Genomic DNA, 144,179 nt, shown 5'->3' with positions numbered 1-144,179 from the left:
TCTGTTCTTTTCAAGCTCTGCTATTGCAGAAAATACAGTGGAACACAGAGCAACTGGGGACAAGCAATGAAAATGCTTAATGGCACGTAGGAAGAGAGCTGAGAAGATTGGGATGGCTGAGTTAGGGAGAAAACAGTGTGTACATAACATGATGTAGTTGAAATGATGACTCAGACTTGAGCAGGTAAATTTATCTCCAGAGTGCCATAAACTGGAACCAGGGAATGTCTGATGACATTTATGGAGCACATCTGAGGAACAGGCTGCTAGTGGTACAAAATAAAATTAATTAAAGCCAAATATCTCGGGAGAAACAGCTCATTAGGATTTTCATATGCTATCAACCACATTTACATTAAATTATAAAATTAAAAATAGAAGGATAGAAGATAAAAATGGAAATAAATTCAAAGGAATTAAAATCTAAAATAAATAATAAAATAAAAATAGAAGACAATCAATCTTACCCATTTAGGGTGCAAGCCTCGCTCAGGACTAAAAGATCAGGTGAAATTCAGTGTACTGGGTAATTTTTTCCATGTTTTCCAATAATGAATTTCAGTGATAAACTTAAGGGCAATTTTTCTTCCAGAAGAATGTAATTACTATGTGCAGGGCCAGTACTATTAAAATACACCATCAAGGTTGGCTGTAATGCTGGGTAGTTTGCTGTTGTACCATTTGAGATGTGGCTTTCAGTAGTTACTTTTCTGTGCTGCCTGAGCCTCTCTGTGTACGATCCTCTTCTACCCAAAACAAGCCGTATGCAGGATACCCATATAGGCACGGAGAAGAACCTCTCATCCAGAGGGATTTCTCCAATTGCAATGAGATGTGCTCAAAAGAACTGTTGCCTAGCTCTGCTCTGACATTTGGAAGCTCAACAAGAGCAAATCTACCCACATTCTTCCTTCCCCAGGGCACCAGGACTCCTAAAGACCTCAGACTTCTGCCCCTGTGTTGTTGAATATGTTTAATCAAACTAACTCTTTCAAATTATATTCTATTCTTTTAGCTGTATTCTTTTGATTGAATAACCTATTTCAGCATGAGTAGCCAAACTTGGCATAAGTGGCCAGGCTCGCTGGAATTCCAGGCCACATATCTTGACCTGGTTGCTTGGTTAGATGGGCCTTGAAAACCAGTACCAGGAAAAAAGAGGAAACTCTTTCAGCAGAGGCTGCAAACCATCTAGATAGAACAGTAAAAAAGCTGCCTGGAGGACAGAGGAAGAGAATCAAATAAACAAAGAAGCTTCCACACCCAGCACTACCACTGGACCAAAAGGAGCATGGATAGCACATGAAGGATGCATGAAGAGCGGGTGCACAGATTGTGAGGGTTTAAAATCCCAACCCTCTTTTGTCTCAGAGTCCCTCCCCTTGAGAGACACCCAGTCTGGACTGTTTCTTTGCTGTACCTTTCAATTTACTTTTTATTTTATCTTTTAATTAAATTATTTTTTAAGCATGGACATCTGAGACTATGCTATAGAAAACCTAGGGTCAAGAATATTTCTTTAAGAACTGCAAATTGAAGTTGTTTCTCACACAGTGACAGCACTGCCCATCCCATGGACAGGACAACATCCATCAACCTTGTCATTGCTCTCCTTCTGAGCTGTGACCTGTGTCACCGTACTTCCATGCACAGATGCATTGGGTGAGCGGCACTGATCCTTAGGTTCCAGCTCCCAGGTGAAGACTTTCTGACTTTTTGGATAGGGCCACTTCAGAGAGCCACCAGACTGCAGTTAAGAGTGGCAATAATAATAGCAAGGAAGCTAAAAGCAATTGGCATTGGAAATACAGCCTATCGGTATATCAAAGTGCAGGCAGCAACTCTCATCAGAGCAACAAGCAATCAAGATACAGATGCATAATGAGCTGTTGCTCATGACTCAGAGGACTGATGGATGGCTCTCAGCCCATTAGAAAACAAGAAGTTAAAAGCGCTTGTTTCAACCCCTGTGAAAGTGTTTTCTGATATAAAAGCAGGAGATCTGTGCTAATGGAATTTATTGCACATTCACGATGGCCTGAGAGCACACATTTTCTGCAGCTAATCAGATGAGCAATACTTTGGCAAATCAGACACTACCATTGCCTTGTGACAGATGAGGCAGACCATCCAAATCCGGATCTAGCTCTGGGTATTGGGCATCCCAAAGTCCCCTGGTGGCTCATTCTACATTTTGAGACTAATTCTAATCCCAAATGGAGCAGCACTCAATTCTGATTTGGACTGAACACTCCCCTTTCATCTGCTTTGGAGATATTCAAATTCAGGATTCTAGTTCAGGTCCATTTGAGAGAAAACATAAGGAAGGATTTTTTGAGAGCTGCTATTAGAGGAACTGGCAGCAAGACTGGCAGATCCTCCTGCTGTCACTAAGCTTTGACAAGCTGGCAGTAAGCAAGTGTAGCTGTGATCAACTGACAAAACAGAGAACCTCCTTTTTTCTTTTAGTTGTTGAAGTTTGTATTATAGGCCTGAAAGGCACTCGAAGAACAGTTCTACGAAGTCCACTGCATTCACTGATCATGCAATTCTGTATCAGCAGAGGCTGCAGTAGGGATAAAAGTCCCATCCACCCTACCCCAGCCAACCCTGTGGCACAGGGCTTTCAGGAATGGATGGCATATGAATGTCTGGAAGTCAATCACCTTGGCCGAAACCCCTAAGCTTGATCTTTCTGAGACAGGTCAAGCAACGCTGGGAGAGATGCTGTCCAGAAAAGTCTGTTGAGAGAGTTAACTCCGGTCCCAGGACCAAGGTGGTCTTTCCGCCTAGGTTTTCCTTCCTTCACTGGGAGCCACCAGCTTGATTGTCCCACTCTTGGTGCAACACTCTGGGGGCTGCACAGGTTTTCTGAGTTCCAGTGCTCTTCTCCTCACCCTGGCCAAACCAATCCTCCCCAGCCTTCATGTTGCTCTCTCATCTGCCCATCTCCCAGATCCTCTTCTGCTCTCCCAGTTCCTATCCCTGCTGACACACACCCCACCCAATGTGCTGCTTTTTGAGAGCCCTTCTCTCAATAGCACAGAAAAAAAATGCAGTTTTGTGGGCAGCACAGCAGGCAGCTTGGCTCTTGGATCTTGTCCTTAGTTGGTGCTGCCATCTACCTACCTTTCCTCCACTACATAACCATGCAACCACACCATAAAATCCCTTCTACAAATAAGAGGGTACCAAGATTTGCCAGTCTGCACATGTGTGATAAGTTGTGTGAGTTGTCTCCCATTGCTCTCTGGACTCCCACACCAGAAGGCATATGGTTTTGTCTTAACTCCAAGCACCTCCATAGCCTGGCTCATCCTTCTGTTTCCTCTTGTCTTTTAGGTAATTTAATCACAGACTCTTGGTCACTTCCTCTCTTGCTGTCCTCTATCTCCAGGTGTTCAAGTAGTTAATTGTTATGCTGGAGGCTTCAAAAACTGATTTTTGCTGTGTTAATCTCTGTGGCATCTCCCGCATTCATCACCTTACAGAGACAGCGCAGACTCCCAGGGGCTGACACCAGTGTCACCTTTTCTAGTCCAGCCATGAAGAGAGGCCCCGCAGAGCACAGAGGAGCACTTTTCTTTGAGCTTGCCTTCCTTTTCAGAGCTGCTGCACACCACATTAAATACAACAAAATGTTCAAAGTGAAGTCTGGCTTGACCTTAATTTCTTTCCCTTTCAGGTGATCTAACCTTCTTCTTGCCAGTGCTCCTCTCCCTCTCATATCTCTTCCTCTGCCTTGTCTTTTTAGATGTAAAAATCTTCAGGGATTGAGACTTGACATCAAGATGTCCCTGATCTTAAGAAGGCTCTTGAGACATACTTGTGATTAAATACTGCATCAGCCTGAGAAAATCATACAGTTTCTCACAAATGCTAAGTAAAAAAGGGTTAAGGAGACAGCTCAGACACCAGACCCTGGATCTTCAACACTGTTCAGCTGTTGCCTCTATCCTTGGCCCTGTTTTGGATCAAATATGCTATCTCCAAAACTAAATTTTTGAGCCTGCTTTATAACCTGGTTCCTCTCAGAATGCCATTACTCAGCCAGTGTGTCCTCCCAGGAGCCATGAGTCCTCAAATTGTGAGAATTTGCATCAAGGATGGGTGGTTTACAGGTCTAAGCTCAAACAGACCATATTTCTTTAAACTGGTATGCAAATGGTTGGAGAAAGCTCCAGGCAAAACCTCTACATGGAGGCAGACACTCGCAAAGCGGTTACTACGATGACAAGACGTTTCTTACTCTACCAGAGCTCCTCACTCAGCACAACCCTTCATGTGATGTGCTGTCACTGCTAACAGACAGGAGTGACACTGCTTTAAAGCCTCTGCCTTCAAACACACGTGGCTGCTGTCTGAGGGTGATGACAGCACAAATCAGTTCACATTTGATTACAATATCTATCTTTAGCTCATTGCAGGGACTACTACTAAAATCAGAGGGATTAGGAAATTCATCAACTTTGCATCATGGTATCCACGTAGCATTAAAGAGCTTCTTTAGGCAAATACACAGACCTTAGCTGGCAAGCCCACTCCTTCTGAATGCTGCAGCAAATCTCTTACATGCTCTGAAGAATTTAGACACTCTGTATTAGCAATAGCATAGTGCTATCTATTTTAGCAGTTTGTAGAAAATATCCAGCAATTTAGACGAGAAAGAGAGGGTGAAAGATCTCTGTATATCAGAGTAACAAAAGCATAAATAATACAGGAGATTGAGCAGCTCATGAACAATGATTTCCAAAAATCACCATAAGTGCCAAGGCAGATTAGTCAGTTTTGTTTCACTTAAAGGTGTTTCAGAAAGAATTTTATGTGAAGGCAACCATGTGAAGCTAGTAATGCTGCTAGGAGCCTAAGAGAAATATTGGTAGTATTTTTTCAATATGGGAAGGGAAAAGTCAACACGTTATATTTATGCTCTACATGTTTCCATGTTGACTACATCACTACATAACAGATTCAGATGTGTGGTGGAAATTTTAGTACAAGTCTCCTCCCGGAGGTTCCTGTCTGTTTTGACAACATGTGCGACACATTGTAACTGAAGGGTCCCCCCATCACTTTCCTTGAGCAACACTGACCAGTTCTGGAGCCTTTTGCCCTTACAGAGGCATTTCTGAATTCCCCAGCACTGGACTATCTGGACTGCACGTTACCCATGCCATGGATGCCGACCCAGGGTGTATTGAAGCGTACGTGTTAGCTCAGACATTGTTCCACAGAAATAAAGGCTGGTTTGGGTATATCTGCTTCCTCGTGGTGCACAGTTGGCATTAATACACCTGTTGGACTCAAGCTGGTTTCACACAGGGCTCCCTGGCTTTTGAAATTAGGATTATGGTGCAGGCAGCCTAGGTGGGTCAGCTGTTGGCTTTAACACGTTGGCATTTCAGATTCAGTAACTCTGGAGTGCTAGGTTCAACTTCAAAGCTCTTCCTGGCCTTTGGGTTCTCCAATGGTCACTAAGACATTTTGCAGATGTTTCAGACCTATTCAATGATTTCACTTTATCGCAGGCAGACAAAAATACAAAGTCGAGAATCTGCAGGAGAGTGTGAGTGTTAACGCCTCTTCTATCATGGCATTAAGTAAGAAACAAAGCAAAATCACATCCTGCACTATTTATTACTTAATGCCTACATATTATACTGGACTATTACCATGATTCATTTCCTTTGTCATCACTTCCTATCCCATTTGATGCATCTTGCTTTGGGTTATACAGTGACATATAGCAAGCATAAAAAGCCCCCAGTGAATACAGGCTGATTGATCAGGTGGAAGAAGGTTATTACAAGGACTGGTAGTTTAGGCTGTAACTCTGTGTAGATGACACCTGTCTCTGCAACACCATATGGAAGATAAGAAGGAATAAACAAGTGTATCTGCTAAACAAGATGAGCAGTTCAGAGTTGTTTGTGTCTCGCCAAAAAAAAATTATATGGTTTGGAAATAAACTGAAGAGATAAGAAGATGGAAGACTGCTAATAAACTATGAGCTTAAATAGCTCACCGGAATCCTTCAGTTCTGGCAGCAAATTCAGCTGCCAGATCGAGCTACTAAGACAAGCTGAACCACTCAGAAATATCTATGATTAATCCCAAGTGGGATTTTATCTAGTGGTCAGGGTGAATGAAAGGGAGGTAGACCAACAGCTTCATGTTTCGTGTTCTGAAAAGTGAATTGCTGTGTGAAAATTGAATGGTTTGCACCAGCACAGCTACCTTGGCACAGCCAGTCCTGGAGAAAAGCGAGCTTTCCTGCTGGCCCACGTTAGTGAAGGATTCCATCATGAACACAGATGTCCAAAACCTTGGTGACTGTATTCAGCCGAGATGTAGACATCCAGGCTTAGCAAAGAGCAACCATGAGCTAAGGACCATGAGTCTAAGGAGAAGGTAAAGCTCATCAGGAATGTGAACTCACTATCCATCAGTCTCTGGTACGTGCTAAGGCATAGGCTATCAGCAATCATGGACTAAGCATTTCCATTATTACTAAGTGGTGGTGAATGCTCCTAATGCTTTCTTCCTGTGGGGCAATTATGTCCTGGAACTGCCTTGATGCTTATACAAATAGTTTTATTTTTGGTAAGAAAAGGACTACCCTGTTTCATGCTTAAATAAATTACATCTGCCATTCAGCATATTGAGCACCAGCCCTGGAACACAATAGATTTATGATTTACACAGATTTCTCTATTTCTTCAAAGTTAGTCACTGGCTGTGCAAAATGATAGCTCAGAATCCATTATTTTTTCAAATCGTTCTTCTGATTGGATTATTCCCAAAGTGAATTACTCACTAAAAGTTTCCCTCCCTTGCATAAGAGTACATTTTTCCTCTGCTTACAGCCTTGGGAAAATGTATAAATCTTAAAGTGAGTGAAGGAAAATTAATAGTCTCTTGCCAGTTAGTTTGTATCCAGTCTTCAAACAGCCTGAAATCCAAGCATGTTTGGATTCAGGATTTTCATGTGTGCTCATCTGTTGCAGGCAGTATTCTGTTATTTAAAAAAAAAATAATAGAGGCAATGTGGACTAGCAAATGGCTTCTTGGAAACTATTTTTAAAACGACCCTTAAGGAAGAGTGAATTCTTGCTGTGCAATTTGCAAGATAAGTGCATTTGCAGCAATCCACTGATAAAACAGTGTGATGAAAGGTGGCAGGGAGTTATCGACTTCACGCTAGCCCGCAATGTCAGAAGCAGCTCAGGTAACTATAAATATATTATTCTAGAAGAATAAATATAAGAGACAATTAATTTGTAGAGACACCATCATTTCCCCAGTTGAACACGTGGACAACACAGCTGAGAAATACTGAAGACAACTAGTCAGGAGAGAAGAACTCCCCCAGGGGAGAACTGTTCCCAAAATCCTTGCCCAAGTGATCTTGCTTTGGGCAAGGAGGGAGCCATCCATGAGGAGATCACAAGAGACCAACAAGAGCAAAGCCTGGTGCATGTGGCTTCACACGTACCAGCTCACTACATCACTCACTGGGGGATTTGTTTAGCCATACCACTTGCCTAATGAGTTCCTCTAAGTGTTACTCATGCCATGGGGTGATCTGCAGGGGTGTTACAGCTCACAGCCCACATCTAAAGAGCTGGGACACAAGGTGGTCACCCTTCTCAGGTATAAGCTGTGGCTTCCACTTGTCTATTATTATGTAAGGAGACTGTGATTTGACATGTTTGGTTTTCATGGCTTGCTCACAAGGTCAGCCTTCCTTCTGAGTCAGTGAGTTTCTGGAGCTGATAGATTTTTCTAAAGTGCAGCCTTGCACTGAGCAGGTTGGTTTGATTTTGTCTATTTGGAACTTTTTTTCCTATTTAGGAGTTCCCTCCATTCAAGTTGCATTCTGGTGATCTTTAAAAACACCACACACTAAGGCCAGGCTGGACAAGGCTCTGAGCAATCTGATCTAGTTGAAGATGTCCCTGCTCATGGCAGGGGGTTGGACTAGATGACCTTTTAAAGTCCTTTCCAACCCAAACTATTCTATGACTCTGATTCTATGATCTGTTTTTCCTCTTAGTGGAGACAATCCCACATCACGTTATTTTCCTCAATGTCATTGCTGCACAGTCTGACCCTCACTTCACATTCACATCTCCAAGACATCCCTTCATTTGTATTAATACACCAAGCAAGGGCTGTCTGGGAAATCCAGCCAGCAAGCTGAACTCCCCCCACTGGAGTTTTGTGGCCCCACAAATAGTTGTCAGCACAATGCAGAGGTAAACCTGGAAGAAGAAGCTCCTCCATCTTGCACAGCAGCTCAGAAATCTGTCATAGCAATAGATCCTGAGAGATCAAAAGCTCTTTTCATGCCTTTCAGGAATACCATCATGAGATGTATTGTATGTGCCACAACTAAATGTAACACTACCATCCCATCAGTTGGCCCCTACTGAATTTATATTTTAAATACACCAGGAGATATGTTGCTGAGTTAGCACCTTATTAAGTCCAAAGTGTTTCTCAAATTTCTGTCTTTGGCAGACAGACTATTATCAAGTTTACAACTCCTTGGAGTTTCAGCTCAGCATAGGAGGTATGAGAGCCACAGACAGCCCTGTGCTCCAGATGGAGCTATGCAGTATGCCACAGGCATGGAAAAAGTCTCCTCTGCCCAAAAGAATAAAGAAGTTCTATGCAGACGGTCCCAAAATTGTCATACAAGTTAGAGGAACCTTTCTATTTGACTAATTTCCAGAATTAGAAAACAAATCTCTGATTCTGCCCTGGAGGATCTGTTCAAAAGACAGAGAATGTCAAAATCAAACTGATTTACCAGATAGGAGATTAATGGATAAAGACTACAGATAATAGATAGGGGAGTTCATTGATCAGACAAGAGGGAAAAATACACAGCTGAAGGAATCTTTTCTTGTACTGAGGAGAGGAAGAAAGACAGACCTTGCAGCTATTATTCTCCTTGTTAAGTACAAATACTTCAGTGTCAAGACAGGCGAGCAGGGTAGTTTTCAGCCATGGGCGTCTCCAGAGAACTAAAAGGTGTTGTTAGGAGACGACTCTCAAACTCCTCTTTGAGTTTGCCTGGCACAACAGAATATAGAATACCAAGAATTGCACTGTCATGCAGAGAGAGACCTTGACAGGCTGGGGAAACGACAACAGAAACCTCATGGAGTTTAACACAGAGAGATGGAAGGTCCTGTCCCTGGGATGGGATAGTCCCAGGCGCCAGTACATGCTGGGGGCCAACTGACTGGAAAACACAACACTCCTGAATGGTGACTAAATATTATGCCCGTAGTAAAGACCAAAAGTCTGAATCAGAGCAAGGACAGCAAAAGGACATCTGGAGACTCCAAAACAGGACAAGTCTTGACTCCCTTTCTTTAACACCTAGACAATTTCCCTTCATTAACTGGATATCAAACAGGCTCCTATTTTTTATTTGAATGTGTTATCTAATCAGCAGAAGAATGACAGTGACTGCTTAAAAATTGTAAAACAGACTGGTAGGAATGAGAGGGCAACATGACCTGAATTTCTGCTGAATCTATTGGTCTCTCAAAGGCCCTTAATCCAGTATTGCCTCTCTTGCCATTAATTGGACTTTTGCTATTGACTCTGTTCTGACCAGGCCACTTTAATTAGGAAAACAATCTTTTCTCCTTTCCTTTCCTATAGATGAAGACTGGGATATATCAGAAGGAATATTTCACAAGGACATGGAAAGCCTTCAAATTAATAATTTTATTTCTGTTAATGAGAATAACTGCTTTTGAACTGAATCAGTGTGGCTTTCTATGGTATTGAGTTACTTAAGAGGTTGCTATCATGTCTTAGATAAGAGAAAAAATAACAGAGCTGAAACCATCCAAATGGCTAGTTTCTTTTAGATATAACAATTGATTTTTATTGAACTCTGAAGAGTTCAGTTTTAACTTGCATGTTGTTGGTGCAAAATTTGCTGGAGCAAATCTTTAAGGAGTTTGCTGGATAAAAGCCTATCTTAAACATGAAAAATCAGCACAGCAAACTTTTACTCGTGGAGGGACCCATATCATGAGCATCTTTGAAAAATCTCCCAGAAGTTGCTATATTTGCTAGCATAAGCCCAGAATTAATGGGGTATCTTCTGTTTGCTGCGTATTTGAGTGAGCGGAATGAACAAGAAGTGGAATAATACCCTTCATAGATGGCTTCAACTGCTTTCCAGTTGTAGACCTCTGATCTTTGTTTATTATGATTCTGCATGTTTTCCAGTTTGCTTTGCTCTCTGGGTTCCAGGAAAATCCACCCTCTCCTGTGAAAAAGCACAATACTTAGGCACTAGGGCCTGGGGGCAATGCTAGGTTAGCCCTTGCATTAACATCTTTGCCAGTAAATAGAATTTAGTGGTTTGCATAAAGTCCTTGCAGGCTGATGCTGCTCTGAATCACAGCGGGCTAAGCAAGCAGAGATGGGCTGGGGTCTGCAAACCCAGCTTTGGGGTCACAGGACTCAAGAGGTCCTTCAAACCATGAAGTAGATGCTTAAAAAGTTTGCTGATGGCACCAAGCTGGGAGGAGTGGCTGACACGCCAGAGGCTGTGCTGCCATCCAGAGAGCTGGACAGGCTGGAGAGTTGGGCAGGGAAAAATTTAATGAAATATAACAAGGGCAAGTGTGGAGTCTTGCATCTTGGTAGGAACAACCCCTAGATCCAGTATAAGTTGAGGAACAACCTGTTGGAGAGGGACCTGGGGACCAGGGACCTGGGGGTCCTGGTAGACAGCAGGATGACCATGAGCCAGCACTGTGCCCAAGAAGGCCAATGGTACCCGGGGTGGATTAGAAGCGGGGTGGTTAGTAGGTCCACAGAGGTTCTCCTGCCCCTCTACTCTGCCCTAGTGAGACCACACCTGGAATATTGTGTCCAGTTCTGGCCCCTCCAGTTCAAGACTTGAGAGAGTCCAGCACAGGACAACAAGGATGATGGAGTGGAGCATCTCCCTTATGAGGAAAGGCTGAGGGAGCTGGGTCTTTTCAGCTTGGAGAATGAGGGGTGACTTCATTAATGTTTATAAATATGTAAAGGGTGTGTGTCACGAGGATGGATCCAGGCTCTTCTTGGTGACGACTGATGATAAGACAAGGGGCAATGGGTACAAACTGGAACACAGGAGGTTCCATTTAAATTTGAGAAGAAACTTCTTCTCAGTGAGGGTGACAGAGCCTGGAACAGGCTGCCCAGGGAGGTTGTGGAGTCTCCTTCTCTGGAGGCATTCAATACCTTCCTGTGTAAACTCATCTGGGTGTTCCTGCTTTGGCAGGGGGATTGGACTAGATGATCTTTCGAGGTCCATTCCAGTCCCTGACATTCTGTGATATGATAGTTGTAGCGAGCGGAGGTTGTAGGTTGCAGAGTCTCCTGTTCTGGAGAAATTCAAAGCCCACCTGGACACCTTCCTGTGTAACCTCATCTGGGTGTTCCTGCTCTGGTGGGGGCATTGGACTGGATGGTCTTTTGACGTCCCTTTCAACCCCTGACACTCTGTGATTCTGTAAAAAAGGAGATGGAAGAAGCAATATCTACCCGAGCCAGTCAGAAGCACGTCCTCTGCACAGGAAAGCATCATTTATAAATTAACAAGTCAGGCCTGACAGCTAAATGTTGCAAATGAGTGGGACTGTTTTTCTATGGATCTTCAGATCATCCAACATTTTGCTTCCTGGTCTGTCTAAGACTTTTATGGTCACAAAATTCTGTAGCTGTTCGTATTGTACTAATTTGTATGAACAACATGTTACCACATTAAATGGTATTGTGTTTCTGTGTATTTCTTTTCTGAATGCAGTTGACTTGTGAAAAGGCTTAAGAGCTCTTTAGGGACTTATCCTTGTTGGTTTTGCAGAGAGATAAAATGAGATATTTCGTGCAACTCTTCTGAGTGCAGCTTTTTCTCAATACGGTGATATGGTCAATTAATTTTTAAAGCAGGCACTAATAGACCTTGCCTGTAAACTAGATGCGAGTCTTAGGAGAATAAATAGTGACAAATTTTTTTCAATTAACCCAAGAGCAGAGCAGCAATTAGTGTATCAGTATTTGCTGTTGAATTGCAAGTCGTCTGACGTCTGAATCATTCTTCTGATTTTCAGTTTGGATGTCTGCAAAAGATTTCCACTCACTGCTCCAGATAATAAACAAAACATTAGCTTGGAAGGAAAAGCTGGATTTTATTCAAATTCCCATGTCTGCTCTGTTGTGTTGTTAAGCTCTCCTTCCAGTTCTCAAAGACATAACTCACTAATGGATATTATTATCTGCTGACATTTCAGAGGAAGAAGAAATTTTTAGCATAAAGGGGTTATTACAGTAGATGCAAGAAAGTATATTGATTAACGTTATCTTCAGTATGTCCAAGTGTGCTGGTAAGAAAGCTACCAAGTAATTTAGTTAATCCTCACTACTATTCCCACTGGTATTACTGCACAGGAATTTGTCTAATTAGGGGCCTATTTGTTCTGAAGAAATAAAGAGAGCCTAATTCTGATATTGAACATGCAGTTTCGTATTGGCATGATTCTATCAATTTCATTCTTATTACCCCTTACCTAGTGTACACCAGCATCCAGCAAATTATGAGGAGAACGTTATCTGCCACGTCTCACAGTGTTTTCCAAAGACTGCTGAATCACAGAGAAAGAAGGTGAAGGAAATATGTCTAAAAACACTCTTTAGCTGATTGTGCCTCTGCTGCATGCGTTACAATAAATACAGTAGATATTATTGAAACTACATAGTGGAGATATTAATTTTAAACCATTATAGCTATTAGTATATTAATATATAGTAAATATAATATAATATAATATAATATAATATAATATAATATAATATAATATAATATAATATAATATAATATAATATAATTCTATAAAATTATATATACAATTATATATACAATTATATATACAATTATATACAAAATATTATATATATATCAGTATTATGCAACTTTTGTGTCAAAAGCATTTTAAACTCTTTTGTATTTGGAAAAAAAAAAATACATCCCTTTATGAAAAATTTATAACAGCAATTTCAGAACACATAAGAAAAACACGAAAAAAAAGCCTAAGTAGCAAATCTCAGTTCCAAAGGTCTTGCAAGCATTGCCAGGACACGCCCTAAGGTCTTAATCTAGTCATAAACATTCACAGTATCAATATCTGTACCAGAAATACTCCCCATAGACTCTTTTTCTACTCATCAGGGAGAAATGGTTACGTGTAAGCTGTGACACAGCTGGCATATTTTCAGGACCTATTTTAGAAAGAGCTGAAGTGCCCATTACTCTCCCATTGATTACTAAAGTAGATTAAATGATGAGATCACATGTGCATGTGTCCACATTTGGTCAGATGAATCCCACCTTTTAATATTATTTTTCAAAGGAAAATGTGAATGAGTAACCGTAATGAACTTATTCGAATCTATAACACTGACTAACTCATTAACATAGGGAGCAGTCTAAGTTGTCCTTCACCAGGGAGCATCAGTCAAACATTTCTCTATACAAACACAAGGACTTTTGGACGGTCTGTTCCACCAAATCGCCATTCAACTTCTCTGGGTATACACACCTGCTGCCTCACTTATAACACACAGGTGGCAAGATGTCAATATGAGATGCTAGAGAGGTTTGCTGAGTCCTCCTCAATTCTATGCCAGGCTCAACAACAGCCAAGACCAAAGAATTACAAATCCTAAAACAATTCAGAAATGCAATTCAGTGGGTAAGAGCCAGTGGTGGGCATGTGACTTCAGGTACTTCCCATATTTATAAAAGCCCTTCGTCCAGATTTTGACGGCCACCATATAAAATCACTCAAACATCCAGCTCAACCATGTCTTACACTGTCCTGCAGACAACAGATGTAGGAAGAAGTCCCACATCAGTGACAACATAAGGTTTTGTAATTCTACTGGACTAAAAATGAGATTCCAGCTCTCCAACAGGGAATGCTCAACTCCTTCTAACACATTGACACTAAAAATGTAGCACTGTAGATGGAATTTCTATTTTAGGCCTTTTTTCATGGATTTCTGAAATGTTTTAGTTATAAATTATCACTCCCTTAATGGAATGCACAGCTAGACCCAGAGTGGTCAAGGCAAACACACTACCAGCAGAGGGACAAAATCTTACAAGTCTTAGAAACTTTCTGTAGGCTTTTCCTGCTCAAATGTATGGCACAGTGTGACATGTCAACAGTGATCCTAGAGCTTCATCTCTTCTCCCTCCTCTCCAGCTAAGAGTTACAGATGAGAAACAAGAGAAAACTCTTGCCCCAGATTTGACGCTGGATCAGCAACCCACAGCCTGGCCCTTGCAGTGCTGTTGAAGGGCATCCAGCAAACCCAAAGAATGGTAAACTCAACACACCCAGAGCAGTCCCACTCTTGCTAACAACGTTCATCTCTCACTGGGAATGGCACTCACTTTAATCAGTTCCCTATGTTTTATTCAGATAAGATTTAGGGTAAAAGGACGCATCTTATTCTGTTAATCAGAAGATTAACATGTATGAAAATTGCAGTAATTGGAAGAGTTACACAAGAAAAGTCCTGTGTGATCCACCCTGGAAGGTTCTTAGATATCTGTCTTATTTTTACTATTATCTGTTCCTCTCTTATCCTGGGGATACTGTGGAGGTAGAGACCAAGACCTCCAATGGCTTAACTTGGCAGGGGCCTCCAAATTCCATTAATTTTTCCTTTCTAAAAAGTCCTAATCATTTATTTTCCACAGAAAAGACAACATGGCAGTAAGTAACATGGGTGATTAGTTCTTTTCCTCATCTCAAACTTCCTTCACTATCATTTTGATCTTTTGCAACTTTGCGACAAAAAAGTGGCATAAATTTTCTTTTAAAGGAATATATCAGAATATCTCTACTTGAAGCTGAGAATTCAATGCTTCAGTTCAGTCTCAGTTTCTACCTTCATCTCCCTCTAATACGTAATTAACCCAAGGGTGGGAGAGAAGATTGAGAATAATGTGGAGCTGATTCACTTTCTACATGTACTAGCAAAAATAGAGAGTATTAGTGCATGCATCAGTGGAATTAAAGAAGAAATTAGTCTGAGATCAGTTATAAACAGATCCAGTCAGACATGAGTGTTGCATGAATGGGAATGTATAAATTAAGCTTTGTCAAAGGTTACTGGTAATTTATAGTTTTCGCTTTTTGGAAGCTCCAAGAGCAACGCTATTTGCTTGTATTGTTTATTGAACAAATATGCTTAACAGGGCAGTCACAGTATCTAAATGCTACCTTGTGTCTCAAATATATCTTGGTTGATGAGCAACTCTGAGATGTCATAGGCCAAACACTGCCTTTGAAGTTGGAAAACATCTGTTGATTGAGGCTTGCCTGAAGAGCTGTCATAGGGAACATGGAAGAAAGAATAATTGTCATAACATGCCTAATATTGAAATGCAATGTGTTTCTTTTTCATAATTTCCAAAACAGAGTAAACTGAAAAATGCTTGATGACAAAGCATTTAAATACGGATAGACTTTTTTGACATGTGTGTGAAAATAATGGATGACTTTGATTTAAAGAACACTGTAAATAAGCAAAAGAACTTTAAAAACTAAAAAAGAAGTGTAAAATAAATATGTTTGGATCCCTTTGATCCTCACCAGTCACTGGGGAATTCCACAGTTCTGCCCTGTGTGGGGTGCTGATTATGAGTAGCTCTAATTATGCCTTTAATATGAAGCCACATCATGTTGGAGTGGGATCCTTTTTATAAGCTTAGAACATCAAAAACTTTACCTTACCAGGAGCTGGATGGAAGACCTATTTAGTGGAAGCAGTAGTTAAGTTTTTAAAGTTTCTTCCATCACACCAACGAATTTATCAGCTTTGTGAAGGAAGTCTTGTGCTTTCTTAAAGGAGAAGCTAATCATGATCATGTTAGTCCAAATAACTCGTGATGGTCAGCTCTCTTCCAGCTTGAGTAATCACACTGATCGTACTTCAACAGGATGTGGTCTCTCAGTAAGCGTAACAGACACTGGAACAGGCTGTCCGGGGAGGTTGTGGAGTCTCCTACTCTGGAGACATTCAAACCCGCCTGGACACCTTCCTGTGTAACCTCATCTGGGTGTTCCTGCTCTGGCAGGGGGATTGGACTGGATGAGCTTTTGACATCCCTTCCAATCCCTGACATTCTGTGATTCTGTGATTCTGTCTCTGAATTTTCCTTCTGATCTCTGTTTATGGTCTTCAGACACATCCTTGCCTTCTCTCATTTGCCATATCATCGACCAGATGGCCTTCAAGCCATATGGTGGGAGGCTTTTCCTGACTGCCTAAATGTTTACTTTGACTTCACTTAATTATGAACTTCACCACCATTGGAGTTGACTTTGCACTGAACTCTCTATCCTTCTTTTCTGATTTCTGTAATGCCAGATTTGAATACTTCATCCTTATCTAGAGTCACGTGTGGCAATAAATTGGTTCTCTACTGCAGTGATCTCATTCCCTATCTGGAATATGGATTTTACATTTCATGTACAGATGAAAAGATCTATATGTGAAGTTACTCAACTTGCGGCTATCCGATGTGGAGGGTAAGAGGAAGGAAAGTGTCAGTAAGAATCGTGGGGTAGCATGAGGAAAAGCATGAGGAAGATACACTAGAGAAGCAGATACCATTGTCAAAGTAAGTGAAGCTCCTTCACCCAAGTGAGAGGAAGGAGAGCTGGCAGTACCCCAGCTATATGGAAGTCCCTTGTCTACACAGTCAAATTAAACCCTGAATGTAAGGTTTTCCAGGGCACAACTTTTTGCCTGAAGAAACTGCATGTCCATCGTCCCACAGCATCTCTGCTGCATTCACCAGCACTGACTGGAGGTTACGGGTCAGGAACCTTCACTGCTCCTGTCACAGTTGCTGCCACATTACCGAACACATCAGTGGCAAATGGAAGACAAAAATGATGTGTTGCTTTATGGAAAGTTCATTGCCTTGTGCTAGATGAGGGCATGTCTTTGATGTGCTCATCTTCTCTGTCTCTTCTTTAATAACAGGAGAAACATGCTGGAAACACTGTCATAAATCTTAGCGCAGTCGTTGGGGAACAAGAGCTGATGTCACGTTGAGCTGAATGTTTTCAGTCACATAAAAACAGGAAGAAAACTTTTGTTCAGGCAAAGAACTGAGTTGATTCCTGACATATATAGTGGCAACTCAATTAGTTAATGAGTTTTTAAGGTATTTGGATAATGACAAATGGAAAGATTCAATGTCTACTACACTCAGTAGGACTGACTTACATTCTTTGAGAATCCTATTTGCCATCAGTATACATATTTAGATGTTTAAACATCGTTTTCTTTTTTTAACTGTCCATTGTTTGCCCCAGTTCATGTCCTTTCTACAGGGAGTTCAATACCCTTCTTATTTTCCTGTCTAACCTGAGTCCCTGGCTGCCATCTGTACCCACCATGTCCTCCACTCCTGTCTGGAGGATGAGCTCAGCACAACGCTCCTGCCAAGCCCAGGCAAGGCAGCCCCTCAGCTGTGAACCCACCTCTTCCCAACATGGCAAGTGGTCCTCTTGTTGAACAGAGCATCCCCACCACCCAGGATCCTGCGTCTTCCAGGCCAGGCTGCCTGGCACCCCCCGGGCTCTGCCAAAATTGGCAGGCTGTGAAGCACAGCAAAACATGGGCTGGCTACCAACATTGACAACATCAGGTGCACTGTGGCTGGGAATTAGCAGCAGGCAAATGTCAACTACATGATGCCGTCTGCAAGAGTACTTGGGAAGATGCACAAGAGGTGCACAGGATGGCTCTGCAGCCCCAACCGTACCACTCGGACCTGCTTTCCCCCTTGCCATTGCTCTGCTCTCTCAGCAGATACCTGGAAGCATGGATCATCACAGACCCTCGACACCAGCTCACCAGTTCAGTCCACACAGTGTGTGACATGGTTCTGTGCTGTTGGTCATTCTGGGTCTGTTCCCTCAAAATGCAATTTAAAAGGTTTGTATGTTGTCCTGAGCTATGATGATTTATTTTTAATAAATTGTCATACCTACAAGTCAGGTATTATTGACTGATTTCAGAAAGATGGAGCATCTCTCCTATGAGGACAGGCTGAGAGATTTGGGGGCTGTTCAGCCTGGAGAAGAGAAGGCTCCAGGAAGACCTTATTGTGGCCTTTCAGTGCTTAAAAGGGGCCTGTAAGAAAGATGGGGACAGACTTTTTAGCACGGCCTGGACAGTGACAGGACAAGGGGTGATGGTTTTAAACTAAAGGAGGGGAGACTCATGCTAGACATGAGGAAGAAATTTTTTACACTGAGGGTGGTGAAACCCTGTCCCAGGTTGCCCAGAGAGGTGGTGGATGCCCCATCCCTGGAGACATCCCAGGCCAGGCTGGACAGGGCTCTGAGCAACCTGATCTGGGTGAAGATGTCCCTGCTCATGGCAGGGGTGGCACTGGATGAGCTTTGAAGGTCCCTTCCAACCCAAACTATTCCATGATTCTCTGATTCTATGATTTGCTCCATGTATGGACAAGGAGTGTGTGAGGGATGGGGGAACAGCACAGGGGAAGGGGAGGCAGGGAAGCTACATGGAGCCCAAGGGGAAACAAGTGGCTCTACTCCACGTACACTGTGAGCAACCTGGCACTGGTGACATTGCATAGACTGATAATGGCTTCAAGATGGGGTGCATGTCTTGGCCTCTTAAAAAAAAATGAAATGTTGTGTTATCTTTCCTACTTTATTATTTTAAAAGCCAAAAAATTTCATTTCTTCCACCCTGGAGGTGTCTGCAGCCTCTTGGCAGCTGCTTTCTCAGTGCACTACGGGATGTAAAGTAAGATCTCAGGGAGCAGCTGCTTCCTTAATGGCTTTTGACTGTTCCAAAAATAGCATCTGCAAGCCGCGTATTCTCACAGGAGGCATTTCTGCCACCGGCACACCACTCACCCATGCACTATTCACTGCAGGTCAACTCGGGAGCCTCAAAGTTGCACTTTTAAAAGCTTTCTGAAACGAAGTTTCCCCTGCAGTTCCCCCAGCACACAAGGCGTGCATGCAAGGTCAGCTCCCTCTGCCAGCAACCTCCGCTCGTGATTTCCTCATCCTGAGCAAGGGACGGGAAGGACAGAGCCCTGACACCCCCTCTGGGGGACTCATTCTTTCAATGGCCTCTTTCCTTTAGCCAGACTACAGCTGCACATTTCAAAAAGCTGATTTTAAGACTGGCGGTGAAGTATTGACCCACCTGAATGAAGGTAATGGGCAGTATGAAACCAGGGGGCTATTTATTTGTAGCACAGTTAAATTTGATCACACACGACCCACCCCCACTGACATGGATGTTTCTCATTGCAGCTAAGATTCAGAGAACTCTGCTATAATTTTTAAATTAAACGCAATTTTTTATACCAGAACACCATTATCTTATTAAATACATCCAGGGAAAGAATTAACCAACCACATGCCATACACATCTGTTTAAACTCTCATCCATCAGTCACATCCAGGAGACACAATGAGCTCTTTGCCAACTAATTACAGATCAAATATCACTCTGGAATTACTCATTCACTAATTTTAAATAAGGAATGAACTCTGAGAAAATTGTTAGCAACCAGCACCTAAAACCAGTAAGTCCACTGAATAAATCATTCCCGATTAAATTGCTCAACAATAGTTCAGCAGATGAGCTGGAAATTGGAAATAAATAGAGAGGTACTTGAGGATAAATGATTTTTTACCTGAAACCCATTTTGGAGTTTCTTAACCAGGGGCCAACCAAGGAGCAGATCTTGCTAAAAATGCTTTGCGAGAATCTTGATTTTTATTACTTTCTAATGTGATTTTAAAGCTCATTAAAGGAGCTCCTTTTGTGCTGCCAGCAACGACAGCCTTAATGTTAAGAGTCCCCTGGAGTCCACAGTACAGACACAAGCTGCTGTTTTTCACTAAGCTCAGCTTCTTTAGCTACCAGCTCACAGAATAAGACAGAAGCTCACTGCCAGCACCAACCTGGAAGACAGATTTCTAGATAATGTGCTTGCAGCAAAGACATGGCCCTTTCTATATGAAAATGCTTTAGTCACAGAAAATAAGCAGCTGTGTGTTTCGTGCTGTCTAGGGTGTAACACAGAATATATGCTGAGCACTTCCAAAAGCCACTTCTTCCACCTTTTATTTACCAGGAGTTCAGACGAGAAACATCCAGATAATGTTACTGTTGTTTATATATTTGCAATGCAACGATGAGCGAATATTTCAAAAGCCACAATTAACTTTTTAATATAATTCCTCTCTTAAAAAATTAAAAACAAACAAACAACCTCTTGGAGCCTCTTTACTTGATCAATGACTCTACATCAAATGTGTCCACTTTGCAAGTAAAATAAATTGGGTCTTATTCCTAACTGACAGCAGATTCACAGAGGATCAGGAAGGCAAGTTGCTTGGTTTTTATTGATTTACAAATAACCCACTAGTAATAATGATTTTGTGATACAAAAACTAAAATAGATTGCAATGCATTCTCCTGTAGCATATGAATTTTCAATGGAAATTAATAGAATTAAACTTCAGGATTCAGTTTACCAATTTAAAATATGTCAGCATAAGTGGACAGATCTGTTGAGTCAGCAAGGGTGTGGATTGGGCTTTCTTATCTGTAACTGCACTAAAATGAACAACTACAGGTTTAATTACGGAATAAACCGCTGTCCAGGTAACAATTCTGCGTTTTCTTAAAGTATATTATGAATGCTTGAAAAATACATTTGGCTAACATTTAAGGAGAATATTTTCAAAGATGACAGTGGAACATCTAACAGCTCTTGTTTCTCAATGAAAATTGGATGTTTGCACTAACATCTCTCATAATTCTACAAAATGCTTCATCTTGCCTTTAGTATTAGACTTGGCAAGCAGTGCTACTCTTTTAACCTTTGTGGGTGCAAAGGAGTGCTTGATTCAGCAAGAACTTTCAATGGAAACAACGAGATCTTTCTTTCATTGCACATGCTGCAAACTGTAGAAGATGTCCTCCCAGAGCAGGAGTTATTTTAACTTTCACCTCAAAAGAACGATGTGGCACAAGCACCTCTGTGATGCGCAGACAACCTGGCCACCCCAGTGGGCTTAGCCACGCTGCGTGGGCCCTGGTTCAGTCTCAGAGACAGGACATCTCCACCTATCTTGAGGCAGCCTGCCACTGAAGACCATGTTGGCTGTGGGCACTGCAATGACAAAGGATGCACAGCTAATCTGTTGGCACAGTCCTGGGCTTGCTTTTCAGCATTGCCAGCTAGCCCTTGACCTCAAAAAGCTGTTCTCAGGCAGTTGCTGGGTCAGGTCATATAACAACTTTGGATTCTATCCTAGGTGGGAAGTGCATAGGAGACAACACATCTGCCATAGTTGGAAGAAGCCTCAGCTCCCCAGCTAAGGCCTAGCCTCAGTGCTGCTGATGTGGAGGATCTCTTTAGCAGCATTTCCACTAAAAGCCTTGTGAACCTCTTCAGGACATGAATATCTGGTGAAAGCTGTGATGATTTATTTGCTGTGCACAGCAGCAAGGAGATATTTTAGTTTAAAATATGGCTTTGGGGTGTCCTTCCCTGCCCATCATACCAGACATCCATAATTTATAGGTGACTCTAAAGATCGCAATGCCTTGGATCCCGGGCTTCTGATTTTCTCCAGACCATATTAGCATGTGTCAATACAAACTTCACGTCCTTTCCCTGTATGTCGTGGTGCTAGGCAATCCCCAGGAGCTGGATTTAAGAGCTCAATGTCACCAGAGCCACCCCAAGGAGGACCCTTTGTGTAACACATGGTCTTCAGCAGGTATCTAGATTGCAGCACAACAGCAGGGATGTTTTCCCTTCTCAGAATTGCTCTTGACATCTCTGGAAATTTTCAGGGCAGACCAACACACACCTTTTCCTACCAACTATCGGACAATAAGCTTGCTGTTTCTCCCTGATTACTCTTTGGAGTTACATTCCTAGGTGTTGAAAAGAGGCATTTAGATGTCTTCCAAATGAAGAGATTTTTCACCATAATGGTGGTGAGGCACTGGAACAGGCTGCCCAGAGAAGCTGTGGATGCCCCATTCCTGGAAGTGTTCAAGGTCAGGTTGGACGGGGATTTGAGCAACCTGGTCTAGTGGAAGGTGTTTCTAGCCATGGCAGGGAGGTTGGAACTAGATGATCTTTAAGGTCTCTTCCAGCTCAAACCAATCTGTGATCCTATGATCCTCCAGTCAGATGTCATAAATGCAAATGTCATCGTTCCAGTTGTGACCAATTTTGCACTGCAATTATCCCCACCATAAAGTGAGAAACAGTTTTCAACCAGCATTAGCCCTGTCTTTCCCAAAACCATCGTATCATTCCCAACAGGGCAGTTCTCATTGTGACTGTATTGGAGAGATGCAGCTCATCTGCTCTGTTTGGATGGTGAAGTTCCCCAGGTGCACAGAGCTCTGTGTACACCCTCTCAGTAATTTGGCACCCACTTCTATTCAAACCAGACCCAAAACCTGCACGAAGGAGCGCACAGAACACAGATGGGCCCGATCAGATCAGCGCATGTTCTCACAGCATGCCTAATGCTCCAACAACCTACTCATAAAGTACAGGTGTAACTGCTTTAAAACACAAGGGTCAATATCAGCATATCACTTACCTTTTATATAGCAGCCTCATGTGACTGCACTCACCTAGGGGGTGAGAGACCCCAAAACACCTGCCTTGACCAGGCTGGGAAAACCACTCTCTCACAAGGTGTGTTTTTTGAGTCCCTTTGGGTGACCTAAACACAGATCTACATCCTGGGGAAACTCATTAACCCTTCAGCTGTGCTAAGAAAGGTCATCAACATCTCTTCTTCAACAAGACTAGTTCTTTTCCTGTTACTGATTAAGGAGGTATGCATCACATGCACAAAATGAGCAGAACAGAAATAAATGTAAGACCTTCAACGTAAGTGCATAATAAGAAAGCATATATTTTTCCTAATTGACTAATAGAACCATTAGTGTTAATAACAGCATTACTGCAGACATTAATGTGTTAGCATTTAAAATGTCTCTATACTAAATCACAAGGGTATTTTAGATTAAGATGTGCTCACCAGACAGTAAATCTTACAACTACTTGCACTTGTGACTGGTGCTAAGGATTGCAACAAAGGATGCACGTAGGTATATTAACAGTTATTGCACTGCAATATTCAAAGAACAGACTACACTACACTATACAAGGCAGTATACAACTGTTGGCTGTATTCCACAAATGTATATGAAAAACGTATGGTTTAGGGACAAATACAATATTCTTAAAAGCTTAGAAAGAGAGAACTGATTGCCCAAGATAAGATGCCTGGTATTTGTCATTTGGAAGTGTGAGTGTAATAACTCCAAGGATTTTACTTGGTTAATGTGTTTCCTTGATGTTAGTGCTAAATCTGTATCTAGTTCCTGCTGTGCACTTGCCTATTTTTTTCCATATTGCCATAGGACTCCTAAGGACAAGCCTAATTTAAAAAATATTATTATCCTATAGCTTATCTATCAGCTACTAATTTCCAACAAAGTAGTCAAGAAGAAAAGGAAAACTGGAGTCTCTGTAATGCTGCCTAGGCTTTGTTCATTATGGGAGAAGAAATATTACTAATATTTCAATCTCCTGTCCTACTGAATCCGATTGTTCTTACTCAATGTCTTTCTTCTATAATATATGAGATAAGGTAATCTGTTTATCACTACTGGAGGATCATCCTTGCAATAACTCTTACACTGAAAGTCATTTATATGTATAGATGTGTCAGTGTGCCTTCCCAATAACTCGTGGGCTCTGGCCAACATATAAATATATAAGCTTCTCTTGTTCGTTTAGGCTGTCAACAAAGAAAAATGGTAGCAATGACCATTTAGAAAAAACTTGTTTTCATACAAGCTATAAAGTTTGTGGTCTGAGGGAATCAATAAAAACCTCCTTGCACCCTTTCATGTTCACAGGACTAGGGTGGGATTTTGGGGTTATTTCACCTTTTCTGTTCTTTCTCTGCTACTAAACTCTGAGATTTTCAGCTTGTTCCAGAATCTCAGTTCAATTGGAATCCTAAGCTAACATGAAGATGGACCCAAATAAATCAGAATCAGTCACCTGGAGAAAAAGTAATTGTATTTTTTCAACAAATGAAAAATCATAAATATATCTATCTGCACAAAGCTTCAAAATTACTTTGGTAAACAAAATATCTGAAGCTCCACATCTAAAACTCCACGCGTAGTCACAAAACTACATCATTGCAAGAGCAACAGAGACTTGATGAGACAGCTCACGCAACTGGACTGCTGCCACAACCAGATCCAAGTTCTTCAGAAAGGATGGGCAGAAGCATTGAGGATGGGGGTCACCATGTGAAGAAGCAGCTCAGACACATGTAGGGAGCTTCTCTATGGGATGACCAAGAGTCAGGTTGAGAGCTTATGGGTCAGGCTTGGAAAAGAGGCCAGTAAGGGCAACTTTGTAGTGGGAGTGAGTCAGAGACCACCTGATCACTGTAAGGAAGTGGGCAAGACATCTCTGGACCACATGCTCTTGTTCCCATCGGGATATCAGGGACCTTCCTGACATCTTGCTGGAAGAGCAACACAGTGGGATGCAAGCAGTCCAGGAATGCCTCAGAGGTAACTTCTTGATACAGATAGTGTAGGGGCCAGTCTGAGGTGACACACAGCTGGATCTGCTGCTCGCTACCATGGAAAGACTGCTTGGGGATGCAATGATCATCAGCATGCCTGGCTCTAGTTACCATGAGACAGCAAAGACCTGGCAGGCTTTGTCCAAGAGGGCTAAGGCAACTGGTGAATATCACAGACACAGTCATCTTTGAAAGCTTTTTAGAGATGAGGAGATGACTGGGAAGCAGAAAATATATCACAGCTATCTTTAAAAAAAAAAGCCAAAAGGATGATTCAGGGAACAGGAGACAAGTCAACTTCAATCCCTGGGAAATTCATGGAGCAAGTCCTCTTGGAAGCCATGTCCAGGCAAATGAAGAAGGTGGGTGACAACAGTCAGCATAGATTGACCAGAGATATACTGTGTCTGGCCAAACTCGATGCCTTCTAAGATAAAGTGACTGGATCTGTGGATGAGGGGAAGCAGTGGACATCATTTACCTCAACTCTAGCAAGGCCTTAATTTCTTTCTCCCACAATAGACTTGTACCCATCAGGAGGAGTCATTGAAACTCTTGAGGGCAGGGCTGTCATGCAGAGGCACCTTAACAGGTTGGAGGAAGGGACACACAAGAACCTTATGAAGTTAAAATAAAGAATGCCAAGTTTAAGTCCTACCTCTTGGGGTATGAGCTGGAGACCAATGGTTCAGGGAGCAGCTCTGCTTTAAAGACCTTAGGGATCCTGGCAGATGACAAGCAAAGAGACCAACAACCTCCTGGGCTGAATGAACAAGAGCAGAACTGGAAGATTCAGGACAGTGTTCATCCCTCTTCTAGATAGTGCTTGTAGATCATATCTAAAACAGAGTGCTCAGTTTTGCACATACACACATACCCAATACAAGACACTGATAAAGAAAAGATCTCCATGAGGAGAGCTGAGCCTTGGGACAGGTTGCCCAGAGAGGTTGTGCTGTCACTGTCCTTGGAGGTTTTCAAGTCCCAAATGCAAAAAGACCTGAGAAACCTGGTCTGACCCCTGGGTGACCATGCTTTAAGCAGGAGGTTGAACTAGAGACTTCCCAGAGTGATCTGAATGAGATAGAGACAACCTCAAATGATACATGCCAATACATCATACATGTTAAGACACCTCGTAACAATAAATTCATGTATATTATGATGATTTGTCTCAGCCCTTTTCATCCTTTTTTTCCCAGACTACTCTTCCAATGGGGAGTTAAATATTTCCTGTAGCCATGAGCCATCCCCAAACCAAAGAAAGTCAAAGAGGAACACACCCAGCAACACCGAAGGTGTGCTTTACACTTTCAATCACTGTTGTATGTTCAGAAGTGTTTCTTCTGTGTTTTGTTGTTGCTGCTGGATATTTTTTTTTCCACTCCCTCCCCCTCCATCCCAATTTCAAATCAATCTTTACCACATCAGCCATTCAGCCACACAAATTCGTTCCATGTCTATAGGGTTTTCCTGGAGTCAAGGCATAAGTTGAATAGTAATATGATGGTTATACATCAATAAATGCAGTATTTGCCATTTCATCTCTGACTGTATATGTATAATGAATATTTCAATTATGCAGCAAATGAAGCTTGAACCTTTTGCATGTGTGAATCAGCACATAAATTTAATGATCTTTAGCAAAAATGCTTCGAGCTTATGAGCCATATACACATTTGCAAGCGGACAGTTAAAGCCACAGTTAAAGTTATGCTGCTAGGTGAACCGTAGCTACTTCTGCATTGAAATTCTCAACACAAACTGTATTAGCAATATATATAAGTAAGGGTTGAACAGAATATATTCTTCACTCCTTTATTTGCATTTAATCAGCATTTCTGAGGCTGACTTAAACCATCTCACACTTATGGCTTCATAATGTGAAAAAAATCCACCTTTTACATTGCAAAATAACACATTATCTCATGTTTTTTCCCTGCAAGCAGGAAGAAACCTTCCAGTCAGTGGTTACAAAGGCTGCTGAGCTGCTCCTGCTGAAAACTGCTGGGTGAACAAATGAGGATATCAGCTCATCTTAGAAGTGCTCCTTGAAAGTCCTTGATGCAATCAGTACATAGACTTAAGCTGTGTTTTACTCCACATTACCTAGGAGTGATGATGGCTACAAGCTGCATCTATAATAAATAAGCCGAAAATACAGTGTGTGTTGTCACATTGTCTCCACAGGCTCAAAGGAAGCAGAGAGATCCTGCAGACACAATCTTCAGCTTTATTCTTAGAGCACACAATGAAAATTGTATAAATGTCACTTCTACAGTTACAGACCAGATACACTCTCAGTTAATTTACCAAAGGCTGAAAACTCCTATAAATTACAGTATCCCATAGCTCCAAAGAAGCTAAAAAAAGAGGGTCGGTTCATAATTTTTTAGCAAATGCTTCTCGATTTTGCCCCCCAGAGGAACCTCTTTGCAGCTAAAAGAACAAAAGGGAGAGGCAGAAACACCAACATCTCAATTTCTTCACTTCACAATGATTTGCTAAAGCAATTGCTTTGGATTTACTGTAAAATAGAAGCACAATGAACAGTAATGTCCTGTATGGTGGCTTGAGTTCTTTATGGAGAAAGTTCTCTCCTAACCTCTTTTGACATAAACTAATTGGCAAATAATGATGATTGTCTGATAATCACAACAAAGTAGGCAATTGTAAGATGCTGACCATGACTAAAGTTGCGTTTGTCACAAGGGGGTTTTTTTTTCCAGAATTGGCTAGAAAATCTCCATGGACATTTTTGCTGATCATCCCTTGTAGAAGTGGTGGAGAAACCACATGGAAAGGGAAAGGACAACCTTGCACTCAGCAAGTTCCTAGTGCTACCTGGAGACCTTCCGAGACTGCCATATTTAACTCCAAAAGCAGGAAAAGCAGTGAGTGCAAGGAAAGAAGTGGGGAAAGAGGCGATCTATTTTACCAAGCTCCCTGCTTTTCCTTGGATGCTAACACCTTCCCTTTCTTCCTTCAAGCCCTACACCATCGAATTCCTTGGAGTGAACTTTGCTGAGATGAGTGATGGACCAGGTGTCCAGAAAGAACAGCTCAGGCAGCTGGTCCCATCTCCTCCTTCACAGGCAAGTAGAAAGATACTGACACCAAGCAGCAAAAAAACTTGGGGGATCCTATCTCATCATTAACTGTTGAGGGATATTAGGGAGGCAAGGCTGAAGGAAAGGGGTGTGGATACTGCAGTGTGTATTTTAATTATGTCTTCCCTCAACTCCTGTCTCACACTGCTCCTGATGAGCTCCTTAAAGCTCTTTAGTGGTCTCTAACCACTTCTGGAAAAGAGATGATGATGACACTACATATCTGGATAAAATGTGGCACAAGTCACATTAACCCATGTTAGCAAAGGTGTACAGATACAGTCACTTTTCTGAGAAATGAAAATTTAAAAGTTGGAAAGACTCGATTCTGCCAATGCACATAGGTTTTTTGGTTACCACTGTGCCAGAGCAGCTTCAGTGCAGGACTTGCCATTTGCTCCAGAGGTGTTAATTTCTATTCTATGTCTCGCTTCACACTAGCTGATCCAGTTGCCTTTGGACATGCAGGACAGATAAATATCTTCTTTCAACAGGATCCATAGAAAACTCTCTGAACTGCGTAAGTCCATGAGGGCTTTTTTTTTCTGAGATCAAATAAAAGATATTTGTACGTGACCTGCAAATACAATAAAGGAAATTCCATTAACTTTATAATAATACATTGGCCTCTCTAATTATTCATTAAAAGAGGTACTGGAAGCATTTTACTCATTTTAAATGCCTTTTAATACAGTATCTATAGCCTTCTGGGATAGGTCCTTCAATGAAGGGCAAATACATTAAAGAATGCTGACAAATCTTTAAGGGTAACCTCCTCTGGGCAGAATGGTCCATTCAATGTCAGGAAAACAAGTAGATGTATCAGGAGACCAGTTTGGCTAATCAGGGAACTCATAACTGAGCTTCAATGCAAAAAAAAGATATGTATGGGAGGTGGATGTAAGAACAAGCTACAAAGGAAGAGTATCATGGTTCATGGGTTGTACCCTACCTGGGTGCCAGTTACAAGTGGAACTCCTCAGGTGTCTGTCTTGGGAGTCGTCCTGATTAATATCTTAATCAGTGATCTAGAGGATGAGACAAAATGTACCTCATCCAGTTTGCAGATGACACCACACTGAGTCAATATCAAGCCGGGCTGCAACTCAGAGGGACGTAAGTAGGCTGAAAGAAAGGAACAGCAGGAACCTCACGAAATTCAACAGTGACAAATATAAAGTCCTGCCCCTGGGAAGAAGAGCCCCTGGCAACAACACAGGCAGAGGACTGGCAGGCTGGTGAGCAGCTCTGCAGAGAAGCCCCTGGGAGTCCTGGCAGACAGCAAGCTGGGCACAGGCCAGCCGTGTGTCCTGCCACAAAAGAGACCAATAGCCTCATACGCCACTTGAACAGGAGCAGAGCCAGGAGATCCAGGCAGGTGATTATTCCCCTCTGCTCAGCACTCATTGAACCACATAGAATCACAGAAGAGTTTGAGTTGGAAAGGACCTTCAAAGCTCATCCAGTCCAACCCCTTTCATGAGCAGGAACATCTTCACCCAGATCAGGTTGCTCAGAGCCCCGTCCAGCCTGGCCTGGGATGTCTCCAGGATGGGGCATCCACCACCTCTCTGAGCAACCTGGGACAGGGTTTCACCACACTTATTGTAAAAAATTCCTGTGTCATGTCTAGTCTGGATCTTACCTCCTTTAGTTTAAAACCATCATCCCTTGTCCTATTGCAACAGGTCCTGCTAAAGATCTGTCCCTATCTTTCTTATAGGCCCCTTTTAAGTAGATAACTGCCTACAGTTTTGGGATGATAAAGGTAATACAGGGAAGACATTGATAACAGGGATGAAGTTCATGGGAGGGCCACCAAGATGACTGGGACTGGAGCACATGCCCTATGAGAAGAAGATGGGGGAGCTGGGCTTGCTAAGCCTGGGAAAGAGGAGGATTCAGGGGTCCTAGGACCAACCCCCAGTGCTTATTGGGAGGTAGTGAAGGAGATGGAGCAAAGCTCTTCACAGTGGTGAGGAGACAGGAGGATGACAGACAAGGGATGTCAGATGAAGGAAGAGAAGTTCACATAAGACATCATGAGGAAAGTCAAGCACTGGGACAGGTAACCCACAGACTCTATTCTTCGAGGTTTTCAAGACCCAACTGAATAAAGCCCTGAACAACCTGGTCGGATCTCATAGCTGACCACAGTGTGAGCAGGAGGTTCAACTAGACACCTCCTGAGGTTCCTTCCAGCTTCCATCACCCTGTGACCTTGTCATAACTTACATACTCTAAGAAAGGAAGAACAGTACAGATAACCTTATGCCCTTTTAGATGGTGGGAACCCCCAGTGGCATAGCATCAAACAGGGCTTGCTCCAGTCCACACTCAGCACGCTGTGCACATCCCATCCATAAAAGATTCTCCCTTTTTGATAACATGAGCTATTTTATTTTTATATATATAAAATATATATATACCTTTGTTTTCACAAGGAAACAATTCAACCTTTCTACTGTCAAACAGGAAGGATGCTTGCATAAGAAGTTCTCCACACCCAGGAGAGCCCCTCCATTCATGTCAGCTTGCTTTAAACACCAAAGTAAAACCTGACAGCCCTGGGACAGACTTGTTCTTCAGTCCTCCCTGCAGGTACCACTGCAAGGACAACCCACGTCACGAGGAAAGCACTGCACTGTCAAGGCTCATTCATCTTTTATAGCCCTCTATCTCCTTTGTACTGGAGCTTTCACTTGCATGAACACTTTCCCTTTTCTCTTGTGGAAAGATTGTTTATCTGTGTCCACTCTGGCATACAGAAACATGGCCCTGTGCAGCTTGTAGCTCTTGTATCAAACTTCCTTGAGCAGACTGACATGAAACTTTTTGGTTAGATAGTGTAATTGTCTTAAATTACAAATTCAGGTACTCTCAGCTACCAAAAGTGTCAAGTTCTGTTTCCACTTTTTTTTTTTAATGGAACATTTGGAATTTTCTGTTACAGAAACAAAGTTTTGAGACTTATGTTTTGCCTGAATATAGTTTTTCAACTGTTAAAAAAGAAAATTAACTGTTCCAAATTACATTAAATCTGTTTGGTTTTACTGTTGGGGTTTTTTTTTGCTTTTGATCAAGCCCAAAGAAATTAATTTTGGTGATTTTCACTGAGACTGTGAATACAAAAAATCAGCTCTTTCTACAGTTCTGCCCCTCAGGACAACAGGAACATCTTCCTTCTATAGTAGGAATTGATCATCAGATTTTCACACTCCAGTTAACTCCTAGCAGAGTTAAATGACAATTGATCTTTCACTCGACGGCCTTGCCCTGTTACTCTCCTGGATTTGCTTGGCAGCATAAAGAAGCCGTTCAAATTTATTTGTAATCAGTGACTTAGGAAACTGTTTCATGACGCAACGCTTATGGTTCTGCCTGCAGATTTTCTATGATTCAAGCTAGTTACCTACCTGGCCTTCATATCTGCCAAGCTAAAACACTCATATTTGGTCTTTGGTTGATATAAATTGAAATAACATTAGGTCTGGTTTTTAAGCAGATGAGGCTCTGCTGATGTTCTGGTCTCAGAGATCAGAAGATACCAAGACTTCCTAGGCTAGGAAACACTTTTGAAAGTGTTTGGTCACAGATTCATGGAGAAATTGAAGTTTTTAACCAATTTTGCCCATGTTGCATCTGCTATTCAAACCCGTTAGCTATCCCTAATACAGGAGCAACTGAATAAATGTTTGGCTCTAAAACAGATGTTCATCCCATCCTTTTGACTTGCTCACTGTCTCCTGAAGCCGCCTCCTGGGTGCTGATGACCAGACTCACAGCTGATGTGTCCATGTGGCCAATCTGCCCCAGGACCAGGCAGCAACCACCATGTCCAGCCTCACAAATGCATCCCTTGAAACAATGACGTTCACACGTCTCCTCGTGCCCCCAGTGTGTCAAAGGCTTCCTGAAGAAGGAAAGTGATAATTTTATCCCATAAAAGACAAAGCCCTTCCTTTCCTCCCAAAAAGAGAGAGAAAGTAGAGAAGGAGGAAGCTAAAACTGTTAACTTTGTGCTCCTTCCCATCACCTGGCCCAATTTCAAGGAAGGCAAAAGTCACGGCTTTAAGCTAGTAAAAACTGTAGCAGGTTCTACCCATACATCCACCATTGAGTAATGCGATTCTTGGCCCTGGTGGATAAAATCCTGTTGATTCACTGATAGGATGAGAAGAAATGGCCTCAAGTTGCACCAGGAGAGGTTTAGATTAGATATTGGGAAAAATTTATTCATGGAAAGGGTTGTCAGGCATTGGAACAGGCTGCCCAGGGCAGTGGTGGAGTCACCATCCCTGGAGGGGTTTAAAAGATGTGTAGATTAGGTTCTCAGGGATATGGTTTAGAGGTGAACTTGGCAGTGTTGCTTTAACGGTTGGGCTTCATGATCTTGAAGGTCTTTTCAAACCAAAATGATTCTATGATCCTATGACTCAAAGGGGAAATAGGGTCTCTGGTTAAGACATTGGCTCAGGTTTTAAGAGATTTCAGTCCAAGCCACATAACAAATCTGGCTGTGTCTGATAGCCTAAGCCCATGCTCTCTTTGAATCCAAACTATTTCAATATGAAATTCACTCCTCTCAGGTACTTGTTAGCAAAAGCCCCTGCACATCCTTCCTCATGGTTTAGGTGCCCATAAGAGCCTCAGGCACTGTGTGAGATGCAGGATGCCGACCTGCCCGTACGCAGAGCAGACAGCACAGTGCATAAGTGAGGATGCACACTGCATTTTATCTTGCTCTCCAGGTGTTTGTGAGGACAAAAGGAATTGTTCACCTTCTCCAACTTGCTGTCTGTAAACCTGGTCTTTAGCTCCTCTGTGTAGAATGTTGGCAGATGAGAGGGAAAAATCCCTGGCACTGCCAGCTGGGTACAGTTCTGATTTAGGACTGACATTCCTAGACCCAGATTAGTGTCTTGCCTAGCTACAGGGAGAGTTACTTTCAGCTGGAACTTCTGTAAAGCAAACAAATAGTAACAAAATGCTTTCTCTGTATCAGGAACATGAGAACGGCCATTTAGAAGATTATTTTTCTGCTGAATCATTCACACAGGTGTATCATTTCTGGTTTTCAAGGAAGCAACGTGCAAATAACAAAAGATATTTCCAAAGCATTTTAAATAAATAAAAAGGATTTGCCTCAGTTGAAAGCAGATTTATAGATTAGCAGCCTGAATTCCTTGGATATCTGGGACATCTTCCTCTCACCTGTGTAAAACAAGTGACCCACATGAGCATTAGGACCATGCTTTGTCCAATCTCTACCTCAAATCATGATCATTTTGTTCAGAGCCAATGACAGGAGAGGCCCACCTTCTCTCCAGAGGGGTAATTTATAAAGGTAAACTTGCAACAGTGTTTGTTTTTTTTAATTGTTTTCTTCATACTAAATTACATAAATCTGCAAAGACAGGAATCATTTAAACTGAGAGATGGAAAAGAGGCATTAGATTTGATCCCTTCCTATATGAAATTTCTGTACTGTATATTTGCTAAGTGATTAAATGTCAGGTGATGAGATTTACTTGTCAGGTTATCTGAGTCTCATCATCAGGAAATTTGTTATACAAGTTCCATTTTCCATTCCTTAACTTAATCCTATTACTGCTTAATTTAATCCTATTACAACCAGGATTGTTGCTGCTAGCCATGTAAACACATCAGCACTGAGACAGTTACTTTAAAATGTGGAAACTCAAATCATTTTATTACAATTCCCAGGGCAGCACAATTTCAAGGTGGAGTCTGTTCCAGAGGATGGTTCATCTCATGCAGGGAGGGAACGATACAATAATGCCAGTTTACCTATGCCAGTTGATTGGTGTTCATCCATTAGGATTGTATGAGTAAATTTCCTGAGCATACAGGAGACACTAGACCTGGCACAGAATATCTACAATCATAGCAAAACAAAGCAAAATTGCTTCTTTGCAATCCTTGTGGATATTTCAGAAATTCCCCATGGGCTTGTCTTAGCTCTGAGGTGTGATCTCGGGTTAATAGTTTTGATTAAAGCAAAGGAGGAAAAGAAAAGAGGAATCAGAACAGAAATAATATTTCAGGTCAAAGCAATCTTTTCTTCAGGTTTATTTCAGTGTTCTGTATAATTTGTTTCCAACTGCTATTGAAACAGAGGTTGCCTGCTTTTCAACAGCAAAGCTTAAATATATACATTGTGTGTCTATATAGACACGCACACATAAATTTGTATTATACGTATACTATTAAAACTGCAAAACCAAGCATACACAAGTATCATAATGCCAGATTTCAGGGTACCCATGCTCATGCTGTGCACGTTATGGCTCAGTTTTAAATTACATGATCACGTGCTGTTTTCCTCAAGACCTCTGCCCATTCAGTGCTTAAGTATGTAGCTCTGTGGTTCATAGAACCATGATGAACTTGTTCTGATCTCTCCTTTATACAGTATAGAGATAATGGAGAAAGAAAAGGGTTTGATCCAAGCTCATGCCCTTCCAGAATTCCCATGTTGCTTCCAGGTGTGGGAGTACCAGAGCTGCCTGCTCAGAAAGACCTGAACTGTTCTGTCTTAAGTTTTCTAATTCAGCCACAAACAGAATTTCCAGTTTCGAAAATTCCATCCCAAATGATTAAACTGTAGTAAGCAAAAAGATTTTAAACCAAGAAGTGACTAGACCCTGTCATTGCAAGCCAAGAGGCCTCTGTGCTACTCTGGTCTTTGCCACTGGGCAGCTGCAGACCTTGGAGCAGTGTCATGTCCTCGTTTCCTCAGTTGTTCTCTCTGTACGTGGTACAAGCACGCAGAGTTTCCACTCTACCCCTGACAAAAGACCTCATCTGTTATACAGAGACATGCTTTCTCCTTCCCAATGTTCCGACTTTACTGTAAAGGAGTCTAAATTCCAGCCCAGGCCCTCCCCAAGTCAGCTTTCTGTTGACATTCCCGTATTTGATCTCCTTGCTCTTTTGATCTTGAGCATCATTTCCCTTCTCCTAGACTCAGGCTGGAACTGATGATCTACCAAACAATTATTCAGAAGCAACTCCCCTGCCACATCAAAACTCAGAGGTTTATAACGGAATCACATGATGTTTTGAGTTGGAAGGGACCTTTTAAAGATCATCTATTTAGAATGAGAAGAAATGGCCTCAAGTTGCACCAGAAAGGTTTAGGTTGGATATTAGGAAAAATTTCTTCATGGGAAGTGTTGTCGAGCATTGGAACAGGCTGCTCAGGGAAGTGGTGGAGTCACCGTCCCTCACGGTGTTTATTAGAAAAGATAGGTAGATGTGTTGCTTCAGCATATGGTTTAGTGACAGTGTTAGGTTAACAGTTGGACTTGATGATCTTGAGGGTCTTTTCCAATCAAAATGATTCTAAGATTGTACAACCCTCCCTGCAATGGGCAGGGATATCTTTCAGTAGATCAGGTTGCTCAAAGCCCCATTCAGCCTCACCTTGAACACTTGCAATGATGAACACCTTGAACACCTTGTGTAGGTTTTAATTAGAATTTTCCTTTGCGATGGGAGAGAGTTCAGTTTCACATGTCACCTGTAGATATGGAGAAACATTTAATTTCTGAAGAAGGGAATAAAGGTATCTTAAGGGAGGCTGAAGCTCCAACTCAGGGCCAGCCTTGTACTGGTTGCTGGGAGGCCTGTTTCTTCGTGGCTGGATGTGCTCCTCATGTCCTTGCATGTAAATAGATGGTGTTGAAACAGAACTTGTTGTGCACCTTTCTCAAAGTAACCACTTCATGTATTCTGTAAATTGAAACAGCAATTACCAAGTATTTTGCAGCTTCAAGCTCTTCTTCACACCTCCAAAAACTGTATTTTCATTTTAGAAGGAGCTGAGGTTGCAAACACATCACAGAACTCCAAGAACCAGAAAGGGCAGATGACTGTACATGTGAACTTCTAGCACTCAAGCTTTAATTAATCCTGGAGAGAGAAGCTGAAATAGACAAAACCTGGTTATTAGAGACACTTCTCATTAGATTCAGTAATGTTACCCCTTGTGGGGACAAACCTACTGCCACCAAAGTGAGAAACAGTGGAACAACCTGATCAGGGAGATGGCTTCCATTTCCTGCATGTCTGTCACCTAAAGTCAGTAAAATTATTGAAAAGGCTCATTATAACCTGAAATTGGATTGATTGCTGGGGAATTAGCATAACATCAGAGTGATGAACTTCTGCTCCTTTAGAAGAATAAAACCCAAGTCTATTATTCATCCGCATTTACAGTCACTGCAGCAAACCAACCTGGAGGTCACTGATGCAGAAAGCCTTTGCTCACACAGCTTGTGCGCTCTTGGCCAGGAACAAAAGACTTTTATCCATGCACTGTAACAAAGCAGGGGCCAAACCTCCTGTTGGGGAAAGCGATCGGAACTTGAATGATATCAGCAGAGATTCGGTTTCAACTGAATTTCAACTAGCATAAAGCACTTTGGAGTCTGCCACCAAATGAGTCTAATAGTCTTGCAGTAAATTCACTCCTAATTTATAACTGTGCTAATGGGAACTGAATTTACCTAGAAGGGTGCATTCACATCATAAAGTCAGCAACTCCATAATTCAGTTAGCTACTAAGACAGGCTCCTGGAGACTGAAAGTCAGGCATGGGCTCTCTTATTTTGGTGCCTTAGACACTTCATATTTAATTAACATTTGTGTAAGATGACAGAGCATAAACTGCTGTACCTGGAACAGGGGAGGAAAATTACCTCATTTAACTCCATTTGCAATGGCACATATGACTCGCTGCAGTCATTTCTGAAGGTCTGTGGCATTTTGCAGTTGGCTGTACCGTATCTAAACATTACGGCATTGCTGAGAAGACAAATGTCCTTGCAGGCAAATGTAGTTAACAGCACGATGGGCTGCAGGGCAGATGGGTGCAATGAGCATCTAGAAACGAGAAGCTGCCACAGCGACATGTCTCCCTTGACACAGCTTCGCCAATCCAGGATGACTGTACCCTCTGCGTGTTGAGGGAGCAATAAATGGAGACATCTCAACGTCTCCACTTGTCTTGAAGCAAGCAGTGTACCTTTCTGAAGCTCATCTGTTAAATTTTTTAAGATCCCAGCTGGATTTACATTAACTTGCAAAGAAATATATTTGCTCTGTTTCCAGGCTCATAAATACTTGACTGCTTTGTGAGAAGCTCTTAGTCCTGGTATAACCTATTCAAGCAAGAAAATCTGTGAAAACAATAGTCTGCAAGCCGTTCCCATGACACAGAGGCTGTGGCTAAGTGGGTGCTCTTTATACCTACATGGAAATGCATTGCTGTCTATGTGGTCTCAAAACACTAAAAGTGCACTATGTAATCCAAGGCAAAGTATTTTGGGTGCCATCAGAATTTCTGAGCAACTTCAAGAGCCGTGAAAAATTGTCTCCTTGCGACCTGTCAGCCATTTCCAAAACAACTTGTAAATAAGATCACAGTAGCTTTTATGAACGTGTTTATGAGCTTCTGCCAGCTCCTCCAGTACATCTGGTTCCTTCAGATTCTTTGCTATATGGGGGTGCTGGGTTTGGATGGGATGGAGTTAACTTTCTTCCTAGCAGGCCATTTGACGCTGTGCTTTGGATTTGTGGGTGAAACAGTGCTGATGACACACCAATGTTTTGGCTATTGCTGAAGAGAGCTTGCACAGCACCAAGGCTTTCTCTCTCTCCTACTCTGCCCATCTCACCCAGCAGCCGGCTGGGGCGGGCAAGGGGCTGTGAGGGGACCCAGCCAGGACAGCTGACCAAAGAGATATTCCATACCATGTCATGCTCAGCAACAAAAGCCCAAGGAAAAGAGGAGGGAGAAGGCATGGTTTTGGTTATGGTGTTTGTCCTCCGAAGCAAGAGTTAGGAATGCTGATGTTTTCCATGCCGGGAAGTAGATAAACATCTGCCTGTGAATCGGAAGTAGAGGATAAATTCTTTTTTTGCTTTTCACTTTGCCTGTGCATGCAGCTTTTGCTCTCCCTACTAAAAAGTCATTACCTCAAACCACAAGATTCCTCATCTTCCTTCTGTTTTCTCCACAACTCACGAGAGAGGAGAGTGAGTAAGCAGCTGGGCAGGTGTCTGGCTGATAGCCATGGTCAACCCACAACAGCCTTTTTCAAGCACTGCAAGGGGCTTGAGATGACAAGAGTTTTGATTTGAGCTTTTATAGCAGTTACAGCTGTTGCCTGGCAGGGTCCTGTGCTGGTCACAGAATTTGCTTGCTTTGCTGTATATCAGAGGCCAGGGCTTGTCAGCGACTGCTTTTGCTGTTTGCTGTGGTGCTTATCACTTCAATGCACCGTTCCTGGACACATTTTGATAACAGCAATGGCCATGTGCCAGGGCTGGCCTGTGGCCCTGGCACTGATGCTGTTCTGCCACTGTGTCAGCTACATTACACCTCCCTCTGCTCCTCCGGGATGGAGATGTTCAGCTCTGCTGTACGGGCTCCCAAATTTCTTGTACATCCTTACACATGCTGTTTGATCATATCATCCCCTGTACTGGGCACTGGTGATGCTACACCTCAAATCCTGTGTTCAGTTTTGGGCCCCTGACTACAAGAAAGACCTTGAGGTGCTGAAGCGAGTTCAGAGAAGGGAACAGAGCTGGTGAGGGGTCTGGAGCACAAGTGTGATGGGAGCGGCTGAGGGACCTGGGGCTGTTCAGCCTGGAGAACAGGAGGCTGAGGGGAGACCACGCTGTGGTTCCTCCTGCATGACCAGGAGGAGGACATGAAGAAGTGGAACAAAGTGCCCACCTCGATCTGGAAGCACACATACACAAATTTCAAGGAAGACCACTGCTAAGAAGCACCCATCCAAGAGGGCTGACACTCCAATTGCCACCAAGATAGTTGAAGACAACCACCAATGCCCCAGACACAGAAGAAGAGCTGAGAACTCTTCCTGGGCTTGATGAAGGAGCTTGGTCTGAGACCACAGGACTCAGTGAATACTCCAACCAGGAATAAAGAGTCCCTGTCCCTGGCCAGGCAGAGCAAAGAGACAACCAGATTTACTGGATAGTGTGGATTTGATGGCCTGGTACATGGGATTCACAGGAGGAGAAGGCTCTGGTGGGCACTGGTGCAAATGTACCCTCATGCCATCAGAGTACAAGGGACCAGAGCCCATCTGGATTTCTGGAGTGACCTAGACTGGGAATGTAAGGGTGAGTCATCTGTAGCTTGGTGAGCCCAAGAAACATCAGGACACCTAGGGAGAGATGCAACATACATATGAGCTCGTGACTGAGGGGTGGACCTGACCACTGAAGCTATTGCACCAGTGGTAGATGGCAGCGCTATGGGAGGCAGAGAGAAGACAACTCAGAAAGATAAGAGGAGCATTGGGCAACCCAGCACTGAAGACTTCTTTCCCTAACTTCCAAACTAGGATTTTATTGCCTTCAGCCACATGCAGAATCTATGTATTGAGATTTCACAATGGTGAGACACTGACACAGGCTTTGGGCTTCTCAGTAGTAGAGGACTAGTACAGAAGAAGCAATAGTTTCTGCTGACACAAGTCAGTGTGGCTCCATTGATTACAGCAACCCCATTGACTCAGACGAGACTTAATCGAATATGTCTGTGATCATACATTTTATTTCACGATCCTATTTTTTGCTTCCCCACTGGGATCTCAATGTTATTCAAGACACTGACAAGGATGAAAGTCAACAGAGTGTCATTAATACCAACCACAGCTTCAAAGTCTCTCTGTCCATTGCCCATACTCCACCTAAATTAAATTGAGTAAGATTTATCTGAGCCTGATATAACTAAATTTATCATGCAGAGGACTGACCCATCCTACCACAGGCTCCTGTGCCCCACCCTGCATATTACATTCAAAGATAATCTAATTTGTTGCAAATGTGCTTATCTAGCTGGAAAGCAGGTTGTGATAGGTACTTCAGAAGGAAGAAATCTTTCCAGAAAGCATGGCTCAGTGAATTCTTTTGTAAGACGAACACAGAATCTATTTTCTTGTTGTTGATCTGCACTGAACTAGTTTCCCACTCCCTGCTCTTTGTCTCAATATATTTCTGAAGCACAGTTAAGCTCCTAAACCCAATTCAGTTCAAAATTGAGCAGAATGCACCAGTCCTTTCTTCTGGGTTTTCCTTCAAGAGCTTAAGCAACTCTGGAGAGCTGCTGGGTAACAACATCCTGCCTGCAAGGTACCTCAAATGGTAAATGAGAGAGAAGTTCTGCCAGATATTCACTAGCAAAATGCTGAAGCACAATAGCCCATTGAGTAGCCAGCAGCCTGCCTTTGGGACACCAAAGAGAGCCAGGGCACCACACTGTGACCTGAGTAGTGACTGGAAAACAGACTTACACAGCAGAGTTCTCTCGTTCCTAAATAGATACGATCCAAATCAGAGCTGAAATGATTAAGGACAATGCTATGATTAATAGCAAGTGTCTTCTAGACACCAGCTGTCTTCTGTCCTGCTCCAGGCTGTTGCACCTTGCACACCTTTGCCTCCCAAGCTGTATCTTGCCCTTTGGCTTTGTCTCAGCACTGCGGTGAAGGTGGCATCAGAGCCAGTTCTGCTTCCTATGGCACAACCCCCAGCACTATTTCCCTCTTACCTGATGAGATGTAGCAGAACAGGGTGGGGAGGGGGCATGTACAGGTGCACATTGGGGCAGGGATGATAGATGGATGGCCCCACCACCAGGTGGATGATGAGTTGAGAGAGAATGAGGTGCTGCACTCAAGAGATCGGGCCACTTTGTAGCATGGCAAATTTCACAGGTCAAGTCCTAGCAGAGAGTTCCGCAGGTATGAAGGCAACCTCCTCCAAAAGTTCCTGTCTGGCCTCTTTACCTCAAGGCTCAGTGGTGCTGCAACACTTGGTGGTGGCATGATGCTCACTTTTCCCACTTTCAGGACTGAGGTAGAATCCTGAAGGATTCAAGGAGACAGGCATCACCTACCAAAGTTCCCTGTCTCCTTGACCATCCCTTTCCATGCTGAATCACTTAGCAGCAGGGCTGCTACAAAACTACCCAAATGACCAGAAAGAGCTCCTCAGAAGCAGTTTCCTAGGAAACAGGGTGGGCACCATGAAAAGGCAATGATGAAACTATCTTTTAGAGAGAATATGATGCTTCCAGGCTTCAACAAAAGCTTTGTGACCAGTATCTGATCACTAGAGACTGGCAAGAGGCTGACAGCAGAGAATCATAGAATCGTTTTGGTTGGAAGGACCCTCAACATCGTTGAGTCCAACTGCTAACCTAACACTGCCACTAAAATATGTCCCTATGAACCTTATCTATGCATCTTTTAAACATCTCTAGGGATGGTGACTCCACCACTGCCCTGGACAGCCTGTTCCAATGTCCGACAACCATTTCCATGAAGAAATGTTTCCTAATATCCAATCTAAATCTCCCCTGGTGTAACTTGAGGCCATTTCCTCTTGTCCTGTCATTTGCTAATTGGGAGAAGAGACCAATACCCTCCATGCTACAACCTCCTGTCAGGTAGTTGTAGACAGCGATAAGGTCTCCCCATGGAATGGACTAACAAGGGATGGATTCTCCCTGAACATCCATGGAAATAAAATCCACATGAGGCCCCCAACCATGGCTTTGGTATGGCAGTACAACTTACGGTGTGTGAACAATCACTTGGACAGTTTTATCACTTTAAACTCCTCATTCCTCATACTTAATTCTGTTTGTTGAGATTAAATAGTATCTTGCTTTGCTGAAGCTGTTGGTACTCTGTTTGACACTCGTCACAGGCCACCAAAGGGGTTTGCAAGAGTTCAGTCCAGGGACCTGTGCTCAGTAACAAGATCAATACAGAGGTTGCCATAGCCCAGGCCTCTTCTGGGGGCGGGAGGTTCTGAAGTATTCAGAGAGCAGATGGAAAGGGCATTCTGTACTCAACAACTATGAAAATCCAGCAGCAGTTTAGGTTTCTAGATGCAGCTCAGGGGATACCTAGCTTTGAAAATGTTTGGTTCATCTCATCTCAATGGACTTGCTACTGATTCAGAGGGAAAATTAACCCTAAAGTGGGAAAGATCTCAAAAAAAACAGTGAGAAAAAAGGAGACGTGTGTGCTCGTTGTTTGCAGAGTGGACTCTAGACAGATGGTCCTTTCTAGCTCCATGTACCAATGACTAAATAGCACCACCAACAACAACGCTAAACCCTTGATCTGTATCCTAAAGTCAAGGGAGACAACAGGGAGATCCCATGAAGGATACCAGATTTTGAAAAATATGTATGAAAAACATGAGGCAAGTTATCTTGCCTCATTAGTTTCCCTCTTTTCAACCACCTCAGTGGTTTCAACAGTCTTCTGTCACAGGTCCACATCTGCTTGCCCTCCCTATTTTCACCTATTTGAGAGAGGTGCTTCCCACCCCACGGCACCTTTGCAGAGCACGGCAGCACGAAGCAATCCCTGCTGCAGCCCCCATCCAGACAGACAAACAGACAATACAGAGGTGTATACGTTGTGTATTTGTAAAAGCTGTAGGATGGCTGGCTGAGAGCATAGCAATAGCAGCCCTCCACCGTGCTGGTGTAAACGACAATAAATAGAAGAGAGCAGATGGGTGAGTTGATCAGAATCTGCAGTCCTGTCGTCAGACCCTGTAGGCTGCTGCCCTCCTACGGCAAGCTGGGACGGCCGCGTTCATCTCCAGAGCTGCTCTCTGTATTATTAAAATGAACTGAGTACCAGCTCAGCACCAGCTGCCAGGAATTACAGCTTCTCAACACCCAGTTTGTCGGTTCACTGTCTGTCTGAAGCAGAAAATCAGCACCGTGGAGCACTCAGCCTTTCTGCCCTGTGAAGGAAGCCTCTGCGAACAGAAAGGACTGTGTGCTGCTAAGGAGCAATTGCCATCCTGAGCCTGCGTGTGACATCGGTCACGCTGAACAACACAGAGAAGGCATGGATCTGGGTCTCTTCTCCCTTAGTGACAGCTTTTTGCTGCTATTGTTTTGTTGTTGTATTTTTTCCAATGTCTGTATCTTGGCAACACGGGAGTTGTTGACTTGGAAACTCAGTGTTTTAAAAAGGCGAGGCTTGTTCGAGCGTTTCTGCTGAATCCTGCACTTGTTACCATGGCAGGGCTATGAAGTTAAACCTCAGCGCAGGTACCAGGCGTTTGCTTTCTTGCTAATGCTCCTCCAGCAAGTTCCTCAGCCCCTTGCCCTCTTTATCACCCTGGTTCAAACCAGTCACAATGCTTCTTCCCCCAAACATCCCGTACACAGCTCCACCTTCCACCTCATCCTAGAATGAATGAAATCAGAATGAAACCAGTGCCCTGAAGGACGAAATATCTCTGAACAAATTAAGATTCGCCCGACTGGCTCCTGTGAACAGAAGGAAACAAGGTGGGACCAAAGCTCCACGTTGAAATGCCAGCCCCTGCCACTGAGTGGAGATGAGCAGTTCATTGTCAAGAGTTTTGATAGTGGGGTGACAATAAAACCCTGGCAGATGTATTGTTAACCTCCTCTCCCCTCCCACTTCCCCCTTTTGCCCCTCCCTCTCCCCCCTTCCCACTCAGGACAGGAGATCGGGAAGGAAAGAAGGACAGAGAGAAGAGAGTTGGAAAAATTTAAAATGTTTTACTAATGCTACTGATAAGAATAGAGAAAATAATACAAAATATACAAAACCAATCTTGAAAGTCTCAGCAACTGCAGAGCTGGCCTGACAGCTGTCCTGGACTGGACTCTGCAGCCAACCGGAGCTGGATTCAGTCTGTCACTAGGCCCCAGTTCGCAGGGACGACTAGCAAGGTCCTCTCCTAATGTCGGCCATAAGCAGAAGGGAAAAAGGACGAGATCCTTGTGATCTCCCACTTTATATGAAGTATTCACGTGAATGGGATGTTCTACACAGTTGGTCAGTTTCTTGGTCACCTGTTTCTCGTCGCCCCTCTCGCGAGATGTCCATCCATGCTTATCAATAACCTCGCATTCCATTGCTAGGTTTACCAAAACATGTATCTGGTTCTCCAGGAAAATGCAGCTAATATGAAGCTTTAGCTGACAGGCAAATTCACTAAAAGAGAAACTTGTTTTTTAACAAAACCAGGACATTCATGAAGGCTGAAGCCAACCTGGCAGCAGAAGGGACCTTCAAGTAACTGAAAGTCAAAGGGGTTTTTATTATCAAGGAGACTTTTCTGCTGTGAAAGGCTAAATTTTTATGTGCCTGCGTTAAAGCTGTGAGAGAAGCTCTGGTACGAGTACCAAGGGGCCGGTTCAGGCAACCTGCACCTGCTGGCGACTGCTGAAAAATGCATCATTTTTACTCACAGATGTTTTATTTCATGGCTCTCAAACTTTACTGGATCAGTTAGAGCTTTTTCTAAGCAGTACTGCTAGCAATATTCTTTTTTGGTCTGCGCTTTTATTTTAAGACATAACTTGAGCAGCCCTGGACTTCTACAGTGAAACAGATGTCTGAGGGAGCCTGATGTATTTTATTGTAACTAGCACAAACTGAAAAGCAAGAATTCAATTTTGCAAAAATATTCTGAGGCTCTGGAATCTGCATTTTACATTGACAGAGAATCAAATGGAAACAAGTTGCCATTTGAAAGCTTCAGAGTTCAAAATCAGGATGATTCAGAGTTACAGTTTCACCTTTCAGAACTGGAGCTGGGACTGGTTTTGTATTTAAAGTCAGGAGTATTTGAACATTGGCAGGGTCAGGCTTAGAGAGGTTCACCTATGGCAGTTTTCTGAGGTGAGAGTAAGTTCAGGCCAGAGAATAAGGGGAAACCAGGCAAAATCAGGAGCAGTGTACATCATCCAAATAGAACTCGGAGAAAACAGGGCCCCTTAGACTCTGCACAGTCCTCTCCATCACAAATCTAATTCTCTGTAAGAAGAATTCAGGGCTGTTCTTTTGTCCCAAAGTCTGTCTTGGGATTGCGTGCGTGCAGTGAACGCTCAGCCCTCCTGTCACCAGACTCTGCGTTTTGGGTCAATAGGTTTGCACCTCCAAAGCAGAATTTGCCTGTTCACACTATCTGCATGGACGCTCCACACCTGCACCTCTACAGATCTGAATTGATATTAATTCTGTATGGTCTGTTGTGGGACACTTGAATTTTGTCTAGACTCTACCTGGCCAGAAATCGTTCTGGCCTGAAGGCAAGCGTCACCAGGGCTCTTACAAGGAAGGTCTTAGACAAGCTCTCCTGTGCTTGCCCACATTAAGAAGCTTGTCTTAGTCAAACTTCAGTTTAAGCGCTCTCTGGAGAATGCTCTAAGCACTGGGCACCCCATCCTTGAGTCCCATGTGCACCTCAAGGATGCTCCATCAGACCGACAACACACACAAGCAAACCAGCTGTCCCCAAGGCTGCTCAGCTGCTGCTCCACAGCCCAGCACAGGTACAGCCACCTTACAGCACAGGTACAGCCACCCTACAGCACAGGTACAGCCCCCCCACAGCACAGGTACAGCCACCCTACAGCACAGGTACAGTCACCCTACAGCATAGGTACAGCCACCCCCCAGCACAGGTATGGTCACCCTACAGCACAGGTACAGCCACCCCACAGCACAGATACAGTCACCCTACAGCACAGGTACAGCCACTTCACAGCACAGGTACAGCCACCCCCCAGCACAGGTACAGCCACCCTACAGCACAGGTACAGCCACCCCACAGCACAGGTACGGTCACCCCACAGCACAGGTACAGCCCCCCCACAGCACAGGTACAGCCACCCCACAGCACAGGTACAGCCCCCCCACAGCACAGGTACGGTCACCCCACCTGCACATGTTGTTTCAGACAGGTCTGTTACTGCAAACCAGGAGCACTGTGTGCAGTTCTGGGCACCACAGGATACAAAGGATATAAAGTTACTGGAGAGTGTCCAGAAGAGGCTATGGAGTTGGTGATGGTTTGGAGAGGAAACGGCAGGAGGAGCAGCTAAAGTCACTGGGTTTGTTCAGCCTGGGTGTCAAGAGGATGGACCAGACTCCTTTCAGTGGTGCCCAACGACAGGATTAGGAGCAAGGGGCACAGACTGAAGTACAGGAGGTTCCATCTGAATATGAGGAGGAACTTCTTTAGTTGGAGGTGCCAGAGCCCAAGTCACTGGGTTTGTTCAGCCTGGAGGAGACTGAGGGGAGAGCTCAAGGCGGCTACAGCTTCCTCACAAGGGGAGGAGGAGGGGCAGGGCTGAGCTCTTCTCTCTGGTGACCAGTGACAGAACCCAAGGGAATGGCAGGAAGATGTGCCAGGGGAGGTTCAGGTTGGACATGAGGAAAAGGTTCTTCACACAGAGGGTGCTGGACACTGAACAGGCTCCCCAGGGAGGTGTCACGGCCCCAAGCCTGACAGTGTTCAAGAAGAGACTGGACAACGTCCTCAGACACACGGTGTGAACTGTGGGGTGTCCTGTGCAGGGACAGGAGTTGGACTCCATGATCCTTGTGGGTCCCTTCCAGCTCAGGACTTGCTATGACATGATTCTATGACTTGGTGCCACCGCTGGCCTAAGATCCCAGCCGACCCAGACGGGTCTGCTCCAGCTCAGCCCCCGGCACGTCACCCGGCCCAGCCAACCGTGAGAAACGCTGGTGGGTGACACAGCCAGGCTGCTGACACCATTTGCGCTTAGAAAGGACGAGGAAGGGCCTCGGGCAAGCAGAAGCTTCACGCTGTAGCATCAGCTTTTCTGAGTGGGTGGCTCTACAGTATATATGTTCAATCCAATGAAAAAAATATCCACTAACACATTTAGACAACAAAAAGCTGTGTGTTTGAAAGCTGTTGTGTCTCAGTGAATAAAGGATGTTTCACTCCACAGTAATTTTTAGAGTTATTTTAGATTATTTGTACGTGGTAGTCAGTGTTCCTGCACTCAAACACAAAGATTTCCTTTGTCTCTTTAATCTTACGCAGACTTGGGTTTGGTTGCTATAGTCACTTCTTTAGAGCAGAAACGAGGCAAAATGAGGTTCCTGGGGACACGATTTAGTGCCAGTGCTGGGTTAAGGGTTGGACTCGATGATCTGGAGGGTCTTTTCCAACCAAAATGTTTCTATGATCCGGTGTAACCTGATTAACCAAGCGACACAACAGAAGCTGTCGCTCCTCCCCGCCGCATGGGGGCGCGGCGCCACCGCCCTCACCGCGGCCCTGAGGACTACAGCACCCAGCATGCCCCGCGGGGCTGGGCCGGAACGGGCCATGGCGGCGCCTGCGCAGTGATGCCGGTGGGCGGTGTGCGGCGGTGCCGCAATGAGGGGCGCCGCGCGCGGGGCCGCGCTGCTCGCCCGGGGCGAGGTGCGGCGAGGGTGGGCGAGGCTGCCCCCCGGCCCGCGGAGAGGTGAGCGCGGGACGGGAGCGGCCGGGTCAGCGGGTTGTGGCGACTGACAGGGGCGCTTGAGGCGGGAGGAGCAGGGAGAGTGAGCCCAGGGCTGCAGAAAGTCACCTCAAAATGGTGGCTCCGGTCGGCCTGTGGCAACAGCGGTGGGTTTTGGGGACAGGTTTGGGCTGGGAGCCTCGTGGAGCTGGTGAGGGGTCTGGAGCACAAGTGTGGTGGGAGCGGCTGAGGGACCTGGGGCTGTTCAGTCTGGAGAACAGGAGCTGAGGGGAGACCTTATCAGTGTCTGCAACTGCCTGAAAGGAGGTTGTATCATGGAGGGGGTTGGTCTCTTCTCCCAAGTTACAAGTGATAAGATGAGAGGAAATGGCCTCAAGTTACACCAGGGGAGGTTTAGATTGGATATTAGGAAAAAATTCTTCCCAGAAAGGGCTGTCAGGCATTGGAACAGGCTGCCCAGGGCAGTGGTGGAGTCACCATCCCTGGAGGGGTTTAAAAGGCGCTTAGATGTGGTTCTTAGGGACATGGGTTAGGGGTGGACTTGGCTGTGTTAGGTTTACAGTTGAAATCAATGATTTTAAGGTTTTTTTCCAACCACTATGATTCCATGATCGAGTCGATACAGGAGTGAAGTGATAGGAAAAGTGGCAACATCTCTAAGCAACCAAAAGCCTCACGCTGTAGCATCAGCTTTTCTGGGCGAGCGGCTCTACGGTGTATTTGTTCAATCCAATGGAAAAAATAAAATCTAGTAACATATTTAAAGCGCCAAAAGCTGTGTGTGTAAAAGCTGTTCTGCCTCAGTGGAAAAAAGGTGGTTTATTCCACAGTAAGTTTTTAAATTATTTGTACATAGTATTCAGTGTTCCTGCACTCAAACACAAAGATTTCCTTTGTCTCTTTAATTTTAAATCTTATGTAGAGTTTGGTTTGGGTGCTACAGCTGGTTTGGTTATAGTCACTTGTTTAGAGCGGACACAAAGCAGCATGTAACTTGATTTATCAAGTGGCACAACAGAACTTCCCTGTTGTTTAGATGACTTAAATCTTTTGAGTAAAAGTGTAGATAAGATGCAGAACAACATCTTGGTTAAGGCAGAGATCCAGCAGCAAGAAAGGTTTCAAATAAGTACTGATTTAGGAGTAACAGGGCTTTTTAGATAACAAAGAATCTATCAGAACACAATCTGTAACATTCGGGGCCCCACAAAGATAAGACGAAGGGAAAAATAAGCTTGAAATAAAGTAGGAGAAGTTGTGAGGCATCTTTTGGGAAGGCGTTCATGTAATATATAGGGTAGTACTTTAACTAATCCCTGTCTTGAAGGTTTTGGGCACAGAAATCATACTGTTTTGTTTTCCAGTTACTTTACTGGTGAATCAATAAATTAATTCTGAACACTATATTTGCATAACTTTCTAAAAAATATTAAAATCTGTATCTTTATCTTTACACATGGGACTCTCCCTGTTGGAATGGATAGTGATAGAAGAAAGTGTACAAAGAACATGTTTGGGGGGCTCTTTGAAGAACCAAATGAATGGTGTTGGCTCTTACCAGCAGAAATTGGTGATGTTTTAGAACTGCTGATGCTTTAAAAGAAGGAACATTATTTGACGTTCCTGAAATATTATAAAACAATTGATTGCGGTGGTTTCAGTGTATCAGGGTGCCTGTCTGTTGCACAGCTTCCTAATTACACAAATGCAATTAAGATCGGTGAATGAGTCCTAGTTAGTGTAGATTTCCGACGGAAAAGGGATTGATGGTTCCTGACGTGTGCTGTCAAAAGGACACAGCTTTTTGTTGCAACTTCCATACAGTTTTCCTATGAAATTAAAATGCGTGTATTGCAGGTTAACCAGGTTAAGTTTAAAGCACATGTTGTCACTTCCAGGTTTTGCTGCCACGCTCATTAGGAACTCATATGATGTCAGAAGAGTTGAAATCACTCCCCTGGAGCAGAGGAAGGTAACTTTTGATACCCATGCTTTAGTGCGGGATCTGGAAGCCCATGGTAAGTGATGTCTGATGCATAAATCAAAGGAAAACTTTTAGTTTAAGTGCTATAACTGGCACTTTTCCCAAAGTACCAATACTTGGTGTTATGAAATGTTTAGGCAACCTCTGGAGGCGGCTGGTGAAGGAGAGGCGTGTGACACTGTTTGATGCCTCTGCGACCATACAAATAACTGTTACATTAGATTTACCTTCTTTGTACCTGCAGGCAAGTTTATAGTGTCTTCCAGCTGAGGAACATAATACAGTTAACAAATGTAAAGCAACAATAACAGTTAAAGAACTGTTTTCCAGCAAAAATGAAGCCTTAGTAGAAGTTCCTTTTACTAGCCTGCTAATAGTAACTTAGGGGTTTTTTTCTAACTAGAGATATTTGCAGCAGCATAGTGCTGTGACACATTCTTAGCACCTCTGCTTTTATTTTGTGAGTGTGGCTGTCCAAGTCAAATCACAGAACCATAGAACAGTTTGGGTTGAAGGGACCTTCAAAGCTCATCCAGTGCCACCCCTGCCATGAGCAGGGACATCTTCACCCAGATCAGGTTGCTCAGAGCCCCGTCCAGCCTGGCCTGAGATGTCTCCAGGGATGGTTCATCCACCACCTCTCTGGGCAACCTGGGACAGGGTTTCACCACCCTCACTGTAAAAAATTTCTTCCTCATGTCTAAAATCTCCCTACTTTTAGTTTTAAACCAATCACTCTTGTCCTGTGACTACAGGCCCTGCTAAAAAGTCTGTCCCCATCTTATATGGCTCCTCTAAGTCCGATGAAGAGTCCCTCTAGGCCCTGAGTTCTGCCTGCTGACGGCAGCTGTGAGTCAGTGCCTGCAGAAGAGGGTCAGAACAGGGCAGATGTATCTGACACATCCTATTGTACTTTCTAAGCCTTCACTTGTTTTCACCCTGGAGGTGTTTGGGGTCAGGTATGAGTTTTAGTAACCTTCAGTGGGATTCTTTTCACAAGCTTATCCAGTCCCTGAACCACTATAAATTGATTAGTACCAAAACATCCTTTCTCCTGGAGTTTCAAACATCCGCTCCCTTTGTTCGAACAGAACAACCTGGCTTCTACAAGGTTATTCTGATACCCTCTCAGCTCTTCTGTGGGGAGAGGGAATAAACCCTTGACATCTTACGCCACTCATGATTGTGTGAACTTCTGTCACATTCCCCCATCATTCTTTCCCAAACAGAAGAGTCCTAGCTTGTTGAATTTTTCTGTGAGCAGTAGCTTTCCCACACTTTCGAACATTCGTAATGCCCGTCTGTGAATCTTTTCTGCCTCCCTCACATCCTGTTTCAAAGGGGAGGGCACAGAGCTGCTGGCACTATCTGACAGCTGAATGTTGCGCGGACTTGAACAGTGACATAGTGTGGCATCTATTTTATTCTGTTCTCCTTTTCTTAGCAATTCCTAAGGATTTTGTTTTATTGATCCCAACTAAGCATTAAGCTGATATCTACATCAAACTAGCAACTATCTCTTAAAATCCCAAGATCACAGAATCACAGAATGTCAGGGATTGGAAGGGACCTCAAAAGATCATTTAGTCCAATCCCCCTGCTGGAGCAGGAACACCCAGATGAGGTCACACAGAAAGGTGTCCAGGCGGGTTTGAATGTCTCCAGGGAAGGAGACTCCACAACCCCCCTGGGCAGCCTGTTCCAGGCTCTGTCACCCTCACTGAGAAGAAGTTTCTTCTCAAATTTAAGTGGAACCTCTTGTGTTCCAGCTTGATCCCATTACCCCTTGTCCTATCATTGTTTGCCACCGAGAAGAGCCTGCCTCCATCCTCGTGACTCTCACCCTTTATATATTTATAACCATTAATAAGGTCACCCCTCAGTCTCCTCTTCTCCAAGCTAAAGAGCCCCAGCTCCCTCAGCCTTTCCTCATAAGGGAGATGCTCCACTCCCTTAATCATCTTTGTTGCCCTGCGCTGGACTCTCTCCAGCAGTTCCCTGTCCTGCTGGAACTGAGGGGCCCAGAACTGGACACAATATTCCAGATGTGGTCTCACCAGGGCAGAGCAGAGGGGCAGGTGAACCTCTCTGACCTACTGACCACCCCCCTTCTAATACACCCCAGGTACCATTGGCCTTCCTGGCCACAAGGGCACAGTGCTGGCTCATGGTCACCCTGCTGTCCACCAGGACCCCCAGGTCCCTTTCCCCTACACTGCTCTCTAATATGTAATTTCTCAACCTATACTGGAACCTGGGGTTGTTCCTGCCCAGATGCAGGACTCTACACTTCCCCTTGTTAAATTCTCTTGTTAAAAAATCTTTCTCCTAAGTGACAGTCGGAAATTTATCCAGTCTGCGGATAGGGTTTTTTCCACTATTTGGGTCTAGTGATAATAGGTATTAGTAGTTAGAAGACTCCTAGTAGTCCACTAACAATGTTTATTTTTTTCATGCATGTCAGATTGTCAGCCCGTAGTTCCCTCCAGCTCTCCTGGGACAGTTTTTAAAAACTGACAGTGTATTTGCCACTTTCCAGCTAACAGAGGTAGGTTGGGAGGTGTCACTTGTCCCCAGTACTAATTCAGCTATTTCTTCAAGTTCCTTTAGAACACGTGGAGCGAAGTCTGTCTGTATTCAGTTTAATTTGTTCCACAAATACTTCAGTACTACAGTGACAGGGCTCTATAGGTAAAAGCGATGCATATCACAAAAGTGAGAGAGGCATTTAGTTCTTCTCAAACTGGCTGCAGGCAGTTCTCAGGCTCCGTTCTCTTGCTCATATGAATTTCTCCACATTTCCCAAACTTCTACACAACAGGGACAGTTCCTGCTACAGAGGAATAACAAAATAATGAAGTGGCAAAAATCTAAATAACCCTGAAAATTCAGAGGGACGGAAGCATCACACCTCTCAGTGGAAGGAAACTGTCATGAAGTATGCACAGCTTCTTTAGTCATGTGAAGCAATGGTGCAGCTTGACAGTACCAGTATTTCAGAAGGGAGCAGTGGCACATTGTTCTAAATGGTTTGCCATTTTCCAGCAAAAAGTTAATTGATCCTACTTTAAAAAACAGGTTAATTGAAATACAACACCTCAGTGAGGCTGCTGGGAAGAAATCCTTAGGGCAAAAGCTCTCAGCACTACATCAGATGTGGCTAAAATGACAGCTGTTGTTTTGCCACAAATCATCTTTAACACTCAGAATTGCACCAAGCTATGGACAAAGCATGATTTTTGTCATCAGAAAGCAAAAGTCCCTGCTTGAATTTGTTCTGCAGGCAATGGATGTAGCAGTTTTAAAATCTGTTTCGCACGTGTTCATATCTGTGCAGAACAATTTCAATAAATGCAGACTTTTAAATGTTATTACTCATAGCATACATGTTTTGTAGGTCAAGGTAAGTTTGGTTTTAACAGAATTTGTGCAAGTTCATTATAAAATGAAATTTTGCTGAATTATTTTTATAAAGCATGAATTGTACAGAAATTCAACCCATCAGCTGCATGCACAGACTGTTTCAGTATATTGGAAGTTAATGTGCTTCAGGTTTTTGTGGCATTAAGTTTGTGTTATTTCCAGTTAAAAGTCCCTGTGACTGGCTCCTCGCCATCAGTTTTCAGGGATCGTGTGACTTCCCATTTGCCGCTGTAGGAGCAGCACTGGAGGGTCCACTTTGTTCTGCACCTCTTGCTCTTCATCCAGCTTTCTACGATCCCCTTCACTTGTCATCCTCCGACTGTCTTCCAGGCTTTGGGAAGGAACAAGCAGAGACCATCGTGTCGATGTTGATAACCCTGTCGAATGTCAGCTTGGACACAGTCTATAAGGACATGGTTACACAGGCTCAGCAGGTAAAAAGTAATTTATGGTGTATGTATACAGCATTGTATAACTATAATGGCTCATATTTGCCATTATATATATTTAAAAGACAAGTGAGCAACTCCAGTACTGTGAGCACTTTGCTGAGAGAGGTTTTCCTAAGTTTCAAGGCAGTATTAAGAACAGCAGTATCGTACACCTTCCATCTCACAGGAGTGTTTTTCAGATGCAGCCACGATATATAAATGTAATGCCGAGATTGTGTCATTTGCTGCTGAAAAGCTCTGAAGGGGAACCAGACTCTTAACTGTGCTTTACAGCGGTAAAGGGCAGAAGAGGGGTTCAAGGAGGGGATCCTGAGACAAAACCACCTAAAATATCAGAAAATTGTCGGTGTTTTTACAGAACTTTAATAAAGATGTCAATTCTTTTTTGAGATACGCTGTTATTTGGCCTGTTTTCCTATTCGTGAACTAAAACTACTAGTAAAAGTGTTTTATTGTTTTATTCTGAGCTTAGTAAAAGCTAAATGTGGCGAGGGTGTGGGCACACACAGCACCTGAGGGCTGGTGTGAAAGTGCAGGGCCAGGAACTGTTCCCAACGGGCAGGGTTGACACAGCCGCTGTGATTCAATAGGAAGAGATTTAACCACCTGGATGTCACCTGTGGCACCTGATGTGCCCTCAGGGACAAAGCGAGCTCTGAATGACGTGGTTGTTGGTTTAAATCTGGCTGTTGGCACCAGGCAGGTCAGCACCTCGGGCACATTCCAGCGAAACATCGGGGTGTCTCCTCCGCTTTGGTGTTGAGGCTCATGCTGGTGGATGATATATGGAGGTGGTGAATCAGTTAAGCAGCATGGATGGGTTTTCTGCTGATCGTAGGGACGATGACAAGGTTTGTTTTAACAAATTGCCAAAATAAAAAAAAGAAAAAATTATCTTTTCTTGGAGGCTGGACATCTGGGCTGCTATAGCAAAGCTCTGATGCACATTAATGCTTTTAATAATTACTCAGGAAGGCTGAAATTATGTGCCATTCTGCTCAGAATCAGAGAATCATCAAATAGTTTGGGTTGGAAGGGACCTTCAAAGCTCCTCCAGTGCCCCCCCTGCCATGAGCAGGGACATCTTCACCCAGATCAGGTTGCTCAGAGCCCTGTCCAGCCTGGTCTGGGATGTCTCCAGGGATGGGGCATCCAACACCTCTCTGGCCAACCTGGGACAGGGTCTCACCAATGTTCTTCAGTGAGTTAATGCAGTTAAGTGTTCATTGCGATTTTATTTAAGCTGCTGAACCTTACTTCCAAAGGATTTTTATCTTACTGGCATTAATTCTTAATAAATGTTATTTAACTTTTTCATATAAAATTCAGAAGAAGACAGAAAGTCTTCTCTCTCTATTTTCTTCATCAAAATGTTAATCTTTCTTTTTGGAAGTCCTGTTATCTGTAAAGAAAGTCAGTATCCCAAATATAATTTGCATGGAATTGTGTTAGACAGAAACACTTTATTTTAAGGAATTTAGTTCAACATAGGACCTGAGAAATACCGTTCGCTTGGAGTCTGAATAACAGCTCTTTGTCTTGCTGGCCCTGGGCTTTAAAAGCAGTATCCCACAGAGAAATGTCATTTTCCTTGTTAAATTGTAACCTCCTGACGCAAGCCAGAGGAGAATCGCTTTGGAGATTCGATTCTGTAGAAGTGGAATTCGGAACTGGTTAGTCCAACACCAGGAAGGTGTTTTTCATTGCTTTCCAGCAATCCTGTACTAATCTGCCTCGCGCTTTTAACGCCGAGAGGACGGTGTGATATTTGTATCATTAAGTCTTTGGATGGCTTTTTGGGACTGAGGAATTGGATCCAAACCAGTTAAAGCTTCATCGGCTGCTAAATGTTCATTGAAAATGGAACCGAATGAAGGACTAAGCTGTAGTTTCAGGTCTATTTCATTTCACAGTTACTTGGACTAACCCCTCTGGCTTTTTTATTTTGCTTAAATTCAGGATTTGTGTATTAAAGCCACAGAAAAAGCACAAAGCCAGAACCTCTTGAGTCTTTCGAGCAAATTGCAGCTATAAAATTCTGTGTTTCTGTCACTTTCTTGATGGAGAGTCTCCCTATTTTTCTGCTCAGTAGCTAATTTTGTGATTTTAGACCTAAAAATCTTTCCCTTTCCCTTTCCCTTTCCCTTTCCCTTTCCTTTCCCTTTCCTTTCCCTTTCCTTTCCCTTTCCTTTCCCTTTCCTTTCCCTTTCCTTTCCCTTTCCTTTCCCTTTCCTTTCCCTTTCCTTTCCCTTTCCTTTCCCTTTCCTTTCCCTTTCCTTTCCCTTTCCTTTCCCTTTCCTTTCCCTTTCCTTTCCCTTTCCTTTCCCTTTCCTTTCCCTTTCCTTTCCCTTTCCTTTCCCTTTCCTTTCCCTTTCCTTTCCCTTTCCTTTCCCTTTCCTTTCCCTTTCCTTTCCCTTTCCTTTCCCTTTCCTTTCCCTTTCCTTTCCCTTTCCTTTCCCTTTCCTTTCCCTTTCCTTTCCCTTTCCTTTCCCTTTCCTTTCCCTTTCCTTTCCCTTTCCTTTCCCTTTCCTTTCCCTTTCCTTTCCCTTTCCTTTCCCATTGACGTGTTTTATTGTTTCTAAGGAAATAACGTTACAGCAGATAATGGCACATTTGGACTCCATTCGAAAAGACATGGTCATCCTGGAGAAAAGTGAATTTGCAAACTTGAGAGCAGAGAATGAGGTACTAATATTTTTCATTAAGCAGTTACATTGCGATTTAGGTCTTGTTGTCACCGCTGTACATTTTTGTGGAACAAAATATAAATGTAAAAGTAATGATGGATACTTTTATCAGCATTGAGGTGTTTGTAGATTACAGGTTCTGTGATTCCATAAAAATACATTTCATGGGATAAGACTTGTTCAGTTCTTCTGAATTTTTATTAAAGGATGATTCTGGTCCAGTCTCGTCACCATGAACTGTGCAATGCAAGGAGAGGAATCAGCTGTTTCTTTGCAGGAATTTAATTAAACTGGTGACTGAGGCACGTTTTGCTTTTGCTTGACAGCATTTTGGTGGTTTTCTGCTGTCTTCAGTCTCAGAATAACAAGATCATCATCATTACAAAATAACCCTTTTATTTTGAGCAAAATTCCCTGCAGACTGTATATGGCTATACACACTGAACACACCAGTTAGGATATTTAATCAAGAACAAATTGCCCCTTTGGGAGAAAAATTATGGAAGGATAATTGTGTGCACGCAGTGGTAACACTGACCTGATTGATTAACTTGGTCAGCACTTTTCTGAATTTGTAAAATCATTTTCTTTTCTCCTCTGCACGTAGAAAATGAAAATTGAATTAGATCAAGTTAAACAGCAGCTAATGGTAAGTAAACAGGAAGTACTTACACACTCCTATTAGGGAAAGTAAATAGTTATTTTAATAATATTTATTTGCTTTAAAGAATGAAACCGGTAAAATCCGAGCTGACAGCAAGCTGGACATAAACCTGGAGAGGAGCAGGGTGACAGATATGGTAAGCTGGTCTCTGAAGATACTCTTATCACACAGAATCACCGAATCGACTGGGTTGGAAAAGACCTCAGAGACCATCAAGTCCAACCCTTGGTCCAACTCTAGTCCATTGACTAGATCATGGCACTAAGTGCCATGTCCAGTCTCAGCTTAAAAACCTCCAGAGACGGTGAGTCCAGCACCTCCCTGGGCAGCCATTCCAATGCCTGACCACTCTCTCTGCACAGAATTGCTTTCTAATATCCAGCCTAAACTTCCCCTGGCTGAGTTGAAGCCCATGGCCCCTTGTCCTATTGCTGACTGCCTGGAGAAGAGACCAATCCCCACCTGGCTATAACTTCCCTTCAGGTAGTTCTAGAGAGTGCTGAGCTCACCTCTAAGCCTCCTCTTCTCCAGACTAAACAACCCCAGCTCCCTCAGCCTCCCCCCATAGGGCTTGTGTTCAAGTCCCTTCACTAGTCATGTTGCTCTTCTCTGGACCCGCTCCAGCACTTCAATCTCTTTCCTGAACTGAGGGGCCCAGAACTGAACACAATACTCCAGGTGTGGCCTCCCCAATGCAGAGTACAGGGGAAGGATCATTTCCCTTGTCCTGCTGACCACGCTGTTTTTGATACAGGACAGGATACCGTTGGCCTTCTTGGCCACCTGGGCACACTGTTGGCTCATGTTGAGCTTCCTGTCAATTAGTACCCCCAGGTCCCTTTCTGCCTGACTGCTCTCCAGCCACTCTGTGCCCAGCCTGTAGCGCTGCAGGGGGTTGTTGTGGCCAAAGTGCAGCACCCAGCACTTGGCCTTGTTGAACTTCATCCCATTGGAATCAGCCCATTTTTCCAGTCTATCCAGATCCCTCTGCAGAGCCCTCCTGCCTTCCAGCAGGTTGACACTCCCTCACAACTTGGTGTCATCAGCAAATTTGCTGATGACGGTCTCAATCCCCTCATCTAAATCACCAATAAAGATGTTAAACAGGACTGGACCCAACACTGACCCCTGGGGGACACCACTAGTGACTGGCCGGCCCAGCCCCATTCACCAGCACTCTCTGGGCCCGGCTCTCCAGCCAGTTCTTGTTTTTTGTTATTACTACAATTGTATTTTTTTTTTATCCACAGTTTACAGATCAGGAGAGGAAACTGATGGAAGCAACTACAGAGTTTCATAAAAAAGTAAGCATTGAACAAAGCTCGTTTTGTCTTGAGCGAGACACAGTTATGTGTCACGCGGCATGGTATTCCTGCTTGGCTTTGCAGAGCTAAAAGGACTAGAGATCATCGTCAAATAGATGCTGTCTTGTAATGTTTCAGGATTCAAGCACCAACAGCGTTATCTCAGAAATCAGTAATAAAATTGACACTGAAATAGCTTCCTTAAAAACGCTCATGGAATCGAATAAACTCGACACGATACGTTATTTGGCAGGTATGTAATAGGCAAGGAGGTGAGTACCAGTATTGTATCTTGGGTGTATAAAATCTTATTCAGGAGTGTATATTAAGTGAATTCAAGAAGTCAGTTGTGCAGCAGCAGAATGGTGGGATTGGGGGGAGATCTCCCCGAACCTCCTGTCCATCCTCCCCAGATGCAGTTTCAGGGTGGCAGTGCCGGTACTTTCCCCCACCAAGCACAACGAATTTCTTTCTCATTTGAGATTGTTTTCTTCACGTAACCAGTGAAATTGTTATTGTATTGGAGCTGGATAAAAAGAATAACACCTCCTATTTGGAAGTGAGAACAAGTTCAAAGGGAAACATAATTAGCTTTACTCAAGCACTAACTGAAACAGCAGCTTTACAAATCTGAAAGACAACTCGTCAGGCTTCAGAGGTGCTGCCTCAATATCCTCATGTTATGTTGGATACGTGGATTTTTAGTTCATTGTCATTTTGTTCAGTGGAAAATCCTTTTTATTATGTCTAACGCAAGGCCTGGTACAACCATCTCCTGTAACGCCATTTCCGACCGATGAGTGACAGCAGTAAAAGTCACTGTCACCTATTGCTCTCTGTCTTACCATTCCAATGTGTCCCTGAAAACGTGGTTCCTCGGGCTGCCAAGGGTTGAGCTCCCGTCTCCCAGTGTGACCCTGCAGGGTGTTACACCTAAAACAAGTTATTACCTTCTCAAATTATTCTATCACACCTGCAGCAATTTGGGAAGTTCAGGAGGCTCTGCGTTCTTCCATCTGTCTGCACTTAATTTCCTGTATGTAGTTGTTACAATTTAGCATCCAGGTAATTATTTCTTTATTTTGTTTTTCTTAACAGCCTCAGTATTCACTTGCTTAGCAATAGCGCTGGGATTTTACAGGTTCTGGAAGTAGAAGTGAAATGACTGCATCAAATATGGATGGAGAAAAGACCACCCGGGCAACACGAGTTCGAGCTGTAAATAACCTTTTTGGTTTGATGTTCTTACTGTGCACTTAAAGCCTTTTCTGAATATGTAACACTAAAGATCAAAATAATTGGGGAGGGGGAGGCAAGTAGGCAAATAGTAATATTTTATCCTCCCCTATCAAATACTGTATTTATTTCAAAGGATTTCTTATGCTAAATCGCAAAGTGTTTCTTAATGCGTTTTAGAATTAATTCGGTTTTCTTTTTGGAACGTTCCCAGTGGAACATCCTCACTCTCATATCCTCTCAAAATGGAAATGTTAAACATTTGATATGCCCTTGAAATGAGGATACTCTTCCCAAATTAGTATTCTCAATATGGGAATATGAATGCCGGATTCCAGCGGATCTGCTCTGATCCAAGTAAATTTATCTTAAATGTAGGGTCTGGATTTTTGCCTTCAGTGTTTTCCTCTCTTTTCTGATGGGTTGAAGCCTTTTGGGGGTTTTATTTGTATATAAACACACACTCTGAGGCCTTTGGTAAAGAGTCCTTGTTTTTCTTGAAAACAGGTTTACATAAGTATAAAATCTCATGTAGAACTAAAATGTCTCCATAGATTTATTTTCTTTAGTATCTCTTGCAATTTCCATAACCCCAGAGGTCAGTAGAATGAGAGATCTTCTCCATCTTGGTCTTTCCAAGGAAAATTCCTCCACTCTCGGCAGCTCCGTACAAGTAGTGCAGAGTATTTCCAGAAAACCTCAGGTATTTTGTGAGCGTAGGGTCTGGCTTGTAACATGCAAATACTCCGCATCTGAGTGGTGCTGGTGTGGTGGTTTTCATCCTCTCACATCTGGTGATGGCCCCTCTACCTCTGCAAGGACCTCACGGCTCTTCTTGCAGAGATGGGACATAGCAGGTGGGTGACTTCCAAAACCGAAGCAGTTACACCTTGTCGAGTACAATTACATATGCTCGGTTTGATTCTTTCAGTAAAATAATAAAAGTCCTTCCTGGATTAAACTTTTAAGAATAGGCCCTTTGTGAGTATGTAGTATGACTAGTGGCATTTTTATTGCAGTTTTATTCTGTTTACAGTTGAATTTGCTAGTATCCTACCAATTCTTTTATTCTGTGCAATAAATTATTTGTCATCTTCATTTAAGATAATAAAATTTAGTTTCTTATATTTCTATCTGAAAGACTGGTATACAGATTACCAGACTGTAAAAATGTGGCTTTTACAACAAGTGCGGTGCTGTTCTTTGGGGAGTTGGGGCTGTTTTTTCTGTTGTCCGTGTGTTTGGCAATAGCCGTGGGTGCTGGCAGCGAGAAGCTCAGCAGGCAGCCAGACCCCACTTGTGCCTGTTGTAGCTGCTGTCTGTGAATCCCTGTTCTTGTAAGGTAAAACTGTTTCTGAGATTCTCAGAATCATAGAATCATAGTGGTTGGAAAAGACCCTCAAGGTAATAGAGTTCAACCATAACATAGCACTGCCAAGTCCACCATTAACCCATGTCCCTAAGAACCTCATCTACACGTTTTTTAACCCCTCCAGGGATGGTGACTCCACCACTGCCCTGGGCAGCCTGTTCCAGTGCCTCACCACCCTTTCCATGAAGAAACTTTTCCTAATATCCAATCTAACACGCCTCTAGTGCAAATTGAGGCCATTTCCTCTCATCCTGTCACTTGCTACTTGGGAGAAGAGACCAACACCCTCCACACCAGAACCTCCTTTGAGGCAGTTGCAGACAGTGATAAGGTCTCCCCTCAGCCTCCTGTTCTCCAGGCTGAACAGCCCCAGGTCCCTCAGCCGCTCCCATCACACTTGTGCTCCAGACCCCTCACCAGCTCCGTTCCCTTCTCTGAACTCGCTCCAGCACCTCAAGGTCTTTCCTGTAGTGAGGGGCCCAAAACTGAACACAGGATTCAAGATGTGGCCTCACCAGGAATACAGGAGCATATTGAGGGCTCCAAAAGGAAAATCCTATCACAATAACACACAGATGAGAGAAAAATCTTTGTATGTGAAGTCATGAAATGTGTTTTAGGCATGGAGGAGAGGTCAGGATTGGCATTTCTAACCACAACATGCCTCATACCCTAGTGAACTCTCCAGCCCTGAGTCAGCCTGAGGCCTTCTGCTGCAGTTTGTCTGGCACCTGGTAACAGGAATGGCTTCCAGTCTTACTTAGGAATGACTTGAAAATGGCACCTGTCTGCAGCTGAGCATGTTCTCCCAGACACTGCACTGTGGTCCCACACTGAAGGTCCTGTTTGATTATTTTAGGAGGTATGCTGCTTTTTTAAATTATAACTATTATTATTGTTTAAGGCAGTACTACAAAGATGAGGATACTTTTCTCAGACCTAGTAGGACCTGTGACATTGCTGTAGTTACCTCTTGAAATTTCACCTTGTAATTTGCAACACTGTTGCTAAACTACTACCTCAATTGAAAGAGAAGTTTTTTTTTTTAATAAAAATGCTGCTGCTGTGATTTGGAAATATTTTCTGTCCCAAAGAACTAAGAAGCCAGTTCAAAGTGCAGGGAACCACAAGCCAGCTGTGGAGCTGGGCTATGCAAACACCTTGTGTTGTCCAGAATGTCACCATCCTACCGCCTCAGCCTGTGTGCCCCGGTGCCCCGGTGCCTCATTCCTCAGCGCAGTCTCACAAACGCTCCTCCAGGGCTGCACGCTGGTTTCTTATTTACTTTCTTTTTCTCTTTGCAAGACTTGGAGACGATCTCAGCTTCCTGAAACAAAAGACATTAGAGCCATTAAATAACAATTGCTTAAACCTGCTACTTCATTAGACAGGATTTAAAGATACATGGCTTTGAGTGAGCACAGAGTATTGTGTTCAAACTGAAGCTGAGGGATGACAGCCACAGCAGATTTGATTTGAAAGCCCCTTTGCTGTAGCAGTCAGAGCAGATGCTTTTGAGAACAAACCTGCCACAGCAGAAGTTCTCTCCAGTTCCAGCTAGTTAACCTAATGCCTAACTGGACTCTTTTATGTTGCTACAGGTGAAAAAACTAACTACAGTGATTTTTGGGGGTGCTCTGGGCCATAGTTGCCGTAGATTTTTAAACCTATCAGGGACTAGAATGAGTAATGTCTTAACATGAGCTGTGGAAGCAGAAAGTGGCTTTTCTTTCCGAGGTGGAGGCACCTGGCTGGCCTGGATGACAACACCTCTCCTGAAGCACCAGTCCCGGCTCAGGTACCAGCCACGGTGAGCTGTCAGTCACGGCACACACAGCGGGGGAATACGCAGAGATCAGCTCGCTCCCTGTTGTTAATACAGAGTTGAATACCAGTGCTTTTCTGCCAGGGTACAAAGAGAAACCGATATCCTTTCACAGCAGAGACAGGACACAACAAAGCTACTGCTCCCTTCAGTGTCCCACACTAAAAACTGCCAGCATGTTTATTCCAGCGTTTCCTTGCACCACACCTGGGAATCTCAGTGAGAACAAATACAGACAAGTGACGGGCAGCAGCCTCTGTCCCACGCGCTGGGGGAGCTGGTGTGGGACTCACCACGGGAGGGCCGCGGGTTTTCGCCAGGCTGTCTCTCAAGCGGCTGATCTCCGCGCGGTACTCATCCAGCTGGCTCTCCAGCTTCTCCCGCCTGACTCGCTCCTCTTCCAGCTGGGCCTCCAGCTCCCTCACAGCCCTGCAGAAAGCAAAGGAGACAAGAGGAGCGTGAAGTGCATCCAAAAACCCGCCCTGGCTGCTCCATGTGTTCCTGTGCCTTTGCTGAGGACCACCTTAGTCCCAGCAGAAAGCAGCTTAGAACTCAGTGGTGTGAGCTGCAGCGTGCTCCTGGCTCCAGACCCCTGCTAACAGCTCTGAAGAGCTGTTTTTCCTCCTTCGTGCTCAGCGCAATCTGGCCACGAGATGGAGATGTCTTCCCACACCCTGAACAGAACGAAGCTCTACGGTGCGCGGTTGCTCCAGCTGCGGAGGAGGGAGACATGCCGGAGGAGCAAAAACGTTAGTATGAAGCAGAGAAAAAGCACAAACCCAAGACTCTGGAGTGGTCAGAGGCAGCTTTTTCATTAACATATGGTACCTCTACATCCTTCCTATTGATTGGCTTAGCCACAGATGAGGAATGCTCAAGTGACAGCCTGCATGACACTTACGAAAGGGAAACTGAAGCGCTGGCTGATACACATTTGCACAAGACCTGATCTGTCACACCCACAACAGCTCCTAAATTAATTGAGATTCCTGGAACTGGTTAGCTGAGACATAATTCACATGTATTCTTACTATAATGGCAATTGACGGCAACAACTGAGTCATCCAGAGTTGAGCCGGCGCTCCTCTGTACCAGGATTAATTAGTGCAGCTACAAAGATGGAAGATTGGTGAAAGGAAAAGGGAGACATCTGCCCTGTGGATTCAAACAGCACAGCAGGAAAGCTCTCAGCAAGAGCTACCACATTTCCTGGACTGAAATATTGCCAACCCTCGATTAAGGTTTTGGAGGGGAAGCCGTATGAGGAGCGACTAAAGTCACTGGGTTTGTTCAGCCTGGAGGAGATGGAGGGGAGAGCTCATGGTATGCAGACATCTGCATTGCAGATCTGCTTATCAGATGCGGATCCCTACAGTGCAGACATATCAAGTTAAGGAAGACTGACTTTCAGCCTAGGCTGAGTCAAAGGGTGACCTGTAACTAAAAGTAAGCCTGACCTCAGTTTGTTGGCTCATATGGTGTTGTAAAATGAACTACTTAACTCCAGGCTGTGACACCTATTACCTGCTCTAGATCTACACAGACTGGTAAGCCTGATGTCTTCCTGATGGCATAGAAGCCCTCGGGATAGAGTCTCCTCCCAGTGACCAAATAAAGACATCGGTTTGGGGTGGCCCAAACACATAATGGCCCTGGTTATCTACAGAGACTGAGAAGAGTGGGTAGCCAAATCTTTGACAGGTAGAGGTGGAGACAGGGCTGTCATTTTGATGCTGCATTCTTGTTTAACCTCAAAATCTTTGATAGACAGAAGAGTTTTTTCTTGAAACTTAGTTTGCCCATCAAATCACCTGATCAAACAGAGCCCTTTCACTAAATGGAGACCCAGAGAATTGGACAGACATTATGAAAAGTGCTTCACATGCAAGGGTAGGTTTGCTGAGATTTCTTTTTTCTGTGTTCTGGATATGAGCTAATGCTTTCTTGAGCAAAGAAATATATTGCACTTGACACAGAAATGTAGCAGGTCATTGAATAATTTCTACTATATATGTACTTCCACCCAGGTAATGCTAAGACTGATTTTTTTTCAGATTTATGAAAGTGCATAAATGTATTTGGGACCCTCAATGCAAACAAAACAGACAGGACTTTTCAGACCTACTGCACATATGCTGCAGGAAAACCTGAAGGCCAAATAGATAATCTTGCACAGGAGGTGTGGACCCATCGAACACTTGTTTTGTGCTGTGGGGCTGATCCTGGTGGTAGAAGTCTAGAAATGGCCCAATTCCTGAAGTCTGGGGGTTTTTGGCTTGGCTAAAGGTGGTAAGTGGAAAGGACAGAATGGCTGAAACAACTGAAATCTAAGTTAGCCTTAAAGAAGGCTTTAAAATGGGCCTCACAAAGTTAAACATTAGCAGGGTGTGTTGATCTTACTTCTCAACTTCCCTTTCTTCTTTTTTCTTCTTCTTCTCCTCCTCAGTTATTCCTCCCAGCTGTCTGTAGTTGCTGTAGGCAATTTCTAGAAGCTGCTGAAGTTCTTGAATCTTGCGATAGGCCCTTACTGTAAGACAGAGTTCTCCAGGTAGGTAAAATGCACAGAGAGGACAGTCATGCTGGAACCCAACAGTCTGACAAACACAGAGCAGAAATCACACTGCTCAGCAAACACTGAGCTACACTTGACAGCCACATAGCAGACAGATCTCAAAAACAAGTAGCAATCCAATGTGATTTCAGCAACAGAGATTAAAACAACGTAACGATTATGTTCTGATTGCCCTCTGCTATGCTTTCTCATTTTCTACAATTTATTTGAAGGCTCAGTAGTACAGATATCCTGTCAACTACCTCATCTGACAACAAAAAAGTCACAGCAGTTGGCAGAAATGATGCAATTAGGACTATAACATCTTAAGACCAACTATTTCAAATAAGGAGTGGTGGCAAGACAATACTTACTGCGTGCATTCCTTTTCTCTGCTTTATCCAGGGTTAAATCTTCTTTGCTGTCTGTACTCCCTTCCACACCATGTCTTTCAAAAAATTTTATGCTGTTTGCATCTAGTTCTTCATCGCTGGAGTTACTGTCTCCCATTCTTTGTGTCAAAAGTTCCACAGCTGCCAGCTGAGCAAATCTGCAGAGAGAACAGTGAACCTCCACTGAAATACCTCTGTCATCTAGAAGAGTGCAGCCATGCCCCCGGCATGTGGTATTATAGAAACGCTCTGAAACTCTTCATGTCCCCATTTATCAGGGGGGAGTTTGGGATTCAAGGAAGGAAGCGCTGGGCCACAAACTATCTGCTTTTTGTAGTATTCTGATGGCATGAGCTCTGCCTCAATGGAACATTATGACAATGAGTCCCACATCAGAGGTATCTTTTCCTCTGTAGGATTTCTTTATTTAATCTTATCAGAAACTGCATTTTTTTTTTAATTAATGCCAAAATCAGCTGACCGTCACTAGTTCTCATTTACTTTGTGCAGTTGGAGCACACTGGCTCACAACTTTGCTTTTTCAGATGAGCTAGTTTTCATCTTTGACACCTGAGCTTGCTAACAAAAATTAAAGTGAAAATTAAAACCTTTTATAGCTATAATACAGCTTTGCTTATCACTCAGAACTGGAATTCATAGGCCTGATCTGTTCTTGCGCCATCACTGAAAAATCGGGATTAATTCCAAAACATCTGACATGATGATGATATATAAATAGTAAGTAAATAAACGACAGATCTACAGGACATGTACTGCTACCTCTTGGCTACATCCCTTGGCGTCTCTCCAGCATCATCTGTAATGCCACAGTTGGCTCCCATGTCAATCAACCACTGCAAGCAACGGATGTGCCCCTGTCCGGCAGCTAAGGGAGGAAACACACACAAGTCAGTTATGAACAACTGAAGTGCTTCAAACCTAAAATGTCCGACTTTTGTCATTACTTGACACACCAGAGCTTAGGTTCTCTAAGACACCACAGGGGAGATACTACTTCAAGAGAGGTCCATATTTCAAGATACTCATGTCACATGGGTACGTGCAGTTTTGGGGAAGATGATAATCTGTGGTTTTGTGACTCTCTGGAGTTCCAGAAATTTACTGGCAACTCTTCCTAAACAGGAGTTAAACTATACCTGCCCAGACTCATGCACAGAGACACACAAATAACTGCTGCCTCACACTCTGTGGCACTAAGGCTTATGTGTGTTGATTTGCGGCAAAGCACCATCACCTCTCTCTGGCTCTGGGCTCCCACACGTCTGACACAGCTGAGCTGAGCTGTGTGGTGCTGTCTCATGGAGGAGAGAACCCAGGGATTTGTGCTGGAGTTACAGGTACATCACTTCTTGGGCCGGACACTCAAGGTAACACTTCTCAGCTGCAGCCTCACACCACAGCTTGGCCTGGTCATACGATCACCCCTCACAACAAGAAAGACCTTGAGGTGCTGGAGCAAGTTCAGAGATGGGACACAAACCTGGTGAAGGGTCTGGAGCACAAGTGTGATGAGGAGCAGCTGAGGGAACTGGGGCTGTTCAGCCTGGAGAAAAGGAGGCTGAGGGGAGACCTTATCACTGTCTGCAACTGCCTGAAAGGAGGTTGTAGCATGGAAGGGGTTGGTTTCTTCTCCCAAGTAACAGGTGATAGGACAAGAAATGGCCTCAAGTTGAACCAGGAGAGGTTCAGATTGGATATTAGGAAAAATGTATTCACAGAAAGGGTTGTCAGGCATTGGAGCAGGCTGCCCAGGGAAGTGGTGGAGTCACCATCCCTGGAGGGGTTTAAAAGGCATTTAGACAAGGTTCTTAGCGACATGGTTTAGTGCTAGATTTAGGTTATGGTTGGAGTCAATGATCCTGAGGGTCTCTTCCAGTTTAAATGATTCTCTGATTCTATCTGCCATGGCTGCTGCTCATACCATGTGGTGCCAGGAAAAATGTCTCATGTACAGAAGACAGTATTTGGCATGTCTAACTGAAACCTGCAAGCTGTTTTTCTCAAGAAAGAATAAATCCATGTCTTGACAGCACCCCCTTTGGATGTTTGTTATATTTGTTTTCTTAGTGAGATAAGGAAATGAAGTTAGAATCAGCCGTAGTATTTCTCCATAACACCAACATTGCATGCAAAGATTGGTGATAGAACAACTGTAGGTTAGCACCATTCCAAGAAAAGAGGGTGAGAAAGAATGTAGAAAACACTTTTTAAGCCACTACATAACCATTTTTATAATGAGAGCTTCAATTATGTTTTTTAAATTCTACCATATATATCTAATCAAAAAGAAATGTGGGAAATAGTGTTAAAAGCACATTACAAAAATATCTCCCTCTTTCTTTAATTTGCTATTTCTTCTTTCAGACATTACTATGAAACCCCTAAACGTAAGAGGACCACTTTTCTGTAATGCTAGCACTGCACTATGTATCAAGGTGTTACACACCAGTTTACCTTCCTTCACAGCCTACTAACAAATGACTTTGTTGTGGTTTTTAAAACACATTTCCACAGTACTGGTATGTTCAGTAAATAAATGCTCAGGCCACAATGCAGATCATTGTTATGGCTAGCTAGCCAATGTTTCTAAAAGTCACATCTTGTCTGATAAAAAAAAAAGACAAAAAACTATTTAGTTTTCAGTTTAGACATTGTTTTCTCTTTAATACAAACTCTTCTTTCTCAACTTCAGCCTTGTTATTTTATTTTTAAAGAGACACCCACGCACATATACATCACAAAATATGTTTTCAGGGTTGCCCTTTCAAGCCCTCAGGAAATGAGACGCTGTTTTTCATGAAGTTTATCTGATGAGCAGCCACTTGAAAAGGTATGTAAACAAGTCAGCAACAAACAGTAACAAGCTGAAACATAGATCATAATTACTGACCTTTGTGCATGAGAGTGGATCCCTTATCATCCCGCTCATTAATATTGATTACTCCACTTTTCACTAATTTTCTAAGCACTAACAAGTCCCCTTTGAAAGCAGCGCCATGAGCTGGGAAAGCTAAAACTGAAAATGAAACGCACATGTTTCCAAACAGATGCCAGTAATTCCTCTAAATGTGCTTTTATTTGCCTCTCACAAATCGCCTCTTTCATAGCAACTTCATGGACAATTCATAGCTGTAGTTTGCGAGATTAATGCTCCCTCAAACAGTTAAAATGCAGCTGCATAACTAGCACTGTTCATCACAGGCCTGAGTAAACATGTCTTGGCTATGACTACAGGCATCTTATACAGTTAAGAAATTAATTTCATAAACCTGAAATAATAAGCATACCTTTGTTTCATGGTTGATGTTATATTACTGGTGGTAACCAGAGTCATTTGCCTATTTTGGTTTCCAGTCTAACCAAATATATAAACTATTTTACTTTTCCTTGCTTAAAAACTACCCATAGAGACAATTTGGTTTTTCTAGTTATTTTCTATAGACAGAGAGTGCTGACATGTATACATCATCTATGTATAATGACAAAAGACTGGTAGATAAGGACAGTAAAGTCCCTGGAAAAAGTAGAGAGGTGAAGGCGCAGCTCTCATAGCCTTGCTCTCCTGAAGGTTCTGCTTACAGACCTTGCCACACTTACATCCTTCAGTTGTTCTGACAGCAGTAACATTGCTGGCTAGTGAGTAACCTTCATTTCAGTGCGACGTTTTCAGGGTAAGCTGCTATTCGATGCAATTCTGAACATCTGAAAACTCATGAACATTATACGGCTCTTCTGGGTGCCTACTGGAGTCTGAGAGCACATGGATAACTTGGTATTCGTAGTGCAATACAGTGTGACAAGTTTTATTTCAATAACAGGTAAACTTAAGATATTTACAATATCACACTGAGTATCAAAGCCTTTAGCTACCAGTAAGTGTAGCAATTATTGAAAGGAGCAGCTCTGCCTTACATTGGTAATATAAATGCTCATGCAAGTTTTCAGAATCAAGCATTTCTATAGAATGACAATGGCTATTTTAACAGTATCCGTACTCACTTTCTTGTGTCTCTGGCTGCTCCCCCTCTTTTTCCACATCATCAATATATTGCAGGATATTATCTTTATAGAACCGTTCAGCCAAGTCCCTTGGAGTCTCTCCGTGGTCGTTCCTGGCTTTCAGCGTACGTGTGACACTGCCCATTTTACTGACCAAGAACTTGAAGCAATGCAAGTGTCCTTCCATGGCTGCCAGGTGAGCTACAGAACCAGAGGAAACAAATCATGACAAAGCAGAGCTCCGCTGCCCACCAAGGAAGCTGCACTGTCAACACTACTGAGATCTGGCTCATCCACCAGCTTTTGAACCATCCAACGTGGCACAACAAAGCCCATCACAAAGTAAGAGGTACAACACACATGCTCATTATTTTGAAATTATGAGTGTTCTCCAGTTCTATTAATGGGAAGAAGTTGCTAAATAAATGCTGATTATGTGTTATCACTCTATGAAAATGGCCTGTAAAAGTTGGCTGACGTTCTGCAGCAAAAGGATTAATTTGTCTCCAGGTAAGAATCTCATTATCTTCATAGTTAATAAACAATCGACCCAGGCCCCCTCAAAAAAACAAAACATATCACATGCAAATTCTCTATTGCAAAGCATCCACAGCTTTCCTGAGCGTAATCATTCTAAAAGATGATGAATCTTGGTTTTATGGCAAGATGACAATATTTAGGTACACGTGATTCCTAAAATTTAATGTGACAAGATGTGAGCTTTACTGAAATCAGGGCAGTTTTTATTCCATGCGTTAGTTACTCAGGCAGAAGTTAAGAGATACTTTCTTTAAAGTAAATACTGATTACTAGTCAGCTGGCGAAAAACTGTTTCAACCCTTATGAACCCACTTTCAGATACCTAGAATCTCAGGGATAAAACTTCATTTTTGGGAATGAACTTTTTATTTTTAATCAGATGTCTATCCAGTGCTGAAAGTGGTCAGAAAACCTCAATGTTTTCTGCAAAGATGCAAAGGGGAAAATAGATTAAAGAGTTGTATTCTGTCCATATCTTTTTGCACAGTTTGAGTGTGGAAGACACATAAAGGAACTTTTCATAGGTGGCTTTCAACCTGTGTGTTTACTAGTTAGTGCCCAACACGTATGTTGTACCATCCTCAGGTGTGCTGAGCATTGCAGTTGAGACCAAAGAGTGCTGTGATGCTAACACAAAATACACAGCTTAATGCTGAGAACCTTGAAAAATCTTGTCTCAGGCATCACAAATACGTAGTGGGTGGTTGGTGCTGGTGTCCCAACTTCTCTGTGTTTCATCTCGCCTTTTATAAAATCAGGCAAATGCTATTTGCTCTTCTCAAAGCGGTGATTGAAAAAAGTGTCTGTGAAAAATTCAGATGTTGCACTACAGTTAAATTAATATTATATTTAGAACAGGTTTAACTAGTGAGCAATAAATGAAACATGGATATGGCCAAAAACTAAATACAAAGAGAAAACAAAATGTTGAATTAATGAGCACAGCCCATTCTGTACACTGCATGAGCCACAGTTATTCCCCAAAATTAGCATGCTGTAGGTAATTAAAACCTCCACCATAACACGCACATGCAAAAGGTGCAGCCAGGTTTTAGATGTACAGCATTGCAACCTCAGTAAATTTCTTTCTGCATACTGTTGGGAAAAATTATAGCACTATCCAGCTAATCTTGAAACTGAAATATATAAAGATGATTTAAGTTCACTCCCTTGTTTCAGAGGCTGAGGAAAAACCAGTCTGTACGTCACATCACTTCATTCATCTTTTACTAGCAATGCTCCAAAGCATTTTCTTTCCTTTGGATGATAATAAGATCAAATTAAACAGAACAAAGGCTGGAAGATCAAGCTTCTGTAGATGTCAAGATAACAATAAAACCAATTTTCCAGTAACCAGTATGTACAGAGCATTTAAGTAGAACTGTGCTGGCATTTGCCACCTCTCCATTAAAGTCTGTTCCCAAATGCACACTCTACACTGCCACCAGGGAGCCTACCATCATGTCCCCTGACTGCTTATCCACCAGACGTCCTGCTGGGATGCAAGAGCCTCACGTCCTTTAGTGTGACCCAGGTTTGCAAAACAGAGCACAGGTATCAGTTTACTAGGTAAGTGGTGCTCAACAGAGGGTAGAAGATTTTAAGAAGGGATTTTAAAAGATCTAAAAGCACTAAAGAAAAAAAATACGCTATTTGGAACAAATGTGACAAACCATAAGAAGGAAAATGCTGAAAGGGAAAGGATGGAATGAGAACACAGGGTATGAACACCACATTTCAACTTACAGAGGTACTGAGGCAGTGGCACGGTAGGCAGAGGGACACTGGAAAAACTACGAATAGCGAGGAATAAACACTGCCCATATTCTGTGCTAAATATGTGCATGACCATGAAAAGAGTACAGATTCCAGATAATACAGAATACTGGTATTCCAGAAATCAATATGAAGAAATCACAGGCAAATAAGAACAAGGATTTTTACCAAATCAGTTAAGAAACAGTGAGGAACAAAACCCTGTGTATGAATGTGACAGAATCTGATCACACTGTCACTGTCACTGAAGCCTGGCACAAATTCACAAAGCAGCATTTATTACAGCAGCTGAAACTCCCTCCTTCTCCACCTGCCCTTCTCCTCCTGCCACCTCCATGGGCTCCATCATGGGCACAGGAGTTACCGCTCAGTCCCAGAGTTCCCAGATAGCATCCCTGTCCCAGCACCAGGAGCTCTGACCCCTGCCAGCAGCAGCAGGAGGTGAACAGGGAACTGTCACTGATACTTCGGATTTTTTCAATTTCCCCCATCATTATAAAAATAGCATCACTATGTTGATTGCACGGAATCAAAGAGCAAATGCTGCTGGTGTGCACCACTTATCGCTCGCTACAACTATCATATCACAGAATCACAGAATGTTAGAGACTGGAAGGGACCTCAAAAGATCATCCAGTCCAATCCCCCCATGGAGCAGGAACACCCAGATGAGGTTACACAGGGAGGTGTCCAGGCAGGTATTGAATGCCTCCAGAGAAGGAGACTCCACAACACCCCTGGGCAGCCTGTTCCAGGCTCTGTCACCCGCACTGAGAAGAAGTTTCTTCTCAAATTTAAGTGGAACCTCTTGTGTTCCAGTTTGCACCCTTGTCCTACCATCGTTCGTCGCCGAGAAGAGCCTGGCTCCATCCTCGTGACACTCGCCCTTTATATATCTGTAAACATTAATGAGATCACCCCTCAGTCTCCTCTTCTCCAAGCTAAAGAGCCCCAGCTCCCTCAGCCTTTCCTCACATGGGAGATGCTCCACTCCCTTCATCATCTTTGTTGCCCTGCGCTGCACTCTCTCCAGCAGCTCCCTGTCCTTCTGGAACTCATACAACAAGCGTAAAACTAAAGTAAAAAACAAAAAGTATGATTTCTCCTGACATACCTGGAAGGTTTCCATTGTTATCCACATCATCTACACACGCTCCCCATCTAACAAGAAGCTGCAAACACCCCAAGCGACCATGAAAAGCAGCATAATGAACAGGTTTCCAGTCATTCCTGTCTGAAACATTTACATTCTAAAACAAAAGCAGCAGGTTAATTCATTAATTTATGAATCTTAGACACAAGACTTATTTTAACAAATAGGAATCAGCCATTCATTGTGTTAAATTATCGAAATCAAATCAAATAGTTTTTTTCAAAGTTCAATCCCTGCATTCCTATTTCAAGACAGGTACTTTTCACAGGTCTTGATTCCATTTAAACAATACACATATAGAAGGCACATTTTTAGACATAATTCTATTACTGCATTGCTCATTATTCCTCAGATATGCATCTGGATTATTTTACGTTTGTCTCCTTCACTATAGAAGATTTGCACAATTGCAAAAAGTCACAACCACCACAGTGCCTGATACTAATTTAATTACATCCTCAGTGGAAATGTGATTTACTCAAATCATTCATTCCCTTTAGATTTTTTGACAATTTCCCTAACGTATCTTACAACAAAAAAAATGGAAATTTACCCTAAACATAAATTCAGCAACAAGAACATACCAATGGTAATTAATCTACAGTCTGAAATCTAGGGTTTTGCTAGGGAAAAGAGACACCAGACTTGGGATCTGCGCTAGGGAACTGGGGATAAAAGTCTCTCACCGCTCCAGTTCTCAATATGGTTTGTAAGGTGTACGACTGCCCATGGGCTGCAGCCAAGTGGGATGGAGTGCACCCACCGTCATCCTGAGCTTCTGCGTTTGCTCCTTTTACTAACAAAGCCTGAAAGAAACGCAAAGCAGGAGTTCAGTTCACAAGCTGAAAAAGCAAACGTTGCCGAGCAGGATGAGTCGAGAGGATCAGCAGGAGAACTCTGGGCTGAGCTCAAGGCAATGACGCTACACAAAATCAATCTGTTTGCACAGATAGTGCAGATGGTTGCACTGGTTTTATTAATAACAGAAGTGACTTGACCCCAGATGTAAAGACATCAAGATGTGGCACTCATAGCTCCACTAGGACCTCTCTCAGCTGATCTTCATAACGAACTTGCCCAAACGGAAGGTCTGCCCTGCTTACTTTGGCCAAGAGTGAATATTTATCCGTACCTGCATGCAAGCGTCCTGCCCTCGGATGGCTGCGAGGTGAGCGGCTGTCCAGCCTCCCGCGGTGACACGTGTGGTGTCAGCTCCATGCCAGAGCAACCAGTGAAGGCACTGCGCAACCAGAACCAGAGGTTTTCCAGTTAACTGTTCTTACCGTGTATCTGAGGCACATTTTAACTGTAATTTATCAGCCAACATTACATTTCAAAGCAGTATCAAGACACTTCATCATGGAAATATGTCACCCCAGAGCATGCCTTAACCAGATACCCTGTTTCCTCAAAAATAAGACAGGGTCTTATATTAATTTTTGCTTCAAAACTTATTACTTTTTTACATGTATAGCTGCCTGGACAATACTTAAATTGACTTTTTTTTTATGAACTGTAACTAGGGCTTATTTTTGGAGTAGTACTTATATTTCAAGCATCCTCAAAAATCATGCAGGGCTTATTTTCAGGGTAGGTCTTATTTTGGGGGAAACAGGGTACTTGTGCCTTAAGAAGTTACAGGTAAGTTATACTTTCCAGGTTTCACCCAAGGGTACAAAAAGTGCAAATAACCTACTTATTCAGACCCTAGCATTGATTTTACAGTGTGGCTTCTTAATTTTAGTCTTCCAAATTTAAAATGTAACCTGTGAGAGTATTCACATGGCACGAGGTAAACACATTGGAAAAACCAATACAAACATGCTTACTTGAATTCCAGCTAAAATTACTGGCAGGAAAAGTACCATGAAGAAAATTTAAAGCTTCATTTAATTTATTAGGCTCCCATCTTTCTTTTCATCTTTCCACAGAGTAGTTTTGCTTATTCACCTTTTTTCAGCAGATAGGAAAAGGAAAGCTTTATGGACTATACAAAAACGGCTAGAGGACAAGTTAGAACTTTTTATTATATCTTATTATGATTTATTATCTTCTTTTAAGCCAGCCTACAGCTCTGGTTCCTCCACTGTTTCCACAAAGGAGCTTAGAGACGAATAAATGACAGATAATTTAATAAAGTGTAATACATTGATTTTGAAGTAGGAGAGTCAAATGAAAAATGGCAGAATTTATAGAGGCAGGAAAGGGTAGGCAAGCAATCCATTCTTGGGGCTGACAACATGATGATCAGCATTTCCCTGACAGTTCCTGTACATTCCAGTAACAGCACTGCACTTATTATTTCTTGAGTTTCGCAAGAACTTTACATTCTTTCCTTTGGGACATGAATTTTTACATGGTTATTCATGGCCTTCTTGCTTCAAGGTCAGATTGCTATAAAGATTGTACAAGGAAACTGCGACAAGAAGGTGAATGTTGTGCTGAATACAGCAGCTCCGTCTTTACGGTAGTTCCAAACCTTCATGCAAGCACCTTCTGATTTCACCATCAATATTCAACGATTTTATTTATTAAAATAAAATGTATCAGGCTATTTCCATAGAGAATGAGGCATGGGGCGGGACATTTGTAAAAAGAATGAACAAGTTTTCGTGTCATTTCTCAACTGTTTCAATCACCTGCAGAACATTTTACACACCTTGCAGGATTTTCTAGCTGTCTGAAGAGAAGGGGAAAACACAACAGGGACAAAAGAAGGTCTGGAAGGGAGACCATAGGACACGCTTTGCTTAGAGTAAGAAAATCAGTGATTTTGTAAAATCTAGCAATGTTGACTATATGAACTGCCTGGGGCTGCCGAAAGGGAAAATGAAAACCTGAAATCCTATACTTCTGCTCTTGGTGAATACACTTCATGAGAAAAATAGGCAGAGATTATTAATTTCGCTTGATCAAAACTAGCAATTTTGTGTCCAGCCTCTCCCAAGGACAGAAGACATTAACCAAATAAAACCTTGCTGTGTCTGAACACTAACATGCTGTTTTACCTCCAGGCTTCCAGAGTGTGCAGCGCAGTGCAACGGTGTGAATTTGTGGGTTAAATCCACCTCATTGATATCAACTCCACTTTTTATCATTGACGCAAGCTGTTCTACATCACCCGCTCTCACTGCCTCATGTACACTGGTATAATTTTGCTGCTTCTTAACAGCTAGTGAGGAATAATAAAAGGGCATTAGTAAGTGATGAATCAAAGAAACATCAAGGTGTCAGCTTCACAGGAACCAATGAAGATGTTGGGAGTAACCTATGAAACTGTGGTTCGTATCAGCAAGAATCCTAAATTGCTTCTTCCGTTTGTCAGAGACAGAGCAATATGTAAACCTGAGACAGCCATGTCCCGTCCAGACCCAGAAAAGGGCCCAAAAGAGTAAGATCTAGAGGAAAAATGACAATAAACAATATGAGTTACATATTCAAATCCCCTTGCAACATCTTGAAATCTTGCCAAAATTCATAAACAGAAATAAGTGATGTAAGTAGATCTAGTGGCTGAGGGGGCTAATTTCAGATAGTCAACCATAAGAGGAACATAAAACAATTAGTAATCACCTTCTAGGGTAGTCATCGTCACCAAAATGATGCACAAGCGCTGTTTCATTAGATTTCACACTGTTAGAACTCATGAAGAGCTGGGCTGCTGCTTTGCAAGTCAAGGATGAAAATGTAGGTCTTAAGGTATTAGTGCCTCAGCTTCTCTACCTGTGGAGAAGAAATGGTGGTAGTAGTTAAAATTGTCATGTAATTTGACATAAAAAAATATGAAAGCATATAAATGAGAGGTTGCATGAAAATCCTTGTGGTATGTGTGAAGCACTAAATATGATTTTAAAAAGCCTTCACAGTTCACCAGTGCCTGTTCTCATGTGATCTGCAGCATGACAGCAGCGCTCAGGCAGATTTGGGGTTGCCACAGAGAGGAAGAGTGGGCTGACGCTGTTTCAGTAATGCAGGCTGACACCGACACACCCTGTGCTGTAACACACCACTCGGTCCTGTGGCTGTGGATTGCTCCACTTTCACCTCCCCCAGCTCCACAGGCTGTTAGCACTGCCACGCACAGTGCAGATTGTCAGGAACCGGGATGCCATACTGCAAAACATTGTATGAACAAACAGCAGCAACACAGAACGATTCAGGTTGGAAGGGACCTCAGAGGTCATCTAGTTCCTATTTCCAAATAAACATGTTTTGTGGTTTGAGTGGTTATTTTAGAGACAATGACACTAGGACATAATTTACCCACATGGGAGCCATTTCTCATGATGCCAAGTGAGGGTCACAAGCTTTACCTCAATTTTACAGACTTAAATCAGGGGAAGATCTGACCAATTACACTAGTTGCCAAAGTACTAATGTGTTTAATACAATGTTCCAGTGCAGCGAGTTCAAGGTAATCCATATATATATATATGGTTGGGTTTTTTTTAATCCAGAAGAAAAGTAAACAACAAGGCCCACCAGCAGAGTGAATTTTGTCTCCTTTTTCCCTCTGGAGACCTACAACTGCACAGAAACCCATGCCAAGCGCTCGGCTTTTTGGCACAGGCCACCATCAACACACTGAAGGCAGCTGCCCCAGGCCTGGAGCTCAGTAAACAGCTGTTAACATGAATTCTGTACAAAACACGTTGATTTTGAAAGCAACGGACAGTTTCAGTTTCCACAATTTTAGCGCAATTTTGGAGTTTGATCCAAACTGTTATCAAATGCTCATTGGACATGTCTCTTAGAAAATTCCTTTGTAGAAAGAATTTAGTATTACATCGAATAATTTTGGCTGGAAGAGACCCTCAGGATGATAATGTCCAACCACAACCTAAATATAGAGCTAAACCATGTCTTCAAGAACCTCATCTAAACGCCTTTTAAACCCCTCCAGGGATGGTGACTCCAGCACTGCCATGGGCAGCCTGTTCCAATGCCCGACAACCCTGCTCGAAATTCATTAAAGAAATTAAAAAGCATATGGTGGAGGCTCCTGTGACACATTTTAGCGAATATGGAGCAATCTTGGTATTTTGTGTGAATCCCGGCGGATCCCCGTGAAGGATTTCGGGCAAAACACCTCAGGAGAGGCAGAGCCTGGGGAGCGCGGCCTCGGGCGGGCCCGCCCCGCCGGGCTTTCCCCTCACGGCGGTGCTGGGGAAGGAAAGGGGGAAGGCAATGGTAAGGGAAAGGGGAAAAGAAGGGGGAAAGGAAATGGGTAGGGAAGGGGGTTGAAAAGGGAGGAGAAAAGGGTGGAGAAAAGTGTGGAGAAGGAGCGCGGGCGAACCAGTCTCACCGGCCGGAGCGGGAGGCGGCGCGGCGGCATGGCGGCCCCTCAGAGCAGCGCGGCCGGGAGCCGCCACCCTGACCGGGAGCCTGACTCCTCCAGCGGACCTTCCTCCTCCTCCTCGCCGCGCCCGACGCCGCAGAGGGGTTGCCATGGGCACCCTGTGCGCTGCCACCCGCCCGGGGAGGGGGGAAAGCGGCGGGCGGGGCGTGGGGCGGCGTGTAGGGCGGCGTGTGAGGCGGCGTGCGGCCGCTGAGGGCGGCGGCGGGAGCGCGGGAACGGCGGGAGCGCGGGAAGGGCGCGGCGGAGCCCGCTCGCCGCGGGGAGGGAGGAGAGGCTGCCCGGCGTTGGTCCGTCCGAGCTGCAGCAACGCTGGCTGTGGCGTACGAGGGGCGGGAGAGCAGGGAAAGGTCGGCGTGAGGGACTTGCATGGCCAGGCAGTGCTTTTTGGCACCTTCTTGGCAGCCTCTCCGTGGCGTTCCTCAGGCGCGTTGGGTGAAACTAGGCTGCTGAGACAACTAATGTGTTAAAAACGGGATACTGCAGGGTCTGGAGAGTCGATGGGGTTTTTTTATTGCTGGTTTGGGTTTTTATTTCAAGCTAAACAAGAGGAGCAATATCTTTCCTGTAAAGCTTGACAGGATTTAAATATGGTTGCTCATACTTTCAACTCTGGGCCACTTCTAATCATCGTGAAACAGAACTCTAAATTTCTGATAAACTTGCTGAAAATGTTAATGTCCTCATGCAGAAGTGTAACTAGTCAGTATCCTCATCTCTGAAGGCATCAGGGATGTATTGACCATGAGGTGTTTAACCAGTTCATGCTCTACAGCTCTAATTTGTTTTGTTTAACCCTGTCTGCACCAAGACATTCATAAGGTACAAGGGAGATGTTTGTCATCCTGTTCCAAAACCAGCTGATGGCCTGGAGGGAACCCGGGTTCCCCTGATGGGGTAAAGAAAAGCTCCCTGCGGTTCCAGTCCTGCTTCTAGACAGAATGAACCCCTCCCCATTAGATCCACAGGTGTGCCTTGGTAAACACCTAATAACCTAATGAAATTTAACAAGGGAAAGTGTAGAGTCCTGCATCTGGGCAGGAACAACCCCAGGTTCCAGTATAGGTTGGGAAATTACATATTAGAGAGCAGTGTAGGGGAAAGGGACCTGGGGGTCCTGGTGGACAACAGGATGACCATGAGCCAGCACTGGGTCCTTGTGGCCAGGAAGGCCAATGGCATCCCGGGGTGTATTAGAAGGGGGGTGGTCAGTAGGTCAGAGAGGTTCTCCTGCCCCTCTACTCTGCCCTGGTGAGACCACACCTGGAATATTGTGTCCAGTTCTGAGCCCCTCAGTTCCAGAAGGACAGGGAACTGCTGGAGAGGGTCCAGCGCAGGGCAACAAAGATGATGAAGGGAGTGCAGCATCTCCCGTGTGAGGAAAGGCTGAGGGAGCTGGGGCTCTTTAGTTTGGAGGAGACTGAGGGGTGACCTTATTAATGTTTATAAATATGTAAAGGGTGAGTGCCATGAGGATGGAGCCAGGCTCTTCTCGGTGGCAAACAATAATAGGACAAGGGGTAATGGGATCAAGCTGGAACACAAGAGGTTCCACTTAAATTTGAGAAAAAACTTCTTCTCAGTGAGGGTGACAGACACTGGAACAGGCTGCCCAGGGGGGTTGTGGAGTCTCCTTCTCTGGAGACATTCAAAACCCACCTGGACATGTTCCTGTGTGACCTCACCTAAGAGTTCCTGCTCCAGCAGGGGGATTGGACTAGATGATCTTTTGAGGTCCCTTCCAATCCCAAACATACTGTGATACTGTGTGACACACACCAAGTAAGGTCCATGTAAGCAGAAATTTGCTATAAATCCTCCTGCTGCCACTTAAAGGTCTCTTGTTCTGTCCTTGGTGGACTGAGTAATTAGTTCCCTTTCTCTAAGAGCCTTCTACATACTTAAATACATCACATCCCTGCTCAGCCTGGTCTGAATTGCACTTTGTATCATTTAAGAGAAGCTTAAGCAAAGTGTCAATAGCTCCAAGCCTACATCCCTGTTTCAGGAAGAAGTTGCAGCCAGTGACACCAGTAACTCCCCACAGCACCGCCAGCAGCCACACACAGGGCCCTACAGGCTGGCTTAGCCCTCATCAGCCTCCTCAGCATTTCTGTTCCAGGGCTCACTCACACCAACAGCTACAACCTCAACACAAGAGCCAAGCAATTATTCGCATCTCAAAACCTGCCCAGCGCCTGGTTGTGAAGATGGGAAGAAGTGTCACAGCCAACAGCAACATCACCTTCACAGCTGGTTATTTCTACTTGTATCACACACTATGGGTGAATTCTGATCTCCCAAGTGTACTCACTGAAAGAGAAACACACCAGGACTGCGACATTGCTCTTTGACTTTTATTGCTGACATCTTGCTCTCAGCAACTTTAGAACTATGCACCACAAACACAGCAGACTGGGTAATACATTAAATGCATTATTGTCCTAAAACACACAATTGTATGATTATTTCCAATCCCACAAACACGCCAGCCATGCAAACCCACTACTGAAAGGAAGAGACTCACACTCAAATATATGTTTAATTTGATTTATTACATTTAAGAAATATTAACATCTCAGGATATCTGGCTTGCCATCTAAGTCCAGTCATAAGCAACCAAAAAAAAAAAAGAAGTGTTAACCATGTTTCAAATGAGCACTCTTACATTCATTTCCCCTGTAAAGAAAAGTTTGTTTAGCTGTATTAAATTCTTATGCATTTGACTAGTGGAAAAGAAAAAGAAATCATTAAAAATGTCTTAACTACCAGGCATCCTGGTTTGTTAATTGTTTGTTGGCACTTGTGTTCACGATCAAGCACTCTGGTTGGTTAAATTCTCCCCTGCTACCCAGGACTGTCTTTTTGGGTTTTTTTTTAGTTTTGTGGTTTTTTTGGTGTGTTTTTTTGTTTCTTAATATCTGGATATGTAAGTTTGTTCAAATAAGTTTAAAAAGAAAAGAAATCTTGGGCTGTCTGTCTGAGAAGCTCCTGCACTGCTTCCCTTGATAACCCACCTATGGGATAACTGAAGGAAGTTATTTGCTTTCATTTTTCTGAACCTTATTGAGCAAAAGTTTTTTAATTCCATTTAAACTGAAAAAAAGTACAGAAACACTGTCTTCATTTGATGGTGTGCATAAACATTACACTCCATATATAGCAAAAATATCTTTTATTTATAATTTACATTTCCACAAGTGAAAATTGTACATTTTTACATATACCATTTCATTCCATTAAATTTTCACGCATCTACAGAACTCTCACACAATGACACCTGAATCTGTGCAGGCAATAAGAAATTCAAATACAAAAATGTATTTATTAAACAAAACAACAGTCGAGGCCCTGCCTCAGTTGAACATTTTTATTTCATATAAAAAGTATTTGCCTTCCAGAATTAACACAGCAGCTCTCCTGTAAAAAAAGAAAATTAATACTTCAGTTCATTTAAACAGACTCCTCAGGTTCTGTTTTTATCTCTGCAGAGGCAGGTGTGCTCTCTTCTGCACAGGCTGTTGGGGTGTCATCAGGCTCCTCTTTGATTTTAGGTGGGTCACAGGGCTCTTCTGTTTCTTGTTTAACAATGTTCAACATTATATTGAGTGGATTTTCTACAGGAGTCTTGCTTGGAGATGGTGTGCAATCAAATGATGATGTCTGCAGAGTGAAAGTCAATGTAGCATTAACACATTAAAATAACCATTTTTAGCTGCTTATATCCCTTTTACTCTTTTCAAAATGCAAACATGTTGATTATCAAGATCATAAGACAACAAATTTGCTCTCCAACAGTGTTATTTTTCGCAGTTGCTTTGAAAAGGTATCATCCAAGCATTGATGAAATACTGAACACACGGCCATAAACTACTCCCTGCTCACCTCAGGGAAACTGTAACTCCCAAAGCATTAAAAATGTAACACACACCAACGCCCATTTGCTCCATTTTTACAAATTCCTAAAATTACACACGTTACTCAACAATAAATGGATGATGTGTTCTCAAACCATGGTTTCGTGTATGACACACAAGCCGTCAGGGTACATCACAACAAGAAATACATGTGTGCTAATTGCGAGTTATGAACTTGCCCTGCCCAAGGCCTCCGAGTCTCACTCTAGTCACAGGCAAGAGAAACAGGTAGCGCATTGTGAACACACCTGCTCCCTGCAAAACCAGAGATCAAGCAAACAAACCAAAAGTAAAAATGCTTTAAAAAGAAGGAAGGAGGTTTCACTTACTTTTTGGTAATCTTCGTAGCAAGATGGATGGTAAATCTGGAAGGGAATTGTTACATATTTAAATACTAACAAATTATAGCTAGATCACTAGTTATGAACATAACACTGTCAATTCCACATAGCACACAACTTGTCTAGAAAAACAATGGTACAAGCAGGCCAACTGTGGTGTCAAATACACCTGGAAAATACTTTGTGTATGTTTATTTAGGAAAAGTTACGATAAAGAAGGCTGGTAAGTGCTGGGAATCATTTGTGTACAGGTGCGTACAGCAATAAGTGAACTAATATCAACACCCATATATAAAAACAAACTTTTTTTTTAGCACTGCAGTATAAGGGCAGTCTAGGGAGTCTATACTAATGATTCCAGTACTTCATGCACTTCCAAAAGCTGAGATAATTATGTACTTGGAAGTCAGGAAAACTACCATGGGAATCCTTCAGGAAAGAAACAACACTTGGCCCTCCCATTTTTGGGCCGTTTTTCAGGTTTTTTTACTATAAATAAGTATCGTGTAAGAAAGATCAGATTACCTTTTCATCTACTCTAATAGCATTCTTCAGGTGCCACTCTTCCTCTTCCTCATCCCAATACTGTTCAAATTGCTCTTGGCAAATTTCACAGCTCTGGAAAGTTATTGGAATAAAAGACATAAATGAGGTTATTGCAAAAATTTACTGAATACATGAACTTCAAGAACCTAGTAACAGTCAAACCAGGTTCTTTTAAATGAAGATAAATACATTAAGACTACAACATGATCTTTCCTCCACACTTTTAAGATAACTTTAGAAAACTTAATTAAAATGTGAGTATAGTTTGCAGACTGGCCTTGAAGACTGAGAAATGTAAACTCTGCCCTTGTAGCTACAAAGTCTCTGCAAACACTTTGTTACAATCCACTGTTGTTTTACTGTCATGCAAGACAACTGAGTACAGGGATTTAATTAATTTATGGCATTATCTTCACTCTTCCCCTTAATCTGGAGTCTCAAATGAATAAAGGCAGAACTTTTAGATGAAGTATTAATATTTTTAGTACTACTGTGCATAATAACTAAGTTTGAGAACAAATTAAAACAAAGGTCTTCATGGCTTGCTAGCTAGTTTCTCAGAGGCTCAGCATTTAAAACTAAATTGTAATTCTACCAACATGTGTATTCGACTACTACACTGATTCATCTACCAAAACACAGATCTACTGGTTACTTCAAGATATTTCTTTGTTACTTTGAGACATTTATCTTAATGCCTATCTTCCACTGAAAAATACGTTTTTGTATAAATGCATCAAAACCCAGTAAACCAAATCATTATTTGAATTACAAAGGACGATTTCAAATTCATTTGCTCTATTCGCTCTTTCTACAGAAGCATTCAGTAAATTAACACACTTTCCCCATTTCCATTTTGCTAAAATAATGAAATGCCAGTGGCTGTAGATGTTTTTTTTGTAATTTACAGTACTATCCGCAGCTGGGCAACAACCATTACATACATAAATACTCCACACCTATGAAATGTCTTGCATAGAGGTCCAACAACAAGACTTCAGAGTCTGCATACAGCCCACCATACAAACAACTGCTGTAAACTTCTCTGAAGTTTTATCATTCTCAGTATCTGGGCTAATAAAGACAAACTGAGACTTACCTCAACTGCTCCAGCTGGTCCAGCAGGGACACTCTGAAATTCCTTCTCTTTCGCAGCTTCTTGTGTTTTCAACACAACCTCTTCATGAGCTTTTTCAAAAAACTGGCTTTTTGCACGTTCCTCTAGATCGGCTATTTCTTCAAATTCAATCCAGTCCTAAGGAAAAAGTTTTCATTTATATTTGGACATTGACGAATAGCGAGAAATGTTTATAAATATATCTCAGGGAAAAAAAAAAGATATCAAAAAAGTACCATATCTAATAAATCTTACTTCATTAACAGTGAAATGCTCCTTACACGCAGCATTAGCACAGTGCACTCTCACAATGCTACACTTGAAAAAAGCTTTTTCCAGAAAAAAACACTACCCTTCTATTTCCATTCCATTCTCAGTGTGATCAAAACAGTACCAACAGCTTCAAACTGCTTATTGTTCATCATATAATTGCCTTTTGTGTTTTGACAGGCATTTATGAAAACTACTTGAAGTATCTAAGACATCATTGTTTACCAAAGGCCAACTCCTATGATGATGTAAATTTCAACTGTAATTCTACAGCACGTACGTAAGTAAAACACAGAATCCAGCCTATAATTTACCAAGACATATACTGCATTACTTACTGTTAAACTGTAGTACCATCTTCTATGTGTAATTTTTCGGCTAACATCTTTTTCTGTCCGGTTCTGACGGTAATGCCAGTCTAAATGATCCGCATACACATCTGTCTGTGAAGTAGTGAATCTCATTCCGCACGAGTAACACTGAATCCCAGTGTACAGTCGATTTATTACACTATCATAACGCCTACAAAAATAGGAAAGAGTCTTAACATTTCCTTGAAAAGAAACAGGTAAGAAGTTTTCTCAGTAAGTTGCTTCATATGCCCACAAGACTAGAGGAAAAGCATCGACCTACTGCAAGGTTAATACACACAATATAGCTAAATTCTTTCTGATTTTCATAACCTAATACATTGAAACATTCAAATAATAAACAATGGGCTCATATTAACTATTCATGAGAATCACACCAGTGTTGTGTTTCATGCCTACTCGCTTCATCACCTAATAGTGAGTAAAATGGTAGTGCTGTGCATTTGGCTCAGCTTGGCAAACCACCACAAAGGTGGTTGAAATTAGTAACAAAGCAAGAAACATTGACTTCAATACATCTCACAAGCTTGCTGAAGTAACAATATGAAACTTGTGTAAAGACAGTTTTCTCAGGTTAATTTTCCCTCCCTCAAATTCTCCAAGGCCAACATCAAAAACTTCAGGTCCTCTTAGTCACAGAGTAACATATAATCTTATCAAAACTCTCTGATGTCTTGGATTAACTAGATTAACCTAGATACTGCATTATTCTTACTACACTGTAAACTCATTCTACTGTACATACTGTCTAAGTTCTTCAACTGTGAAGTTAGTGAGGTCTGGAACATTCTGATCTTCATTCTGGTCATCATCTTCCTCTTCAGCACCTGGTTGGGCTGATGTTTCATTTGCTTCTAGAAAACAAAGATATCATTTTATCAACATTTTAATACAACAGATAGCTGAAGCATATAAATTAAACAAGATATGAAGAACTGACTCCACCACACACAGTAAATGCCTTCCCAAAAAAACCATGCAGGAGTTCACAAAAGGTTTTATACTTAGCTTTACACTTCAGCTGTGGATAAGCTAAGCAGTTAGAACATAATGGATCTACATACGTGCTGAAGTGGAATCAGTTTTTGACAGTTTGAGGATCCCTGTTGACAGCAGTTTAGCAAATAATTCATTGACATCAAGCTGCCCAAGGTGGTTATCAGGATATGAATGTGGAAGGGTTCCTGGGGAAAAACAATGACATTCAAGGAGATAGAAGGTCAGCAGCAGAAATTTACTTCACTTTTATCAGTGTATTTCACAACATACTTCTCCTCCTGCCTCCTGTCTCTTCCATTTCAAACTATTTATCAACTCTCTTTGCTTTATATCTAGTCCTTGGCTAATTTCTTCCTTTACAGCAGCTTCCTTCATAATGTACTCTTGAAGTCCTATCTAAGCTGCTTGCCCACACAGATTTCTACTGGGTAGTGTTTATTAAAACACAATATTTTCCTTATTTTACACTTAAATATTTTGCCAGGACCAATCTCCTTCATCACCTACTTCAACACTGTATGATTTTTAAGAAGCTTTTCTTTATAACCACTCACACACAGGGTGTTTACACAGTCTGGCAAATGCAAGGCAGACGTGCACATCAGCGCCTTCCAGAAAAGCACACCAATTTTATTTTTGTTTGGTTTTGTTGTTTAGCACAACTATGTACCAAAACCACATAGTGAATGAAAACTAATGAAAGCCTTTGCTGTTTGAGGGAAACCCCTACAGAGATGAAACACTACAGAAACCACATCTATGGCCGCCACACTGAGGCTTCTCTTAGTCCACACAGACCTGTACACCAGGACATAACAAAAGGGTAATTTTTGTGGCCAATAACAAACAGAACAATCCAAAGGAAATAAAATTAATTATTTTGTTACACACCTGCAGGGTTCTGAACAAAACTTCCAGGATTTGGCAAATACTGTTGACCTTGGCCATAAGGCCCTGGTTGACCAGACATGAGAGAAACCTGTGAAAGTGAATGTGTAAGTATTTTTTGCATAATAATGCAAATATAAACTTTTTTATTTTATCATTAGCTTCAAGATGTTTGTCAATGATTTTATATATATTTAACTCCTTCCAGGAGTGAACCATGTCAGTCTGGTATTGAACGGTCCACAAATAACATAACCCTTCCTCCTTTTTTATTTCCCACTAGAAAAATCTCAGAACACATATTCCTTTTGCCTAACATTTAAAGTTAAACAAAAAACCCCAAACTAAACACCTTTTATTCTACCTATCAAGCCTTAAATCACATTTCGCAAACACAGTACTTCCTTTTAAATTACTCTTGCTCACCAAAACGGAGCTCATCAGAAAATAAACTCAAGAAACCAGTAAATGTCTATTAACGAATGCCACAATTCATTCTCGTCTAAGGACAGATATAGCATCCACTACACAAAACACATCCTGAAAGCAGGATTTTTCAGCAAACTATCTACAGTAAGATTCAGATAGGAAGTTTTTATAACACACTTGTAATAAAAATGTGGGTGTTTTCAGTTGTTTTTTTTGTTTTCCTAACTGATTGCTTTCTGGATTTACAAATAGTTTAAAATTTTATCCCATTAAAGACTAGCAGGACACATCACCTGCTTTTGTGCAATCAGTTCACTCTTCATCTCCGATACATATGCCCCAAATGAAAAATGCTTTTTAAAATCTCTAATCTACTGCAAGAAATGACATAATTTTCCCTAAGTATCATTTTCCCTTTTTGAAGAGAGTATTTTCCACAGGCAAAGACAACCGAACTTATAAAGTGTGCTGGAGCTGAGATAATTTTAAAAGACTTCAGTTCCACACTGTCCATATTTTTCTCAATTCCCCCAAGTTACAGATTATCTCTTTAAAACTGGCTTGTCACCAGTACTAACAGATGAAGAGACAGAATTCCTTTGATCCATTCTAATTCTGCACCTCTTCGAAAAACTAATCATATATACTCACATTATCTTTCATGTTTTATATAGAATTCACTTTTATGCAAGCTTAATGGAAATACTATAGAGTTCCGATGTGGCTTTCAAATTAAAAATACCAATTTCACTGTCATATTTTGAACTACAACATGATTTTAAAGAGCCACTATTTTAATTCTTAAAACAATATTCTCGCAAAACAGCAGAGCGCATCCCTCTTAAATTATCTAGAAACTACTGAAGAAGGATGACATTTTTAGCTTGCAACTGGCTCCCAGTCTGACAGATCTTCAGAAAAATCTTCAATGTTTAGGGGCAGAAAAACTGCTAATTGTCTACACAAAACCACTTCTGGAAGCGAACTATTTAACACAATCGATTCTTACCTGATTGCTCCCCATTGGCATATTATTGAAGTTTCCATATTGAGGACCTTGAAGACCTTTTTCCTCGAAGTAATGTCCAGCTGCTCTCAGTGGGAAATTCTGTGCTCCTGGGCCAGCTGGCCCATTGAAATTTGGTCCAGCTGAACCATCAAATAAGTCAGGCCTCTGGAACTGCATCCCATGAGACGGTCCATTGAAGCCCTGGCCGGGATGGTCAACAAATGGACCACCTTGTCCGTATGGTGACATTTCTAGTCTTGAGGCAGGATGGTTAGCTACATTTTCAAAACGTGCACCTTGAAGGCCAAGGGGCAAGTCAAATCTAGAGGCTGGTTGATGAGGTCCATCAAATCTTTGAGGTATGGCTGTGTCAAATCGTGCTTGTGCCTGTTGGCCAGGCGCCCTTTCAAATCTTGGCCCAGGCTGTCCATGAATTCCATCAAATCTTTGCAAGAGAGATAGCTGACCAGGTTGGCCATCAAATCCAGCTGCATGGCAACCATCAAATCTTGGGCCAGCTCGACCCAGAGGACCATCAAATCTAAGTCCACCAGCTCCCTGGTGTATTGGTCCATCAATCAACCTAGGACCTACACCTGGCTGTCCATGTGGTCCTTCCAATCTGAGCCCAGCACCTGACGGTCCATGCGGCCCCTCAAATCTGAGCCCAGCACCTGACGGTCCATGTGGCCCCATAGGCTGACCATGCGGCCCCTCAAATCTGAGCCCAGCACCTGATGGCCCATGTGGCCCCAATGGCTGTAAATGTGGCCCCTCAAATCTGAGACCACCCCCTGGTTGACCATGAGGCCCCAAGGGCTGACCATGGGGTCCATCAAACCTGAGACCACCCCCTGGTTGACCTCGAGGCCCCAGAGGTTGACCATGAGGGCCTTCAAACCTGAGGCCACCTGAAGGCTGACCACGGGGACCCTCAAACCTGAGACCAACTCCAGGTCCTTCAAATCTAGGACCACCTACTGGCTGCCCTGCAGGCCCCTCAAACCGCAGAGGCCCACCTATCTGCCCAAGAGGTCCCTCAAACCTCAGCGGACCTCCTCCAGCAACCTGTCCTGGAGGTCCTTCAAACCTCAGGGCTCCTGTCAGCTGCCCTGGTGGCCCATCAAATCTTAGGGCTCCAGCTGCCCCAGCTCCTGCCAGTGGTCCATCAAACGGAGCAGCACCTGCCCCCACCAAAGGCCCTTCAAATCTCATAGCAGCCTGCCCAGGTGGCCCATCAATTCTGGAACCTGAACCAGCAGCAGGTCCATCAACAAAAGGACTTCCTGGTCCATCTACTGCAACCCTTGCAGCAGCTGGCCTAGGCGAGCCATCAAACAGAGGTCTGTCTTCCATGAGCGCACTTATCCTCTGCTTCGCTTCAACGGCTCCAAATCTTGATCCAGGACTTTCCGGAAATGGGGCTTTCTCTGGATCTTCATATCTAGCTCTTTTGAAACGTTCACTGAATGGTGATCTTGGTTCCTCTCGAATACCTAGAAAAACAAAACAAAAAACAAAACAACCCACGTAAATAATAGGCAACACTTTAGTGGGCGGTTAACAGCTGTAACATAATGCAAAACCACATACCAGATTTCCCAAGAAGCTGCCTTTCTTCACGATTATCAAATCTGCCAACTGCATCACCATCTATTTTCTGGAACTCTGTTGTGCTTTTCCCCTGTTGTCTAAGGGCATCTCTCAATTCATCTGATTCTGCCCAGCTGTCGTAAGGATCGAAGTTCTTAGAACCTCTTGTTCCTTTAGTCGCATTTTGTTCCTCAAGTCTTCGTCGACTCTCAAGTGGTGAAAGGTTCTCAGCAAAAGGTCTATTAGTGCCACTTACAGGAGAGTGTCTCCGTGACCTTTCTCCAAATGGCTCCTTTCTGTCAAACTGTACTCCACGCTTGGCTTTTGCTTGCTCACATTCTATTCCAGAAAGCAAGGCATCAGGTAAATGATAATCCAAGATATCATCGGGATCCAACAGATCAAGCCTTGACAATGAATGCTGAACTTGTGTCCTTTTCAGTTTAGCCTTATGTTCATAATATGTTAATTCCGCATCCGATAGAAGAGGTTTCTTCTTCAAACCACATTTTTCCTCTGTCGGGCTATCCCAGACATTACATCGGTGTTTTCCTTCCTGATACTGGAACAGCTGTCGGATCTGATGAGCTACCATGAGGAACTCATCTTGTGTTATTTCACCAGATGTTAAGCGTTCATTGGCCTAGAATATAAAGTTAAAGTTTAGATTTCTTAAATAAAAAAAAAAAGGCAAACTATACCCAGGACACTTATATCAAAACAGATTAATTAGTATTACCTTCTTAAGTAATTCCCTCTTGCTTGCAGATGTCAGTTCTTTGGGAATCTGTAAATTGGCATCCACGCTTAACCGGTGCTGCTGCTTTGGTGCTCGGGGTGACAAAACTCCTTTACCAGCAGGCCAGTTTTCCCGGTGTCTTTGGTGAGGGGATTTACTTGCTTGGTGTTCTTCATTCTGCTGTGAGCTGAAAGCAAGAACACATTTAAAATATAGATTACTTCTTTATTTGGGATACAACTTAAACTCCTATTAGAACTTATGATGGCAAAATATCACTATCGCCTTCAAATCTAAGTATGCACGATTTCCGTATTTCACTAGCAAAAATAAGTTAAACTTATCAATTTTAACCATCTGAACATTGGCTCCTGAAGCTGACTATACTGAAGTCAGCAGCAGAATTTCCACTGAATTCAAACAGAAGTTGTTTAAAAGATAGCGACTTACTTTTTGTTTTCTTCCCAACCAGATTTCCACCTCTTGCCTGATTTGGATCCCTGCCAGTTTTCTGCATTCTCCTTTGGATCTGGAGAAGCTTTTGTAGAATGCTGGCCTGCTGCTTCTTGGGGCCTATCTTCTTGGGCTTTTTTCACTCTCCTCGGATCTCGCACCTCTTGTTTAGCATTTCTCTTATTGGAATTTCGTTCGTCTCTTGCTGCTTGTGTGCCTTCTTCAGCATGAGACTGCTTAGGGCCTATCTGACGTATCTTTCCTATTTTAGGAGTTGAAGAAGGGGGAGATAAACTCCTCAGTCTTCTTTTTGGTGATCTCCTCTCTCGTCTTTTTGGAGAATGTGTAGATGGTGACCGTGCCTTAGGAGAACGTGATCGCGACCGTTTTCTATTACTTGTTCTCCCTTGTTTTCCACCTTGTTTTTCTGACTCCTCCGTAGTCGTGTCTTGTTTCTGAACTGCACCATTAACTACTTTATTTCTGCTGCCTACTGGTCTATGTTCACCAGTCTTATGTTCATCTTTTTCTTTTTTCTCTGTATTTCTCCTCTTTTCTTTCACTGTCTCCTCCTCTTTGCCCTCTGACTTATCTTGAAGATGTCTTTTCAGTCTTGGATCCCGCTTACTAATTTCAGATACTTTTGTGCTTTCACATTCCTGGGTTTTAGTATCTTTAGTACTAGGCAGCTTATTTTTCAAAGGGGATGGTGATTTAGATTTTGCTTCTGACTGGTCAAGTTCCTTCTTCTGTGTTTTTTCACTCGATTTCAGTTTTTCTTGCTTTGTTGAGTTTTGTTTTTCAGCCTGTGTTTTGTTTGCCTTGCTATCAGACTGACTGGTCGCATTTGGTGGAAATTCTTTCCTATGAGATTGATCTTTAGCATGAGAAGAATGTTGAGTCATCCTATTAAGCCGAGGATCCCTATTTACTATTTTGATATCATGAAGTGGAGGACTTGGGGATGGTTTTATTTTTTCAGATTGCACAGTAGTCTGATGAGGTGGTTTAACTGTCATATGAGGTGTGGGAGACATGTGTTGCTTAGAAGGTGCTGGAACTGAAGCCACAGTAGATGATCCTTGCTGAACACTAAGAGATACAGCCTGAAACAGGAAAAAATCCAGCAATAATCTCTGCACGATCCAACTCCTACCCAAAGATGCTCATATTCTGTTTCAAAACCAAAACTATAAATAGAATCGTCTTGGAAGTTACAGATTCAGCCATCTAACTGAAAATGATCTGTCAATTGCTAATTACAAGCATTAAAATGTAGTACTGTTACAAATGATCAAGCTCAAATATAATGTAAAATCAGTACTACGAAACCAATACAGAAGAATATGTAACTTAGGCACATGTTCTTGTTACAACATTAGTTTTTCTATATGTTTCACATGCTCAAGGCAACAAGCTGCCAAGTATCTGATAAATTTTTCATATTTCTACACTTCCAAGATGCTTTATTTTGGTGTCATCAACTGCCAACATAGCAAAACTTTAAATTATTAATGTAAAACAACAGAGCTTAACTGCCACCTTCAGACGGTGGCATAAACCAACCAGACCTAATGAGAAAACTCACTCTATTGCCAACAATCAGGTTTCCTTGTTCTGTAAGAGTAATTATAATTGAAAAAGCTCAGTTTGGTGTGACCCACAAGAAGAAGTGGAGGACAAGTACCATAGGCAGGTATCATTTTGGAGAGAAGTTAAAAGCCCAAGAACGTCACTTTTTACCTCTATTTTGAGTGTATTAAGCTTTTTAGATAACAAATACTGCTCAGAAACCCCAGTTCAACTTGCATTGCTCTAGTCCTAAAATAGCTATGCTTGCCTAACATAAGGAAGAAATAACATACTGCAGCTACCAGGACAGCTAAGTACTGTCCAAAAGAAAAATGAGACCCAACTATGAAAGTTTCATCAACTATCCTACTCACCAACTGTGCTTTAGTCTGTTCCAGCTCCAGCTCTAATTTTTTCTGCTGAAGTTCTAACAACTGCTTTTGCTTTGCAAGCAGTTGCTGCCTGATCAGTTGCTCCTGTGTCAAATTCTTTTGCATTTCAGGAACGGTTGGAGGAGTAGAGGCACCAGAAGTGACAGCAGAGGTAGGTGCAGCAGATTCCTCTGGCTAGAAATAGAATTTAAAAAGTCACATTTAAAATCTTGATGAAATCAACTAACTCCTTCTCCTTTAACTGTTATCAGATCCAGTACTGGGACTTAGTTTCCATAGCAGTTATAAATTGCATTTTTAATGCAAAATATAACTAAAACAAATTAAAAGTTTTGCGCGGCTAGAATTTGCCTGCTGTGTGTATGTTATTTAACACAAATTCATCTATGTTCCAACACGTAAAATACAGTTTTGAAATATAAAAACCAAATGCATCAAATATTCCGAATTTGAAAACTCCTCTGACCTGCCTACAAAGGTCAGATACTTCATTCTTACTAAACTGTCAAAAAGCAGCATATAAACAATGAAAACTACACGTATTACCATCTGTTCATACAGTAGGCAGAAAAACTTACCGATTTATTTAAAAACTTAGGATTCACATGGATGCTAGAAGTATTCACATTTGGGGGCAGAGGTTTAATTGGCCAAGCAGGATCTAATGAGTTGACTCTGACATCAAGTGCATATAGTTTCTTCAAAGGAAAAATATCATCCCAGGTGGAGCGTAATTTAAATAAACTTTTCCTAGTATTTTCATCCACCTAAAACAATAAAACAATTCTATGGCTTGTTAAGTTAATATAAAACGATTTCTTAAACTTTTATGTACCACTTAAGACTTATTTCCGTCTTTTATCAACAGTTTGTCATTTTAACCCATTGAACAGAATTTATAAGCAGGGCCGATCATACATCTGTACCAGCAGAATAAGTAACAGAAGTTCAAATGTGACGTTGTTTCAAGGCCGTTTGAAGGTTTTATTGCGTATTACCATTCTCTGAGAATTTTCTTTCAAATTTTCCATTACCAAAATTCTCATTTTACTTGATCAATTTCTGTAGAAGAAAACACAGTTACAGAACTACTGAAAGGCAAAAGCCTCTAAGACAATACATTAGTCAAGCGTTTGTGCTGAATGGAGTATAACAATGACAAATCAATCATGAAACAATGAACTCTGGGAACAAAAAAAAAGGTGTTTTGCTCAGCTGCTTAGTCACTGAATTATTGTTTTCAAAACAAATGCAACAAAACAGATATTACCAAAAATGAAGTCAATTATATTTCACTTCAGCTGCAAAATTAGTCCCATCTATGAGCAACAGATCAAGCGTTTTTGTAGGACCAGTGCCCATTTTATCTCTTTACAAACAATTAGTCTGGATTGTCTCATGACAGGTAAGTTAGAAATTTACAGTATAACAAAATTTAGTCCATGTCACAAGTTGGGTAGTTCGATTAAACAATACATTTAAAACATCTGAGGACAAAATAAATGCAGCTGTCCTAATGTCAATATTCCAATTCAATCATTAAGTATCAGCTGTGTAGTTTTGCTGCAGTTTTGTTTTTAAAATGTTACAGCAAGACATACAACAGTCTGGAAAGTTTAGAGATTCTTTTGGGGAGGAGCAGGAACTTCAACAAGAATAATTCGTATTTAGCTATTGGGGGGTGCCTCTAAACAATTTTCAACAAGAGGGTATGAAGTTCACTGCAAAGGTGCAGAAATGACTGAGCAAAAGGTCCTGACTTCATCAAGAGTCTAATGATAACTTAGTGACCATTTACTGCTAAAACAAAATTTTTAACACTATCAGTCCTGGAATTATAGTTGCAAATTTTAACATCACCAATTAAGCTATTAGAAGTGACTGCCACTTTGCACATTTAATACACATTAAACAGTTCTAGTTAGCTTAGTACAGTTAGCCTATAAAACTCTGAAAATCAGTTATTATCCAGAGTCTCAGCTGCAACGTTAAATGCAACTCAGTAAGAACATTCACAATTTAACAGTGAATAAACATGTAACCATCTACCAATCTACTCTACACACAGGAGTTTAAGTCTTCTACGGTCATTATTACAATCCATCTCTTATTTCATCATGTTTTACATCTGAAAACTGTATACAAAACATACTGGGATCTTAGATCCTCACTGATATGTAATGATAGATAAATACACAAAAGCTTTATTTACCTCATTCATGTGTCCCTGCCCACTGCAGGGGGGTTGGAACTAGATGATCTTTAAGGTCCCTTCCAACCCAAACCACTCTATGGTTCTATGATATAAGATGCCACAGCAATATAGAAAACCACAGAAATCAACCCTTCATTTCTCATCCAACTTAAACTCATTCAAGCCCAGCCTTTCAAAAACTGGACTTTGATTTGCCTTTCTCACTCAGAAATAAGCACAATTACTTTACTGGGTTTCAAGATTAAGAGCAAAAATTAAAGTGTATGGCAACACGTTTGTAATGTAATACAGAAATATGATCTAAGATAATTTCCCCTCCCAGCATTTTTTTCAAATCACAGACCACCAGGAGATAATCAGTTGTCAGTGCTAGTCACTCTTCACAGTTTAAGCACTGATTTTGCACATCACAAATATAACTACAGGAGAAACTCTGAGAAATCCACAAGAAACTGGTTCTCAGTCTGCACTTGGTATAAAGACTATTTACTGTCTTAAAAATAAACCAAGAATTCATAATTAATTGGTCTATACATTACAGAAAGTCCATCCAGGTAAGCCATCAGTAACCAAAATGTCGATAGTAAAATCTTACCTGGATAGGAAAATTACAGACTTCTATGAACGAAGTTAAATTAAGTAAGACTTCGCATCTTTCAGCTAGCATGTAACTGACATGCTTGATAGCAGCAGGAATAATTTTCCATAGTATAGACAGAGTACTGAGATTTATAAAAACCAACAATTTGTATCATCCACCACCCAAGAAAACCCCAAACCAAAAACATGTATTTATTTTGCCAGCAACACATTCTGCTTAGAATACATAACTTTTCTGAAAATGTATATACCTTTTCAAATACACAAATAAATGTCGTAACTAGGTTTTTAGTAAATGCAGTAAGATATTCTCTTCCCACATTCTTGACAATGGAATCCATAAGGTACATAACTGGGAGCTTCTCTGATGCAGGAGCCTGGAGTAATAAGAAGAAACTGAGAAGTTTAGTACAACAAAAACATATTTTTAAGCTTTTTAAATAAAGGGATTACCAATCCCAGAAATACAGACCTCTCTTTTTGGTTGCCACTATAAAAACCAAGGGATTTGGCTTGGGATTTTGTGTTTATACAAAAACTTAATCTGGAAAATCGATACTCAAGTTCAAAGTATAATGCAGTGGGTTTATCACACAAAAAACAAAAAAAAAAAAAGGAACACCTTAGGTTATTTCATTTGCGTATCAAAGCTCTGGAAAAAGGAAAAAAAGGAAGAAAAAAGAAGCCCACAAGACAGTATTGCCGCTAGTGCACCAAGTGTAACCTTTCAAAATCCACTTGAGAAAGTAACTTTAACTTAGCAGGAAACATCCTTAGCACTTCAAGGAACTTCTAAAAAATAGTTTATAATTCAAGCCTCCTGTATGCTTGTTTTTCTGGGTTTCAGAGCGCACAAATCAGACTTCTGGCAAATAGCCCAAAGGAGTAAACTTCTGTAGATGTAGATTATACGTCAAGTATCACAGTCTTTTCATAAACTACATGCAGCATAGGACGCAACTATTTCATTGTAATCCAAACGGACGGAGCAAGGAGTCCAGTTCTCTCTTGGCACTTGGAGATAGTGACAGTTCAGATTTCCAGAGTGAAAGCAAAAAATGCACAGTCAGAACAAAGTTCAAAATCCAGGCAAAACTCAATCATCTAGTCCAACGGGTAAATGCACAGACAAGCTCAGGAACTGCAAACACAATTTTCACAGAAGGGAGTCTTCAAACTCCAGAAACATCTTTGCTACAAGAAGAGGCTTCAATTTTGTTGTTTGGTTTTTGTTGTTGGGTGGTTTTTAAATCCATTTTCAAAACTTGTAGCAAGTTTATGCGATGTAAGTGACACGGGACCGTCACAGCAACTTCTAATGTACACCAAGCACTACTGGCCCAAATCATAGTGATTTTAATGCCCATCATTGTCTCTCGCAAGCAGAAGGCACAGCAAAGTTCTCAAAACCATCAGCAAGTACACAGCCTTGTTGAAGAGGACAACATGAAAGACAACACCACAAGCCCTGTGTTGACCGTGATCGCCTTAGAAGAGCATCCACTTGCAATACTTTGGGTCCCATTCACCATCCAGTAAGCTCAGGATAAAACCCAAATAACTTCATTCACTGCTCATTTTAAACAGGACATGCTACTTGGTTAATTACCACCACCTCACTTCACAGCCCAATTGTCCAGACAAGTGTGTGGAAGTGCTCTTGCTTTCCAATTTTAATTCCTTCCCCTTTTAGGTGGTTCACAGAAGCATACCGAGTCAACAATACTTTTATATGGGTAAATCACAATGTTTCATTGCCCTTAAATGTGTATTAATTTGCCATGACCTGAAGCTTAATATTGAACAGGGCAGAATTGCTTGTTAGTGGGGGGTAGGTCACTGCCTTTGAGCATATTGAAAAAAGTTAACAGGCACGTGGTGTATTTTGTATATAAAAAGACAAACAAAATGCAGAGTTAGGTTAGCTAAAACTAGTTGCAGTACATTAAAAGCATGTCTTACACTAGCTGTACTACCTAATCTGAGTGCTGAACACACAACCTAACTCTGAGCTGTAAACACATGAATATGCAAGTGTTAAAGTAAAAGCGTATCTCTAGCCTCAAAAATCAGACTGTGGATCTAAAGCTGTTTAAAACACCTGTGAAATATTGGTTTCTTCTTTAAATTAGTCTGCACAATGGGAGATTAAAAACACTACATTAAGTTCTGAATGCCTGCCTTTATAAAAAAATGACAGTGCATGGTTTCTAAGCTTTTGAAGTAAGCTGCTAGGGAAACAGAAGAGCTGCCTCAGAAGTACCTACATCCAAGAGCTACATGTTCACATTCTTCCATTTCACCAATGTATGGAACTAGCTCACTACCCTCCACTAAGTTCCAGGTTTTGAGATGCATTTAGTAGCAAAGGCACAAGCTTAACCATCACTTTTGTTATGCATGAGGTTGTTAAAAGTCACCGTACATGGAAGCACTGTCATCTACTGCAAACCACAGCACAGAACCAGCAGCTGAGCAGCATGCCCTGCTTCAAATGTAAGCATCTCAGGTGTTGCATTTTAAGAACCGTGACTTAAATATAGTTGGAACACTTAAGTCTTCTCTTCTGGAAATGTTTATCATCTCAAGGTCCTAGCAGATATTCTAATAACCACAAAGGGAATCCCGGATTTGAATGTATTTTGTTCCCGGACGGTCTATATGGCACCCCCTAGCAAGAAAGATGCCCACATGACACTAACCAGAAGGCAGGGAGGCGCCACATCACCACCAGAACACAGACGAACGCTAACTCTGAGCTCGCCAGCATAATATTAAAGACTTCATTACACAATTCCCACTGTTCCTTCAAATAACATAGGAAAGCTATTGTTGGAAATGTGTGGCTCTTTTTTATTAGTTTCCTAAAAGTTTTCAAGTTTAAAGTCATATCTGGCAATTGAACGCCAAGTCACAAACTTATGCAAAAATTTTTCAAAAAAACAACCTTGTACACAACATGGGTCTTGTAAACAAATTCTGCACTATACAATGGTAAATAAAAAGACAAATACATATTTCACACTTTTTATTTACATATTTTATAATACCAGTCACACATTTCAGAACCATTTATGAAATTGTAAAGCAGACCACTCAAATTTTACACTAAACAAACTGTCTCCAGGCAACACTTTTTAAAAGTGGCTTAGTAAAGGAGATCACTTTCCCAGAAACAACTAAAAACTTGCCTTGAATAAACCAGTCACAAACAGTAACTAGGCAAAACTAACCATTGGTACAGGATTTAAGACATCTTTTTAAAAAAAAAAAAAAAAAACAACACACTTCAGGGCAAGTTCTAAATCACCCAGAAATGAAAAAGAAAAAAAAAAATGACAGCATTAGATATTTTTCACAGATCATTTCATATACATCCACTGCCCTTTAGGAGATATAATGGTGAGATCTATTAGATTAATGAGGTCATCTCCTCAAGGAATGGCAAAAGTCAGCCACTGGCAGCATTTAAAACAAGACTGGAAGAGGTCTGCGGAACACTAAAAAGCAATCCTGCATTGATAGAAAGACAGATTAAATAACTTAAGAGATCCTTCCCTCCCCATCATTAGACAGTACAATTCTCACCATTATAAACCGCGATTTAAAGCCAAAGGAAAAAAAGCCTTTGAACACCTGAGATCAGAGGGAGCAAGGGAAACAACGGGGGAGGGGTGACTGGCAGGAATTGGGGGTGGGGGGAGACTGAAAGAAGAACCCTTTTCTTACAGAATGCTCTCGTTAAAAAGGTGCAGTAAACCCCCATCCATGTGCTGTGGCTGACTGATGTCAGCAACTGCCTGGGCTGGGCTCAGAGGGAGCCTCCTCTTTCCCTTCTTTTTATATCATGTGCCTTTCAGACGCCATGTTAGGATCCTACAGGCTGCTGCAGTTTCTACAATCAGGGAGAATTTCTTCCCTATCCTCAACCAATAAACTTCTCTAGCCAAAATAAATTAAACACACACGCAACACTACCATTACTCACGGCACAGACCACCTGAAATCCAAACAGATTATCCTAAACCCACAGAATTTTCTCTAATCAGGCAGAGAAAAACAACCCCCATCACCACCACGCACACTTCTCTATCCAGAGCAGATGATCACCTTTCACCCACAAACTTTCCTATCAGATCAGGGTGCCCCCTTCCCACCACTCCCAAATTAATCTCTCACAGGGACCGCACTGGGAAAATAGCCTTAACTTATATTCTATTTCTATCATTTATATTCTATTTCTATCATTTATATTCTATTTCTATCATTTATATTCTATTTCTATCATTTATATTCTATTTCTATCATTTATATTCTATTTCTATCATTTATATTTAGCCCTTCAGAACTGGATAATTTGCGTGCTATAAACTTAAGCTTATTTTCGTTACTATAAACTGCCCACAAAAAAAAAAACAGCAAAAAAAAAAGCCTCCACAAAATCTAATGATCGCAATACTCATCTTACTATCGAAATCGCTAAATTCAGGTGTTTACACACCAGATCCGAGACACTGAACCCTGGCTCCATGTAAGGGGGAAACCCCAGCTCCAAGGGCGAGGTGCAGCTGCCCAGTCACTGCCAGGCCGCCATGTTGTGTCTGCTATTTACACGGGGCGAAAACCGCCAACCACGCTGCCCTCGCAGCGCCTGTGGTGGGGCGAGTCCCAAGCCCTTCCCCCACCACTACCAAGGGGGGGGTGTGGGGGCTGCTCCCCTCCCTCGAGTCCCCTGCTCCCTGGGGTGGGGGTAGACACAGCAGCCTTGAACTGAGCGATTCAAGGAGGAGCCCGCGCTGCCTGGCCCAGTGCTCCCTCACCCCCCTGGCCACGCTTCCCGCCGCCAGAGTCCTGCGCTCTTCGCTCGCCCCCTAATTTAGCCATCTCCCCACTACCCACCTGAGTCCCCCCGCCCCAAATTACGCCCACCCCGCCGCTGTGCTCACCGCGCCCGGCCCGCTGCCTCCCCCTGGGCCTCGCCCGCTTTCTCGCCCCGCTTCCCGTCCCTCGGGCCCTCTGGCTGCGCTGTCTCTCCCTGTCCTCTCTCCCCCATTCCTCCTCCTCCTGCCGCCCCTGCGCCCGGCTCCGCCCGCTCCCCTCAGCGGGCCCGCTCCCCTGGGCCCTTCCTCCTGGCCCCCGGGGCCGCCCTATCCCGCTGCCCCGGCCAGTCCCCCCAGCAGTATAGGTAGGAGTAGTAGTCGGTGGAATATAAAAACCTTGGCGATTTGCGCCTCGATCAGGGAGACGATGTCCTTGGCGAAGGGCACGTTCTCCTCAGCCAGGATGGTCAGCATGTTGATGTGCGGCTTGCTGTTGAACGTCAGGTCATCCAGCGACGACTGGTAATCGCGGCACGCATCTTCCCTGGCCTCGCTACTCCCAGCGCTACTCTCCGGGGCCGACATGCTGCTCTAACCGGGGCCCGCAGCCGGACCCGACCCACCGACCGACAGCCCCCTCCCCGCGAGACCCTTCGCCGCCGCCGCCGAGCGATGCCGCCGCCCCCCTGCCGCTGCCGCTGGGCTCCTCTACCGCATCCTCCGGGCTGCGGCTCCCGCTGACTGTGCTGTTGCCGCCGGCGCTGCTACTCCTTCGGCCGCCGCCGGCTCGAGTCTCAACGCTCACAAAATGGCGGCGGCGGCTACGGTTCGCAAACCTCTTCCTCTAACCGTTGCGTCATGTGAAATTGTTCTCACGAAAAGGGCTGGTGGGTTGGAAAGCCCCTTTTGTTCCCTGACTGCGCCTTGATTGGCCGGCGGCACCCTCTGCTCAGCCCACAACTGGCTCAGCCGCCACTAGGGCAGCCCCCTAGCTGGCTAGGCCCGCCTTTTTTCTCTTTTGATTGGCCTCTGCGCTAAAGCCCGGCTCTCAACCCTGAGTCCTGACTTGCGATTGGCTGCGTTTCGCTACTCCACTGCTCCTGACTCGCTGTGCCTCCTCCTACCGCCTACCCGGCACTGCACTGCGCTCTGATTGGTATCCCCGCGCAATCCCGCTGTCCGGCGGGCCCTCAATTGTGACCGCGCGGCCCCGCCCCTCACGCCGCTCGCTATTGGCTCAGCCGTTGCCCACCGCCCCTCCCGCCGCTCTCCATTGGCTCAGCCGTTGTCATGGCAACGCGGGCGCCCACCGCCCCCAGGCGGGTTTGCGGCCTAGTGACGGGCCGCGGCCTCAGGGCCTCTAAGCGGCCCCGGAGCTCCTCGGGAGAGCCGCGTTTTGCATCCCGGGCGGGAATTCCTCTGCCTCTGCAGAGGTGGGAGGCCGCGACCCTGGCCTCCCTAAATCTCAGACACCCATCTGTGTTACACCTTTAATCTGCTTACCCCTTACACCAGTATTTTTCAGTCACAGCCCTGCTAAACAGAGCCACAAGCAGCGTTTCTTCTTCTTACTACCCTAGTAGGAGACTCCTGGTGTAAATAAAAGTCACAAAACCTGCTCTTGGTTGTGAGATTGGCCCAAAGGTACCTCCTGGAAGTTTAACTTGCTTGCAAAGCATTTTAAAGTTCAGCCATAACTCCCCCCACTGCGCTGCATTTTACTTATTAACCGTGGAGAACTGCCGGCGTTTGAAAGTAGGCCATGGGTGAACGCTTCATTAAAACACGCTTTGAAAAAAAACACATTCCATGAGAGAGTTTTTTAAATGCATGTTGTGCAAATGTAGCAGAAAGAGACCAAAAACAGAGACTGGGTGAGTTCCTGGTAAAAACTGCTGGGTGCTATTTGATGTGGTTAAAAGTGTGTTTTCTGCGCTCATATTTTTATCTTCTTTCTGAAAAAAAAAAACAAAAAACAAACACGTGACCTTCCAAACGGGGAAGGAGGGTCAGGAAACTCAACAGCATCTTTTATTTGCCCATGGAACCGCGCGTTGGTGTTTGTTCCTGACGGCCTCTCAATGCTGGACCTTGTACGCACCACTTGGCCCGGACAGTGTCACTGCCAGATAAGAAAATGAAACTAAAGTTCCTGTCTCTGCACGACCAAAGCTGGGCCTGAAAGCCCTTTTCTCGGTGTAAACATTAGCCAGTTATTTGAAAGCACGCTGTCTGTGAAGAATATTAATGATGTACCAGGAATTGAGCCATCATGTAAACCCAGTTTATTTGGCAAAAACAGTGCATATCGTGCTGCTCCTAGGGGAAAAATAAAGGTGGGGAAACCTAATTCCTCCTCAAATTACTATATTTATAAGTTAGAATGCTCGCTCACGCTAATTACAGGAGCAAAAACCAATAACACGAGCAACACTGCCTTGATGAGGATGCCGTGTGGTCCGAGGCCACCCTCAAAACCAGATTTGCTGTTTACTTGTTATTTGCTGCCCTCCAGAACACACCCGGCGCCCCGAGAGCCAGCACACCCTACGTGCCTGAGCACATCCCGTATATTCCTGTGTTACTGGCTCGTCTTCACCGGTCTCTGCGTGAAGCCAGAAGTTCCTCAGCAAGGTCTACAGGCTGCTAGGGAGAAGCTGCCCGTGAGGCTCTCAGATGATGAGCTGTGGGAACGCTCTGTTTTCTAAGCAGTTCTCAAAACAGCTCGTTAAGGGTGGCACAGAAATGCCCATTGAGTCCGTCCTTGGGCTCTCTAATGAAAAGTTGTTTATTACTGCGGGAATTATGTCGTACCAGCAATACGTGCAGGCTGTGGATTTATCTCTGCAAAGGCACCCTTCGTATGTGTGTTCTTGAAACCATGTCCTATCGAAAAGCGTAGCTTTGCTGAAATAATTCATTTGAAATACTTCTGGTACAGCTACATCCCACCTCTTCTTATCCCAGTTTACATAGCTGTCAGTTAAAGCTTTGTTTCTGGTTCTTTGTTTGTTTGTTTGTTTGTTTTACAGATGCAGTTGCCCTGTTTCCCTGAAAATAAGCCCTATCCCAAAAATAAGCCCTAGCATGATGTTTGGGGATTTTTGAAGATGCTCGAAATATAAGCCCTACTCCAAAAATAAGCCCTAGTTACAGTTCATTTAAAAAGCCAATTTAAATAGTGCTCAGGCAGCTATAGATGTAAAAAAGTAAGCATCTTTTGGAGCAAAAGTTGTGTAAGACTGTGACTTGTCTTCAGGGAAACGGGTTTTGCTGGCATAAAACCCACTGAAAAGCCTCTAGACTAGAACTCCATGTAGCGCACTTGGCTCGAGAATCACCAGCAACTGATAATTAAACAAGTTTTTCTGGATAGCTGTGAAATTATAGCGCTACACGAGAAAATATGTTGAAGTAAGAAGTCTTTCGAGAATTTATTACATTTTAAAAATATCTGTAGATGTGCTTGAAAGTACTCACACTTGTGTTAATGCTTGAGGTGAATTTTCTTGGGAAGTTTAATAAAATTGCTTTAAAGTGGTTTATAGCTAGGGAAGGATAGGGGAAAAGAAAGGATTTCTAGGCACCCAGAAATGTGCTTGCTGCACATTTCATTTCGGAAAAGTAAAATATAAAAAGTAAAAAGTAAAAAATAAAATAAAATAAATTAAATTAAATTAAATTAAATTAAATTAATAAAATTAAGATAAAATAAAAATAAAATAAAATAAATAAAAATAAAATAAATTAAAATCAAATCAAATCAAATTAAATTAAATTAAGTTAAAATAAAATAAATAAAATAGAAATAAAATAAAATAAATAAAATTAAAATAAAATTAAAATAAAATAAAATAAATTAAAATAAAAAATAAAATAAAATAAAATAAAAATAAATTGAAATAAAATAAAATAAAATAATAAAATAAAATAAAATGCATGCTTTTTTGACGTGTTTAGAAAAGAAGAACAGTGATGCTAAGGAAACAAACACAGCGTAGATTTTTAAATATTGGTTTAATGGGATGTAAATGACCCCTCTGCTACGATCTGAAGCCCTTTGTTCTCCGAGACTGACTGAAGGAAGCAGACGGTGTTTCTCTGGTTCCTCCCAAAGGCTGGAAATCTCCCCGCTCTCCTCCTGCCTCCCCAGCAGCTCCGCTGGCATCGGCCTCGCGCTCCTCAGCGCCGGTTTGTGGAACAGCCTCCACTGGAAAGTTTGCCAACGCAGCTATTGAAGAGCTGGTGAAGTCTCCTAGAGACGCGATCCGCTTTAAATTGCTTTAATAACTATGTATTGCGCAATCAGAACTGCAAAGGATGTTCTGCTGTTGAAATGATATCTGCAGGTTTTCGCCAGCAAAGCTGTATTGATTAATAAATGTTGTTATGGTCCTGGTGTTTCTAAATGAATGAAACTTGTAAATATAAACCAGGCCTCTGTCATCTGCCAGTCAGATTGCTCCTGGTCTAGGTTAAGGAGGTGTCCTGCAGTTTCCCTCACTTTTATTCACATTTAGAGCCACACCTTGGTGACCTCTGACTGAATAACCATAAGCTTGTTATAACTGGATTATCTCCTGTTTAGAGCTAAGCACCTGGGTTACTCCAAATGCAGAGAGCCTGGTTTGGTTTGTAAGGTCAAAATGTAGGAAACACTGGAATTACAGGCTTGGGAAAAGCACAAAAAATTGCAGTTTACTCCTCCGGTGCCTGGTGGTGAACAGAGCTGGAGATGCATAATGAAGGAACCATCTACTAACATTCCTGTACTTACGAAATGCTGCGTATTGTAGCTTTTCTAATATGGTTTGGGTTTCACAGGTTCAGAAATTCTTAAGACAAACTGAATATATTTAGGAAAAAATAATCTGATACGTTATTAGGAAAAATCCAAATAATAACATACTGAAAAATACGTTTACACAAAGAATCACAGAACCACAGAATGTTAGGGATTGGAAGGGACCTTGAAAGATCATCTAGTCCAATCCCCCTGCTGGAGCAGGAACATGTAGATGAGGTTAGTACGTCTAAACAAATGTACTAACCTATATTGCCCTTCAAAGCTTTGCAAGATAGTCCTGACAGCTTGTGATTTCCGTAACATTTTTATTGTGACGGGTTCATCTTTACAAGAAGGCAGACAGACTACAAACACCAACGAGCCAGGATCAAAGGCTAAGGGTAGAGAGGGAAGAAACTATATTCCTGCCTTTGTCAATCTACGCTAAATACTGTGGCATAAAAAACAGACCTCTGACATATTTTGGACAACATTATCAAATGCTATATGTGGATATAACACACAAAGATGTGACGGGAGGCTCTCGGGAGCCACGTCTTTATTTACGCTGACTCGAACCAGCTGAACTCCCAGGAAGGGCCTGACCGCAGCGGCTCGTGTTCTCGTGTTCCTGGTGCGAAGGACTTGCTGAGTTCCCACAGGAGCTCGTGTGATCTTTCAAAACCCCATGTTGTCACAGCCAGGCTGTTACCGGTACCGGAGTTGACGTGCTCCTAACTCAGCTTCTGAAATGACATCTTGGTGGATCTTGGGAGATTGAAGGACTCAAAGCCCAGATCTATTTTACTGTGGCACTTCTGTGTCATCTTCAGCTTCCCAGGCAGATACTTATTACTGTTCTGTGTTATCTCTGGGCAACATTTTGCTGGGCAAGGTTCTGGGTTGCTACAGAAGCTGTCTCTGTGGATCCATTCAGTCAAGCGTGGCTCTAGTGACAAGACTCATGCTTTCAGCAGGAACATAAATAATTCACACACTGGCTGGCCTGCTCTCTGTGCCTTCCCAACGAGCAGGCTGGTGGCTCACAGGAAAGCAGCTGTGATTAGCTGGAACCCATACCCAGAGAGCTAAAGGCATGTTTGTAAAGTATATTCTATTTTCACAACGTTTTGCTTCAGAGCCTAATTTTTTTTAGAGATGGGCAGCACCAGCAAGCCCTTCTGTAAACCGCTTTTTCAGAAAGATAACGGGAGAGACTCTTTGTTTAACTAAACCCACTCCTATCACATCGCATCACGCTCCAGGAGTTGTCCCTCGCTGCAGCACAGCCGCCAAGGAGGCAGCTGCCTCTCTGGCTGATAAAGCATGCGTCATGTAACACCGTGGAACTATCCTCGAATTGATGCCCCAGCGTTTCAGATTTGCCTGGCCACCCTCACCCGTGGGCACAGACATCGCTGGTAACCATAGCGGAGAAAGGCTCATGAGATCTGGGCTCTGTTGGCTCATGGTGCTGGAACTGCTTGTTAAAACTTGATGTTAAGCTGTGTAACTATTAAAATACTTCTTCTATACATTAATTCATGAGGATTCCCTCTGTACAAGTTGTAAACTGCTCTCACTCAGACTTTTCCCATCTATGCAAACTATCAGCCCAGCGTTGAATCCATCCCCCTCTCAGCCAGGCTTCTGCTGTTCGGATCTGGGAGTTCAACTCTTCCTTTTGCAACAACAACATCCTCTTGTCCAACTATTTTCAATGAATATGGGATGATGGTCAATGAGTGTGGGACATCCAAGAATATGGGATACATGGGATAGTCTGCAGCAGCGTTTGGGCAAGTCTAGTTCTCATCCACCTTTAGCAAGTCAATCACTCAAGAGCTTTGTGAATAAATTCCATGCAGTTAAATAGTATTTAGATATTATTTGTTTTTAACGTGATTGCAGCTACCTTGGCCGCTGCTCAAGTCATGGACTGATGTTTTTATTACGTTGCAGTGTGGGCTGATAAGAAGCACACTGTATGGTACGTAATTTATGTAAAGATAAAGAAGTCCTTTAGTGCTTACAGGTTATTTATCTTTTGTAGCAGTCAGCTGCATCTGCTGGAGCCGGTGGGTGCCAGGTCATTGTGCTGGGATCTGCCACCTGAATTACAGCCCCTCCTGCCCCCCTGTCCTGGTCGCAGCTGCAGCTGTCTGCGGGATATTCTCTATTTTGGCACCTCTGTGCATTGCACCATCTTAATAAATGTTTTGAAGTTGGTGTGGGACAACGTAGGCGCTTTTCCTAGATCCCTTTTTAGAAATGTTTCCAGCCTGCCAATTCTGTGGATTAAACTATAGAGAGACTGGAAAGCTCAAGTCTCCTGGTTGTGGCCTTCGCTCCGAACAGCGATGGCACCAGGATGCACATCAGAGTGAAGTCCTGTTTCATTTCTGATGCAGAAAGCAGCTGCAAGGCATGACGGGTGATGGAAGGCATGTTGTGAGCTGCTTTACCTCCCAGATCTCTTTGGGAAATCAACTTTCAGGAAAACCAGTGCCTGCTCAGCTTGTATCCGTGTGCCCGATCATTCATGCCCATGTACAACATTGCGCTAGTTGCCATTGAGTTTTAATCTTCAAAACATCAGTCTGGTTGTCAAGTTTGCTTTGATTTTGAATCCCATCTCCATTATAACTGTGGCCTTCACATTTTCGCATTATCAGCAAATTTCATCATGTATTTTCTATTCCATAATCCGCATTGTTAGTGAAAACGTCAAACGCACCAGGACAGCCCCCTGCAGCCACCTTTCTGCACTGAAAATTTGTGAAACCAGGTCTGTACTGACCCTGCAGGAGTTTCAGCTGGTTTGTTTATGAGAATGCACCACAGGACAAAAATGTCACTGAAGTCCACGTATCCCAACATCTACTGCTTTTTGTTTATTTCTTAGTTCTTTTAGCCTATCATGAAAATAAATTTGATTGCAATTTCTACCTGATATAATTTCTACCCGACTAATCTATGGTAGCTGCGACTCCTCTCCTTGTGATTTTCCAAATGCTTGCAAATGATATTTTATCTGCTCCAAATTGAAGGAAATCAAGATGGCTGGTCTTTCATTTGTTCGTTAGTTCCAAAGAGCAAACCCATCAGATCTCGCTCCTTACTGCTGGCATTGAAGTCACACGCCTTACATTAACCCACGAGAAATGCTGCAAGTGATTTACATAATGAATGTACAGCCTGCACAACTGCACGCTCACAGTGAGCGAGGATCTGACTACCAGAGAACCATCTCATCTTTGCACTGATACTGTAAAAAACTATTAAAGGCACCATGAACAGCAAGCTCTGAAAAGGAAGAGCTGTTCCCTTACGTCTTTGTGGAAGCAGATGGACCACTGCAGGGGCCCCGCTCTGTTCTGCCCGTGAATCACTGGTAAATATTTCCTGAGCACAGTTACACAACCAGTTTTGCACCAACCCCATAGAAGTTTCAGCTGCTTTGCTTATGGGACTGTTATATGGGACAAAAGTGCTACTGAAGGGGACACCTTCAGTGCTCTTTTTTCCCCTAAGTGTCTTCTTACCCATAGGAGGATTTCTATTGGTTTGCTAAGTTTTTTTCAATTTATGTTGCCAGTTGCTAATGTCTTTGTTACCCACTGTGGAAAAGAAAAATGAAATGTTGGCAAAGATTTGCAAAGACTTTTTAAAAATATATATATATTTGTGTTGGGTTTAATTAAAAGCAAAGCTTTGGATTTTCTTAAACAAAAGCACGCTGTCCATCAGAAAACGCATGGTTTGACTGTGAGATGCAAAGCAGTTTCCCCCAATCAGTAGATAAGGCGGGTGATGTTCCTTTCTAGCTCTTCACTTAAAGAAAGCTCCAATAATTGAATCTGATACTGCTCCTCAGGGCATTTTTCTGGGAAAAATGTTTTGATTTTTGGTTAAAAATCTGTTCTTGCTTGCCTGGAAGTGTCAGTTTTTGGGGTTCAGCTTACACTACTAGACCAACCATAGCTTCTTATTGTGGTGAAAAAACTTTCTGCGTGTACTGTACTGCAAAGGGTTTCCAGCGTTTCTGTTGAACAGAGCAGATCTGGTCTCAGGATGGTGTTTTACCTACTGCACAGAGCTGCGTTCCACCAACACTAACGCTTATGGGACCTTGCACAGGGGCTTTTCATGGATGGTTTGCACTGCTCTGCACATCTTTACCAACACATCTCTCTCTAATTTTCAGCCTGGAAAAGAAAACTCATGCATGGGTCAGAAAACAATCATCTTTTGCAGTGACCTTAGCTTGTGTGGTCATAAAATAGTTGCTAGCCCAACTGCATAAACACTTCCAAGAAACCCATCTGTTCTTATCCCACCCTGGACAGCCCTCCTGTATAAAAGAATATATAAAAAAATAAAGACCCACCATGGACAGGACTCTGTGGTCACTCACACTGGAGTAACTGCATAGAGGGTGGGGGGATGGCAGCATTATCAGCACATCATCTCGTGTTATCCACAGGAGGCTCTTCCCCGCTTCCTCAAACAGGATTTTCCTGTTACCATGTGTGGGCTGGAAGGTTTAACTACAGTCTGACTCTTCCTACTGCTATGATTGTAATTGTCTCCCACGAATCTTTATGGATATTGAGGAAGGAGGTGTAAACCTGCTCAGCAGACGAGTATCAGCGCTCTGCAAAGGTGGGGGAAGAGCTGTCACCATCACCAAACAGCCAAGCCAAAACACCCCCCGCAACCCTTTACATTAAGGAACAGTTTTTGACTTAAGCCTGTTTTGGATCTTGTAAGAAGATTAAAATAATTAAAAAGAAGCCAAATGACCTAGTTAGTCCATTTATTATTATGACACATAAATTCATCTTACACAGGGCCAGAAGGATATGATTATACACCTTTTGTGCTGCTCTTGAGGACTCCCAAGTTGGAATGCCCTGCCTGCATCCATCGCTGGAGGATCCCCAAAGCTTCATAGCTGCATACACACGTCACCCTTCAGAGTTCCAGGGAAAAAAAAGTCCTATTTTGGTTGTAGCAGAGTGATTATTTCAGTATATGAAGAGCAAAGCTACCCTGGCTGTGCTGCAGAAGTTTTGAGGGGGTGGAATGTGCCTGAGGGTGCGTGGGATGAGGATGAAGCCATGGCCTCCTCACAGGCCCTGCCTGGGGGCTCCTGCACAAGGACCAGGTGAAGGACTCCAAAGGCACCACAGTAAAACAATCCACTGGCTGACCCAAGCAGGGATGTTTAAAGAAACACAATATTCTTCTTCAAGCCATCGTGAAAGTCCTGGGCTAATTCCCAAGCGCTTTGCCTGAATTGCTAGCAGGGAAAAAACTCCAATTACAGTTTATCTGCATGCGATAGGAACATAGAGCTGCCCGATACCCCTGTCTGTTTGCAGCACTTTGTCCAAAAAATACTTACGGTAAATATTGTCAGTCACAATCAATCTGTAAGGAATTAACGAACTGTTCTCTTGACGTTGGGAGCAGCTGGTGTCTTGGGACATACGGTGAGAATCACGGCTTGCAGATGTGCCAAGTGAGGCGAATTATGACAGGTTACTAGCTTGGTCAGGATCAGTTCTTGCTTTGAGCTGGGTTTATATGAGACAACACCTTGTTTGGGCAGCTTGGCATAATTTTAAATGTATTTAGACAGAGGGTGAAAGTTGTGTATTTGTGTCTAATTAACGACTTCAGTGCTGTGAAAGGAGCCAGCATCTAGGCCCATAATAAAACCAACCCTCGATAATCCATATATATGTATATGCCCTATATTTTATAGGATTTAGGCTATAATTTCAGTTAAGACAATAAATGAGCAGAGCCAAATTATACAGTCACCAAGTTAATGCAGCAAATAAGCACAGTATATACATTCTGATGGGCTGGTGAGCTGCAGCAGAACTCAGCAGTAAGTAGGCACATTAGTAGTTTGCTCATAAAGTCTTTTTAGAATCTATCTGCTTTCTCTTCCTATTAGCAGAAATTCTGGCTTCTCCTTTTCCCCTTTCCCCTCTCGCTGCTTCCATCACAGAAATAAGGATGTACACAGGTTCCTATTAGTCTCACCCACACCACGTGAAACACCGCAAAAATTACATACTAGCACGTAAATAAGTAGAGGGGCAGCAAATATGTTTCGTTCTTCATGTTGCAAACACACCAGCATTTAAAAGGGCAACTGATTAATGCAGTTAGTTCAGCTAAGGTGCTTTATGAGTCTTCCTCCTTTCCCTTGCCCTTCCATTGCTCTTCACCTCTGTACTCAGCACGTGTAATGGGAATGATCAGGAAAGCAACTCGATGCCTCCAGGGCAAAGTTTAGCAATGGTTTCAATTCAAATCGCTACGCTCTGCAGTTTACTCTTGCCTTGTAAGTGTGCAAATCAATGCGCTAACTCAGGGCAGAAGAACAGCACTTTCAGCAATTAATTAATGAATTCACATTATAATCCTGCAAGACACCTGAAGGCAGGCAAATTAATGTTGGTGGTAACAAACAGATATGATGACATTAGCTCTCTAGTAGAGGCAGCAGATCTTTGAGGTGGACCTGCCTCCAGGTCTCCCTCGCAACAAACGTCCCAAAACAGTATCACAGTATCACAGTATGCTTGGGATTGGAAGGGACCTCAAAAGATCATCTAGTTCAATCCCCCTGCTGGAACAGAAACGCCTAGGTGAGGTCGCACAGGAATATGTCCAGGCGGGTTTTGAATGTCTCCAGAGTAGGAGATTCCACAACCTCCCTGGGCAGCCTGTTCCAGTGTCTGTCACCCTCACTGAGAAGAAGTTTCTTCTCAAATTTAAGTGGAACCTCTTGTGTTGCAGCTTGATCCCATTACCCCTTGTCCTACCATTGTTTGCCACTGAGAAGAGCCTGGCTCCATCCTCCTGACACTCATCCTTTATATATTTATAAACATTAATAAGGTCACCCCTCAGTCTCCTCTTCTCCAAACTAAAGAGCCCCAGCTCCCTCAGCCTTTCCTCATAAGGGAGATGCTGCACTCCCTTCATCATCTTTGTTGCCCTGCGCTGGACCCTCTCCAGCAATTCCCTGTCCTTCTGGAACTGAGGGGCCCAGAACTGGACACAATATTCCAGATAAAACACAAAGCTCTTGACTTCAGTAATTAGATTTCATTAAAACCAAAAGGAACGTTTGTTTTTTTTAAAAGAAAAAACACTTCAAGCGAGGCGGAACAGGTGGTTTCTAAATTAACTCCTTATAGGGAAGGTCCTGTCTTTCAAAAGCTTCTTCCTGTTCCATCCTGCTCTTAAAATATTTCACCCAACTCATCATGCTTAACTGTACCAAAGAAAAGCATCTTGTCCCCTTCTAGGGGTCCAACCACGGCTGCAGCACCCCAGACAGGACAGAGGCAGCCAAACCACCACCCTGTACGCTTCATTACATACTGTGTTCCAGGGAACACAATATATAGTAAAAAATGAAGAGAAAAGGCACTACTCCAGCAGGCCGGGTGGCTGGGACTGTTTTGTGCTGCAGCAGACGGTCAGATGCTCCAACAGGTGAAAATATTTGGCCATTTTGTGCCTTGTGTTGACTTAATGCAGGTGGCTAAAGGCACGCTAGCAGATCCATATCGCATATTTATAAACATCTACATTCTCAGTATTACAAGATCATTATCTATCACAGTCATTTTATCAGGGATGCTCCAGCCTGTGTAATGTAAGGGATGTAGGTGGTCACTTAAGAGGCCGAGGATTCCACACCAGAGCTTTCGTAAACCTTCAGAGTTTGTGACCCAGCTTGTGGTCTGGTGAAGTAAACAAATCTCATGTCCCATGTATGGGTTGCATAGGAAGGGTGAATGCACAAACAGGAATCTCACAAAGCACATCATTTACCTAATACACTAATTGTTTCACCCAACTGATTAAAAACAAAGCAATCCTCTATATTTTATATGATTTAGGCTGCAGTTTCAGTTAAACCAATAAATTAGCAGATTCAAATTATCCAGTCACCAAGTTAACATGGCAGATAACCAGATTAAATAGTGGAAGAAGCAGTATTTTTTTGCCTTATCTTAGAATTTAATGAAAGTCTAGTTTTAACCAGAAAAATACAGCTACTATTTAGCTAATACTCTATTGACATAGTAAGACGCCACTGGAGGACACTGTCATTACTGGGCATAGGTGGCTGTTGAATATTAAGTGTTTATTTTGGTCTTAGGCCAGTTAAATGACCCAAGCAGACAAGAACTGTATCTGTGCTCAGCTCAACAAGGTACAGTTACACAAATGTCTGTGCCACATCATCTTTAAATCTCCCTGTTAATATGTTAGCAGTTTTACATTGTTCTTCACCACCTCTATGCAGTAACACAGAATATTTTGAAGATTCAATGTGTAGATGGTTGAATCATCTCCAAGAGCAGTTTTCACATATCACTGGCTTTTTCACTGAGGAGAACATACCAGTGACAGTGATTTCCATTTTTAGCAGCTGTAAAAGATACAGTTCACCCTCCTCCTCCTCTCTGATTGTGGCTTAATGACACAATAAATCCAACATTAGGGTCCTTAGTGTCAGACCAGACATATAATAACCCACTATCCAAGCTGCAGATCCAGCTTTCACTCATGCTGTCAGCTAAAATGTCTTTAGAAGTTTTGTTAGTCTAATGTCATTCTGACACACTTAATGCGATCACAGCTACTGCTCTCTCTGTGCCATTGCCACTTTATATCATATATCAGCTATCAGATGTTATAAAATTCATATGAACTCCATACCATGGGTACTTAACTCCATGCAAATGTGCTTGTGTGATTATATACCCACATCTAACCGGAACCAAACCTGGACACTTGGGATCAACAGATGCACAGACCCAGTAATAAAAATAACAGAACCAGCCTCACACGTGCACTGCACATACACTAAAAATAAGACATGCTTTCACTGAGAAAAAGTTAAAAAGTTCAAGCAGCTGTTTCATTTCTTAGGATCTCTCCCCTTAAAGTCACTGTGGGATTTTACCAAATTAGGTGTTCTTCCATAAGGGTGAAAGGCAGAGCATGTAAGGGTCTTGGCTGAGAAAACTTAGCCCTGGCTTCTGGCTGAAATTGCAAATGCCAGACCTACATCAGTATAAAATGTTGTTTTATAAATTAATTAACTAATTAACATTTCTTCAGCACAGTATCTCCATACATCCCTTCTTGTCTTGTCAACCACTGTCATGTTCTCAGCATTTTTAAAGCGCTCCACATTTTTACTGTGAAGGAATAGAAATAAGAAGAGCTCACAGCTTGTCTTATTAGCTTTTGACCTAAAGAATACAAGGCTATTTGGCATTTTATAAGAGGACATTCCACTCATAGCTAAACAAAGTTTTCTTGAGTTCCAGTTATCAAGGGGCCTTTAAAGAGCCTCCCATGTTCTTCTCCGTGTACGAGTGAATATTCAAGCTTGGAAAGACATGGTGTGCTATCAGTTCTGGCTGGTGGAGTTTCAAGGTGGAGTGAGCAGAAGTATCATCACAGCTTTATGTCAGTTCTCAGACCCCTGGCTACTTGTGTTCAGTCAGATTTCTGAAAGACATAATTGCTCTGTGTGCTGTTTTAGCATCTTCACTGCTTTAAGACTGATCTTTGTGTATTAAAAAAAAAGGCATTTTTCATACGGTCAAGTTTTGCACTGTTGACTTGTCTTGGAAGGCGGACATGGCTGCCCCAAGCTACCCATGACCTGCAAAAGGGCAGCAAGTGATTTTTTCATGTGCTCTTGTACCAATATGTGCTTCCTGCCTTTGTCTTAAAAGCTGTGTGTTGGTTCAGTTGGAAAACAGACCCACTCATAACTGCAAAAGTCGTCTACTCATTGCAGTCCCCACTGGGGTTAACGCTTCAGTTCAATTGAATAGAACAGTGTTTAAATAGCATGTGCATAGATGTTCTTACTACAGTAAATCTTGTTCCTCTGGCTTCTCACAAGATGAAACACCTCGGCATCGCTGCAAGGCAGAGACAAGACATTTGCAGGAAAAAAAAGAGCTTGTTTTGCTGACAAGCAGCTGCCTTTTGAAACAGCAGCAGCTCTGAGCGTGCGTGCTCTTCAAACATGTCACAATTTGCTAAAGTCCGCCCTGTCAATTCCTTCCTTGATTTTGGCAGAAAGTTCATCCATATCAAGCAAGTGGTGACAAATCTCTGCTCTAAGAAAGTAAGATCCCATTGGGAAAGCTGGGCATGGCCATTAAAATGTTCCACAAGAAAAAACCATCACGTCGCACCTGCATTTTCCTTGTCAAAGATTTTGCAAAATTCTGTGTCTTCACAAAGCAACTGTAAATTGTCATAATCCAAAGGCGCTGCATTTCAAATACAGAAAACTGTTGGCTCTTTTACTCCACTGACGTAATTTTGCTTATTCCATCTTCTTTCCTCTTTTTTTTCTGTGGTATAATAACTAAAAAATACTTGGTTCTAGCAAGGCCTGGTGGCTATATAATTGGTATATGAGTTTACACTCCATCAGCTGGGTCCCGTTATGAGCAAGACCTACAACTTATGACACTGTCCAAGAGATGAGCAGGAACGTCTCACTGGCAGAAAGGAATTAATAGAGCTCTATGGTCTGCAGCTATTTGTCAGTACATCCATCCGACTCCGTAGAATCATAGAATCATTTAGGTTGGAAGAGACCCTCACGATCGAGTCCAACCATAACCTAACTATAGCATTAAACCACGTCCCTAAGAACCTCATCTAAATGCCTTTTAAACTCCATCCAGGGATGGTGACTCCACCACTTCCCTGGGCAGCCTGTTCTAAGGCCTTACAACCCTTTCTGGGAAGAAATTTTTCCTATTATCCAATCTGAACCTCCCCTGGCACAACTTGAGGCCATTTCCTCATGTCCTATCACTTGTTACTTGGGAGACCAATCCCCTCCATGCTACAACCTCCTTTCAGGCAGTTGCAGACAGTGATAAGGTCTCCCCTCAGCCTCCTTTTTCCAGGCTGAATAGCCCCAGGTCCCTCAGCTGCTCCTTCTCAGACTTGTGCTCCACACCCCTCACCAGTTTCATTGCCCTCCAATGTAGCCACTGAATATGCAGCTCTCCAGTCACCATGTTTTCAAAGTTAAACTAAACTAAGCCACCATGAATAAGACCATCCAACCTCCCTTCCCTAAGCCTCTGCTAAGTTCTGTAGAGAAAATATAAAATACCCAACTGTGCAAACCTGATGAAAGAATTTAGGTTCTGTTTTCAGACACGGACTCCATTTCAGCCCTTGAAGGGTCAGGTGTCGTACTGCTGAGATTTCCGTGGCATCAGGGGCTCACTTCAAAAGGCAGTGAAGTACAACCTGGCAGAACACTGCATATCTACTTTCCAGCTGAATCCAGAACTTCTTGGGCCCCTGGACTCATTACACTATGGGAAGAGAGTTAGGTGACTTGGCATGCAGTGAATGCAAGTAATTAATCCCCAAATCATTAATTAATTAATTTAACCCAAACTAAATCCAGCTTGGTTTTTAGCAATACATTGTCATTCAAATTAACAGCCATGTAGCTCAAACCTTTTCCCTAGGAAAAGGCAGTAATTCATCTAAAACTGATAAAACTGAGACTAGTTCAAGTACAAACTGTCGTCCAGCATCATCAATTCAGATCCTAGGTAGCAAACAAAGAGTCTGTACAGGGAAGATGTAGACATGACTCAGTATTTCACTGAATCATTGCAAACAGGAAGAGGTTATTTCATAAATCATGTGTCATTTCCATCCCTTGAAAGCCCAAATGGTTACTAACAGGTCATTACAGCAAAGAATCACACACAAGATTTTCCGTATCATTAACCTGAAGCAGAGCACGAGTGCTGGGCACACTCAAATCCTGCAGATCGCTCTGTACAGTCTGGTGTGGACTGGGAACTGTTCCACAAGCGCCACAGCACCTGCTGGTGTCATGAATATATCCCCGTGTCTGTAACAACTTGGTCTCATCCTCCTGACCCTGTTCCTCTAATCCCTTAATCATTCTCGTGGCATTTCTCTGCATTCAAATACATCAAATGCATCAAACACCATTCTGTGGGAACTGGTTCAAAAGGTTTGATCCCTGCAGAAGAGGAGGATGCGAATCTTATTCATGTGTTTGGTGTTGCCTGTGGTTTGTGGAAGGGAAAGCCAGAGGTTACCTGTTGTTTGTAGCCATTATGGAAGGTGCTTCTTCAATCTTTGGCTTGAGTTGGTCACTACGTTGGCTGTTTCTGCAGAGAGGAATGTTACCTGCTCTAATACATAGATACTAAGGTCTCATCTGTGCTATATTTCTAAAGTAGTTCAAAATGAAGACTGCTGGTACTCAGCTTTTTTGAAAATTGAGGAACTTTACATACAAATTCAGTTTTGAAAACATGGGTTCTGAGTGGTAAACTGAAATCAAAGACAGGGGTTATTGAATTTTTGTTCAAATCTTTAAAAACTGCTTAAGTATGCGTACGAAAATTATCAACATCCAATGCAGAATATAAATCACTGTATATTAGAACGTGATAATTTATCACCACTTACTAGTATTTTTTATTATATACAGCTTCCTCACAGATCTCCAGTCAACAACAGCCGGAACTACTTATACTTGTGCAACTGCTCCCATGTGGAATTCCACTGATTTCAGTCAAGTTAATGACTATCTACTAATTATGAAAGTCACTGCCACATTTTATGCCATTGGATGTGAAATCAGATCCGTAAAATCTATTAAGTGTCTACAGACCTTTAAAGAAAGTAGTAGGTAGTTTATTGCCTAATATTAGCAAGACCAGCCTGTAGACACAGTGGGTGAGATGTAGCTCAGCTGGGTGTGTACGTTGGAAGTCTAACTTTAAGCCAGTCTAACCTCTGCTCCCTCTGCACCCAATAGAAAGGAACTGAAATCTCATGGGACAAATTAGTGTAACACAAGAATTGAGCCGGTTTCTGCATAAGAATCACATAATTAACTGTCTAATCATTAACTGTTGCACATAGTGGGACCTCACATGACAGTAACTATACATGCACAAATGTTTGGGGTCAGGCTCCTGCTAGCTTGTGTTCTGCAAACTTTATTCTTACATTAAGGGAAGAGGTATTGAAATAAAAATCAACCTTGGGATGTGCGTGGTCCTCTGCACAGAGCGTAAGGGAAGTCTCAGCACAAACTGGGCACCTGTTAGGTGTCTGATATTTGGCAAAAGGAAGTCCATTCACTACTAATACCTCAAATTTCAATCCCTAATGCTAGAACACTGACAAGTTATTCAGAGAGTTGTCTCTTTCAAATATTCTGGTCCCAGACTAAAGTAGCTCCCAATGAACAGGATTGTTCAAGACTGTCTTCCTAAATTGGTTATTGTCATCTAGAAGAATAATGTCAAAGCAAAACAAACACTGAGGGAAAGCTCAAACGAAAAATCTTTGTTAAATACTTAATTTCTTATAATTACTGCCCAAAGATAACTGGAGGATTAGGAAATAAAGGAAACACGAGGGCCATCATTCTCAGTACTGTCTGTGAAGTGTTTAAAGTGATGTATGGAGGGTCTTACAGCCACCCTCTGCTGACAGACACCCACAAGCAGAGTGGACCAGAACTCTCTGCATTCACAGCTACCAGAGACCAACACCTCACGCATGCACTTTGCAGCTCCCTATATGTATTTGGATACATTGACGGCTCCAGCCCAAGGTGTGAGAAGGGTGGTGGGGGACACAGAAGGGACCACAAACCCCTCTGCCCTTCCCTGTCTCCCCTGGCAGCTGCATCCAGCCCAGGTTTAAACTTCACCACATCCCTCAGGGGTCAGCAGTGGAGACAGGGATTTACAACTGCTAACACCATCCATGTTCTCTTTGCTGCTCTGTAGGCAAAACAGATGGGCTAGTAAACCACAAACCCTACACGAGCACTGACTGGATCAGCATGTGATACACTCACTTCAAATGAAACACAAATCTGATGTTCCTGTTCTGAAAATGAGGGCTCCCTTTGTGATTTTTACTGTTTTCTAAAGAAGTAACACAAAGCCACTTTATGTCTTGGACTCAGAAATATGAATTTACCCAGTGATGCCACAAACTGGCTACGAAAATGGATTAGTTAAAACTGTTTCAAACACCAAAAAGTTGCATTTTATCTACAGATGGCTTTGAGTATCTTAAAGATGGAGTGTCAGTTGGCTACATTCATCAGTGCATTAAAATGGGGGGGAACCCTACAGAGTTACTGCTAAGTATTTGATTCTCCTCTTTAAAATGTTTCCAACTAGTTTGCTGAGGGATAATAGTTTTTAGACAGAATGCTGTAGGTGTAACGTTCTAAGAGAGGCTGGATTTGCTGAGCCTGCTGACCAGCTTTTGCACTGTTGTTTTAGTGGTGACTGGTTGGTTCCCAGCAATACTGTGATTCTGCATCTTCACTGGGGATCTGCAAAATGACTCGTCTATAAGGTGTTTGAGGCAATTGGGTGCAGAGATCTATTTGTCCTCAGGTGCCATCAGTTTAGGTAATTGAAGGTGCTACTTAAAAATTAAGATGCAGAGGTTAAAAAAATATGAAACTCTGCAAACAGAGAACATTTTTCATCTACCTTTTAAGTGTCATTCCTCCCCTTACTCCCCTAGAAAAGATTTAATAGGAACCATAACATTATCCTCCTCCCAGGTAAGAGATGCCAAAGCAGGTTAACAGCAACAAGATATTCACACAAACATCCTGCAGTGCAAAACATGGTGCTGAGGTGTAAACACTTTGCCCACTGAATGTACCAGAAGATCCAGGTCCTCCGACGTCTGAGCTCCATAACTCCTGTGGTTTATGACCCAATGTTAACATTTGTTATTCAGATATTCCTGACTTATCCAACGAGGCTACATGCAGCTGTAATATAGAACATGACAGAAAAACCTACTAAGAAATGTTATTTATATGCCTCTGCATAAAAGCAATCATATTTGTGCAAAATGGAGAAATGTAATTGATTGTAAGTTATATGGAATATATAGGGATTCTCTGGGGCTTATTTAGCTGAAATATCTAACAAAAAAGTAGAAATGTATAAAATGTCTTCCTCCTACCAACACCTGCTCTGAAGGACTCCTGGAAAAAGTGCAGAGCCACCTCCACATTGTGAGCTCATCAGGGCTTTCTTACTAAGCAAAGGATTTCAAAACCCCACTGCAAGATCACTGTGACAGGAACATGGAAGAGTATTTGATCAGGGTACCACTAAGGACAAGACCAAGTCACACAAAACTCTACAGAGGTATTTCTTGAACCCTGTCCACATTAATGTCCCTTTTGCTACAAACTGTGAAAGGACCTGCGGCTTTTTCCACAGTCAGCCAAAACACATCCAGGCCTCCTTTAATCTACAAACTGCTTGTGCTGAAAGGCCATATTAAAGCAGCTGTTTTCAAACAAGAACAGCAATGAGCTTTGGGGGGCAGGGAGAAGCCACAGGGACAGAAAGTGACAAAGGTGGAAGACAGCACCACTTAAATCTGGTATCCCCTCATCTCCATCATACGGTACTGGGTCCCACCACCCAGGGCAGGGGGTGCATGAAGGGCAGTGCCTGGTCAGAGCTCTGCAGCAGCTCTGGAGCTGTTTGGGACATCCCAATAGACAGGATGTGAAGGAGGACTCCTTCCTCCAAGCTTTCTTTATAGTGACAGGATGCAATAACTGGAATTCTGCAGCCACTGGAATCAGCAGCTCCACACAGCTGAGCAAGTGAGGAGTTATCCTGGGGCTTCTCACACACACCAAGGTATAACCTACAGGTCCAACGCTGAGTGTGATGTGCTATGTATGAGTGACAGGGAGATACTGTAGAAAAGGAAAAACACCAAAGTTTGGCAGATCTGTGTGTTGGCAAAAAGCCTCTCTTAACATCTGTGTATCAGCTAGAAACAAAATAGTGACCAAAGCCAAATGCCATTTGCAGTTGGTGGACACGAGCAAAGTAAGGCCTTGCATTCCCTGCTGTGTCACTGAGCAATAAATTGAAGGAAGACTTGCGGAGTCACCCCGTTGCACCCCACAGAGGCGAACGTTGCCAGGAGGTCGAGCACATAACACGTTGCCACAGCAGAGAGAAAATCACATTTCCTTTGGAAAAAATGTAAGTGACAGCTCCACTGTACCCAAGAGGCAGATCCACCCATTCCAGAAAGCACAACTGAGGCATATTCCAAACCCTCAATCTTGGCTGCCATGATTTATACCTAAATTTGTATAACAGAGAACCGACTACAGCAAAAGACTGGGATATCTGAGATACCACCAAACCCACGTGAAGGAGGCTGCTTTGCTGCTCAGAATGAATGGCAGCAATGTTATCCACCCCGGAGAGCCAAACGCTGACGTGCTGACAGAAACTTGTGAGACCCCACACGTACCTGCTGCCATGGCCAAGCATGTCATGTGCCTTGGTACTCAGGACAAGGTTAATCTGCAGCCAGAAAACCTTCTCAAGGGTGACAGTTTAAAAGACATGACATGATTAGAAATTTTAACAGAACAAGATGACTCACACAAACTGCGTTTGTTGGGGACCAGACTGTCAGGCTCAAACTGTCCTCAAGGGGAAACAGCTACTCCATCCCAGGAGTCTGTTGGCAACACAAAGCTCCTCTATTTCTCCATGATTCCCCATGCTTATTAATTTATATTTTAGAACCTGTTAACTTATAAATTGTTAATATTTATCAATATTGGCAATATATGTATTTAAATTGATATTTATATACATATATGCACCTATTTCCAGGTATGTATTTCTAAATATATTTGCACTACTTAAATATTTATACATTATTAATTTACAAATTAAATATATTTATAATTAAGAGTAAGCAAATTAATTTGTTTTCATTGGAGCACCTACTACGATATGCTCTTCCCTCACTCATTTCCACAAGGTAGCACTGGGACAGCAGCTGCTCCAGTTACAGTTGAACCTGGAGACAAGAGCTTTCAGTGGGCAGGAATTTTAGGAGGTTAAACGGACCTCACTGACACAGGTTGGTAAAGCAGGATCACCCTTCATACCCAGTGGGACGCAGCACCCCCTTGGCTGTGCGTTCACGTGAGGATTGCATTTGCCATTACCTCTGATTTGTTTTTCCAGGAAGGTTAACAACAGCAATCATCTAACTCTTAAGGGACACAATTACTATTTTAGTTGACATTCGCTAAAGCAGAGCAAGTACGGGGAGGCTGCTGCACGCCACTGCAAAATAGCTGCCACCACATAGTCCTCATCAGAGGACAACGCTCACCATTATCAGAATGGAGGCAGCAAATCATATTTACACTCTAAGGGAATTTACAGTGGCAAAGCTGGCTTCACTCATATGAGGAGCACTGCAAAAATGTGGATATGGAAAGCGAAGCTTAGGCTTTTTATCTATATGTGAAACATTTTAGTGTCTAATTCTCTTTCTGCAGATGTACTCGGCTATTAAATACAAAAGGGCTATTTGGCTAAGTGTGCAGAGGTAACATACAACTCTCCAATAAGAATCCGGTTCCATTGCAAGGTAACAAATTTGTACTCTCTGGAAGTTATAAAAATGTAGGTGTAGACTGCTCCGCATATTTCTCTAGCTCTCTTCTCCCACTGGGATTTGCCCAGACTACATGTGGCAATCGCCAGTGCTGCCTATAGACATCAGGGCTGCTCAAGCTGCTGCTCCTAGTCAGGAGGTTGCACACATCAAAACATTTAGCTGGGTCATGAGACCTAGAACAGAAAAACACAGTTAACAAAAGCATCCATGTGCACAGGGGACACGCTGCTGCTCCTCCCCCACAAAATAAAGTGCATTCTTAGACACGTGGTTTAATGGGTCAAGAGGCTACAGCAACAAGCTGAAGGACTCCTGATGTGCACCAGGTCAGCTATTTTTAGTGCCGTGTTGCAAAGGCTCTAAACTAGTTCACTAACCCGACCCTGGTTTTAGAAAGCCACACAACTACAAACCTCATCTACTTCCACCCTGAACCACAGAAAAGCACACGGAAGGGTGTAATGCACTTATTAAGACATTGATAACTCACTGTGCTGCTCTCCAGAGAATTGTGTTGGCACGGGAAGACAAAGGGGAAAAGGTAACAAACTCCTTAAACCAGCAATGCCACTAAAGCCTCTGCAACCCCATTTTTGGGGATCTCAAAGCAGCAAGCCGAGGTAACATGCCTCCTGGGAAAGCATGCCCAGAAAGACTCTCTACTGGATACAAACCAGCCCTCATACGGATGAATGCAGAAGCTGAGAGACAAGAGCTCTGCTTTCGGCACGGTAGCTTAGTCAGCATCACACATCCATGTTGGAAAACCTCAACTGGATCACATCGGACCCATCATGAAAAACGTGAACTCCTCACCATAAGAACCGCAGGTTTTGTGTACGCAGAAGAGCAAAGTTCTGAAGAGATTCTGGGTCACGCAATTCAGTAAGTGGTTGTTCCTACTGTGTCCACTTTAAAGCCTTTACAAGACCAGCGTAACGTTATCTTGCCTGTGATGTTGTGCAACAGGAAACCCAGGGCTGCCAGAGCGGCCACTGAATTCCTGATGAAGAAGCAGGCTTATGTAAACCTGACCTACATGGACTGGGGCCAGCAGGTGACGGTTAGCTGCTCATCAGCACTGAACTGTATCCTTAGGACACTGCACGTAAATAACTTGACAGGATGGAGCAAGTGAAACCACGCAAGTGGAAACTTGGCCAGGAACCTGAAATACTTACTGTTGTTTCACTGTTTTGCAGGAAGAGGTATTTGCAGAGAAAAAGAAACTAAAACCCAACAAAATACAGCACATCAAACTGCAATACACACCAAAAAAACCCCACCCACAAAAAGCCTAATAAGGTGGTAGAAAAGAGCCAACCAATGAGAATGTGCAGAATGGCTCAAAGCTGGGTAAACAGAGACCAAAGAAAGGAAAATGAGCAAATCCAGGGAATTCTGGCACAGGAGGTGCTATTGCTTGACACCCTCCTTGGTGCTGTGCGCTTTTTCACAGTGCAGTGCTAACTTACCCAAAAGGAAATGGTGTGTGTGAAGCAATGCTCTGATGGCAATACTGTCACTTAAGTACTCACACTGCCAAAATTTCTATTTTAAGCTGAATGACATCAGAAGCAACACGCAATTCTGTGTCACTGCATCCAAATAGCCAGAGAACCCGAGAACACTGCTGTGCATCATCAGGGACTCCAGCATAACCATTCAGTTGCAGGACTTTCTTACAAAATAATTGTGCATAGTTTGACACAAAATTCCAGTTAATTTTTTTCCTGGGGCTATGGCCTTCAGAGACTCCTGATGTCTAACACTTTTCCCTACAAACCTCAAAACAAAAATGGAAACAAGGAACAGTGTCAGCACACTGCTCAAATTGCCTTTATCACAGTATTCATCATCTTCCAAAATGCGTTCTTTCCACAAAGATGTTTCTAGTGGGCTTATAATTTCAGGAGAATTTATGTCAGCCTTCAAAAAGAATTTCCTGCTGCCTTTCCTCCCATCTTTTTTTTTTTTTAACAGAGGAGTAAGTTAATAATGTGAGGATTTATCAGCTCACATACAACTTCTATGGTACATCCAGGCATATCCATGGAACAGCACCAGTTACCAACTCACGTTGACAACAGAAAAAAAAAGACCTTTCCAGGATTAGCAGCAACCGAGTGAGGTCCACACCTACTGTAAACCCATCACAATGCCCCTACCTACCTTATTTAACGAAAGGTTTGATCAAGTTTTGTGCTGAAGAGGGCAGTGCACACACACAACAGCGCAGCCCACATTTCCTTGTTCCACGTGAAGCGCTCGTTGTGGCTATCAAAGCTAGAACTTGGGCAGCCAAAGGATTTACGCTCAGCCCTGGAGCCCATCCCTGTCATATTTGTGTGCCAGAGCCTCCAGCAACAAGTGGGTGCCCAACACTCCTGTTCAGTGCAGCCCTGTGGCCAGCCAGCCAGTTCTGCAAGAGTTCAGCGGACCAAGCAAAGCTCCTATTTCAAATTCAGGAAATACTCTTATTTGATGAAAACTGTTTAGGTGGTCATGAACTCCAAAGTTGCCTATATGCTTTCAAGAGAGGTGGTCTGCCTGCAACTGCATGGTTTTCAACAGCCATTTTAAACCATCCCACCTTACCAGATACATTGATTCATAGCCAAGAACCAGCTGCAGAACGCCATTCAGCTTGTTTTCCCCACTGCTGTAGTGTGCCTTTCCAAAAAGAGCTCCCCACACCTGGAGTCTCTTGCACTCAAGCCACCTGCAGTTTTCCCAGGGCCCATCAGAGTGCCCTGATCAGCACTATTCCAGTCCCCTTCTCCAACATCTACGATAAAAGCAATTTCCCATTTCAGTGTTAGATGAACTCTCATTGTAACTCGCTTGAAGTTGTGGAAGAAACTTGAGTTTTTCTCTTCTCAAGTGAGTTCTTTCAGATACCAGCTCTTACAAACCCAGGGACCTGCAGCAGCCTGCACACCCTCTCCTGCTGTGTAACTGCTATTGAACTGCTGCCGCGCTCCAGTCGAAGAACATGTCCCTGCCACCTGAAGAGGTTCTTGACTGCTCTTAAGAGCACTCTTCTTGGTCTGAAAGATTGAAAAAAGTTAACACTTCATAATCAGTCACTAGAATTATTCTCAGGGAAGCTTTACAGTAAACTTTTTGGGCTATACGGGAATACAAAGTTCTTCCAGAAATGGGTTTAACAGCTGCCTCCCCAGAATTTCACTAAGAACACTTTAAAAGGCACAGAAGTCTTCCACTCTTACCTGTTTTTTTGTGAGCTTTCCCTGCTCAAGAACAAAGTAGACAACGTGTTTTTCTGTATTGTTATCATTAAGATACTTGGAATTGATAACACACTATGGAAATACTTACCTATTTTACCCAGCTAAATTCACTCACTTTTCACCTTGCAGCTCTGGACACTCTTTGGGAAACAGCTCCACATGAGACAATTACAAACAGAAAACCTTCATAGCAGTTTCTTCATCCTCCAGATTCTGAGCAGTACCTTTGATGTTAAAAGAGTTGACACCCTTCCCCCACAGGCTTTGAAGTAAGCAGTTGGTCAGTGACACTTCAACTCTCACCCTTCTTCCAAGGGGACTGTGGACAACTAAGGGATGTTAGTTATTAACTGCTCGGATAATTAAGAAATGGGATTTTAAAACAAAACTTATCTGCCAAGAGTAGCATCGAACCACCCTTAGAAACCATATTCTACTCTCTGAACGCACATTAAAATCTTTTCATCTGATGAATTTGCATACCAGGAATTACATAAAGCCTGACAACGAATGTGCAAGAACTGAGACAACCCCAACACCTTGCCAGTTCTCCATGCTGCACTGACACCATGACAGCACATCAGGCACCTTAAAAGTTATATTTGTACACTCAATTTTGTAAATTTGTATATTTCTCAGGCGGACTGCAGAGCTGGTTTTGGTATACTACCCAGTGATGGCTCCATGTATAGCATCGAAATCCCTGAAGTTTTCGGTAGAAGCAAGAACTTGTCACAATGAAAACTGAAATATGAAGCCAGGTTTCTACATACAAACTTAGATTAAGCAGTTTGTTCTTTGAGCAAGGGCAACACACATTCCTACTTATCCTCATCCTCCACATCCCTCTTGCAGGGTGTTCCAAGTGCTTCTGATCTTCAGCACACTGGGTGGCTGCTTACCTGAGTCCATTGTCACCAAAAATCCCTTTAGTAACAAAGACAAAACACAGCTTCTGCAGTGTAGGATGTCAGCATAGTAGTCCAACTATAGACAAACATCAGCTCCACAGACTCAGGACCATAGAGACACTGGAAGATGTTTTCATTAAGTGCTAAACCAGAATGTACCCATATATTTAAGAAATGCCAAAGGTAGGCTTTCAATTCTATTGTCACCTTATGTCTTTCCATATGAAATGCTGAGACAACACTTGTTTCTGCAATAGGACTGTAAGCTTCTTGTGGATCTTGCAATTAAGACCTGTTGGGTCAAAACAGACTTGGACATGAGCTCTTTCAAGCGCGCAGAGTATCCAAGTTTGAGACAGACAACACAAACTTCAAAATGAACAGCTCTGACAAGCTGTCATCAGTAAGTATAATCCAGACACTGACAAGTATCAGACACTCCCAAACTGATTAAAGTGAACTGTACAGACAGAAAACTATTTCACTGTGTCCTGCATCAGGCATTCATTTGGGTAGTTTCTGAAGTCAGTTTCTTTTTTCAACATTTTCATCTGCTACAGCAGCTCTCAGCTGAGACATCAGTGGCATCTACATCTTCAGGTAAAGAAACATAGTATGAACAATAAAATAAAACTATTTGTGAAGCAGGATGCACCCTTGTCTCCTCCCCAGAGCAGCACCACTGACACAAGGGGGAAGGGGAAGAAGAAAGGGAATTGATGCAGGTGAAACCAGTTGTTTCTAAACCAGTTCAAATAACAAAAAATACTGTAATTAAGGTCAGTAGACTTACCTTGGATGAAGATTTTACATACATGTTTTCTACCAGTTACAGAAAAAGTGAGCGCCCTGGGCAATTATTCCACTGAAATACTGAACATCATTACACAGATATAAGCACAGGCCTGTAGTCTACAGTGGGTAACCACTGTGACAGAAATCATCATGCCACTGTCCCTCTCGCCCATGGAATACCTAATCTAAAGGTATCTGCATAAAAAATAAGAAGTAGAAAAGAAATACAAGGGACTGTACTTGTAATTCAGAGTTCTTCAGACGTACACAACTATTACTGAAAGTTGTAGCAGCAATAGAGCATTACGTTCCCTCCACTCCTTTTCTTCAGTGATGAATATGGCAAAACTGGACAAGCTGGGGGTGGGGAGAAGCACCTCCTGTCCCAGGACACCGGGCTTTTCACAGGAAGGCAAGTAACTGGTTCAGATTCTTTAGCTGGAAGGAGCTGGATTTAAAGAAATAGAATAACACCACACATTGCTGTAATATAAACAAATATTGAAAGGCTGCAGGATTCACACCAAGTAACTGCATCACAGAACATCTCATAACATCTTTCCTCCGTCATTTAAACATATACTGAGGTAAACACACTACTACACCCCTGCACTTACTGTGAGGCAATATCCTGAGCAAATGCATTATACTTACCTCCAGGAGGAGCCAAACTATGAAATAAACACTCACAACCCCGTTTTTCCTGAGCTATACCACTACTAGACTTTAGCCAAGACTTCCAGTGAGCCTGTGAAGCTCTTCAAAACTGTTTTCAATGGAGTTATCTTCTTGAAGCAATAAAGCACTTTATTTCACAGGAATCAGCTGTAAGTAGAAAAGGTGTTATTTCACAAACCATACAATAATTTGAGTGTCCTCCCTCCCAGTTCCGAACAAAGATCTTTCACACGTTATTTCAGGAAACTACAGTCCTCTTAAGCCTAAAAGAGGTTTAATTAATCTCCCCTTTAGTGAACAGATAACTTCCCATTCCCTGAAGCAGACACTAGCACAAGCAGTGATAGCATTTGGTACAGGAAAGTCTACAATCCACAGCTCAGAATCTAGCCTACCTCCTACAAGCCAGCCAGAGGGTGTGATTAACCTCAGACAGCACCTGGTCTGCTGGCTAAACTATGAAAACACCAGACAGCAAGCACAGGTAAGAAAACAGAGAGGTAAGGTAGTTTGAATGCTCTCATGCCAGGCTGAGGTCTGACACCATCTCATCCATTCTCTCAGCTTTTCTAAGACTGATTTATGTCGCTAAGGACACACTGAGAGCAGCTGCGTTTAGGAGGGAGCAAAGCTCCTCCCACTGGCCGCACTAAATCACGTAATGTCAGCCAAACATTATTAGTGCAGTTATCAGACAGAAGCAACAACCCTTAAAAGAGCTGCAAACCAGCAAGCCCAGGCTGTCACCCAGTGCGTGACAAGGTCAGAGCTCAGCAGAGCGCCCCCCACACTGAGGTCAGGCCCAGAGCCCAGCTCCGCTCTCCACGCAGAATCACTGAATGTCAGGGATTGGAAGGGACCTGGAAAGATCATCCAGTCCAATCCCCCTACCAGAGCAGGAACACCCAGATGAGGTTATACAGGAACGTGTCCAGGTGGGTTTGAATGTCTCCACAGAAGGAGACTCCACAACCCCCCTGGGCAGCCTGTTCCAGGCTCTGCCACCCTCACTGAGAAGTTTCTTCTCATATATAAGTCGAACCTCCTGTGCTCCAGTTTGCACCCATTTCCCCCTGTCCTATCATTGTTTGTCACCGAGCAGAGCCTGGCTCCGTCCTCATCACACTCACCCGTGACATATTTATAAACACACCAGCCCGCCCTCCGCCCCAGGGCCGGGCCGCTGCCCGCGGCACTCCCAGCCCCGCACCGGGCCCCCTCTCCCCAGCAGCACAACCCCCGGGCCACCGGGGCCCACACGCTCCCACCTCCCCCCACCCGAAACCAGCCCCGACGTGCCGCCCTCACCGCGGCCCCACTCACCCCGCTCCCCACACCCGCCCCAACGACTCCGCTCCCGCGCCCCGCCCGCCGCTCGGCCCCACTCCCAGCCCCGAATTCCCCCTCCTACCTCGCCCCCACCACAGACGGGCGCTCCCCTACCAAGAGCCGGCGGGCACCGAGGGACAACCCACCGCTACGCCATGTCCTTCGGGGCCCTTCAGGGCCCTCCACAACCCGCCACAGCCGCTCCTCAGCATCCCCCGGCTCTCTCATCCCCTCGCACAAGCTCTTTCTGCCCTCCTGAACCAACACCTCACTCCCACCTCCCCTCTTTTTCCGACATCTTAACCCGGCTCCCCAACCGCTCCTCCCGAGCTTAAAGCGTCCCACGCCATCAACATGGCGGACACCGACACCTCCTTCCCCACCCCCTCCGTCTCCCCGCTCCGCGCAGCGCGGAGCCTGCCGGGAAATCGAGTTCCCACCCCGCGCTGCGCCGCGCGGCTGCCTCTCAGAAAACTACAAGCCCCAGAAGCCCCCGCGGCCGCCGGGCGTCAGCCAATGGGAAGGCGGCAGTGCCGTTGCTGGCTCCGCCCCGGCGGGCGAGAGGGGTGATGTCATTGCCCAGCGGGCGGCCGCGGGGGCGCGTCGCTGTTCATTGTGCTCCGGTGCCGCCTCCCGCTGCCGCTGCCGGCCACGGCGGGGGGGCCCGCTCCTACTCCCGCCCTCTAGCACCGGCCCGGGGCGGCCCTGCTCCTATACCGGCCTGAGGGGCTGCCCTGCACCGGGGGTGGCCCTGCACCCATTCCCGAAGAGCGTTGTCTTGCGCCGAGCCCCGCTGCACCCATCCCGGGGGGGTTTGTCCTTCCCCGAGGGTGGCTCAGCACCCATCTCGGGCGGCTGCGCTGCACGGCTAGGGGGGCTCAGCACTCATCCCTGCGCGGGACTGCCTTGTGCTCAGCCTCGCTGCACCTATCCCGGGGAGCTGCCCTGCACCGGAACGGTTACCGCTACCCAGCCCTGGGAGAGCGGTCTGTCTTGCACCTATCCCGGAGGGCTGCACCGCGCCAGGGACGGCCCAGCACCTATCCCTGAGTGTGCGGGGGCTGCACCGCACCCAGCCCCGCTGCCCGTCTTGTGGGGCGGCCCGGGGCTGCCAGCTTGCTCCCACCGCCGGTGACCGGCTCCTGGCTCCCGCCTCGTTTTATGGTCGTGGAGAGGGAGGAAAAATCCCAAACCAGGTGAGTTCTGCGCTCCTTTTCTTATTTGTGTGTGTTTTTCCTTTCCCCTTTTACCTCCCCCTCACCCCACAGCCGATGCGCTTCCCCGCACTGTACATTCTCTAGCGGGGAGAAGCGTTGCCGAGCGGGGCTGCGCTGCTTTTCCTTGGCATTGCTGAAAAAGAGATTGGGGGGGGGGAACCCAAACCCCAAAATTAGAGAAATGCCGCGGAGATGCGTACCCCTCCCCGCCCTTCGGGTCCGGGGGTCGGTGCGTCCCGCAGCCTCCCAGAGACTCCCGCAACTTCGAGATGCTCGGGGCGCTCCGAAATAGCGCGGTCCGGGACGGCGGACACCGGGCGGCGGGAACCCCGTCCCGTTTGTTTTCTGCACTGTATAACCGTGAAAATTAAAAGGGATTTTTAATGGCTGTCATGAAGCGCTGCTGAGCGCCCGTGAGACCCGGTGTTCCCGGGAACAAACAGAAATAACGGTCTTTTAAAAAGTCCAATAAGCAAGGTCTGGTTTAGGATGGTTTTTTTGGGTGGTGGTGTGGTACGTCTGTCTTTTGACACTCTGGTTCCTGCCCTCTTTCGGGGAAGTGGGGGAGGATTGGAGTCAGGCTGGCTCTCCATTCCGGCTGCGTGCAGTTGGTCCAGGTTTCTTTTCCACGTCGTCTCATGAGTATGTGTCTTAAAAATTGTCGGCTGGACCTGCCTGATGGTTTGTTTCAACTTGCAAAGGATCACTCTGGTCTTTTCCCCTTTTATTATAAATACGAGAAGTGCAAATATTTTAAACTTTGTAAAAACTTTGTGGCTTTTGGTGTGGCTTTTTTTATTTGTCTCTCTGTTCCTTGCTGTTTCCAAGATGTGGTTCAGCTCTTTGCTTGAACAGTGCTGTGATACGAGTGCAAGACATCTGATTTTTTTCTTTACTGCGTAACATCAGGATGTTTTTTCTCTTTCTACACCTACATTAGTGCTGCAATTACTCGTGGACCCCAGACGTCTAATTTTGTGCTAGTGGCAGGGAAATGCATGTACACAGAGGGGTCTTGCTTGCCTCAAATCCGTCAGCATCTTTCTGTGCCTTTTAAAGTTAATCCACTCCAAAGCCAGGCTTGAAGGCTGTTCTGAAAGCAGGAAGAGTGTGCAACTGAGCTGATATTTTTATATATATATTTTTTTCTTGTATTACATATTTGCTTCTGTGCTTCTCTTGTGTAACTGGCACTGTGTGTCCTCTGGCAGACTCTCCCTGGAATCGCCGTGCTGGGGGCCGGGTGACATGAGTGCAGTGGGGACAATGAAACTCCCTGTTTGATTTGATCAAAGTGTTTGTAAACACCCAGGCAGTGGTTGGGGTGTCCCTATGCAATGCAGGGTGTTTTACAGCCTCCCCTCTCCAAGTGGGATAAACATGCTGCATCCACACCTCCTCCTTGCATTTATTTTATCTGTTTTTTTCCTTCCTTCCTTTTTGTTACTAACTCAAAGGGGAAGAACAACACTGTATGCAGGAGTTGCCTTTGTTTGGCTGGTCTTTTTTTAACATTTTTATTTCCTGGAATGGTGTTTTCCTCTATTTTACAAGGGAGGGAACTGGTGATCTAATAGAGGGTTTCCCATCTTGGTTGTAAAAGGAGAAGTTTTATAGCAGTGATTTTGTTAGCTATGGAGAGGGCACTGGAAATGAAGTGATAATTTGAAAGTGTAGCTTGGGAGCTGTTTTGGGAAACACTGATGCAGAAGTTGTGGAGAACAAGCAGGAATCCACAGCCAGGGATTTTTTTAGTTTAAATTAATGACATTTTTGTGATGTTCCTCTTTTTACTTCTGCTTTCATCTTTTATATGTGTATATATCTTTACAAGTATGTGTTGGTATTTATGCTTGTTTTATTATTTTTCCAAACAATCAAGTTTATTGAATTTAGAAAGACTTGTGCTGATGTTGTCTTGTGTGCTAGTGTTTTCAAGCTATATTATACTACTGCAAGGAGTGGATTAAACATGTTAAAAATCTACACTGTTAATAAGTCGCAATTTTGCCTTGCAGCAACAGAAATAGAGATGCATAAAAATGGACCAAAAGCTGCAAATCCTTCAATAGATGAGTGATTGCTGTGAAAAAGCACAGATGAACTAAGGGGCCCTTCCTCCTGAGTAATTTGAGTCCTGATCATGCAAAGACCTAAATGCAATGTGTGCATTTACTGTGATTCAGGAAGCCCCTGAGATGCTGGAAGCAGAGAGACCATCCCAGGAAGGCAGCACTAAAGATTTGTTCTGGTCTTTTATTTTTCCCCTTATTTCTTACTAATGTCCAGTGTTTGGAAGGGGATTTAGGGCTAGATGGTCTCGCAGTCATACCCTGTACAGTTTTCTTGCGTATTAGTCCTGTTCTTAATCAAATTGAGTTTGATGCCATTGATTGGCTTCTTAGTAAAGCCAGAAATAACATTTTTGTAAATTGGGTTTATGGCATCACCTACATGCCCTGCACTGTTTTAAATCACCTGTCCCAGAACTGCTGTAGAAAGAGGTTCAAGCTGCCCTGGGATGCTTGAGTGTCTCCCAACCTTGTGTTTGATGGGGACCCAAGGATTGGTGAAATGAGGGGAAGTGGGAAGAGCCAGAGCTGGGACAGACTTGCTGCTTCGTTAGCTTCACTTTCTTCTCCGATCCAGAGCTGTGCTATGTGAGGACAGTGGTTTTTGTAGCCTGGAGTTGGGCTCTAGTGAGAACTGGAGTTTCTGCATGGAGAGGAGGATGGATGAAGAAGGCTCTCCCAGGACAACTGAGCAGTTGCTTCCCCAAACAGGCATGGGAAGGGAAGGTGAGAATTGAGAAGTGGGAGGAAGGTGTCTGTGAGCAAACTGAACCTCTGTCGCCTTCCTGTGAAAGAGCTTTTCTCTGCTATCTAGGCTGGGTGCTCCTCTTCCCAAGCCTACCTGCAGGCAGGGGATGTTGCTCGCAGCCTGAGCTGGAGCGCTGGGGATCTAACACAAGCTGCAGAGCTCCTGGTTTTAGCCCTGGAGCTGCTCTCATTCAGTCCTTGCTGTGATAGCCAAACTGGCATCCATCAATCGGTAAATTGAGGTGGTTGCTCTAAGTTTTGTGGCATGTCCCAGGCACCAGGCAGGTGTATCTGGAACTGTTTTGGGGTCTTTTGTGTGGGAAGGCTGGGGGGGGGGTGGAGTATGGGGTTGCTGGCATTTTCTTATTTTTACATAAAATATAGACAAACAAGAAATTATAATAACTGAAAATCAGAACATTCTTTTTCTAATTTTAAAGCATGTTGCCTTTTTTTTTTCCTGTTAAGGGCAGGACCGACAGTTTCAGTGCAAGCTTTGCTCTTGGCAAGTACAGAAAGAGGAGTGAGAAATGCGCTAGGAACTAGTTCCTGCTTATTGCCAAAAAACCCACTCAGGCAATGCAAAAGCTGGAGAGATTGATTGCAGTTGTGCAGCTAGCATGGCAGGAGAGCAGAAGGTGGCACAGGGTGGCCATACCTTGCAGTGATCAGGCTGTTTAAGCCAGGAAGCTCACGTGGATGCTTGCGAGACTTCAGAACAGGAGATGTAGGAGACAATAAAATGGTTTTTGAACCCCAAACCATCAGCCCTTGAGGCAGAGATGCTCAGCAACAGCCCTGCTTTAGCTGGAGGACAGATGAGATGACCTAAGTCAATGTTTTGATTGACTCTCTAGTTGCTGTAATTTCATTTTGCAGCAAGTCATTTAGCTTCCTGCCCCCTCAGTGATTCTGTCAATAACTAACTAAATCCTCATTTTATTTTTAATGACTCTCTTACAGCGGGGAACAACTGACCTGCCATGTTTGTCATATAATCCTGGTGTCTCTTTGTTGGCCTATGCTTAAATAATGAATTTCAGCTGGGGAGGTTGAGTCGAATATTCCTCTGGTACTAATATCTTGAAATAACTAGGGGAGAATGGGGATTAACTCATCCCTTAAAATCATTAGAATCATAGAATGGTTTGGGTTGGAGGGAACCTTAAAGATCTGCTAGTTCTCACCCCCATGCCATGGGCAGGGACACCTTCCACTAGACCAGGTTGCTCAAAGCCCTGTCCAACCTGGCCTTGAACACTTCAGGGATGGGGCATCCACAGCTTCTCTGGGCAGCCTGTTCCAGGGCCTCACCACCCTCATGGGGAAGAACTTCTACCTTCTATCTTATCTAAATCTCCCCTCCTTCAGTTGAAAGCAATTACCCCTTGTCCTATCCATACATGCCCTTGTAAAAAGTCCCTCTCCAGCTTTCTTGTAGGTCCCCTTTAGGTACTGAAAGGTCACAATAAGGTCTCCCTGGAACTTCTCTTCTCCAGGCTGAACAAGCCCAGCTCTCTCAGCCTGTCCTCCCAGCAGAGCTGCTCCAGCCTCTGATCATTTCTGTGGCTCCTCTGGCCCCTCTCCAACAGGTCCATGTCCCTCTTATGTTGGGGTCACCAGAGCTGGACACAGTATTTAAACAGACTCAAGACCACATTAAATGCTGCTGCTGTTACAGCAGTTTCTTAACTAATCTGTGCTATTAAACATTGGCCCTGCATAAGGTATTAGTGAGATTTGCGGTGTAATGTCATTTGATTTCACCCTGCGTAGATAAAAAAAAAATCATTAGAGAGCTTTGTTGCATTGAGCTGGGGAGAGATATTTAGGTTGTGAACAGCTTGAGACTTAATTGCTATTTGTCATCTCACCTTGCCTGGAGTTACTGCTCTCACTACACTGCACGTCTTTCTGTATGCAGAGGTGCACTCTGATATACTCAAGGCAAAATTTAAACCACCTGTTTAAACTAACCTAGCTATTAGTTTCCTGAGATAATTAGGGAATAGTTGTACAAACAGAGGAGAAAACATTCAGTAAGGTCTTGCTTTGCTCGATCTAGATAGACCCTCACGGAAGTCTGCTGCTGTCTTTTTAAAGATCACAGGATACCCTGTTTATTTTTCTTTCCTTTTAGCAGAAATGCTTTCTTTTATGTACTGCTGAACTAAAAGTTAACTGTAACCTTTAAGTATCTGAATAGTGTTTTCTTTTAGACCTTGAAAAGAGTAATGAGTGAGGGAAGAGAGAAGAGGAAGGGGAGGAGAGGCTGTGCTGGCATGAAAACAGATGAGCTTGCACATGGTTTCTCAAAAGACTGTATCCTACAGGGTGAGTTTAAAAGGGGAAAAAGAAAGGTATTGGAGGTGCCAAAGTGTACAGAAGTCAAGCTGTGCTTGGGTAACTCCGTCCTGCTAGAGATGCTCTCTGTGGAGAGAGGGACTTAATACAGCCCAACCTGCTGCTGCACCGTGCTGCTTCTCCTCTGCGATGAAGTTACTGAAAACTAAATTCTGCTTTATTGATTAAACAAAAGGTCAGTGAAAGGGCAGCATGTTTGTATGTAAAGTGGGAGCATTTATTGGTATGAATCCAACCTATTATTTGCAAAGGGGAACCTCTGTGGACCTGTGGTGCTGAGCCTTGAGGCTGATCCATTGGGAACGGTGAAGAAAATGAATCTGATCACTACTGCGAGGTGTGAGAGTCTCGCAGACAAATAGTTGCCTGTGCTTTCCTAAGTGTTTTGGACCAAGCTCCTTACATACCGCCCCCATGGAAGCATGAGACCCCTCTCCAGAGCAATCAAGTGGTTAGAATAGAATATTTCAGTTGGAAGGGACCTACAGTGATCATCTAGTACAACTGCTGACACAATGCTCAAGCATGTTGTTGAGGGTGTTGAACAAATGCCTGTTAAACACTGACAGGGCTGGGACATCAACCACCTCTCTGGGAAGCCTGTTTCAGCGTCTGACCACCCTCTTGGTAAAAAGTGTTTCCTAATGTCCAGTCTAAACCTCCTCTGGTGCAGCTTTGGATGAGTCCCATGTGTCCTGTCACTGGATACCGGGGAGAAGAGCTCAGCACCTCCCTCCCTATGTCTCCTCCTCAGGAAGCTGTTGAGAGCTATGAGGTTGTCCCTTAGCCTCCTTTTCTCCAAACTAGACAAGGCCAAGGTTCTCAGCCGCTCCTAACAGGACATTCCTTCCAGCCCTGTCTCTCCAACAAAGCTGTGTGGGTTTGTACAGGTTGTTTCACCTGGGCTGTGACTACTGAGACAGGACCAGCTTGAGGGAAACTGCTGATGTGCTTGTTCCCCTCCACTTTCTCCTGCTTGTTTTCCATCTGCCTAAGTCTCTCCTTGCTCCACAGCAGCCACCCCACCTCCCCTTTCCCCACCAGTTTTCTTCTGTCTAGTAAGGTTCATCAATAACCTGTGAGAGCTTTGGATACTCCTTGACTACAAATGAATCCAGGGAATGCTGTGAATGGGCGTAAACGGAGGCTCTTGCCTGAAGAAGATATGATGCCAATAGGGAAGAGGTAGCTAAAGATGTTGGGTGCAAAGAAGAACATGCATCTGATTAGCAAATCAGCCCAGCTATGCTCTGCCCCGTGGCAGATGAAACTTAAGGCAGGGGAACTTGTCAAACCCCCTTGTCTTTCCAATGGTCAGTTTTGCTCCAAATACCTGTTTTCATCCATGGATACAAAAGTGGTGGGAGATTGAGAGAAATCTGTGCTCTGGAAGAATCCCAGGTCCGTGTTCAGGATGAAGATCAGCACCTCAAGTTGAGAGGTGAATGCCCACTTTCAGATTTATGGGCCATCAAAGAAGTGGTGAAAGAGATTGCCAGGATTAGAAAATAAATCATCTTTCTACCCCCCCCCCCCCCCCGCCCCTCCAGATTTGGAGCTTTCTACATTGCAAAGGATGCTTTCAATAATGAAAAGCTGGCTTGAAAAATAGTCATTAGCACTTCTCTGTGATTTAAATTTCATTGCCTGAACTCCGAGTAATGGAAAATAGATCAGTCAAGGCTTTTTATCTAACAGGTTTTTAAAGGAAGCCACTTTCACGTCTAATTAGCGAGAAGTTCTCCATGGTGCCATCTCTTACCCTTCCAGGGTCTAACACGTGTGTTTTCATGACAGTTGTGGCTGCAGCATGGGAATATTTACTTAAAATAACATCCTTTCTAGAAAACAGAGTAAGACAAACTTGTATATAAATTTATTTCTTAGACAACCTGAATCATTGTTAGCGACCTCAAAAAGTCCCCTAAAGGGTGTCCATGCTGTGTGGTCTTATTTTCCTGTTGTTTTTGGATGGCAGAGAGAGTTTTAAATTCCTCTTCTCCGACACTGGAAATTCAAGCTTTATTATAATGGCTACCGAACTTGATTAACTGAGAGAGGAGATGACTGCCACTTGAAAAAATAATCCTTCTTCTTTGTGTGCTTGCTTTATAGCTATTAACTCAAATACCTGAAAAATAAATGTAGGGTTGAAAGAGCTTTCTATACTCATTTGGTATCCCTGTTAGTCCTCTGGAGACATCGGATTATTTCACCCTGAGGTGAGTAATCTTTGGAGGTGAGAGTCAGGTAGCCTGAAATTGCTGTAGGAGTATCAGTTCATTTTTGTGTATTGGGAAGAAGATTAAGAGAAATAATATTAGCCTTTTTATTCCTGTATCTCCCCTGAAGTTCATGGTGCAGCGTGTCCTGTGGTGAAAAAGTATTAACTCGGATAAACCTGTGGTAATGAGTTTAATAAAAACCTCAGCAAAGACTGGAGTAATCTGTAGCTTTGGCAGGAGCCTAAGGGCAGGTTTGGGATTTCCTAATGTCTCTGGGCTGCTGAGGACCAGTTTCCAGCATCAGGTTCCATGTCCTGGTTGGCCAGAGGTGTTCAACCTGCATGACGGTGGGTTTGGGCTCTGCTCCTCTTGTCTGTAATCCCTGTTTCTGTGGCATAACAACAGAAAAGTGCTTTCACTCTAAGGGGATTGTTTTAACACAATTTGCAGCTAATTCCATGTTTTCTGTCTAAAACCTGCCCAAGTGAAGTGAATATCTGCACCGCTGCATTTACCCCATCCCTGTGGGCAATAGCTGCCTCCTGTCTGTAGCCAACAGAAGATGATGGCACCCTCTAATTTCTTGTGTATCTGATAATATAAAGATCTCCACTGTAAATATTTGCTCTTGAGAACATTAGGTATTTATGGGGTGATTTTTGAGTAGTGTTGGATCTATTAAAAAAAAAGAACAAAAACATGCAGAGGCTGTATCTGAGCTGCATGTACCAGAAACTTGAAACATCAGAAGCAAAGTCGGTGCCTGATTTCTCTATTGCATTTGTCCTTGTTCTGAACAATTCGTTCCTTCTAAAAAGGGAACTGTGCCCATTTTCTTCAAGCCAGCGGTATTCATGTTTCTAAAATATGGTAGTAGCATTTTGCTCAGATAGATAGATGGATGTGTGTGTGCACGCATAGAAAACTCCTAAATAAACCCAGGTTTCTGTTAACTCTTTAATTTCAGCAGGCAAAGAGGAACCTAGAGTTGAGCTCTTAACTCTGGGCTACCGGGTTTCTGCTTGACCTGTTTAGGGGAGGAGGTGTGAGCGTTTGGCTTGGCTGGAAACTGCTTTGTGGTGTCTGTAGGAACAAGGTCTCCTCTGTGTTGTGCTCTGCTGCTCGCTGTTGCCATGTGCTGCCCATCGCTTGCAGGGATGTTGCGGGTGTTCGATGCACAAACAAACTGTGTCTCTTTAGCAGCCACTAACGCCAAATTCTGAAGCTCGTTTTGCCTCCCCCCCCCAAAGCTGGGAAATGAACTTAAATAAATCCATATTATGATCCTGAAGTATTTCTTAGTATTTCCATTATGTTTGTAAACCTTGGAAACTATGTTAGTTAATGTAGAGATCTTACTCCTACTATTAAAAAAAAAAAATATATATATATATTTAAGTAGCAATTCTGTTGTCACAGTTCTTAAGGAAAGCTGTGTCTTGGTGCACTTAGACTGAGCTGTGCAGGTGGTTGGTCCCTGTATGTCACCAAGAAGCACTGACACTGCAGTGTCCTCAAATGCACAACCTGTGAGAAGTGCCTGTTGGTTATCACTGTGCTGGAGATGCTTGAGATTCCACCGTCCTGTGCCATTATATATGGTTATTATGGACCATTAATGAACTTTCTACTGCAGATGTGAATTTTTAAAGCTCCTTCTCAAGCTGCTGCATGGCCAGAGACATTTGTGCTTCAATCGTTACTAACTTTGCCTTACTCAACATAAACCTTTGGTCTTTTGTCAATGGACATCCTATTTATATCAGTGTCATCTCTAACCGCTGGATTGGGAAACTTCTTGGTTAAAGCCAATCTTAAAATTATTACTTTTTGCTAGGTTAAGTTTTTTGGGACAGTGTTGCAGGCTGATTCTCTTTGTAGCCATGCAGGTGCTTAGCTGGTATTTAGTAATAACTAAACCCAGCATCTTTAAAACAAATCCTTCCTAGTTAGAAATTCGGAACTGAAGAAATTTAAAATAAATTGGGTATTGACTTGCACAATGAAATAAGCAAGGAAAACATTAGTTGTGGGCTGAGGCTAATTCTTTTAGAATAAAGGAGGCTGATTGTGAAATAAATATTAAATAAAGTATCTCATTAAGTTCTGCAGTTTTACAAAAGCTGTTGCCACAGGGTATAAAAACCTGGAGTGAATTGTTTGTTTACTGCAGCTGTCAGTCATCAGTGGTGGTGAGTGCGTTACATCAATTTGGAGAGTAGCCGTTAGTAACCAGACCATCCTGCTTAAATGTCAAACTCCCTGCTGGGAAATGTGTGAAACTGCATAAAAATTCCTTCCATCTTGTTAACACATCTTTCACAATATTCCTTGTTTTGCTTGATGACATCACTTTGTGAAGATACTGAAAAAGGTTTTAAAAATATCTCCCCTGCAATGTTGGGTGATGCTCCGTTAATGGATTTAGTGACATGTCTCTGACGCTTTGGGCGACTGGTCCATTCCCAGTTCTACCTCTGATGTGGTTTTTGAGTCGTTTATCTGACTGTTCCTATATTTTATGTACAGATTAGATTTTATTATCCATGATAACGTCTTTGGGATAGAGCTTTTATCTATTAGTCCCTACTTTGTGCAGTGCGAATCTGCAGTTCTCTGCAATCTGTAGTTGTTACTGTGAGATGAGTAACCAGTGCTGTAACCTGGGGAGGAGGGAACAGCCGTTAGTGATTTTGGGGAGTGACAGTCTCCTTAATTTCACTGCAAATCAATCTATATAATTTGCAGTTTCATCTAGAAAAATGTACTTTGGACTTTGAAGGCAAGACAATTGAATTATGCATCTGTTTTGTGTTTATAGGCAAGTCACTCCTAAACTTTCTGTCTCTTGGTTGCCTCCATCTGTAAAATGGAGACAACCTCAGAGGGATGCCTTGAATATTCATCAGTGATTTATTGTATGCTGCTGAAGAAAAGTGTTGCGGGCAATGTTAATGAAGTTTATTACTCAGCCCCTCTGCTGCATGTTGATCAGTATTTCAAACATCCGCAGTCTCCACGGCGAACACTAGCAAATTCTTAACTGTACTTAGCTGGTAGATGACAATAGTAATTTCAATTTACGTGGGGCTTTTCCTTTGGAAGAGCTCCAAAGAATTTTATAAACTGTAGTGCAAACTGTAGTGTAAATATTGCCTTAGCAGCCACCAGCTATCAGTGAGGTGCTGTGTGATGGATAGTGCAATGCAGCTGGCAGCCATACGCGAGAGGACAGCAAAAAAAGAGAATTAATGCTGCAAACAGTGGGGACAGCACAGGCAGGGCCATAGAAAGACAAAATGACACTACCTGAATTGTTTTTTAGCTTTGATGTGAGAAGTGATTCTTGGAGATCAAGTGGCTCATGTCAAACATGGCATTTTTGGTGCAGTCCCACAGTGCTGAGATATTGGTTCAATTCCAGTCGAGCCGAATGAGCCCCGATTGCTCTCAGGGCTTGCTTTTTTTTGCAGAACATGTGTGTTTCTGGATGTCTTCATTGAATTACTGTGATACAAAAAAGTGATTTCAATGTTTTGTCAGCCTGGTATGACTGTCCCTGTAGTGCCCTCCTCTGATGGAGGCAAAAGGTACAGTCACTTGGAGTTCACTCTGTACATCCAAAAGACTTAGAAGTATAACCTAGATAACTTACTCTCAAACCAAAGTCCCATTAACCCTAAATCCTCTGTGAAAGTGTAAATAGTCTTCCAAAGATGCTGGCTAAGGATTTGTTGTGTTCGTCTGGGTTTGTTTGCTGAATGATGGAGCCTTGGCTTTTCCCCTGAATTGCAGGCACCTGAGTTGGGTTATCTAAAATTGAATAATGTTGTTATAGGTCCCAGATGCCACAACTGGAGAGAGATGGCAGATTCAGAAGTGCTCTGAGATGCTTGTCTCACAGTTTGATAAGCAGGTCAAGACCTTGTATACAACTAGGTTGGACATCTTAGTTAGCTCCTCAAAGGCAGATAGGATAAAACATTGCTGCTGTGTGGGGTGTAATCTGCTGGACCTCTATAACACATTACTGCTTTCATAGACTAGACCCAAGGCTCAAGTTGTCAAGTCATTTGTTAACAAGAGATTCCTTAGCTTTTGTGTCCTGTGTAGGAACATGTTTGGAAAGGTTTTGAGCTCTTTCAACTGTGGTGGCCAAGCGTTGAAGCTTCAAGGGCTCAGAACCACTGAAAAACAAGACAGAGAGGTCCAGAAACTGGGTAACACAAATAAGTAGCTACAGTTGGAAGCTACAACAGGAACATCTGGAGAAGAAATGCATGGCTGCTATGTGTGCTTTTGGTGGACAAGCATTAGTGTCCTGAGCAGCCAGAGAGCTGCAGCCAAACGAAAATGGCAAGAACAGGGGTCAGCCCAACTTAGTTATAGCACAGATGGTGATTTGGGGCTCATCCCAGCTGCCTGTTGGTCACAAATTTAGAAATTGTATTGTAATTTATAATTTTGCTGAAACAGTCTTTCCTTCAGTAACTTTTGAGCCTGTTGGCCAGGCTAGATGATTGCAAAGACTTGCTTTCCTTATAAAATGGGGTTGAAGTGTGCATAAAGCTTTGAGAGGCGAGGCTGTTGAATTCAGGTGCTTGTTTGGTCATGTTCATCCATAGCTTGCCTTGCAGAGAGGGATCTAGCTCTGCAGAGAGAGATCTGGGGGTTTTGGTCAATGGCAAGTTGAACATGAGCCAACAGTGTCCCTGGCAGCCAAGAGGGACCCGTGTCCTGGTGCATCCAGCACAGCATGGCCAGCCGGGCAGGGAGGGGATTGTCCTGCTCTGCTCTGCACTGGAGCGGCCTCACCTGGAGCACTGTGTGCAGGGCTGGGTGACACAGGATAAAAAAGATGTTAACCTACTGGAGAGTGACCAGAAAAGGGCTATAAAGTTGGTGAAGGGTTTGGAGAGGAAGCTGTATGAGGAGCGGCTAAAGTCACTTGGTTTGCTCAGTCTGGAGGAGACTGAGGGGAGAGCTCATGGCGGCTGCAGCTTCCTCACAAGGGGAGGAGGAGGGGCAGGGCTGAGCTCTTCTCTCTGGTGACCAGTGACAGAACCCGAGGGAATGGCAGGAAGATGTGCCAGGGGAGGTTCAGGTTGGACATGAGGAAAAGGTTCTTCCCGCAGAGGGTGCTGGACACTGAACAGGCTCCCCAGGGAGGTGTCACGGCCCCAAGCCTGACAATGTTCAAGAAGAGACTGGACAATGTTCTCAGACACACGGTGTGAACTGTGGGGTGTCCTGTGCAGGGACAGGAGTTGGACTAAATGATCCTTGTGGGTCCCTTCCAACTCAGGACTTGATATGATTCTATGGTGTGGAGAACAGGTTGCATTGTATCATCTTTAGGCTTGGTCTGGGCAAACCAGTATTTCTGTTTGGAGCACCCTGGGCTAACGGAGACCTCAGCAGTCAGTAGAGCATTGCTTGAGGCTTGGCTTCCTGCCTGGCTATACGGTTACACTAATCTATAATAAAAACAAAACACAAAGTATAATTATAGCCTGGTGGATGAATTTATATTTTTGGTATGTTGTGTTATTGCTGGAACTACTTTAAAGCTCCTGCGTCCAGGATCTTGTTTTTTCTAGATATTTAAAAAAACCATAAATTCAATATTTTGCCAGGCCCCACCCTCCATTAAGTATACATATTGATAACAGTCAATGACTGCATTAATGTTTAATTCAGTACATTTTTCAGATTTAGGATCTCATTTATCTATATTGCTGTGATAGATTCATCCTGGAAATACCATGGTCATTAGAGGAGATGCTGATTTGTAAGCATTACTGTGACATGTGTAACCAGCCTGTCTTGTTTTGATCCTTTCATTACCGCCACTTATGACTTTAATTGTGTACCATCTCAGGTAGGACCACAGGAAGGAGTGTGAAGGTTGCATTTGCATGTAAATGGCACTTTGAGAAGGTGTTAAGGGAATT

At 43.2% G+C, this 144,179-nt stretch overlaps 3 protein-coding genes and 1 long non-coding RNA gene across 13 annotated transcripts; 1 reads left to right on the top strand and 3 right to left on the bottom strand.

The window, feature by feature from the left end:
• Positions 1-47,135: 47,135 nt before the first annotated feature.
• Positions 47,136-60,105, top strand: CCDC90B (coiled-coil domain containing 90B). Of its 6 annotated transcripts, none has more exons than XM_080363257.1 (9): positions 47,136-47,240; positions 49,136-49,255; positions 52,975-53,078; positions 55,698-55,781; positions 56,391-56,432; positions 56,512-56,583; positions 57,698-57,751; positions 57,890-58,004; positions 58,850-60,105. In XM_080363257.1, exons 1-9 carry the CDS (start codon positions 47,153-47,155, stop codon positions 58,903-58,905), a joined length of 735 nt encoding a protein of 244 aa, XP_080219383.1. In that variant the 5' UTR covers positions 47,136-47,152; the 3' UTR covers positions 58,906-60,105. The 6 variants fall into 6 exon arrangements, with proteins under 6 accessions (XP_080219383.1, XP_080219382.1, XP_080219381.1 ...); XM_080363256.1 differs by having other exon boundaries at positions 55,695-55,781; XM_080363255.1 differs by having other exon boundaries at positions 55,680-55,781.
• A 1,485-nt stretch (positions 60,106-61,590) lies between these two features.
• On the bottom strand, positions 61,591-75,813 carry ANKRD42 (ankyrin repeat domain 42; the record flags this gene model as incomplete). Its single annotated transcript, XM_080363931.1, has 11 exons — positions 61,591-61,686; positions 62,478-62,613; positions 64,585-64,711; positions 65,110-65,285; positions 65,908-66,013; positions 68,039-68,164; positions 69,148-69,348; positions 72,578-72,713; positions 73,303-73,422; positions 73,749-73,856; positions 75,625-75,813. 11 exons carry the CDS (start codon positions 75,811-75,813, stop codon positions 61,591-61,593), a joined length of 1,521 nt encoding a protein of 506 aa, XP_080220057.1.
• Positions 75,814-81,130: 5,317 nt separating this feature from the next.
• PCF11 (PCF11 cleavage and polyadenylation factor subunit) lies at positions 81,131-101,312 on the bottom strand. 2 transcript variants are annotated; one of them, XM_080355944.1, is made up of 16 exons: positions 100,640-101,303; positions 95,675-95,800; positions 93,187-93,375; positions 92,591-92,782; positions 90,642-91,750; positions 90,192-90,378; positions 89,453-90,095; positions 87,860-89,355; positions 86,425-86,512; positions 85,599-85,718; positions 85,280-85,388; positions 84,502-84,685; positions 83,876-84,031; positions 82,756-82,848; positions 82,219-82,254; positions 81,131-81,635 (listed from the first exon to the last, which is right to left on the bottom strand). In XM_080355944.1, the coding sequence occupies exons 1-16, from the start codon at positions 100,826-100,828 to the stop codon at positions 81,426-81,428; spliced, it is 5,127 nt and encodes a 1,708-aa protein (XP_080212070.1). In that variant the 5' UTR covers positions 100,829-101,303; the 3' UTR covers positions 81,131-81,425. The 2 variants fall into 2 exon arrangements, with proteins under 2 accessions (XP_080212070.1, XP_080212071.1); XM_080355945.1 differs by lacking the exons at positions 81,131-81,635; positions 82,219-82,254; positions 82,756-82,848; positions 83,876-84,031; positions 86,425-86,512 and having other exon boundaries at positions 84,536-84,685; positions 100,640-101,312.
• A 3,335-nt stretch (positions 101,313-104,647) lies between these two features.
• On the bottom strand, positions 104,648-129,871 carry LOC308039679. 4 transcript variants are annotated; one of them, XR_013922048.1, is made up of 4 exons: positions 129,683-129,871; positions 125,232-128,418; positions 109,907-119,937; positions 104,648-109,686 (listed from the first exon to the last, which is right to left on the bottom strand). It is a non-coding gene; the product is annotated as an uncharacterized lncRNA (long non-coding RNA). The 4 variants fall into 4 exon arrangements; XR_013922050.1 differs by lacking the exon at positions 104,648-109,686 and having other exon boundaries at positions 109,865-110,334; positions 110,440-119,937; XR_013922051.1 differs by lacking the exon at positions 104,648-109,686 and having other exon boundaries at positions 109,865-119,937; positions 125,232-128,041; positions 128,248-128,418.
• Between the last annotated feature and the right edge of the window lie 14,308 nt (positions 129,872-144,179).

Source organism: Nesoenas mayeri (assembly GCF_963082525.1).
Source record: "Nesoenas mayeri genome assembly, chromosome: 1".
NCBI classification, from domain to species: Eukaryota; Metazoa; Chordata; class Aves; order Columbiformes; family Columbidae; genus Nesoenas; species Nesoenas mayeri.
This window is presented reverse-complemented; position numbering and strand designations above follow the sequence as displayed.

What these genes read in the sequence shown, in the direction of transcription:
- CCDC90B (XM_080363255.1), top strand. Translation starts at nt 47,153, where the DNA reads ATGAGGGGCGCCGCGCGCGGGGCCGCGCTGCTCGCCCGGGGCGAGGTG. An exon ending in GCGGGATCTGGAAGCCCATG is followed by an intron (nt 49,256 to 52,974) that starts GTAAGTGATGTC and finishes ACTGTCTTCCAG; the next exon opens with GCTTTGGGAAGGAACAAGCA. An exon ending in CTACAGAGTTTCATAAAAAA is followed by an intron (nt 57,752 to 57,889) that starts GTAAGCATTGAA and finishes GTAATGTTTCAG; the next exon opens with GATTCAAGCACCAACAGCGT.
- PCF11 (XM_080355944.1), bottom strand. Translation starts at nt 100,828, where the DNA reads ATGTCGGCCCCGGAGAGTAGCGCTGGGAGTAGCGAGGCCAGGGAAGAT. An exon ending in TCGAGGCGCAAATCGCCAAG is followed by an intron (nt 95,801 to 100,639) that starts GTTTTTATATTC and finishes TTATTACTCCAG; the next exon opens with GCTCCTGCATCAGAGAAGCT. An exon ending in AACAGACTAAAGCACAGTTG is followed by an intron (nt 91,751 to 92,590) that starts GTGAGTAGGATA and finishes TTCCTGTTTCAG; the next exon opens with GCTGTATCTCTTAGTGTTCA.